Source organism: Nerophis ophidion, linkage group LG13 (genome assembly GCF_033978795.1).
Source record: "Nerophis ophidion isolate RoL-2023_Sa linkage group LG13, RoL_Noph_v1.0, whole genome shotgun sequence".
Taxonomy (NCBI): domain Eukaryota; kingdom Metazoa; phylum Chordata; class Actinopteri; order Syngnathiformes; family Syngnathidae; genus Nerophis; species Nerophis ophidion.
In genome coordinates this window covers 21,519,965-21,664,143 of record NC_084623.1, presented here as the reverse complement: position 1 = coordinate 21,664,143, position 144,179 = coordinate 21,519,965, and the positions used below count along the sequence as shown (strand labels likewise).

At 39.6% G+C, this 144,179-nt stretch overlaps 4 protein-coding genes across 12 annotated transcripts in view; 2 read left to right on the top strand and 2 right to left on the bottom strand.

The window, feature by feature from the left end:
- The window catches only part of ndufv3 (NADH:ubiquinone oxidoreductase subunit V3), an 18,900-nt gene extending 5,012 nt beyond the window's left edge, over positions 1-13,888 (top strand). The window contains exons 2-5 of the mRNA XM_061918594.1: positions 2,797-2,881; positions 5,757-5,861; positions 5,946-6,878; positions 13,593-13,888. Coding sequence (XP_061774578.1) covers positions 2,797-2,881; positions 5,757-5,861; positions 5,946-6,878; positions 13,593-13,762 — 1,293 coding nt within the window. The 3' untranslated portion in view covers positions 13,763-13,888. The remainder of the gene's footprint in view (positions 1-2,796; positions 2,882-5,756; positions 5,862-5,945; positions 6,879-13,592) is intronic.
- An 11,367-nt stretch (positions 13,889-25,255) lies between these two features.
- On the top strand, positions 25,256-65,168 carry pknox1.1 (pbx/knotted 1 homeobox 1.1). Of its 7 annotated transcripts, none has more exons than XM_061918591.1 (11): positions 25,256-25,414; positions 36,001-36,112; positions 40,420-40,547; positions 47,081-47,252; positions 55,126-55,326; positions 55,402-55,513; positions 55,665-55,762; positions 59,071-59,199; positions 59,273-59,349; positions 59,433-59,599; positions 63,627-65,168. In XM_061918591.1, the coding sequence occupies exons 2-11, from the start codon at positions 36,062-36,064 to the stop codon at positions 63,821-63,823; spliced, it is 1,332 nt and encodes a 443-aa protein (XP_061774575.1). In that variant the 5' UTR covers positions 25,256-25,414; positions 36,001-36,061; the 3' UTR covers positions 63,824-65,168. The 7 variants fall into 7 exon arrangements, with proteins under 7 accessions (XP_061774575.1, XP_061774573.1, XP_061774574.1 ...); XM_061918589.1 differs by having other exon boundaries at positions 55,402-55,546; XM_061918590.1 differs by having other exon boundaries at positions 40,417-40,547.
- A 3,173-nt stretch (positions 65,169-68,341) lies between these two features.
- Positions 68,342-121,270, bottom strand: tmprss3a (transmembrane serine protease 3a). 3 transcript variants are annotated; one of them, XM_061918585.1, is made up of 14 exons: positions 120,147-121,270; positions 119,686-119,853; positions 119,453-119,499; positions 115,996-116,230; positions 112,811-112,924; positions 101,513-101,629; positions 94,381-94,504; positions 86,108-86,239; positions 84,955-85,001; positions 80,672-80,840; positions 78,436-78,605; positions 74,891-74,986; positions 74,660-74,802; positions 68,342-70,757 (listed from the first exon to the last, which is right to left on the bottom strand). In XM_061918585.1, exons 4-14 carry the CDS (start codon positions 116,027-116,029, stop codon positions 70,593-70,595), a joined length of 1,311 nt encoding a protein of 436 aa, XP_061774569.1. In that variant the 5' UTR covers positions 116,030-116,230; positions 119,453-119,499; positions 119,686-119,853; positions 120,147-121,270; the 3' UTR covers positions 68,342-70,592. The 3 variants fall into 3 exon arrangements, with proteins under 3 accessions (XP_061774569.1, XP_061774567.1, XP_061774568.1); XM_061918583.1 differs by lacking the exons at positions 112,811-112,924; positions 115,996-116,230; positions 119,453-119,499; positions 119,686-119,853; positions 120,147-121,270 and adding an exon at positions 107,656-107,980; XM_061918584.1 differs by lacking the exons at positions 101,513-101,629; positions 112,811-112,924; positions 115,996-116,230; ... (1 more) ...; positions 119,686-119,853; positions 120,147-121,270 and adding an exon at positions 107,656-107,980.
- Positions 121,271-139,492: 18,222 nt separating this feature from the next.
- The window catches only part of LOC133564351 (transmembrane protease serine 3-like), a 45,275-nt gene continuing 40,588 nt past the window's right edge, over positions 139,493-144,179 (bottom strand). Inside the window, 1 exon segment of the mRNA XM_061918586.1 lies at positions 139,493-140,069. Coding sequence (XP_061774570.1) covers positions 139,905-140,069 — 165 coding nt within the window. The 3' untranslated portion in view covers positions 139,493-139,904.

The following is a 144,179-nucleotide window of genomic DNA, read 5'->3' as shown; positions in this document are numbered from 1 at the left end:
GTTAAAGTTACATTGATGATGCCGTGCACAACAACACAAGCAGATGAGATGTGTTGTGGGTGTGTGGATTGTGCTTGCAATCTTTTGCTTTGTAATTTAGCTGCTGTTTCAAGTGACCGCCTTGACATTGTTTAGTTCTGGATGTGTTTAAGGGGTAAAGGTGGAGACTTGTCCAGGGTGTACACCGCCTTCCGCCCGAATGCAGCTGAGATTGGCTTTACCACCTGCCGCGATCCCAAAAGGGTCATAAATTATTTTCCATACTTAAATAGGAGCGTTACCCAGACCACAAAACTTCTTGGCAGTAAACCTCCAAAAAATAGTGTGTGAATGTGAGTGTGAATGTTGTCTGTCTATCTGTGTTGGCCCTGCGATGAGATGGCGACTTGTCCAGGGTGTACCCCGCCTTCCGCCCGATTGTAGCTGAGATAGGTGCCAGCGCCCCCCGCGACCCCGAAAGGGAATAAGCGGTAGAAAATGGATGGATGGATAAATAGGAGCGTTACCCAGACCACAAAACTTCTTGGCAGTAAACCTCCAAAAAATAGTTTTTCTCAGGTTTACATTTTTACACTTTGCCCTATTTTGTTACACACAATTAAGTATTTCTTACATATTCCTTATTTTCGCACTTTATTTAATGAGGTCATTGTTCAGTGTTTATTGCGATTGTAGAATTTAGTTTCCATGTATTATTTTCCATGGTTGTGTTGACATTTTCTTTCTTTTCTGCCTTGAGAGCTAAAGAGATTACATTTGAAATAAAAATGTTTACATGTTTTGTATTTTCGATAGGTTCCAAAAAATCAATAATCGATATTGACAATATAAAAAACTTATATCATGATACTGTTTTCAGCCATATCTAGTAAAACGACACCTTGACACAAGTTACTGGACACGAATGGACAGCGCGGAAGAGAAAGACAAGGAACAATCAGTTGTCTTCCTGCTGCAGCCATAGTGTTCAAGAACACCACTAATTGGAAACTTGCGCTTCACGGTGGCAGAGGGGTTAGTGCGTCTGCCTCACAATACGAAGTTCCTGCAGTCCTGGGTTCAAATCCAGGCTCGGGATCTTTCTGTGTGGAGTTTGCATGTTCTCCCCGTGAATGCGTGGGTTCCCTCCGGGTACTCCGGCTTCCTCCCACTTCCAAAAACATGCACCTGGGGATAGGTTGATTGGCAACACTAAATTGGCCCTAGTGTGTGAATGTGAGTGTGAATGTTGTCTGTCTAACTGTGTTGGCCCTGCGATGAGGTGGCGACTTGTCCAGGGTGTACCCCGCCTTCCGCCCGATTGTAGCTGAGATAGGCGCCAGCACCCCCCGCGACCCCAAAAGGGAATAAGCGGTAGAAAATGGATGGATGGATGTAGGTGTGCCGGTATGAAGGAAATCTGTTGAAAACATGCAAAATGAAACCAGCAGTCGGAACAAATACAAAATAAAAGACCGGACAGGTCGAGGAAATACTAAACATGACATTTTGTCTATCTGTGTTGGCCCTGCGATGAGCTGGCGACTTGTCCAGGGTGTACCCTGCCTTCCGCCCGAATGCAGCTAAGATAGGCTCCAGCAACCCCCGCGACCCTGAAAAGGACAAGCGGTAGAAAATGGATGGATGGATGGACATTTTGTTATATATTGATATTGTGCTTTTTTTTGTTGTTAAACAATGCTAAATGACAATTAGATTACTACAAGGCATGGCTATTCAACTAAGTTGGCCTCAGGGCCAACTTTCCAGAACGCTAAGGAACAAGGAGCAGACTTCTCCCTCTCCAATTTCTATTTTGAGAACCAGCATTCTTTGCAGTGAACATTTGTTTTTGGTCTATTTCTGTTGTCAGAGTTACACATTTCCGAGAAAAATAGCCATTGTTTACCAAATACAAGTGTCGACTGCAGTGGACGCTGGCATATTGTAGGTTAAAATGTCAATGCAAGGATTTGTCAATGTGTTTACTCTGGTCCAAGTTTCTGTAATTAGCAGGAATGCTCTAGCGATTCTATAATATTGTATTAGACCAGGGGTAGGGAACCTTTTTGGCTGAGAGAGCCATGAAAGCCAAATATTTTAAAATGTATTTCCTTGACAGCCATACAATATTTTTTTAACACTGAATACAACTAAATGCATGCATTTTTAAGTAAGACCAACATTTTTTAGAGTATAATAAGTCTCTCATTCTTTTTAATAACATTGTTATTCTGAAGCCAACTGATAATAAATAAAATACATCTGACCATTAATGTGACTTCTTGAACTGGTGCGGTAGAAAAACGGACAAATGGATTAAAATGCATGAGAATGTTTTAGCGCTCCCCGCGACCCCAAAGAGAATAAGCTGTAGAAAATGAATGGATGGATGGATGTTTTGTATTTTGAACGTTATTTTTAACACTGTGATTACCAGCGGAGTTATTCATTATTTATCTCGTTAAGTAATTTCAGCTAAGATTTATCGGAGAGCCAGATGCAGTCATCAAAGAGCCACATGTGGCTCTAGAGCCATAGGTTCCCTACCCCTGTATTAGACTCTTCAAAATGTAAAAACTGATGTCAGTCCCTGGCCGGATTTGGCCCCCTCCCCCCACCCTCCAGCCACCAGCTGAATAGCCCTGTCTGTCATAAGATCATATTGTGTGTGATACCATTGATACCAACATGTTAGTTTGATCCGGATCCACGTGACCTTGATTTGTGCTTGTGTGTGGTTTCACATAAAAACATGTTTGTACGAAAATGTTCTAATTGTACCAATATTTGTCCTTTTTTGCATGGTCTTCCCAGTTGGAGAACTGGGGCATCTTGAAGAGCTGCACTGGTGCTTTTTGCACCACTCAGACCGGAGAGCCAATAAAGACTGCAAAAAAGAGTAAGGCCATTTGACGCAGAAAGTAAAATCTTCACAATATTTGAAATTTTTTTTTGCATTTTTTTCCTCACACTATATAGTTTTGATTTTATGGTATTTTTATTTATTTCATGATGCAGTAGTGCAGTGTTTCTCAAATGGGCGAACGCGTACCCGTGGGGGTACTTGAAGGTATGCCAAGGGGTACGTGAGATTTCTAAAAAATATTATAAAAATAGCAAGATTTCAAAAATCCTCTATAAATATATTTATTGAATAATAGTTCAACAAAATATGAATGTAAGTTCATAAACTGTGAAAAAAAATATACAACAATACAATATTCAGTGTTGACAGCTAGATTTTTTGTGGACATGTTCCATAAATATTGATGTTAAAGATTTCTTTTTTGTGAAGAAATGTTTAGAATTAAGTTCATGAATCCAGGCGGATGGCTATTACAATCCCCAAAGAGAGCACTTTAAGTGGATGATTACTTCTATGTGTAGAAATCTTTATTTATAATTGAATCACTTGTTTATTTTTCAACAAGTTTTTTAGTTATTTTTACATCTTTTTTTTCCCAAATAGTTCAAAAAGACCACTACAAATGAGCAATATTTTGCACTGTTATACAATTTAATAAATCAGAAACTGATGACACAGTGCTTTATTTAACTTCTTTAGCTCTTTTTTTCCAACCAAAAAGGCTTTGCTCTGATTAGGGGGTACTTGAATTAAAGAAATGTTCACAGGGGTTACATCACTGAAAAAAGGTTGAGAACCACTGCAGTAGTGCAGAGAGAGTATTGAAAGGTAATGTAGAATGCATAAAATTATTCAGTAAGTCACCCATCTAAAAGGTGGTTCATATGATCTTTAATCTTATTTTTTGAACTGCAGTCTGTGGCACCAGGGCTTTCCAAAAGCTTCTTCTGATTACCGCCATGTTTTTTTGGGAAAGTGTTGAATTTTGGTAAACATCCAGCTGACTCAAAAAAACATAATGCATGCCACGAGCAGAAAAGCAGCAGAGAATAGAATGATACTGAAGGTGTTTGGAGCAGGTTGTCAGAAGCCGGTATTTAAAAATTCAAAGTGTATTTTAAAGAATCCTTAAATAAATAAATAAAATGTTGTTATTCATTCATTTAAAATTACTTCAGATGAATATAAATGCTAATAAATGAGTCCAAATATCATTACTGTAGATAAAAAACAAATGTAAAAAGATAATGAAATAAATATAAAGTATTAGTCAGTAGATGTTTGTGTGAGTAGATGTTTGTGTAGCTTACAATTATATTTCACAATTTAATCATTACAAAAATTAACTATGTCTGGGAATACAATCAATGAATCAAAATTATTTGGACAATACTAAAGGGGATTATTTTTTTCAGATGATGAGAAAAAAGCTCTGGAATGTGGTACATCCTAGGGATGTTTCGTTCAGGTTTAATGCTGCCGATTGCAATACCGATCACACGTATTAACCGAAATTTTGAAATTTGTTTTTACATTGAGTGTTATTGACAGTGTAAAAATATTAACACATTTTTTTCCAAACTATTGACAAAACAAAGTCAATAATACACAACAGCGAAACCGAAGCACACACACTACCATCTACCTCTGTTTGGAATCCTTTGGCATTTGCCCTCAAAGGCCTCCTGTCCCCAGGGAATTATTCCCAGAGTTTGTAAACTATAACAAAAAAATATTTTGTAAAAATTAATACAAATATTAAGTAATCACTCTAATATCGATAATTGGTATCGACACTACCAATTATATGAATCAATCCGTCCTCCCCTTAATGTGTATGCGTAGTCGCTACTCAGCCACAGAGCACTGTCGTATTATCCTTGTTCTAGACTCTCGTTAATCTACTTTCTTGTTAATTGCTGCTTACTTTCTGCTGTTAAGCACTACCATCTTCAATTCTTAAAATTTACTAAGCACTTTTTTTTTTATTTCAAGCAAGCTTAGGGACTTTTTTGGTCTTTCTTTGTGTGTAACATGTTAAGCCTTATCCTTCAATGATGATAATACTTTCAAGAATTTAAATTTGTTTGCCATTGTGTATGCACATACACAGTGAGCTGCCAGCCACCTCTGTCAGCAAGGGTGCCAAAAATAAATACTTTATTAGCCAGAGGGGATCAGCTTTTATAATCGGCATTATTAAGCATTGGCCAATTGCATACTTTTTCATGAAATTGACCGTTTGATTAGGACATCACTAGTATATACCGTCACAGTTAATGCTCATTGTGTTTAAAGGGGAACTGCACTTTTTTGGCAATTTTGCCTATCGTTCACAATCATTGTGAGAGACATGATGATGGACGGATTTAAAAAAAAAAAAAATCTAAATATTAAACAAATGTGAATTAAAAATTCCACTAAGATTGCAGTTAATGGGAGCGCCATTATTCCGCCCATAAAATCAGATAAATAACCATTAAAAAAGGGCCAAAAATACTAAATTCACGTTTTGTGACTTGAATATTAACCAAGTATTAGTGATATTATAAACGCTAATGCAGACAAACTAGAGCGATGCCACGATCACTTCCGAGTGTGTCTATGTTAACATCATCGAGTGGTCTGCTGCTCCTTGCTTCCCTGCTCCCTGCAAGTTTATTGTAGATCATAAATCATTCCCCTCACCTGAATAATAGATGGCTGAGAATATAATCCGACCAGTTGGGACAGTTTTGACAGCCGTTTCAGACCTGGAACTTGCAAGGACAACACGAAAAGACACAATCTATTTATGTTAATGTATTTATACTACAGTAATATATTTCAAGTACAAATTTGAAAGTACATGTTTAATATTTGTTATTTGTAATGTGTATATTGTTGTAACATTTACCATTTTTCTCAGCACCACATGGTCCAGATGAGAGAGGAACCCTACTAGCATACAAGACAGAAGTTGCCTTCCCAGTTAGGGTCTCAAACCACGCAGTTGTTCCATCACAGCCTCTAGGTATATCAGCGTCAATTGTAGAGGGCACACTCCCTGTCATTGCACATTTTGAACCAGCTCTTAATAAGCAGGAAGTTTTTCCAGATTCTGTTCCTTCCTTGGGTGCAACAGTGGTTACAGTTCCACCATTGGTGGATAAAACAATCACTGCAGCTGCAACCCCAGATTACACAGCGACAACTAAGACACCCCCCTCTGAAGCTGGTGACCAACCAAATGCTAAAGATCCATCTTCATTGTCCAGTGAAGATTCTGACTCTGACTCTGACTCTGACTCTGACTCTGACTCTGACTCTGACTCTGACTCTGACTCTGACTCTGACTTTGACTATGACTCTGAGAGCATTCAAACTGGGACCTCTGTGAAAGAGGTGCCAGAATTCCTCGGAAATAAACAAGCAAAATTCCAACAATCCACATCAGAAGTGAAGCAAGGGGCTAAAGAAGCTAAGAAGGTGGTTTTTCCAAAGACCAGCAAAGTGCCATTGCCGGTAGATGCTTCTCATGTAGAAGCACCTACAAGTACCACACAGGCACTCCATGTTAGTCCTGTGGTAAAGCTAAAGCACACTGTCCCACATGATCAAGACTTGTCTGAAGATGTATCAGAGATTAATGATATCCAATTACAAAACGCTGGTGCATGTTCTCCTTTAGAACAAACTGAGGCTGTAGTATCTACAAGTGTCCCTGTTGATGCAAAAGAGAGTGAAATCAACGCAGTCACTGAGGTTGCATCTAAAGAAGAGGAACCAACTGATGCCCTTGCAGAACCCACAGAGCCTGTCTGTGTTGAAGCTTCTGCAAATACTGTAGTCCCGCTTGTTGGAAATGAAGGTGTCCTTAAAGGAACTGCTGAAGCCCCCAGTAGAACTGCTCCTTCATCAGTGAATCTAGAGTCCAGAGCAGCCACTGATGTTGCAGCCAAAGTCTCCTCTCCAATGCAGAGTACCAGTCAGCCATTGGATCCTGTGAGAGAAGAGCTACAGACAGACACCCCAGTTGATCTACCTGAGGGTACACACTACGACACCCAATCAATTGAATCTATACCCTTCATTCTTTGTGGGTCTTTCAACCATATTAATCTGTCCTTTTCTAATAACCAATTTGGTGTATTGTAAATGTGTTAAGCAAAAATCTCCTGGCTCCTGTAAAAAAAAAAAACGACATATGGATCCAGGACTACAGTGGGGCAAAAAAGTATTTAGTCAGCCACCGATTGTGCAAGTTCTCCCACTTAAAATGATGACAGAGGTCTGTAATTTTCATCATAGGTACACTTCTACTGTGAGAGACAGAATGTGAAAAAAAAATCCAGGAATTCACATTGTAGGAATTTTAAAGAATTGGGGCGGCATAGCTCGGTTGGTAGAGCGGCCGTGCCAGCAACTTGAGGGTTGCAGGTTCGATTCCCGCTTCCGCCATCCTAGTCACTGCCGTTGTGTCCTTGGGCAAGACACTTTACCCACCTGCTCCCAGTGCCACCCACACTGGTTTGAATGTAACTTAGATATTGGGTTTCACTATGTAAAGCGCTTTGAGTCACTAGAGAAAAAGCGCTATATAAATATAATTCACTTCACTTCACATTTGTAAATTATGGTAGAAAATAAGTATTTGGTCACTTCAAACAAGGAAGATCTCTTGCTCTCACAGACCTGTAACTTCTTCTTTAAGAAGCTCTTCTGTCCTCCACTCGTTACCTGTATTATTGGAACCTGTTTGAACTTGTTATCTGTATAAAAGACACCTGTCCACAGCCTCAAATAGTCAGACTCCAAACTCCACTATGGCCAAGACCAAAGAGCTGTCGAAGGACACCAGGAAAATAATTGTAGACCTGCACCAGACTGGGAAGAGTGAATCTACAATAGGCAAGCAGCTTGGTGTGAAAAAATCAACTGTGGGAGCAATTATCAGAAAATGGAAGACATACAAGACCACTGATAAACTCCCTCGATCTGGGGCTACACGCAAGATCTCATCCCGTGGGGTCAAAATGATCATGAGAATGGTAAGCAAAAATCCCAGAACCACACGGGGGGACCTGGTGAATGACCTGCAGAGAGCTGGGACCAAAGTAACAAAGGTTACCATCAGTAACACACTACGCTGACAGGGAATCAAATCCTGCAGTGCCAGACGTGCCCCCCTGCTTAAGCCAGTGCATGTCCAGGCCCGTCTGAAGTTTGCCAGAGGGCACATGGATGATACAGCAGAGGATTGGGAGAATGTCATGTGGTCAGATGAAACCAAAATTGAACTTTTGGTATAAACTCAACTCGTTGTGTTTGGAGGAAGAAGAATACTGAGTTGCATCCCAAGAACAGCATACCTACTGTGAAGCATGGGTGGAAACATCATGCTTTGGGGCTGTTTTTCTGCTAAGGAGACAGGACGACTTATCCGTGTTAAGGAAATAATGAATGGGGCCATGTATCGTGAGATTTTGAAACAAAACCTCCTTCCATCAGTGAGAGCTTTGAAGATGAAACGTGACTGGGTCTTCCAGCATGACAATGATCCCAAACACACCGCCCGGGCAACGAAGGAGTGGCTCCGTAAGAAGCATTTGAAAGTCCTGGAGTGGCCTTGCCATTCTCCAGACCTCAACCCCATAGAAAGTCTGTGGAAGGAGTTGAAAGTCCATGTTGCTCGGTGACAGCCCCAAAACATCACTGCTCTCAAGAAGATCTGCATAGAGCAGGGGTGGCAAACCCGCGGCTTCGGAGCTGCCGCGGCTCTTTGGTTACTCTGACGTGGCTCAGCTGCATAATCGCCGACCCCCCCGATTGTTTCGGGGGGTTTCCGGATTTTGGTGCCTCTCTCGGACATCACCCCGGGTTTCACTCTGATTACAATATAGAGGGCATGCCGTGATGGCTTTACCTTTAACGTCCTCTACAACATGTCATCGCCTGCCTTAACACCATGCTATCTGCGTGCAGGCCGGACGCATGCATCTTGCTTCTTCTATCGTCATACGTACGAGATTGCAAGGCATATAGTCTACAGCCATACAGGTTACACTGAAGGTTGTGATATAAACAACTTTAACACTCTTACTAATATGTGCCACACTGTGTATCCACACCAAACAAAAATGACAAACACATTTCGGGAGAACATCCTCACAGTAACACAACATAAACGCAACATAACAATTACCCAGAATCCCTTGCATCCATGACTCTTTCAGGGTATATTATACACCCCCGCACCCCCAACCCCGCCCACCTCAACCGACGCACAGTGGGGGGGTTGGTGCTAGCAGGATGTATAATATAGCCTGGAATAGTCATGGATGCAAGGGATTCTGGGTAATTATGTTGCGTTTATGTTGTGTTACTGTGAGGATGTTCTCCCGAAATGTGTTTGTCATTCTTGTTTGGTGTGGGTTCACAGTGTGGCGCATATTAGTAAGAGTGTTAAAGTTGTTTTTATCACAACATTCAGCATAACCTGTATGGCTGTTGACTACATGGCTTGCAGTCGTGTATCAACGGAAGCCACGTACAACATGTTACTGGGCTGGCAAGCTGTATGTACATGTTGTAGTAGGCGTCAAAGGCAATGGCTTCATAGCACAACCTTATTACTGTTAGTTGGGTGACCATCAGCAGATATTTGCGAGAATGTTTGCGGCTCCCATTATCTTCTTTATTTTGTGAAACGGGTCAAAATGGCTCTTTGAGTAGTAAAAGTTGCCGACCCCTGGCATAGAGGAATGGGCCCGTATACCAGCTACTGTGTGTGCAAACCTGGTAAAGACCTATAGTAATCGTTTGACCTCTGTTATTGCCAACAAAGGTTATATTACAAAGTTTTAAGTAGAATTTTTGTTATTGACCAAATACTTATTTCCCACCATAATTTACAAATAAATTATTTAAAATTCCTACAATGTGAATTCCTGGATTTTTTTTTCACATTCTGTCTCTCACAGTTGAAGTGAACCTATGATGAAAATTACAAACCTCTTTCATCATTTTAAGTGGGAGAACTTGCACAATCGGTGGCTGACTAAATACTTTTTTGCCCCACTGTAAGTCCCTGGACACAGGAGGACTTTGGGGGAAAACTCTAAATGATATGCCTTTATGCTTGCTTCTATACACCACCACAATGGATTACGTAATGTAGGAGTTAAGAGTAGTAATTTTGAGAGTACTTTCATTTTCCAGGGCTAAAACAAATATTGTCATAGAGGCATGATTCTCAATATAACCACAATTTTAAATGTTCGGATGAAAATCCTTTGCAGCCAGTATCCCAATTCACTCTGGCCTTGCGATTCAGGAGTCTTTTATTTGTGGGGCCGGCCAGTGTGAAATGAATTGGCGTGGAATGAGCCAGTCATATCAACTCCTGAATTTTCTGAAAAGTTCTGAGGTAGTATTAGAGATGTATCACAATGTCAATGGCAGTGTGAAATAAGCTCTGTTTACACTGGACACCAAATTTGATTTTTCTGCCCTCAGATCAGATAATTTTGTGCCAGTCTAAATGCCCCAAAGTGCTTCAAATGTGATATTTTAGCATCAGATTTGGGCCACATCTGGAGGTAGTTTTACTCAGTGGCCTAGTGGTTAGAGTGTCCCCCCTGAGATCGTTAGGTTGTGAGTTCAAACCTCGCCGAGTCATACCAAAGACTATAAAAATGGTACCCATTACCTCCCCGCTTGGCACTCAGCATCAAGGGTTGGAATTGGGGGTCACCAAAAATGACTCCCGGGCGCGGCGCCGCTGCTGCCCACTGCTCCTCTCACCTCCCAAGGGGTGAACAAGGAGATGGGACAAATTTCACCACACCTAGTGTGTTTGTGACAATCATTGGTAGTTTAATTTAACTTTAAATTTCAAATCTAAACGGCAATGTGACCCGTTTGCGACTTTCACGTCATGTTTGGTTGAGGTACATCCTTCGTGTGCTGTCACTTTGTTTTTTGCAATTCTCTTTTTCCTTCTCCTGCAGTTGTTTTCCATCATCTGCCTACTTCCTGTACACAACAACCACGGCACAAACCCACGCTGATCTGTGGCGTCCATGTATTTTTGTGTAGCAGCGACTTCTTTGTTCATTTAAGTAATTCGTCCAAATTCCTTTGTTCACTTTATCAAACTGCAAATGCAAGTAACGCTAAGGCCACATTGGGGCCTGTGCGTATTTTTACTGGAGTCTCATAAAATCACATTTTACTTGAAAAACTAAACATCCATCCATCCATTTTCTACCGCTTATTCCCTTTTGGGGTCGCGGGGGGTGCTGGCGCCTATCTCAGCTACAATCGGGCGGAAGGCGGGGTACACCCTGGACAAGTCGCCACCTCATCGCAGGGCCAACACAGATAGACAGACAACATTCACACTTAAATTCACACACTAGGGCCAATTTAGTGTTGCCAATCAACCTATCCCCAGGTGCATGTCTTTGGAAGTGGGAGGAAGCCGGAGTACCCGGAGGGAACCCACGCATTCACGGGGAGAACATGCAAACTCCACACAGAAAGATCCCGAGCCTGGATTTGAACCCAGGACTGCAGGACCTTCGTATTGTGAGGCAGACGCACTAACCCCTCTACCACCGTGTCGTCAACTCAAAAAAAAAATCACATTTTGAAAATAAATCAAATTTTGGTCCACTTTGTCCTGCAGTGTAAACTTAGTCATAGTCTTAATCTTCAGCAAACTGTTGGTTTTCTTGTCAGCCAGCTTCAGCTCTCTTGGTTCCAGGGCAATGCTACCCTCCCTGCTTCATTTTCTGCAGCAATACTTGCAGCACTGATGTCTGTCATTTTCTTTCGCTTACTTGGGTCCCGGTTGTGGGGCCAGCAGTTGCAGTAGGAAAGCCCAGACTTTAATCTCCGGCCAAGTTCTCCAGTTCCACTAAGAGACCTATGTGTTGGCCAGCTAGCTGCGAGACAAAATCCCTACAGTCGGTGCTTCTTGTTGGTTTGGCATGCCTACAATACCTTATTAGGGAGTTACCTTTGTGCAGACAGTAGTACTGTAGATGTTTTTAATCTTTAAATTCTGACAACTGAAAACACTGCAAAATTTAACAATTTAGTTTTAGCAGATGTGTTAACACTCCTTTCCACAGACAATATTTTGTTGTATTTTTCTCTACCATGGCCAGCTTTTTGGTTCTCGATATGAAGTGGACTGCATCTTTTGTAAGAAAACTTTAGAACATTGTGCATGAAGGCATTGGAATTCAGCAAAAAAATATGAAACATGGTTGTTGTGATTTTTGCCAATATTTCTTTCAAAACAAATAGTTTACAATAGAGGGGCATCTGATGTTTTTATGTTTTTCAATGTGAAAGAACAGTGAATTAATTCATTATACAGTAGTTCTGGGCCTCTGATTTTCATTCATGTGTTGGTACTTTTTTGTTAGTGTGGATGTGAAATGATCTTGAATTTTATTCATCGTGGTCTTAAAAAGTATTAGATGTGACTTGCTGAAACCTACTGAGAATTGTTGAAATAGGTCAGTTGGCTTTGCATGTTCCAATGACATGTACAACAGGTGTGCCGTGATGCCTTCACTTGAGTTAGCAGTTGAATACATTTCACTGGATATAGTAATTGTATTGGTGTACATACAACCTGTACACTGACTGCTCTACAGTTTTTTCAAATTTAATTTCTATAGTTCTGGCCCTTGAAAAGATGCAAGGGTGTACTCACTCTTGTGAAATACTGTCTCAGGTATACTTCAACGTTACGTATTTAAAGTGCCAGTTTCTCAGGAATCTCAATGTACAAGGGACTAACTGCCTGATATAATTAAATTCCGAATCTTTCACCTGGGGATAGTGTGTCATGCAATCACATCTTGAAGGTTTTATTTAATATCATTTGTGGTAGTGCGTAGAGGCAAAGTCATAAACTACTGGAGCTGTTCCAAATATTTTTGACTAAACCGTAATTCTTTGTCAACTTTAATTCATTTTGGTTATTCTCTTTACTTTTAACTTGACCTCATTCTGTCAGTGGTTATTATCCAATGTCAAAACAATGAACAATGCTTTTGAAAGTTTTCATCCATCAAAAGTCGTCTTCGCCAACGGAGGGACAATATTGATTTTTAATCAGTATGTCCACATGACAGTTGGGTTGAAGTTAAACGTCTGATCAATTCATGTGCCTTGTCGTCTTTGTACGAGCAGTCTTAGGTTTTCAGATGTTTTTCCTTACTCCTGCTTAAAAATGCTGATGTCCAAAGCCATTTTGTGCATGTTTTCTTCTCAGCTATGCAACGTTCAACTTCTTTTCAATGTTTTTTATTCTAAACTGTCATGTGTTTAACGGTTCTGACAAGCTGCATAATAGAGCTTATTGAAACAACTCACTCCTTTTCCCATGGCATTATTCTTTTATTATTCTTTCTTTAACTCTGTGTATTTCCTAATCAAAATGTCTCTTTTAAGTAAATAATTAATTAAAAACACATGTACTTAGTTTACCTTGTTTGCCAGACATGTTGAAATTTACTGCGTATAGTCTTTTACAGATGGGGATTCTGACAACATTCCAGTAGTTACCTTAAAACACCCCCACCCTCAAAGCATGGCTCTCGAAACTTTTCCCTCTATTCATCACCGCCTGCCATCACAGGAAATACCCTATCATAAAATACCAGCTCACAAATAATTTTTGTTTGTGACCGATAGAAAAAGTTCCAGTTCTTATTTATACATTCTTTGGTTCCCTCTGCAGAAGCTGCACCTGTGCCACCTGCTGAGCCCGAAGAGGCTTTTGACAACAGCACTTACAAGAATAACCAACACCACAACTACAATCCCTTCACCTTTGCAGACTTGGATGTCGAGATGGCCAAGTTTCGTCTCCCTCAACCGTCTTCCGGTAGAAAGTCACCCCAACATTAGAAAAGCTCAGATGGCTACAAACCCGTGAATAGATAAAGATCATTGTGTAAGCCTACTACCATATGACTCTTCTATCTGTTAAATATAATATCAACACATAAAAAATAAAATGCCATATGAAGTCTTGTCATGAATTTATATGTATTTTGGGGCTTGGAATTAGGTGTTTGATGCCATTTGGTGCAATGTACTGTAATCTCTGTTCCTTTTAGGTATGTTGTTTTTGACGAATAGCAGCTGAATCAAACATGATAGATTTCATGCATCATTCTATTTGGATACTCCAGACTCTTCCCACAGTCATTATTGTGTGGTTTGGTTTCATTAGGGCTATAAATTATTTTGTGAGTGGTAATGGTTAACTATGGAATGCACATGTCTGACTGTTCAATATCTAAGTATTTTCAACACAACTTGCTCTTCCCCAAACAAGGGAAATGACGGACAAAATTTCGTCTCTGTTGCAACCTACTCATCACATTTGCTCAGTGGCCGTTTACCTCTTAAGGACAATTGTGCAATTCTGAGTTTTTTGTTTTTTAGGTGTTTTCTTGGTGTCATGACAAAATGTGAAGAGCATTATAAAGAGGATGTTTAAATACACTTTTATTGAGTCAGGACATTTATTTGTCCATTCACAGATTACATCATACCTTCCCCAAAACTCTGATTTTGCCCTCCTGTTGCAGTATTCTAACTTTCACAGGGGAACACAATCCTCTGGTCCTGCAGAAGCGGTACAGCTCCTGGTTCGCTTTGGAAACATCGTTTACCACATTCTGTAGCCTGTAAAGTCAGTTTTCCAGACTAAAAGCATACCAGTAAAACAATGGGGTTGCACCACAGTAGGCAGTATATTCTTCCCATTGTTTCCCCTGTTTTCTGGAGACTTTCCCTTATATTTCAAATGTAAATTTGAACGTGTATGAAATGTATTTTGTTGGGAATTTTGCCAGTGGCTACTTGTTAGAAGAGCAAGTTGAAACATTCAACAGTAGGACATGTACAAACCCTGTTTCCATATGAGTTGGGAAATTGTGTTAGATGTAAATATAAACGGAATACAATAATTTGCAAATCTTTTTCAACCCATATTCAGTTGAATGCACTACAAAGACAAGATATTTGATGTTCAAACTCATAAACTTTATTTTTTTTGCAAATAATAATTAACTTAGAATTTCAAGGCTGCAACACGTTCCAAAGTAGTTGGGAAAGGCCGTGTTCACCACTGTGTTACATCACCTTTTCTTTTAACAACACTCAATAAACGTTTGGGAACTGAGGAAACTAATTGTTGAAGCTTTGAAAGTGGAATTGTTTCCCATTCTTGTTTTATGTAGAGCTTCAATCCTTCAACTGTCATATTTTACGCTTCATAATGTGCCACACATTTTTGATGGGAGACAGGTCCTGACTGCAGGCGGGCCAGAAAAGTACCCCCACTCTTTTTTTACAAAGCCACGCTGTTGTAACACGTGCTGAATGTGGCATGGCATTGTCTTGCTGAAATAAGCAGGGGCGTCATTTAAAAAGAAGGCGCTTAAATGGCAGCATAGGTTTTTTCCAAAACCTGTATGTAACTTTCAGCATTAATGGTGCCTTCACAGATATATAAGTTACCTATGCCTTGGGCACTAATGCACCCCCATACCATCACAGATGCTGGCTTTTGAGCTTTGCGGCGATAACAGTCTGGATGGTTTGCGTCCCCTTTGGTCCGGATGACACAATGTCGAATATTTCCAAAAACAATTTGAAATGTGGACTCGTCAGACCACAGAACACTTTTCCACTTTGCATCAGTCCATCTTAAAGGATCTCTGGCCCAGAGAAGCCGGCGGCGTTTCTGGGTGTTGTTGATAAATGGCTTTCGCTTTGCATAGTAGAGCTTTAACTTGCACTTACAGATGTAGCGACAAACTGTATTTAGTGACAGTGGGTGTACCCCGCCTTCCGCCCGATTGCAGCTGAGATAGGCGCCAGCGCCCCCCGCGACCCCAAAAGGGAATAAGCGGTAGAAAATGGATGGATGGATGGGTTTTCTGAAGGGTTCCTGAGCCCATGTGGTGATATCCTTTAGAGATGTCTGTTATTGATACAGTGCCGTCTGAAGGATCGAAGGTCAGCGTCATTCAATGTTGGTTTCCCGCCTAGCCGCTTACGTGGAAGGATTTCTCCAGATTCTCCTAACCTTTTTATGATATTATGGACCGTAGATGTTGAAATCCCTAAATGTCTTGCAATTGCACTTTGAGAAACGTTGTTCTTAAACTGTTTGACTATTTACTCACGCAGTTGTGGACAAAGGGGTGTACCTCGCCCCCATCCTTTCTTGTGAAGGACTGAGCATTTTTTGGGAAGCTGTTTTTAGACCCAATCATGGCACCCACCTGTTCCCAATTAGCCTGCACACATGTGGGATGTTCCAAATAAGTGTTTGATGAGCATTCCTCAACTTTATTAGTATTTATTGCCACCTTTCCCATCTTCTTAGTCACCTGTTGCTGGCATCAAATTCCCCCCAAAAAATGTTCATCAGTTTGAACATCAAATATGTTGTCTTTGTAGCATATTCAACTGAATATGGGTTGAAAATGATTTGCAAATCATTGTATTCCGTTTATATTTACATCTAACACAATTTCCCAACACCGTGTCACTCGGGAAGTCCTGTGGGGAGAGCTCAGAGAGTATGGGGTATCGGACTGTCTTATTGTGGCGGTCCGCTCCCTGTATGATCAGTGCCAGAGCTTGGTCCGCATTGCCGGCAGTAAGTTGAACACATTTCCAGTGAGGGTTGGACTCCGCCAAGGCTGTCCTTTGTCACCGATTCTGTTCATAACTTTTATGGACAGAATTTCTAGGCGCAGTCAAGGCGTTGAGGGGTTCCGGTTTGGTGACCGCAGGATTAGGTCTCTGCTTTTTGCAGATGATGTGGTCCTGATGGCTTCATCTGACCGGGATCTTCAGCTCTCGCTGGATCGGTTCGCAGCCGAGTGTGAAGCGACCGGAATGAGAATCAGCACCTCCAAGTCCGAGTCCATGGTTCTCGCCCGGAAAAGGGTGGAATGCCATCTCCGGGTTGGGGAGGAGACCCTGCCCCAAGTGGAGGAGTTCAAGTACCTAGGAGTCTTGTTCACGAGTGAGGGAAGAGTGGATCGTGAGATCGACAAGTGGATCGGTGCGGCGTCTTCAGTAATGCGGACGTTGTACCGATCCGTTGTGGTGAAGAAGGAGCTGAGCCAGAAGGCAAAGCTCTCAATTTACCGGTCGATCTACGTTCCCATCCTCACCTAAGGTCATGAGCTTTGAGTCATGACCGAAAGGATAAGATCCCGGGTACAAGCGGCCGAAATGAGTTTCCTCCGGCGTGTGGCGGGGCTCTCCCTTAGAGATAGGGGGAGAAGCTCTGCCATCCGGGAGGAACTCAAAGTAAAGCCGATGCTCCTTCACATCGAGAGGAGCCAGATGAGGTGGTTCGGGCATCTGGTCAGGATGCCACCCGAACGCCTCCCTAGGGAGGTGTTTAGGGCACGTCCAACCGGTAGGAGCCCACGGGGAAGACCCAGGACACGTTGAGAAGACTATGTCTCCCGGCTGGCCTGGGAACGCCTCGGGATCCCCCGGGAAGAGCTAGACGAAGTGGCTGGGGAGAGGGAAGTCTGGCTTTCCCTGCTTAGGCTGTTGCCCCCGCGACCCGACCTCGGATAAGCGGAAGAAGATGGATGGATGGATGGACAATTTCCCAACTCATAAGGAAAAGGGGTTTGTATTTTTAACATATAACATAGCAAATTTCCCTTGACTTGGTCACTGTCCCCGGTGGCACAAACTAGTTGTGCTCTGTTTGATCCCTGATGGGAGCTAAAGGGGTTGTTTACACTTTGCTCACAGTTGCACTTTTGAAACAGTGAAATATAACAACAACCCCACTGACTATCTTATGTTACCGATAGTGGTTTAACAAAACATATATTTTTCTAAATTTCGATATTTTTTTATTATATTTTATAGAACCAGACAAACTGTCTAGAAAAGGAAAAAGTACATACCGGCGGAGTCGTGTTTTGCGTTATTGCGGGAACAAAACAGCAAGCCCAAACAAGCAATCACCCGTTCAGAAACAAGCCAAAAAAAGATAACCAGCAACTCCCAAAATTTGCACACGGCTTTAGACAAAAAAATTGCTTGTAATACACGGACTTAAGCAACCCTGCTAGCAGCTTGAAACTCCAGTGGTAACTCACAGCCATTCGGATGGAAATAACTTTGGTCTTGTCTAGAGAGCGACCTGCCAGGGCTTTGAAGCTCAACTTGCCATTAATACTAATATACCATTTTCTTTGTTCATTTATGCTCTCTATTTGTTCCTGTGACTCAACATCAGCCGGAACCATGCTGCTCTCCCATTGCTATGGTATGGACAAAGGGTCACACAGGACACACATTAATCGCGCAATAAAAATACTGTTGTTAAAGTTGTGTTACGTTATCACGTTCACTTTGACAGTCCTACTAAACATACATAAGAAAGACATATCTAGGCATGTTCGTGAAGCAAAGCTTCTCAAATAGTGGGTGTGTCCCAGGGGGTCGAGAGGCAATAGCATATATTTTGACACAATTATAAATACTTAAATAAGCATTCACTTCAGTGGAGGGCGTTAAACAAAATTCTGTGCCCTAGTAAATTTAATTGTGAGCAAGTTCCAAACAGCCTGTTTAATGCAGTGTTTCTTAAATAGTGGGGCAGGCACCACTGGGAAGGTTTGGGTTTGAGAGCCAACAAGGTATATCTCTAGACATACGGATAAAAATAAACTTTCTCTAGAGTTGGGGGCATCTTTAGTGTCAGTAAATAACTATGTTCACACATACAGAATAAAAAAATAAACATTAACTTCCCTTAGGGGGTTTGTGACATAAAATAAAAAAGGTTGCAAACAGCCCCCATAGGGTAGAAAGGTTGGCTAATTTCCGGGTTTGGCCCCCAGTGTTCTATGTTTGCTATAGCAAGGTTCAAATGTCGATGATCTGCCAGTGTGTTTTCAGTGGTTAAAGTTTGTCTGTACTAAAGGAGCACTTAAGTGTTTTTAGGAATTTGTGAAAATCTTTGTCTCCCACGTTTTGAACTCAACTCGGGGACCAGCAGGGTCTCGTTACCGGGCCAGATTTGGCCCTTGGGCCACTAGTTGAAGAGCTCTGGTCTAAAGCATCTGTGAAGACATTGGCGGTGTGTGCACCCCATACTGTTCCTTAAGGCAGTGTTTTTCAACCTTTTCTGAGCTAAGGCTCATTTTTTTTCTTTGAAAAAATCCCAAGACACACCACTAGCAGAAAACATTAAAAAAAATTAACTCAACAGCTGATATTGACAGGAAAAAGTAGTTCTCACAATTGTTGGATATGAATTCAAACTATAATCAACTCTGCATCACGATAGCTCTTGTCTCAAAGTAGGTGTACGGTAACGACCTGTCACATCACGCTGTGACTTATTTAGATTTTTTTGGTGTTTTCCTGTGTGTAGTGTTTTAGTTCTTGTCTTGCGCTCCTATTTGGTGTTGATTGTCATCTTATGTACGGCTGTACTTTGTGGACGCCGTCTGCTCCACACACTGTAAGTCTTTGCTGTCGTCCAGCCTTCTGTTTTTGTTTACTTTGCAGCCAGTTCAGTTTTAGCTTCGCTTTGCATAGCCATCCTTAAGCTTCAATGCCTTTTGTAGCGGCACTCGCCTTTTGTTTATTTTTGGTTTAAGCGTTAGATACCTTTTTTACCTGCAAACCATTGTCGTCGTTCCCGACATCTACAAAGCAATTAGCTACCTGCTGCCACCAACTGATATGGAAGAGTATTGCATGGTTACTCTGCCGAGTTCTAGACAGGACAGACACTCAACAAGGGCACATTTGCCGGTTACAATTACTGGTTTGCAAAAAATATTTTTAACCCAATGAGGTGAAATTACAAACCCTGTTTCCATATGAGTTGGGAAATTGTGTTAGATGTAAATATAAATGGAATACAATGATTTGCAAATCCTTTTCAACCCATATTCAGTTGAATGCACTAGTTGATGTTCAAACTCATAAACTTAATTTTTTGTGCAAATAATATTTAACTTAAAATTTCATGGCTGCAACACGTGCCAAAGTAGTTGGGAAAGGGCATGTTCACCACTGTGTTACATCACCTTTTCTTTTAACAACACTCAATAAACGTTTGGGAACTGAGGGAACTATTTTTTGAAGCTTTGAAAGTGGAATTCTTTACCATTTTTGCTTGATGTACAGCTTAAGTTGTTCAACAGTCTGGGGTCTTGTTGTCGTATTTTACGCATCATAATGCGCCACACATTTTCGATGGGAGACATGTCTGGACTGCAGGCGGGCTAGGAAAGTACCTGCACTCTTTTACTACGAAGCTACGCTGTTGTAACACGTGGCTCGGCATTGTTTTGCTGAAATAAGCAGGAGCGGCCATGATAACGTTGCTTGGATGACAACATATTTTGCTCCAAAACCTGTATGTACCTTTCAGCATTAATGGTGCCTGCACAGATGTGTAAGTTACCCATGCCTTGGGCACTAATACACCCCATACCATCACAGATGCTGGCTTTTGAACTTTGCGCCTATAACAATCCGGATGGTTATTTTCCTCTTTGTTCCAGAGGACACCACGTCCACAGTTTCCAAATATAATTTGAAATGTGGACTTGTCAGACCACAGACCACTTTTCCACTTTGCATCAGTCCATCTTAGATGAGCTCGGGCCCAGCGAAGCCGGCGGCGTTCCTTTGTGTTGTTGATAAATGGCTTTCGCTTTGCATGGTAGAGTTTAACTTGCACTTACAGATGTAGCGACCAACTGTAGTTACTGACAGTGGTTTTCTGAAGTGTTCCTGAGGCCATGTGGTGATATCCTTTACACACTGATGTCTGTTTCTGATGCAGTACCGCCTGAGAGATCAAATGTCCGTAATATCATCGCATATGTGCAGTGATTTCTCCAGATTCTCTGAACTTTTTAATGATTTTACGGACCGTAGATGGTAAAATCCCTAAATTCCTTGCAATAGCTTGTTGAGAAATGTTGTCCGTTCGACAATTTGCTTACAAATTAGTGACCCTCGTTCCATCCTTGTTTGTGAATGACTTAGCATTTCATGGAAGCTGTTTTTATACCCAATCATGGCACCCACCTGTTCCGAAATTAGCCTGCACACCTGTGGGATGTTCCAAATAAGTGTTTGATGAGCATTCCTCAACTTTATCAGTATTTATTGCCAACTTTCCCAACTTCTTTGTCGCATGTTGCTAGCATCAAATTCTAAAGTTAATGATTATTTTCCCCCAAAAAATGTTTATCAGTTTGAACATCAAATATATTGTCTTCGTAGCATATTCAACTGAATATGGGTTGAAAATGATTTGCAAATCATTGTATTCCATTTATATTTACATCTAACACAATTTCCCAACTCATATGGAAACGGGGTTTGTACATACCGTATTTCCTTGAATTGCTACAGGGCATATAGTAAGCGTCTGCCTTGAATTACTGCCGGGTCAAACTCGCTTCCCAAAATAAGCGCATGCTTAGTATTACCGCCTGGTCAAACTCGTGACTTCACGAGTGACACTTCCCCTGTCATCATTTTCAAAATGGAGGAGGCTGATTGCAATACCGGTAATTTGAAATCGCATAAAGGGAAGAAGATTAAGAGCTATTCAGTAGGATTTAAGGTCCAAGCTTACATCACACTCAAATTTTTACTGCATACCTTTGGTAAGTGCCGAAGTGAGAAGAGGTTTTAAAATAATTAGCGCATGCTTATTTTTAATACATGCCTTTGGTAAGCGCAGGAGTGAGAAGAGGTTTTAAATTAATTAGCGCCCTGGCGGCATTTCAAGGAAAAACTGCAATCTTCCACGGCACACCAAACAATATCTCACGGTACACTCCTGTGCTGCGGCACGGTGGTTGAAAAACAGGCAGTGGTTGAGAACCACTTAAGGCAGTGGTTCTCAACCTTTTTTCAGTGATGTACCCCCTGTGAACATTTTTTTAATTCAAGTACCCCCTAATCAGAGCAAAGCATTTTTGGTTGGAAAAAAAAAAAGATAAAAAGAAGTAAAATACAGCACTATGTCATCAGTTTCTGATTTATGAAATTGTATAACAGTGCAAAATATTGCTCATTTGTAGTGGTCTTTCTTGAACTATTTGGGAAAAAAGATTTAAAAAATAACTAAAAACGTGTTGAAAAATAAACAAGTGATTCAATTATAAATTACTTCTACACATAGAAGTAATCATCAACTTAAAGTGCCCTCTTTGGGGATTGTAATAGAGATCCATCTGGATTCATGAACTTAATTCTAAAAATTTCTTCACAAAAAAAGAAATCTTTAACATCAATATTTATGGAACATGTCCACAAAAAATCTAGCTGTCAACACTGAATGTTGCATTTTTTTTCACAGTTTATGAACTTACATTCATATTTTGTTGAAGTATTATTCAATAAATATATTTATAAAGGATTTTGAATTGTTGCTGTTTTTAGAATATTTTTGATAAATCTCACGTACCCCTTGGCATACCTTCAAGTACCCCCAGGGGTACGCGTACCGCCATTTGAGAACCACTGCCTTAAAGGCCTACTGAAATGAGATTTTCTTATTTAAACGGGGATAGCAGGTCCATTCTATGTGTCATACTTGATCATTTTGCGATATTGCCCTATTTTTGCTGAAAGGATTTAGTAGAGAACATCCAAGATAAAGTTTGCAACTTTCGGTGCTAAGAGAAATGCCCTGCCTCTACCGGAAGTCGCAGACGATGACGTCACATGTTTGATGGCCCCTCACATATTCACATTGTTTTTATTGGGAGCCTCCAACAAAAAGTGCTATTCGGACCGAGAAAACGACAATTTCCCCATTAATTTGAGCGAGGATGAAAGATTTGTGTTTGAGGATATTGATAGCAACGGACTAGAAAAAAACAACAAAAAAACGCGATTGCAATTGGACGGATTCCGATGTTTTTAGAGACATTTACTAGGTTAATTCTGGGAAATCCCTTATCTTATTATTGTGTTGCTAGTGTTTTAGTGAGTTTAATAGTACCTGATAGTGGGAAGGGTGTCTCCACGGGTGTCTTGACGTGCAGTGTCTCAGGGGAGTCGATGGCAGCTATGGACGGCACAAGCTCAGCTTTTCTCCGGTAAGAAGCGACTTTTTAACCATAATTTTCTCACCGAAACCTGCTGGTTGACATGTGGTCGTGATCCATGTTCTCTTGACCGCGCTCTGATCCATAGTAAAGTTTCACCTCCAGGAATTTTAAAGGCCTACAGAAACCCACTACTACCCACCACGCAGTCTGATAGTTTATATATCAATGATGAAATATTAACATTGCAACACATGTCAATACGGCTTTTTTAGTTTACTAAATTACAATTTTAAATTTCCTGGGAGTTTCATCTTGAAAACGTTGTGTAATGATGACGTGTACGCGTGACGTCACGGGGTTTTGGGAAGTGTGAGCGCTACGCACACACACAGATAAAAGTCGTCTGCTTTAATGGCATAATTACACAGTATTTTGGACATCTGTGTTGCTGAATCTTTTGCAATTTGTTCAATTAATATAGGAGAAGTCACAGTAGAAAGATGGAGTTGGGAAGCTTTAGCCTTTAGCCACACAAACACACAGAGATTCCTTGTTTAAAATTCCTGGAGGTGAAACTTTCCTATGGATCAGAGCGCGGTCAAGAGAACATGGATCCCGACCACATGTCATCCAGAAGGTTTCAGTGAGAAAATTGTGGTTTAAAAGTCAGTTCTTACCGGATAAAAGCTGAGCTTTTGCCGTCCATAGCTGTCGTCGACTCCCCTGAGACACTGTGCGTCAAACTGCGTGTCAACACCCGGCCGTGGAGACACCCCTCCGACTATCAGGTAAAATTAAACTCACTAAAACACTAGCAACACAATAGAAAGATAAGGGATTTCCTAGAATTATCCTAGTAAATGTGTTTAAAAACATCGGAATACGTCCCAATGGTATCGCGTTTTTTGTTTTACTCGTTTTTTTTTTTTTTTCTATCAATATCCCTAAACACGAATCTGTCATCCTGGCTCGAATTAATTGGGAAATTGTCGTTTTCTCGTTCCGAATAACTGTTTTTGTTGGAAACTCCCATTAAAATCAATGTGAATACATGAGGAGCCATCAACATGTGACGTCATCGTCTGTGACTTCCGGTAAAGGCGAGGCTTTTTCAGGAAGTACCAAAAGTGGCGAACTTTATCGTGGATGTTCTCTACTAAATCCTTTCAGCAAAAATATGGCAATATCGCGAAATGATCAAGTATGACACATAGAATGGACCTGCTATTCTCGTTTGAATAAGAAAATCTCATTTCAGTAGGCCTTTAAACAAGGAATCACCGTGTGTTTGTGTGGCTAAAGGCTAAAGCTTCCCAACTCCATCTTTCTACTGTGACTTCTCCAATACTAATTGAACAAATTGCAAAAGATTCAGCAACATAGATGTCCAAAAAACTGTATATTTATGCCGTTAAAGCAGACGACATTTAGCTGTGTGTGTGCGCAGCGCTCATTCTTCCTAACAACTCGTGATGTCTTGCGTACACGTCATCATTACACGACGTTTCGAAGACGAAACTCCCAGGAAATTTAAAATTGTAATTTAGTAAACTAAAAAGGCCGTGTTGGCATGTGTTGCAATGTTAATATTTCATCATTGATATACAAACTATCAGACTGCGTGGTGGGTAGTAGTGGGTTTCAGTAGGCCTTTAAGGTCCAAGCTTACATCACACTCAACCTTTTACTGCATGCCTTTAGTAAGCGCAGGAGTGAGAAGAGGTTTTAAAATAATTAGCGCATGCTTACTTTTACTGCATGCCTTTGGTAAGCGCAGGAGTGAGAATAAGTTTTAACCTCTTGAGATTAGGGTATTAAGAGAAGAGGTATTAAGTCAATAGTGCATAAAAAGTTAAAAACTACTATTGGCTCTACGTCAAGTCATTCGCATAAAAAGACATACACTGATGTTTTACTTGTTGACAATATAGGACATTAGACTGGTCGATTTCCTTTTAAAACAAACATTTAAAATGAATACGGGACCACCGCCTGCCACTATTTTTAAAGTAGTGGGTTTCAGTAGGCCTTTAAGGGACTGGAAAACGTCCCTCATTTTCAAATGTTGACACTTATCACATTGCGATATGAAAATACTGTACCATACATCATAACCTTTTGTGTTATAACAATGCTGTTGTGTCCTAAACTGTCTGCATGCACTCTGTCGATGGCGCGACCAGTTAGCCTCATGTCTGCTTTAGTGTCGACGGAAATGAATAACAGGCTGAAAATGTAAAGGTAAGACAATATTTTGCCGTCATTTGATGATTTACCGTACGAAAAGGACCAGCGTGCAGCGTCGGGCAGTGTTGCGTGCGGCGCGACGTCATTGTCCGCCCACCTTATGAATATTAATGCACCAAACGTCCCTGCGTGCCCATACGCGATGACGCATCGCGACAACTGCGGGTCCCGATTGCTGCAGCCGCTTGTCAGTGTGACGAAGATTGGCACTCAGGTAAGCTGTCACTCAAAAGCCCTCTTTTTCCGTGCCTATCAATCAAACAATCCGAGCCGCACGTTAAAATGCCCAGCGGCGAGAAACGCGGACCTCGCCGGGGCAGCGAACGTTTGATAAGCGAAGCAAGCGGCATGAAGATATGTGGTGTGAAGAAGAGGGAGGGGGGGGGGAACATGTCGCCGTTAGGGGCTAGATGAGGCTTGTGGAAAAGCACAAGGCTAATGCTACAAACGAGGCCCGACAGCTGTGTTGCAAGCGTGGAGGGGAGGGAATAAGAGTGCAGCTGTCCTCTCATCAATGACTTGACTCAACGCCTTATATTAGCCCGACGATGCTACGCTATTATACGTGTACATATTACATCAGTAAAATTGATTATGGAGACTCTACGAAGCTATTTGATATCGGCCCATATCCGACTCCCATTATTGTCCCCCTTTTTTATTTAGGCTGTGATTCTTTACATGATAAACATGGCGGTTAGCCTCCGGGCTGCAGGCGAGCACACATCTAAATAACACTTAGCTCTCCTGCTAATGTTAGCTTTCGACTCGGCGGCTATTTTTTTTATTATAAGGAAATGTCGCCGAATGGGTGACATGTTCACGGGCAACATTTGTGAGGCTGTTTCACGGCTATTTGTGCGATTGTGGTGAGAAATGACAGAAAATACGCCTTTTACTGGGCAGGCGGCGTCGTTTGGAATCACCGCTTGCCGCCACAAAAGACGTCCGTCTAGCAGGAGCTCGTACACGGCTAAAGCTAACAGCCTAGTGCAGTGGTTCTCAACCTTTTTTTCAGTAAAGTACCCCCCTGGGAAAACATTTTTAATTCAAGTACCCCCTTATCAGAGCAAAAAATATTTGGTTGGGAAAAAAGAGACAAAGAAGTAAAATACAGCACTATGTCATCCGTTTCTGATTTATTAAATTGTATAACAGTGCAAAATATTTCTCATTTGTAGTGGTCTTTCTTAAACTAGTTGGAAAAAAATATATAAAAATAACAAAAAACTTGTTGAAAAATAAACAAGTGATTCAATTATAAGTAAAGATTTCTACACATTGAAGTAATCATCAACTTAAAGTGCCCTCTTTGGGGATTGTAATAGAGATCCACTGAAGTACCCCCTGTGAGCATTTTTTTAATACAGGTACCCCCTAATCAGAGCAAAACATTTTTGGTTGGGAAAAAAAAGACAAAGAAGTAAAATACAGCACTATGTCATCAGTTTCTGATTTATTAAATTGTATAACAGTGCAACATATTGCTCATTTGTAGTGGTCTTTCTTAAACTAGTTGGAAAAAAATATATAAAAATAACTAAAAACTTGTTGAAAAATAAACAATTGATTCAATTATAAATAAAGATTTCTACACATAGAAGTAATCATCCACTTAAAGTGCCCTCTTTGGGGATTGTAATAGAGATCCACCTGGAATCATGAAATAAATTCCAAACATTTCTTCAAAAAAAAAAGAAATCATTAACATTAGTATTTATGGAGCATGTCCACAAAAAATCTAGCTGTCAACACTGAATATTGCATTGTTGCATTTATTTTCACAGTTTATGAACTTACATTGATATTTGTTGAAGTATTATTCAATAAATACATTTATAAAGGATTTTTGAAATGCTATTTTTAGAATGTTTTTAAAAAATCTCACGTACCCCTTGGCATACCTTCAAGTACCCCCAGGGGTACACGTACCCCCATTTGAGAACCATTGCCCTAGTGCAGTGGTTCTCAACCTTTTTTCAGTGATGTACCCCCTTTGAACATTTTTTTAATTCAAGTACCCCCTAATCAGAGCAAAACATTTTTGGTTGGAAAAAGAGATACAGAACTAAAAAACAGCACTATGTCATTCGTTTCTGATTTATTAAATTGTATAACAGTGCAAAATGTTGCTCATTTGTTGTGGTCTTTCTTAAACAATTTGGAAAAAAAGATATGAAAATAACTAAAAACTTGTTGAAAAATAAACAAGTGATTCAATTCTGAATAAAGATTTCTACACATAGAAGTAATTATCAACTTAAAGTGCCCTCTTTGGGGATTGTAATAGAGAACCATCTGGATTCATGAACTAAATTCCAATCATTTCTTCACAAAAAAAGACATCTTTAACATCAATATTTATGGAACATGTCCACAAAAAATCTAGCTGTCAACACTGAATATTGCATTTTTGCCTTTCTTTTCACAGTTTATGAACTTACATTCATATTTTGTTGAAGTATTATTCATTAAATATATTTATAAAGGATTTTTGAATTGTTGTTATTTTTAGAATATTTAAAAAAAAATCTCACGTACCCCTTGGCATACCTCCAGTAGGGCTGGGCGATATAAGATATATATCGCGGGTTTGTCTCTGTGCGATATTGAAAATGACTATATCGTAATATTCGAGTAGACGTTCTCACGCAGCTGCGGGCATTACACTCTCCTCATTTTTTCCTGTGTCTCTTCACAGAAAAGCAGGCGCACATTCTTACATACGTCACTAACAGTCACGTCATACGTCACATACGTATACGCCCTCGCCCAGCGGATAGGTAGCAGCGTGGCTAACGTTAGCTGTGATGCTAGTGGGTTGTTGCGAGAGAAAGAAGCTGCGAATCTCGTAACAAATGAAGGAAAAATTAATTCCCAAGAAAAACAGCACGGGGCCCGTCGTCTGGCGATGGTTCGTCTTCAAGCGGGAGGATGTCGAATAGACAACTTTAATTTGTCATGTTTGGGGTACAAGCGTTGCTACCAAGAGTAGCATTACTGCTAATATGTAGCATCATTTGAAAAGTCACCTGCTATTAACTGTGATAAATACAGTTTTGGTAAATTGACTTAGTTGTGATTTTTTTCTCTGCATGAAAGGTTAAAAGTAGCATATATTAGTGCAGTATGAACAAGAATGTTTTAATGTAGTCACATAGAATCATCATACTGCTGTGATTATATGTATCCAGTGTTCATTCAAGGCTAAGGAAAAATGCCGAGAAATATATCGTATATCGCGATATGGCCTAAAAATATCGCGGTATTAAAAAAAGGCAATATGGCCCAGCCCTACCTTCAAGTACCCCCAGGGGTACGCATACCCCCATTTGAGAACCACTGCCCTAGTGGGTGTGTGGTGCAAGAAGTACCGGGGTAACGCTGTAGTAAGCACCTTGGTGCTGTAATGAACCATATCAATATATTACTATTTAGCTTTTATAAAACACGTAAGCAAATGTAGTTAAACCAAAAAACATTGTCGTATTTGTCACCTTTTGTATTGATTAGTAAGCAAATCAATTCATGGGCCATATTCCACCACGGTGCCATTTGCTTGTGTCTCTCACTAATTCGGGGTATTAAATTCATTTTGATTAGGCCCACATCGCTATTATGGCTGACCTAAGAGGAGAACATGTAAAAGTGAATATATGAATTAGGGATGCACGATTTTTATTTCCAAAATTGCGATTAATTTTGCGATTTCTATATTTTATACATAAGAATGCGTAAGACTGCAAAAGTGTGACAAGCGAAGGAAGACGTGTTACATTTAGCCCAGTGGTTCTTAACCTTGTTGGAGGTACCGAACCCCACCAGTTTTATATGTGCATTCACCGAACCCTCCTTTTTTTTCCAAATTCAAGACAAAGTTATATGTTTTTGGTAACACTTTAGTATGGGAAACATATTCTAAGCAACACAGACTTAATTTTGCGTTTTTTGGACACTAGGGGAAGATATTCTAAGTAACAAAGACTTAAATTAGAGTTATTTGGTTAGGGTTCGGGTTAGGGTTAGAGGGTTATAATAAGCCCATGCCGAATAAAGCATTAATAAGTACTTAATAATGACTAGTTAAGAGCCAATATGTTACTAATTTACATGTTAATAAGCAACTAATTGATGGTGAATATATTACCCATACTAAAGTGTTACCATGTTTTTTTTACTGGTGCACAAAATGAACCGTGCATGAACATCACCTTGTTCAAACAACAAAAACAACACAGTGCATAAACTCACAACAAATTACACACCTGCAAATCAGTCTGACTTCTGCTGTTGCCGTATCCGTAATACGCCGATAGGGAGAAGTTTTTATTTACACGATGAGTCGGGTGAGTTTTGACCTCCACCGAACCCGTAGGGTTCGATCGAACCCAGGTTAAGAACCACTGATTTAGATAGATAGATAGTACTTTATTGATTCCTTCAGGATAGTTCCTTTATTTAGCAATTAAAGCCCTCAAAGATCAATAATGCAGGACACCATTGATTTTAATTATTTAATAGTTTTGAGTAATCACAGTGAAAAGTTAAATAAAATCCTATTAAATATATTTGAGATCCGAAAGATTCCCCACTCAAAAAGTGATACATTTTTATAAGTTTTTTTTTTACGTTTAACACTTAAATTTCAAGATCAACTTCCTATATCTGTCGATTTAAAGTTTGAACTATTATTTTGTTTGTTTTATGCTCTTGTCAAAACTTTGATGTTTTTATATGGAGACCACACAACATATGCAATATTTTTTCCACATAAAACTTTTGTAAAGTGATAGTTTTTAAGTAATAATTCATTATAACATAGATTTTTTGTCCTTTTTTATTATTTTGAGCAATGGAAAAAAAAGAAATAAAGACAAAAGGAAAACAAAATTCTGCCTGCATGGCAGGTTTGTGTCAACATTGCCACTTTTTCCTCATTAGATTTCACCTCATTCCACTTTTTTTAAATGTTTTTTTAAATTTTTGCAATACTATCAATTTTGCAATTTTTGCAGAATGTGTGGCGGGCCGGTAAACGATTGGCTGCAGGCCTCACTTTGGACACCCCTGGTCTGCATCATGCTCTTAAACTGTATAAATAATCGATAAAAACTTTAAAATGTTTATAATGTAATGTAATCATTATATATAATAACATTAAAAGTAACCATTTAAAAGTATATAAACTTTTATTTGTCATTTTTAATCATTGCACTGTTTTGAAGGTATACAACGTTGTTATCCTAAATGAACAAACCATTAAAATGGACTAATTTCTGTAAGCAAAACATTTTAGTTAAGTAAATATTTAACATCTTAAAGTGCATTATTTTTTCAGTTGGGTTGGACGGTGTATTTTTGTTTATTGCCATCAGGGCATTCTCGCTCGTTCATCCATGTTAATGGGCTAATATTTCCCATTGATTGATTGAAACTTTTATTAGTAGATTGCACAGTTCAGTACATATTCCGTACAATTGACCACTAATGGTAACAGCCGAATAAGTTTTTCAACTCGTTTAAGTCGGGGTCCACGTTAATCAATTCATGGTAATCAATTCATCCGATTTGAAGCTGAACTATTCCCACAACAGGACATTTGGCTTTGCAATCATATTTTTTCCCTCATAGTTTCTGTTGCTATGTGGCAAGTAGGCATGTTGTCTGTACATGAATCCTCTTTGTGTAAAACTGGCGCCTCGCTTTCCACCCAGCGACGAAACAAAGATTCTCAATGACTCAAAAGAGGGTTCAATGCGTTCAGATAATTCTACTGTTAATTAAATTGCAATTCGATTTGCGAATTTATATTTATTACATAAGAATGCTTAAAACTGTGAAAGTGTGACAAGGGAATGAAGACGTGTTACATTTAGACTGTCAATTGACATTCTTGTTTTAAGGTCCTACACTTACGAACAATATTCAATAATTCAGTCAATAAAACAGACCAACTCAGAACTTTTGTCTACATCAGGCCTGGGCAATTATTTTGACTCGGGGGACAGCATTTCGAGAAAAAAATGTGTCTGGGGGCCGGTATATCTATTTTTAGGGACACTAATACAAAACTTCACAATAATGTCTGATTGAATGCTAAAAACTTTATGACAGACCGCCTTAAAAAACGTAATGGAATTTTACATTTTTATATGAACGATAAAACACTTAATATTGACAAAATATGAATGTCTCACCCCCTTTCGATCGACATATTTTACAATCAAGTGAAACGCAACAAAAATGCAATTAATAGTGAAATATGAACGTGAAGGGTACAAAATAAAACCACCTACAATATAATATATCTGACCATATCACTAAGCTTTAGAATATTGTTGTGAAAAGCTCCTTCCGCGTCTGTGGAAACGCTTCCCTCCCACACTGCTTGGTGCCTCATCTGAGCTGCTGTGACGTAGATTACCATAGTAACTAATTAGATGACCATAGTAACTAGTATTTCATGCAAAAGTGCAGATTCCAACCATTGAAATACTTTGTATAGTAGAAGACTTACGTTCATTAGAAAACATGACTGCACATCATAATGGCAGGTACACTTTCCATCTTAAAGATCTAAAAAAAATATTTGGGAATGTCCGGCGGGCCAGATTGAAAAGCTTGGCGGGCTGCATGTGGCCCCCAGGCCTTAATTTGCCCAGGTCAGGTTTACATCATGCTCTTAAACTGAAGAAATAATCGATATCATCTTTACAATGATTATGATGTAATGTAATCATTGTATATATATATATTAATATTAAAAGTAACCATTTCAAAGTATACAAACTTTTATGTCATTACTGTAGATTTTTTTTGAAATCATTGTACTGTTTTTGGAAGGTAAACAAAGTTGTTATTTTAAATAAAACATTAAAATTGACTTATTTCTGTAAGCAAAATATTTTTAGTTAAATATTTAACATCTTAAAGTGCATTCTTTTTTCAGTTGGGTTGGACAATGTCTTTTTGTTTATTGCCATCAGGGCATTTTCGCTCGTTCGCCTGTGTTGATGGGCTAATATTTCCCATCCGATTTGAATCTGACACTTGGCTTTATAATCATATTTTTTCACTCCTAATTTGTGTTACTTTGTGGCGAGTAGGCAGTCTATACGTGAATCCTCTTTGTGTAAAGCTGGCACTCCGCTCTCCACCCAGCGACGATTTGTCAATGACTCAAAAGAGGGCTCAATGCGTTCATTTAATTCTACTGTTAAATAAAACAAGCTCAGGTGCTGAGAGTGATGCAAAGAGTGGGATGTCTTTCTCTCTGTTTGAAGTGAGACGAACAAATGCAAAGCTGAACAATTTTGATTGGCAAACATATGTCTGTCACTCAAATGTCTGGTGGCGGCGGAGAAAAAACCCAAACCAAAACTTCAGCCTATTGCGCTTATGTAATCGCACTAATTAAAACCTTGATGCCTTGATGTCAATTAATTGTGCAGTCTTAATATGAGTAGAAATCTGTAATAGCTTTGTCGCAATCTGCAAAGGCAACTGTTATTATTCATTGTTTTTTGTACAGATTGATGGATAACTTGCTTTGAAATCAAAAGACAAGATGATAGTGTATATTTTTGATAAAGATAACAAAAATGTCTGGAATATCAGATAATATTAAAGTGTAGAACATTTCTTCCCCCCATTTCCAGCCTTTCGCAGGCCACATAAATGATGTAGCGGCGGGACCACACAAAATAACATTGAGGACTTCATTAGAAATATGTGGCGTGCCCCTTCAAAATTATGGGACAGGCCATGATTAAAATGTATGGCAAACCACATAAAATGATGTGGAAGGGCATATTATATAATGTGGCTGGCGAGATTTGGCCCCCGGGCCTTGATACCTTTGTTGTAAATAAACAAAATTTTTTTTTGGGCTAATCTCAGACAATTTAGTTTCAAATTTTGATAATGTTCCTAAGCCAAAGAAGACTAATTAAAAGTAACATAATTGAGGTTTTAGCATATTATTAGCAAATTTAGCAGTGAATTTGGTCTGTGATTAAGCTCATGACTGAAAATAACGGTCTAAAATCAATGTTCCACATTTAAGTGAATTGAAATCAAATTGAAATACACCACCATTTTAACATGTAGCATGGGTCTGCAACTAGCGATGGGCAATATGGCCTGAAATCTATACCGCGATTTGTATTGCAGCGTCTTGCAAGAAGAATATGTATTGCAATACTGTATATTTTTGACATAAAAAAATGATAGACTCATTTCAAAATGAATTACAAAGGCTCTTAATTTAGCTGCTTACATACACAGTAACAAATAACGTAATTTTCGTTTGTATTATTTTCTCAAAACTATTATTGTCATCCTAATTGTAAATGGACTGTTAAAGGCTGATTACTTTCTGTTGTAACACAGTTGCATCTACATTTCTGTTAAATGTATTTAGCGTGTATTCTTCTGTTTGGATGCTTACCACTAGTTTCGGGCGATCATGCAAATTTGGGTATTCATCCAACATCCAATTAATTACAGTGCCAGTACTGGTCATACAAATACTGATATTGATCTTTTTCCAGATCATTGAATCATTACATTTTTGATCATCATTTTAAGCAGACAAAAACACATGATTACACTGTAACAATATCAATAGCATTTTTAAAATACAGTCTGTCCTACTATTGGCTCTGATTGTAAATCATTTAGAGTTTTCCCCCAAAGTCCTCCTGTGTCCAGGGACTTACAGTGGGGCAAAAAAGTATTTAGTCAGCCACCAATTGTCCAAGTTCTCCCACTTAAAAAGATGACAGACGTCTGTAATTTTTATCATAGGTACACTTCAACTGTTAGAGACAGAATGTGGAAAAAAAGTCCAGGAATTCACATTGTAGGAATTTTAAAGAATTTATTTGTAAATTATGGTGGAAAATTAGTATTTGGTCAACCATTCAAAGCTCTCACTGATGGAAGGAGGTTTTGGCTCAAAATCTCACGATACTTGGCCCCATTCATTCTTTCCTTAACACGGATCAGTCGTCCTGTCCCCTTAGTAGAAAAATAGCCCCAAATCATGATGTTTCCACGCCCATGCTTCACAGTAGGTGTGGTGTTCTTGAGATGCAACTCAGTATTGTTCTTCCTCCAAACACGACAAGTTCATTTTATACTAAAAAGTTCTATTTTGGTTTCATCTGACCGCACGACATTCTCCCAATCCTCTGCTGTATCATCCATGTATCCATTTTGATATAAACTCAACTCGTCGTGTTTGGAGGAAGAAGAATACTGAGTTGCATCCCAAGAACACCATACCTACTGTGAAGCATGGGGGTGGAAACATCATGCTTTGGAGCTGTTTTTCTGCTAAGAGGACAGGGCGACTGATCCGGTTAGGGAAAGAATGAATGGGGCCATGTATCGTGAGATTTTGAGCCAAAACCTCCTTCCATCCAGCACTGTCGAGGGACATTAGCCGCGAGCGAGAACGCGACATTGCACTGAGAACGCGTTTTTTTTTTCCCTTGCAGCTGTCAAAATTGCAGAACACAGCTAGAACGTATCATCAAAATGCATTATCACGATATAATAATAAAGGTCTATTGTTGGCCCAATATATATCATTTATATTGTGTATATTGCGCAACCCTTGCTGCAATCAACAACCATTTTGATAGTCGAATAGTCACTGACCATCTTAACGATTAGGCGACCAAGAAGATTAAAACAGGGTACATACTGTATATTGAGTGAATCTTTTTTTTTCCCACAGAAAGTGAACAAAAATTAAATTACAAAATGTAACCCAAAGAAATATAAGTTTTAAAATGTAAAATATAAGCTGTAAATGTATTATCAGTAATAGATATGGAAAAGGGGTAAGATTTAATACGCTGTGCTTCTTCCTACCTTTTTTTTGGTGGACATGTTTAACCGTGAAATATAGCCATGTGATCTTACTTCTCGGGCTGGGCGATATGGCCTTGTATTAATCTATCTCAATATTTTGGGGCCGTGTCATGATACACAATATATTCCGCAATATTGTGCCTTAGCCTTGAATAAACACTTGATGCATATAATAACACTAGTTCGATGATTCTATATGTCTACATTAAAACATGATAGATAGATAGATAGATAGTACTTTGTTGATTCCTTCAGGAGAGTTCCTTCAGAAAAATTAAAAAAGTACAAGGTACTTGTTCATACTGCATTAATATATGCTCATTTTAAACTTTCATGCAGCGAGAGAAATCCCAACTAAGTCAAATTAGCAAAACTGTATTTATTAAACAGTGGCACAAACAAACATGTCATTTTCAAAATAGAAAGTTCAAGATTGTCAGAGACATTTAAAAAACAAGCTATTTGTGAACTTTTGTGCATAATCTCACTAAGATGACATATCAAAACAACACTAAAGTGAACTTTTTGCACAGAACGCCACTACAATAGTTAAAACAAATAAAGTGCACTTTTGTGCATGATGTCACACAAGATATTTAAAAAACTTTTCAAATAAAAATGAGCTGCAGAATAGGAAATCAAAAAGTGTATGTCCTTCGTTCTGTGGTAAGTTCCTGCGGACGTTATCTCCTTCTGTTGTTGATTTTTTTTTCATACAGTGTTGATCTAAAAATAGTTGCCTAGGCATTTTGTGGGTGTGGCACCGAACGGACATGTTGACATGCAGAGTTTCAAGCACTCTTCATTCTCTCGCGAGTGACTTTTCAAATGATGCACAGTTGACAAAGCATATTTCTTCCACATGATCATCATGGACGTATACTGTTAAAAACAACTTAAGTTGTGTGTTTTGTTTAGGTTGCCCACCTGTCGGCACAATCTATAATGCCTCAGTGTTTTCCGCATCTGCAGTAAGGTGATGGCAGCCCATTCGGTTTCCATTGACAAATACTCCAAGGCGGAGCAGCAGGTGGGTAAGAACATGAGAGTAAATGTGATGATTACGTGTAACTAGGTATGCAGTGTGTGACACTATAAACTTTAGATAAACTTATTGATTTTAAACAGAAAAATGTCTAAACGCTTTGATATGATACAACTAAAGACCTGTTTAGTTAACATTTGCTTTTTTTCTATAAATGGTCTACAAAATCAATTTTACATTTGAGGAATTTGGAGTGTACATTGATGTATTTGTATACAAAAAAATTGTCTGTACAGTACATAAACTGTGGGAAGAATAAGTATTAGATCCCCTGTTAATTTGCTGTATATTTATGTCTTTACAAGGCTTTGAAAAGTACAGAATTTTCATGGTAGGTTAATTAAAGCTGAAAGAAGCAGAATGTTAAAAAAAGAAAAAAGCATTAAATAAATTATAAATTATTTTTTATTAGATTGTGTGAGACGAATATTTAAATCCCATACTAACAATCGAGCATTTAGAGTAGAATAGAATATGCTTTTTATCGTTATTGCCCATTTAGAACAACAAAATTGCGGATTACTGATTGACCCTCATAGATGACGGTGTGGCTCTGTTGGTAGAGCGGCTGTGCCAGTAACCTGAGGGTTCCTAGTTAGATCCCCGGCTTCCGCCATCCTCGTCCTTGAGTAAGACACTTCACCCTTGCTTCTGATGGGTCTGGTTAGGGCCTTGTATGGCAGCTCCTGCCATCAGTATGTGAATGGGTGAATGTGGAAATAGGGTCAAAGCGCTTTGAGTGCCTTGAAAGTAGAGAAGCGCTATACATGTATAACCCATTTACTCATAAATATGGATGGGCACTGACTTTTGCAAAAAGGCACCAATGCCGACCTAAATTGAAGCCTTGAGTATTGGTCGGATACAATATCAGAAGGAATCCTTCATAGTTGTATTAATTTGTGATGTGTAATGTTAATACTGTGATGCCTTTTAACTTACGAGTATTTTGAGATAGGTGGTGTCCCTTAGCTTTTTGTTATGCTTTAAATTCGGAGTATAATTTAAGTTATGAGCCTCTGAGCCATTAGATGGCATCGCTAATGCCACAGTGAACTCCGTAAAATCCGCCCCAAAACATTCGATCCAACTTGCTAGCATTAGCTTATAGCTGGAGATCGAAATAACTTAGTTTTTCCCAACCATTTTAAACCAAACCTTTAGCAGCGATCCGGTTTCCAAAGCTTCCCCACTGACATCCTCCCCCTGCCGTGGCTTACTCCTCCACCTGTGGCCTGGCTTAATTGGTCTCCTGAAGCTGCTCTGTTTGTCTCGGGGGTCTCTTGCTATGCAGGGCTACAAACTGACGATGTTGTTGCTGCTCCTGCTGCCAACTAGTAACTCTAAAACAACATGGCCTGAAAGCGTAAACTCTTGTCTACCACAACATTGATTGCTGGAGATATCATAATTAGAAATATCCGCTTTTACAATGCCATAACTCGCTGCCATTTAAACCTTATTGACCAGCCTTCCTTCTTCGGTAACTTTGCACATTATATTGAACATGTCGGATCCAACAAGGATTTCGAAGTCCTCTTCAGTCTGCTGGAAGAAATAAATGCTTTACATAATTATTACTGTATTACAAAATACAAGTATTGTGTTCTACAATCTACCTACCTTAACTACTGTACTGTAGTTGTTTGTATTACCGTACTATTGTATTGTTTTTAAAACTAATTTTTTTCTTTTTAAAAGGCATGTTACATTTTAAAATTGTGCTCTTTTGGGAGGGCAAAGTCTGGAATAAATTGAATTCCATTTATTTTAATGGACAGGCTGATATAAAATACAAGTACTTTATGAGTAACAAGCTTGGTCGTGGAACACAATATGCTCGTAGGCTGAGGCACCACTGTAAAAAGTTTGACCAAGTGGAATTACTCAGAGAACATTGGTAGGTATGAAAAAGACTACCTCATTTATTGGTAACTGTGGAATGGACTTATGTTTTCTTTAAGTTGAAGTGGAGTGGTAATTGTTTTTGTGGCCAAAATAGTTGATTGGGTTAAAGTGGTCATATTGTTTTTTTTTCTACATTTAAAAAACTTACTTGTGTTCTACATAAGATGAAATAGTGGTTTTGCATATATTATGTTTTGACCCGACATTGGATAAGCGGAAGAAAATGGATGGATGGATGTTTTACAGACCATCTTCAGTCCGCTTTCTGTCTGTCTTTTCAGGATGCACCGTTTTGTGGGCGGTCTTATTCACGTGTCCCCGCTTTGACTGCGTCTTCTAACCGTCAACAATGTATTTTGTTTTTAGCGCTCACACAGAGTCTGATGCCCCTTTTTTAAACTTTATTGCCAACCTAAACATGCTTGCTGCAGTCCTCAGGTCCAACACTGCTCAGACATTTTGCTATCACGCTCCACACAAACACACTCTTACCCAATATCCACCATTCATGGTCACGGCGCGCGAGGTGCACTCACAAACTGATGAATTGTGAACATCATTACAAGCAACTATGTTCTGTGTCGAGCAGTGGTGTATTTGCATGAGACAGGACAGGGAGTGTGCACCTCTTCCTGATTCCTGGGATAATTTAACCAAAGCATGTTGCGTAATTGTTTTAATGTGCGTAAACATTGCATAACATGTTTTAGAGTTGCTCACTGACCTGATTTGCAGATGTCAATCATGACCTCCATGTCTGAGAGCGACTTTGGAGGTTCTACTCTTGTTTATATGAAAGCTAGTTTTGATTTATGATAGTGTAAAATTGTGTTGAAAGGCTGCAATAATTAATTCAATAGATTGAAACTGATGAGCAACTAGGGATGATGTTCAAAACCGGTTTTCCCGATTGTTCGATAAGAAAAGAACCGATTCCATGGATTTGAATCCCTTTTTGAGAACCGGTTCATGTTATCAAAGACACTATACCGTACTTTCGTGACCACAGGGCGCACCGTATTAAAAGGCCCATGTCAGTTACGGGTGCCATTTCTGTATTTAACGCATAAATAAGGCGCAGTGTATTTTTGGGCGCAGGCATGGTTAAACATACGCTAGCTTAAAACATACGATAGCATGCATGGACGCTGTTTTAAAAAGGCTGCAGGAGCAAAGCTGAATTCGGTTGTACTTTATTGAAGTATTTATCAATGTACTCACATTATTTTTTGATCAATCTTCATCCACATATTAATCAAAGTCCTCATCTTCAGTGTCCGAAATGAACAGCTGGGCAAGTTCTCCATCAAACACGCCGGATTTCTCCTCCTCATTTTCAAAGTCAGTCTCGTTGTCCATTAGCATAGCAAGCTAGCACTACAGTAAAAGCCGACTTCTCTTGCCCCGTTGTGCGTATCGATTTGCTACTGTGCTGGTCCCCTTCTTCTCCACAGCGTGCTTCTCTGGGATGTTGAAAGTGAGCGGCACCTCATCCATGTTGATGTTTGTCGGCAATTTTTTTTATTTACAACGCACGTAGCAGCGCTATATGCTCACTGGTCCTCTTTCACCTGAAACCTTCACTCTATAACGTCCGAATGCTGTCTTCAGTCACGTCCGCTTTTCCTCCATATAAACAGCGTACATAACATCTATGGCTTTTGGAACTCCGTGCACACACAATAACCTTTCTGGATTCAATAAGTGATCCGATAAGGAATCGGTTCGATAAGAGGATTCGATAATGGGCTCGAACTTGATGATTTCTTAACAAACATCATCCCTATGAGTAACATTAACTCAGGAGCACATTTATAAAACACTTGAACCTACAAGACAAAAAATAAATAAAACCATTCGTGCTAAAGTGAGGAAGTCGGCATTAATGGCTGCAATGAGCACGTTTTGTAGTGCAGATTTTCGAAGCAGGGTTTAAAGCACGGTTCTGCATGATACTAAAAAAGCATGTTCCCCAGTGTCACACGTGCTTCCCCTGGCATCAACCTCCACCCCTCTATTTGAGAAAAACTGAATACCGTCATGTCAACTGGTGTATTTTCCACAATGACTGTATGTACTGCCTACTTCAAATGTGTATGTGTACACATGTATGTTATACACTAACTTAGTTTGTGAAAATTACAGTCTATTTAAACATTTATGAAGAAGTAGTAGCCAGTTTGTGTCATCTTGAAATTCCATCTTGAAGCAAGCCTCTGTTTGTTGGTGGCGTTGCCCTCTGGCTTCCCTTGGTCCTTCACATGATGTGTTAATGATGAGCCAACTCCGCCTTTATTTTCTCATCTTCTGTCAGTGTTTGCCACTTTTATTACTTTATTTTTGCCTTGCTTTGAATTTCTTGTTTCATTTTTATTTTTCAGCAGATGCAAAGTGTAGCAAAGTTAGAGAGTGATTCAGAGGAGAAGTTTGAGGGGATGTTAGCGGAGGCACCCAGCCCGCCTCTCACAGAGCCACAGACGCCCATGGATGTGGACAAAGACTCCATATACCGGTAAAACGAACTTTGTGTGTTCCTATTAGTAGTTTTGTTACTTAATGACCATGTAAAAATGTGTTGCCTTAAGCTTGTCAAACAAGAAGCTCTCTACAGTATAAGATTACCCATTTCTGTAAATGACCCATAACTCTAAGTTTAGGTTGTTAATGAAGTTCCATGTGACTTGTATTTATGATGTTGTACACTGGCATTCAAAAGGATTCTTGTCCACATGCTTTCAAGCTGGACTTTTTATGTGTCTGTGTCTGCTCATTGGAAACAGCACAGAGAGAGAAAACATAAAGGCACACTGATAAAAACAATGGATCACTTAAACATAACTTCTGTCAAAAAATGAATAATTTTACAATAATATAAAATGTCCAATACTTAACTGTTTTTTAGAGCTGCGGTTCTCAACTGGTTTGGAACCCACCATCACCCCTTAATGGCAAGCGGTTATAACAGAAAATTGTCAACTATCTCATATTTAATGAAAATACAGTGCAATTGGAATGTTATGTGTCGCAAAATACATTTCAGGAGCTCTGTGTTTTTAATCACCAACTCAAAGTCACTTTTAACAAATAAGTGTCTATAAATGTTTTTTTTTTTCTCACTCTGTTTGGTCTCCACCAGTGTTAATTTTGTTGACTAATGATTTTTGTCGTCTTTTCCGCTGACAAAAATAACATTATAATCAAAACAAATTAACATTGACTAAGAACATAGCAAAATTCCATTCATCCATTTTCTAGAGCTGCATTCGGGTGGAAGGCGGTGTATACCATGGACAAGTCGCTACCTCATTGCAGTGCCAACACAGATAGATAGAAACCATTCACACTGACATTCACACACTAGGGCCAATTTAGTGTTGCTAATCAACCTATTCCCAGGGGAATGTCTTTGGAGGTGGGAGGAAGCCGGAGTGCCCGGAGGGAACCCACGCAGTCACGGGGAAAACATGCGAACTCCAAAGATTCCGAGCTCAGGATCGAACCCAGGACGTTCGTATTGTGAGGCACATGCGCTAACTCCTGTGTCACCGTGCTGACAAATTCGGAATATATCCAATCACAGCTCTTTAACAGTGCACGTTATGAAAGAAGGCCCGGGAATTAGTTATGAACGATAGCCAATCAGCTGCTTTTCCTTGTAAACATCTCACCACTAAAACAAAAATGTATGGATTTTACATGTTACACATTGTAATGTGTACATGTGGGAGAAAGTGAAGAGGATATGTTTCACTTTTAAAATAGGGTAGTCGTCGATTGGGACATCTACACACCTCTAAGTTAAAGCTAATTCTTCTCCCGTATTAGTTCTTTACAAAATAGGATCATCATTTTCTCTACTTCAAAAAATAATTTATTTATTGGTAAATCTAAAAGAATAGCAACTTTTAATGTGATTGTGCACGACTTCAGCCGTCACCCTGTGGGTTGCATGGACCATTCAGGAAGGAAATCGTGTTGAGCAGGTTTGACTCCTTTATTTTTTCAAATGCGGATGTGTTTGCGTCGATCGGGTCTGTTTTCAGCTCCTCCTCCTCCGCTGCTCGTCTCGGTCGGCTTTTCAGCTGCCGTCTGGGGCTCATTCTCTCTTCGGTCTCGTTCGGTTGGTTCCGCTGTGCTGCGGACACTCCACCTCTTCCTCCTGATCTCTCCTCCTTCTCTCCTTTTATACACTGAGAGGAGATAGGCAGATTATGAGCCGGTGTGTTTATCACGCACCTGATTTAGATTGCTGCAGCGTAGCTCCAGGCACGCCTCTCCGTTCCGCTGCATTCTTCGCCTCCTGGCCGCCATCTTGAGCCAGGCCAAAGCGTGTCCTGACCCGCCGTCGGCTCCGCCTCTACACAGTGATCCAACTTGCTTTCGTCACACACGCCGCAAAAGGACTCAAGGAAATGGGTGCAGTGTTTCCAATTTTTTTGAGGCAGACATTCATCAAAAAATGAAAGTCTCCAGGCCCCCAAAACCCTGAGGGAAAAGCTGTAGACATTTGTCCACCACCACATGCAGTATGTGTATCTGCTGCTGCCAGTTCTGCCGCGCTCATAAACAAACAAATTATGATGAAAGCATACATCATAACTCTGTTTTAAAACCCCCATACATACATTAAAGTTAAAGTACCAATGATTGTCACACACACCTAGGTGTGGTGAAATGTGTCCTCTGCATTTGACCCATCCCCTTGATCACCCCCTTACTTGCTTTGCCAGAGACATAGTATGAAAAGATAGAAAAGTGCGTGAAAGATATTTATTGGCATTGAACTGCAAAGGATAATTATTCCTGACCACAATATCATGCTACAAGTGTATTAAACAAATACTTTGCAGGTATTCTAAATAAAGGTGCTTTCTAATGAAATTTAAAGAGGCCTTATCTTTAATACTTTGTATTTTAGTCGACTAAATTTACTGTAATGTTTGCTGAACAAAATGTGTAATTTTGTTGACTAAAATTAAATCAATTTAAATGATTATAATTTGACTAAAACTAAAATACATTTCCGTCAAATGACTTAACTAAAACTACATTAAAAACTGCTGTCGAAATTAACACTGGTCTCTACTTGGCTAGCCCAGCAGAAAAACAACACTCACTAAAGACACCAGTTGGGTTCCAGTTCACAGTCTTTAGTTTAAAGAGCTATAAAAACAGAACATCCAAAAATAAAGCACATAAATTACAGTGATACCTCGGTACAGGTTATCTTGCCATTTTTGCTACTTGTTATGTTAAGCTTGCAAACCAAAATTTAGGTCATGAGCATCCCCACTGCCAGTTGGTGTAGCGAATGTAACAGTGAATTTGCTCCACTGTACAGGCAAAAGAGAAACGGTGTCTCAATTCTTCCTTATGACTTGCATGTATGGAGGGATTTGACAATAAAGAACCTCTGAAGTCTTCAAAGTCTTAGGAGATTGACATAATTATAGAACATAATATTTTATTTGCCCAACCATTGGAGCGAAGAAATTTAGTGTGAAGGAGTGCCGTGAAGTGGATGATTTTTAGTTATTCATTGAATAGAATAAATGAATCATCCAAAAATATGACTGAGTGTGTTGTCAACTTTGGGAAGCAGTTGGAGCGTAGCACTGTTTGTATTCACGTAGCACTACCTTTTCACACTGTCATTATAGTGTATTGTCTGTAGAATTTTGAGGATACATTGAATGTATTCCATTTTGAAATAAGGCTGTAACATAACAAAATGTGGAAAACTTGAAGCACTGTGCATACTGTCCTGATGAACTGTATTTGATCTAAAAATGTGTTTTTATTTTTAAAATGTGTGTTTCATGTTAAATTTGTGGTATTTTAGGGGTTATCTGGGACATTCATTAGACAAATTGCATTTAAACATATGCGATAGTTTGATGCTAATTCACATTTTAAATCCCATCGATATGCAATAGATTATCATTAGCGATTTAACATGGCATTTTTTAACGCATCCAAATATGACAATTAAAAAGACAACTAGGATGTACATTCCGCTTTAACAGTTGGTATATGGTAAGAATAAGACACACACACAATACACTACACTTTCAATGGATCAACAAGAGACACAACTGACATGTTAATGGCGGCTGAATGATTACTAACAAACTTGGTTAGTCTTCTATGACAGCGGGTTTCAAATAGCAATACGGAGCTTTGCCACCACTTGAAGATGACAATACCCATCATTAAAACCAATTCCCCTTCAAAATAAAATCAGAAAAAAAAGTTTTTTTGATTCGACAAAGAGTTTCGACCAACTTAAGATATGTCCGGTACCCACCAGTTGAAAATCAGTGCAGTTTGAAGTGTATATAATGCATGTATGCATTATACTATGGAGCATGAGAGAGAGACCTGATGAAATTAGCACATACAGTGTATAAAGAAAGTAACCTAATTTCAAAATTGAATGAATTTATTTTTGTCCTCAAAATTCTACAGGCAGTACCCTATTACGACAATGAGAAAAGGTTTTTATTAAAATGTTTTTTCAAATTTATTACAAAATAAAAATCAAAATCACATAACACAAGTATTTACTGTGCAACTTGAGCAGCAATTACAGCCTCAAGTATCTTTGAACAAGATGCCACAAGCTTGACACATCTATCTTTCGGCAGTTTTGCCCATTCCTCTTTGCAGCACCTCTCAAGCGCTTATCAGGTTGGATAAGAAGCGTTTTTTTTCCGTCCAGAATGTCTCTGTACATTGCTGCATTCATCTTTCCCTCTATCCTTAATAGTCTCCCAGTTCAATCAATCATTGTTTATTTATAAAGCCCTAAATCCTGCCGCTGACAAACATCCCCACACAATTATAGTTCCACCACCATGCTTCACTGTAGGGATGGTATTGGCCTGTTTTGGAGCGGTGTTCAGTTTATTCATTTATATAGCACTTTCAAAAACAACCCCCAACCCCAGTTAGCCAAAGTGCTGTACAGACAAACAATTTGAAGATGCCAGGTTGCCTCCAAATATGGCGCCAAAGAGTTCAATCTTTGTCCCATCAAACCAGATATTTTTTGTTTCTCAGGCTCTGAGTCTTACATGTGCATTTTGGCAAACTTTTACCAAGAAATTGCTTCGGTCTGGCCACTATACCATACAGGCCTAATTCCTGGATTGCTTCAGAGATGGTTCTCCTCTCTCTAGAGCAGGGGTCACCAACCTTTTTGAAACCAGGAGCTACTTCTTGGGTACTGATTAATGCGAAGGGCTACCACTTTGATACACATTTAAATAAATTGCCAGAAATAGCCAATTTGCTCAATTGACCTTTAATAAATATATATATATGTAGGTGTGGGAAAAATCACAAGACTACTTTATCTCTACAGAACTGTTTCATGAGGGGTTCCCTCAATCATCAGGAGATTTTCCTGAAAAATCTTTTTCCTGAAAATCTCCTGATGATTGAGGGAACCCCTCATGAAACAGTTCTGTAGAGATGTAGTCTTGTGATTTTTCCCACACCTACATATTGCGCTCTACCACAGTATCGGGCACATATATATATATATATATATATATATATAAAAATGGGTATTTCTGTCATTCCGTCATACATTTTTTTCCCCTTTTACGGAAGGTTTTTCTGTAGAGAATAAATGATGAAAAAGACAATTAATTGAACGGTTTAAAAGAGGAGAAAACACGAAAAAAGTGAAAATAAAATTTTGAAACATAGTTTATCTTCAATTTCGACTCTTTAAAATTCCGAATTCAACCGAAAAAAATTAAAAGAAAAACTAGCTAATACAAATCTTTTTGAAAAAATAAAAAAAAAGAATTCATGGAACATTATTAGTATAATTTTTCCTGATTAAGATTAATTTTAGAATTTTGATGACATGTTTTAAATAGATTAAAATCCACTTTGAAATAATTTTTAAATTTGATTCTACAGATTTTGTAGATTTGCCGGAATAATTTTTTTGAATTTTAATCATAAGTTTAAAGAAATATTTCACAAATATTCTTCGTCGAAAAAACAGAAGCTAAAATGAAAAATTAAGTCAAAATGTATTTATTATTCTTGAAAATAAAATAAAAAAAATATATATATGTGTATGTATGTATATATATATATATATATATATATATATATATATAATATATATATATATATATATTATATATATATATATATATATATATAGTTGAACATTGATTTAAATTGTCAGGAAAGAAGGGGAAGTATTGAGTTGTATTTTTTTTCTTTAAATTGTCTTTCTGAAAGTTATTAGAAGCAAAGTAAAAAAAAATAATGAATTTATTCAAACAAGTGAAGACCAAGTCTTTAAAATATTTTTTTGGATTTTTAAATTCTATTTCAGTTTTGTCTCTCAGAATTAAAAATGTTGAGCAAAGCGAGACTAGCTTGCTAGTAAATAAATAAAATAAAAAAAAATAGAGGCAGCTCCTGGTAAGTGCTGCTATTTGAGCTATTTTTAGAACAAGCCAGCGGGCTACTCATCTGGTCCTTACGGGCTACCTGGTGCCCGCGGGCACCGCGTTGGTGACCCCTGCTCCAGAGGAATGCTGTAGCTCTGACAGAGAGACAATCTGGTTCTTGGTCACCTCCCTGACTGGACTAAGATGAATGCTGCAATCTACATAGACATCCTAGATGAAAGCCAACGTTTCCGATCCAACCTGATGGACATTGAAAGGTGTTGCAAAGAGGAATGAGCGAAATTGCCCACAGATAGGTGTGCCAAGCTTGTAGCATCGTATTCAAAAACACTTAAGGCTGTAATTGCTGCCAAAGGTGCATCAACAAAGTATTGAGCAATGGCAGTGAATACTTTTTTTATTTTTAATTAATTTACAAAAATTAAATTGTACATTGTCATCTGTAGAATTTTAAGGTCAAAAATGGATTCATTCCATTTTGGAATAAGGCTGTAACATAATTTAATGTGGAAAAGTGAAGCGCTGCAAATACTTACTGGATGAACTGTGGTAGCGCTACGACTAAGAAAGTGTGTATTGTGTGTCTGTGTTGCATTCATAGACATCCCCTCTTCCCGCTGTTGGCGCTGCTGTTTGAGAAGTGTGAGCTGTCCACACTTAGTTCTGACTGCATCACCTCGGCGAGCTTCGATGTGGACATTGAGAACTTTGTCCGCTGTCAGGAGAAGGAAGGGAAGCCCTTTTTCAGTGAAGACCCAGAACTTGACAACTTGGTAAGATACAGCTCTTTATCACAATGAGTTTTCAGTTTTTTTGTTGATCTTAATAACAGTGTGGACGGAATAATGGAATTGGCCTGTTAAACCTTGAATACTATAATGTGGCACAAATATGAATGAAATGCTGTCATCGTGAGGTGAATGAACGTTTATCTTTGGAATTCATGTGTCCAGGACCTCATCCAATGTGTTCCCAAAACACTGAGTCGACGCCTCCCAAACTAAACAGTTGAAATGGCCACTAATTTCGCCACTCCTAGTGTGTATGTGTGACAATCATTGGTACTTTAACTTGACACCGGCTGAGTCTGCCAGCAAACTAGAAGCTAACTTTAGCCAGGACAACCCATATACCCATGAAACCACTCGTTTGCTTTTGTTTGTGTGAATGAAATACAAGATGAAAGTACAGACAAGACAGTAACTTGAGAGGTACTTTTTTTTAAATTTTAAAACAGGCTTGAGTCAACGGCTCTGAAAAACTTGAAAAGACGTCAAGCACTCCTAAGAACAGCAGCACTCTTCCAACATGACATGATATAACATAACAGTGCTGTGCGCAAAATCCGGTCTGACTGCGCTAATAAAATAAAGGTTTAAAAAAAGTGTTTTTGTTCCTAAAGCACTCATTCCTACTTTTATGTTACAAGATTGTTATGCTTTAATTTAAGATACTGGTCTAAATTGCCCAACAATTTATTTCACTGTTAAGTGTAAAGGATTTCTGCATATAATTAACAAATATTTTGCTTTTAATTTTAAACAAACAAAGCTATAATGCTGATAAAGCTAACTTTATGTTTATAGCAAATAATGTGGTTACAGAGATTGTATGGATTTGTTTCTTTTGAGATAGTAACAGTCAGCGATTTAGGAGCCATTTTTAAGTTCTATTTTATAAGATATTTTTATTTATATCTCTTTATATGTGTTCTTATGTTTTTATGTGTTGTTATCAATTTGCACTAAATTAGTTTTTGCTTACAATTTCGTTGTACAATGACAATAAAGATTTATTCAATTCTATTGTTTTTATAGGAACAACAGCAGATAAATGGTTATGGTGAATTATGGGAGTATTCTGGAGTGTTAAAAGGAATAGCAATGTACACCGAACAAAAAACCGTGTCACAAAACCTGGACAAGATCCGAATCGGGGATTTTTGCTAACCCTTCCACCCTAAGTCAGAATTAAACATACAGGCTGAAGGTTCCTCTTTCTTGACAAGGCCAAGCTCTAATAATGTCTTGTCAGTGGTTTATTAACTACACGTTAGTAACTAATGATTGAATGACTGCATAGAGCAGTGTTGCTTTGGCAGCATAAAATACTTGGTGGACAACACTCTGTGGATTGATTTATAATTCGAAACAATAGAAAAGTCCAAAGGACTCGTGTAGATCTGAAAACTGAAATTGTTTATTTACCCATGTTGGGAACGTCTTTTAAAGTTAAAGTTAAAGTACCAATGATTGTCACTCACACAGTAGGTGGGGAGAAATGTGTCCTCTGCATTTAACCCATCCCCTTGTTCACCCCCTGGAAGGTGAGGGGAGCAGTGGGCAGCAGCGGTGGCTGCACCCGGGAATCATTTTTGGTGATTTAACCCCCAATTCTAGGGGTGTAACGGTACACAAAAATATTTGTTCGGTATGTACCTCGGTTTAGAGGTCACGGTTCGGTTCATTTTCGGTACAGTAAGAAAACATCCATCCATCCATTTCCTACCGCTTATTCCCTTTTGGGGTCGCGGGGGGCGCCGGCGCCAATCTCAGCTACAATCGGGCGGAAGGCGGGATACACCCCGGACAAGTCGCCACCTCATTACAGGGCCAATACAGATAGACAGACAACATTCACACTCACATTCACACATTAGGGCCAATTTAGTGTTGCCAATCAACCTATCCCCAGGTGCATGTCTTTGGAAGTGGGAGGAAGCCGGAGTACCCGGAGGGAACCCACGCATTCACGGGGAGAACATGCAAACTCCACACAGAAAGATCCCGAGCCTGGGATTGAACCCAGGACTGCAGGAACTTCGTATTGTGAGGCAGACGCACTAACCCCTCTGCCACCGTGAAGCCCAGTAAGAAAACAACAAAATATAAATGTTTTGGTTATTTATTTACCAAATTTGTAAACAATGGCTTTATCCTTTTAACACTGGGAACACTATAATAATTCTGCCCACTTTAATCCACATTAAACTGCCTCAAGTTGTTGCTTTGATTAAATAAAATGACAAAACCTTTCTTCTACATATAAAAAGTGCAACATTAAACAGTTTCCATTGAAACTGTTTAATGTCAACTCATCATGCTTAATTACAGCATTAGGGAAGCCTGTAGTTGACTTTTATTATGTAAATGTTGTATTTTTATCAACATGTGATAGCAGGGACCCTGCTATGCAAAACTAGGCTGCTACATTACTAATGATTCATGTAAAAATAGCTGAAAAATAGTACAATTGCAATAGGAGAGACTATTCATCCCTAAACACAATAGAATTCAATGAAATTACAGACAGACAAGGCTTTGCTGCCCCTAACACACACACACACACACACACGCACTCACACACGCAGCAAAATGAGCTAAAGTTACGCTAAAAGCTAATTAGCCTTCATCTCAAGCCTATACTGTGAGCGAGCTGAGCTGCAGTTTAAGTTTCTTGAAGGTCAACGGGCTCCTAGTGATGTTTGTAATAGTTGTGACTGGGAAGTGTTTAGTATAATTTGCGTAGAGTCCGCTCCTCCCCTGCTAAACGAATATCTCTGCTCGATGCTGAAGGATTGACTACATCGCTCTGAAGTCTGAATACGCACTGCTGATTGGCTGTTACATCGCTGTGAATACACACTGCTGATTGGCTTTGTATGTAACCAATCAGATGGTTGTGTGGGCGGGACAATGAGGCAGAGACAGAGGCAGAAAGCAGAGCAGCTTGTGAAGACTTCTGCTTCCGAACTCGTTCGGTACGCCCGCGTGCCGAACCGAAATCCCCGTACCAAAACGGTTCGATACAAATACACGTACCGTTACACCCCTACCCAATTCCAATCCTTGATGCTGAGTGCCAAACAGGGAGGTAATAGGTCCCATTTTTATAGTCTTTGGTATGACTCGGCCAGGGTTTGAACTCACAACCTACTGATCTCAGGGCGGACACTCTACTACTTGGCCACTTAGTAGGTTTTGGAGCCATTTATAAATAACTGCAGATTCTAAGGTCATCAGTTCAAACAAGTTATTTGGATGTGTCAACACTTTGCCAAGGAATAGAAAAAGACACATACGACACCCTCGGATGAAAGGAAATTGCTTAAAATGTTCAAGAACCACAAAGGCCCAAGCTTACCATGAACATGTAACTGCTGGAACACAAATGTGACTTTTCACAGTGAAGCCACTTGTACATCGCCGTTAACTGTGATGGTTCCCACCAAGGAGTTGCCGGAAAACATGACTGAAACTTGACTGAAACTCAACATTTAATGTATTAACTCAAAACATCTGCAAAGGTTTCGTATTACATGGTCTCTGTCTGGGTCTGTTGGCTTCACAATCATGGGGGTAACCGCTGACTTGACTGATGTCCATTAGACAGTCATTGACAGCCTTTACAAGGAGTGTAAGCCACTAAAAGCATACTTGCCAACCTTGAGACCTCCGATTTCGGGAGGTGAGGGGGCGTGGTCGGGTATGGCGGGGTGTGGTTGGGGGCGGGGCATGGTTGGGGGCGTGGTTAAGAGTCAAATATTTTATATATATATATATATATATAAATAAATATTAAATATATATATAAGAAATACTTGACTTTCAGTGAATTCTAGCTATATATATATATATTTATTTTATTATATATATATATATAAATAAAAGAAATACTTGAATTTCAGTGTTCATTTATGTACACATTTACACACACATAACACTCATCTACCCATTGTTGAGTTAAGGGTTGAAATGTCCATCTTTGTTTTATTCTCATGTCTACTCTACATTATATTCTATTCTATGTATAGTAGATGGCAGTACTGTCCTGTTTAAGAGTGTCACAAGCTCACAACATTGCTGCTTAGGCAGACGAACTGCTTTACGGTAGACGAAAAAATGTGACTGCTGTTGTTGTGTGTTATTGCCAGGCTGGGACGACTTTAATCAAACTGACTAACTATAAACCCACATAAGAAGCCAAGAACTCGCCCCTGATCATTCTACAGTTATAACGCCATCGGGCAGACTCGCTCTTTATATTGTGGGAAAGACTGTCGACACGCCACTCAGGTCGCGTGGAGCGGCCTCCAGCTCCGCCTGAATTTCGGGAGAAAATTTGTCCCGGGAGGTTTTCGGAAGAGGCGCTTAATTTCGTGAGTCTCCCGGAAAATCCGGGAGGGTTGGCAAGTATGACTAAAAGTGATTGCTAAAAATGCTGCTTGTTAGGCTGCTGTATCCAACTTATCCATAGAAAGTTGATTGGAATTAAATAGGAGGTGAAGGAAAAAGTTCACCCGCAAATAGAAAAAAACACAGCTTTGAGAGGATTGTCAACAAAATCCAGTCAGAAATTTGGAGGACATTTATAGAGTAGACTGAGACAATAGTCAGCACACGCAGACCAATCCTAGACATGGTCCACAAATGTCGTATTCCTTGTGTCAAGCCACTCCTGAAGTAGAGACAACACTATCAAAAATGTCTTACTTGGAATGTGGGGGAAAATAATTCCACTGTTATACTAAATGGTAAATTAATTATATAGATTGGATGGTATAGCACTTTTCTACCTTCAAGGTACTCAAAGCACTTTGACACTATTACCACATTCACCTACAGCATCAGGATCAACTGGAGGTTCAGTATCTTGGTTAAGGATACTTTGAGATAGTCACAGGGGGACAGAGGATCGATCCTGCAAACATCGGTTCGCGATCCAACCACTCTACCACTTGGAGAATGCTGCCTGTGTTGTTCTGTTGTCCAAAATACATTTTGCATGTCATTTGGAAATCAAGGTCCCAGAGTGTGGAGGAAGAGTAGATATTCACATGTCTGGTGTAAAATTTCCACAGTCTGTAAGGATTTGGGCTGCTATGTCATCTGCTGGTGTTGATCTACTATGTTTTCTGAGGTTCACAGTCAACACAGCATTTCATGTTTTTCTGCTGACAAACTTTATGGAGATGCTTTTTTCAGTTCAATGACCTTGGTCTTACTGTACTTGATTGGCGAGCAAACCTGGCATGAGCTCCATACATAATCTATGTAGTATGGTCGAGAGGAGAAGGAGAGCCACCAGAACCAACAGTACAGATGATCTGAAGACTATTATCAAACCAACTTGGGCATCCTTTCCACTTAAGTATTACCACAGGCTGTAATTTATGCTAAATGGTTTTTAACCAAATAGCTGACAGTTTAGTTAAAAAAACAAACATTAATTAATATTATTCATAATTTTCAGTATCTGTAAGCCATAATCAATCTGTGGCTTGAAATATTTCATAGAATGTACTATGAATCTATATATAATTTATGGATTTCATTTTCTGATATGATTTAACTTGTTCAGTATTCTATTATTTAGATGTACCTGAATGTGAATCTTTGAACATGTTGGGTTTATTAGTCAACCTTCCAAATATATAATTGAAGATGAACATCATGTGATGATTCTATCAACCAATTACAGGTCCAAAATTGATACAACATTCATTACATTAATGAGCGTATGTGAACTTCTCAACAGAAATTTATATTATGAGTTTTCTTTTCTTGTGGTGCTGAATATAAGTCGTTTTAGATATTTGTGCAATATCCGCACAATAACGGAGGATCAGAGTTTATTCGCTCGCATCTAAAGTGTTACAAGCAGTCCCAAAGCGTGTGAATTTGTGCACCAGCTAAATGTCCTCCAATAAACACACAAGGTTAGTATTTCTTATGTTTTTAGTCACGTCATTGATTAAAAAGGTAAACATGGTACAGTAGGTTACAGACTACTAGGAGCTAGCATCGACACAACAGCTAAGCACACAATAGCACATAAGCTCGACACGTGTGTCTGTCAAGTGTCATTAATTTAACAATATTGCAGTCTAAAACAGCACATTTGTCATGATAAACAAGAATTAAACAATTGTAGTTGCATATTACTTTCACATATTCTACAAAGGCTCCAAGGCAGAAGCATATTTTAAAGTATCCAAAAAAAAACCTGTCCGCACCATTCAAATTCCTGCGATATGTGCTTAACAACATTCATTTTGAAAGACACGATGACGGATGGATTTTTTTTAATGCATTCTAACTATTAAGAAAACCTAAATAAAAGTGTGCTTATAGCGGAGCCAATGCGAGCTGCACTATTTTGTCCATAAAATCTGATAACCATTCAAAAAGCGCCAACAACACTCAATTTACATTTTGTGACTTGAATATTAACCAAGCATTAGTGATATTTTTTATTATAAGCGCTAACACAGATGAACTACATATAACGGCGACGTTGTCAGTTCCGTGTGTCCCTATGTTTACATCATCGAGTGGTCTGCTGTTTCCTCGCTTCCCTGCTATAAGTTTATTCTTTATCATAAATCATGCCTCTCATTTGAAAAGTAGATGGCTGAGGATATAATACGACAAATTGGGACAATTTGACAGCCATTTAGGACCTAGCACTATCGAGAATGACACGAACACTGCTTGTTTCCCCCTGCCCCGTTTCTTTGCGAGGATTATGAAACATTTTTCATCTAAATGGGAAAATCCGAACATCCCAGCAGTCAACATTCTACTGACAGCAGACCTTGTACAGTAAGTGATGTTTTATTATGTTTGTTGGCTGTCATAAAGTCTGCAGTGAGTAGTAATCAGTGATGAAGGGAAAAGCAAGTAAACTATGTGTTTAAGAAATGAATGCGCCACGTATGCTTAAATGCTCAAAATATATAAATAGTAAGTGTTGTTATAAATGTACCCGTTACTACATTACATATATACGTACATATATATAAAACCCTAATGGAGGTATTTGTAATTTTTTTAGGGGCTCTATAGGCAGAATGGACTCATAGGCTCCATTGTAAGCGGACATTTGATCAAATGTATTTAATATTTAGAATGCTTTAAAAAAAAAAATCATCCATCCATCATCATGTCTTACATAATGATTGTGAACGATAGGCAACATTTCTCCCAAAAAGTGCAGTTCACTTTAATGAATTGTAATCAGGTATCATCAAAAAACAATTACCACTGTTTTTACTACCCTTCTACTTCAAAACACAATTAGTCCATTCCAGACGGTTAATTAATAGGTCAGTGTTTTTCATACCTACTATTGTCTAAATAATTTCCCTTGATCAAGCCTTTTATAACATTACACACTACAAAATAAAAATATGTAGGATTTATGCTGATATCTGAACAATATCAGTATCGAAAGTGGAAAAAGTTGTATCAGGATACTTCTAGTTGCTGCTCGTATGTTCAAAAACACTATCAGTAATGTTAAAAGGACATTTGTCACTGATTGTCTAATGGTTGCCTCGCCTGACTTCAGTTTCAGGCAGCGAGACTTGTCTGTCTGTGATTGACTCACAAATAGTCAGCCTTTTGCCCAAAGCTGGAAAAGGCTCACACTCCCTGTGACATTTAAATAGGATGATCTAATCCCTATTTGTTTCCAATTTAGGCCCTTGCCATTTTATTGCCATTTTATCGTAATTTTGCCTGCGTTACTTTCACTAGAAAGTTCCAAAGCCTTATTGTTTGCTAATGTGCTCGCCTTCTCTATCGCTGTGTATGAGGTTTTTGTTGTGAAACTTGTGGTGAAGCATTGTTTTGTGCACTGCAGATGGTAAAAGCCATCCAGGTACTGCGAATCCACCTGCTGGAGCTAGAAAAAGTGAGTGACCTGTGCAAGGACTTCTGCAGCCGCTACATTGCCTGCCTCAAAACTAAGATGAATAGTGAGACCCTGCTGAGTGGAGATCCTGGTAGCCCATACTCGCCTATCCAAGGCCAGGCCCCAAGTTTTTCACCAACTAAATCCCAGGTAGGTGACAAACAAGTTTTTACTAAAAGGTTATGCCGATGTGTTAAAATTGTTTTAATGCCTTTTGCTAAATAGCTTCCCAGCTCCATCTCAGGGAGTCCTCATAGTCAAATTGTGGTGCCAGCTTCAGCCCTGCAGCAAGGAAATGTCACGGTCACAGCAGTCAATCCCACCCAGGTGGTCGCAGGTATGTCTTCATGGCATACTACCCCACCTACAGGTACTGTTACGACCGCAGCTGCAATATAGGCATGTAGAGGACCCTTAATTGAATCTTGCTTTGCTCCCGCTTATACACAATAATTTGTTTATGACATGAGTTTCTGCATTCATCACAGGTAGCACGGTGTATCAGCCTGTTACAGTCGTCACTCCTCAGGGCCAGGTCGTAACGCAAGCCATTTCTCCAGGGTCATTACGAGTCCAAAACAATCAGGTACTTATATGTCCTTCCCATATTTGACTGTCTTGATGTTTTCAGTCCTAGCGAAAAAACAAAACAAAAATAGACCTCACAGTGGCCACGGACAGGGTCGAGGGTTCAGATCTACATTAGAACAACTCCTGCATGCGTGGGTTTTCTTTTTCCTCTCAAATTCTGAAACCATTAATGGCTTTGTAAACAAACACATTAAAGTAATCCCCTTCAGTACCAAGATCGTCCATGTAGATGTAACATATTTTGTCATTTTATGCCCAGTGTTTACGGGTCATATTAGGATTATTTTTCTACATTTAAACCATTCTTTGTGGCCTACATAACATGTAATGGTGGTCAAAATGTTGCATAGATTATGTTTGACAGACCAGACTGTCTTCGAGGACGCTTTCTGACTGTCTCTTTAGGATGCCCAGTTTTGTTGGCATTCTAATTTTTAGCACAGGTTGGTAGAGTGGCCGTGCCAGCAACTTAAGGGTTCCAGGTTCGATCCCCGCTTCCGCCATCTTAGTCACTGCCGTTGTGTCCTTGGGCTGGGCAAGACTCTTGACCCTCCTGCTCCCAGTGTCCCCCACACTGGTTTAAATGTAACTTAGATATAGGGTTTCACTATGTAAAAGTGCTTTGAGTCACTAGAGAAAAGCGCTATATAAATATAATTCACTTAATTTACGTGCCTCCACTTCGACTTCTTCTTCTACTCGTCAGCCATGTTTTAGTGCTTCCATTTGGAGTGTACTGACAAATATTAATTAGAAATATACGTTACTTTGTATTTGATATGGCAATGTCGTAGGACAGGTGCACGTACGAGCCAGTCTGCCCCACAAGAGAATAGAGGGGAAAAAAGAACTTATTGACTACAATGGCAAACTTGACCAGACAAGGAGATATCTGCTGACGTGGCCAACTAGAAAAATGTCACAAATCGGGCAAAACGGCTTGTTAGGAGGGAGCATGAATGAAGGAAAGATATCACCTCCATGGTTGGAGGTGCCTCCAAGACATATGTAGATCCCATATACACAAAATAGGTACTTATAGGTAAGAAAAGTTTGGTTTTGCATAATAGGTCTCGCTTAATGACAGTTTAGTAATAATTTATTTTATTGAGCAAAACTGTTTATTTTACACTGTAACCACATCTAAAAACTTAAGGGGAAAAACTACTGTCTAGCAAAACTGGTCATTGAAGGGACGGCGTGGCGCAGTGTTAGAGTGGCCGTGCGCAACCCGAGGGTCCCTGGTTCAATCCCCACCCAGTACCAACCTCGCCACGTCCGTTGTGTCCTTAGCAAGACACTTCACCCTTGCTCCTGATGGGTGCTGGTTAGCGCCTTGCATGGCAGCTCCCTCCATCAGTGTGTGAATGGGTAAATGTGGAAGTAGTGTCAAAGCGCTTTGAGTACCTTGAAGTAGGGCTGGTTTGTCTCCGTGCGATATAGAAAATGACTATATCGTAATATTCGAGTATACGTTCTCACGCAGGACTTTTAGCTTGCGGGCGTACACTTCAGGCTCTCCTCGCTCTTTCCTGTGTCTCCTCGCAGACAAGCAGGCGCACATTCTTCACAAACTGTCACGTCACATACACGCCCTCGCAGAGCAGAGAGCTAGCGGCGTGGCTAAGGTTAGCTGCTAACGTAGCCGTACGAGAGAAAGATGCTGCGGATCTGGTAACAAATGAAGGAAGACTTAATTCCCAAGAAAAACAGTAGGGTTTCCATCATATGGCGGTGATTCGGCTTCAAGTGGGAATATGTCGAATAGACAACTGTAATTTGTCAAGTGTGGGAGGAAAAAGCGTTTCTATGAAAAGTAGCATTACTGCTAATATGTAGCATCGTTTGTAAAGTCACTCGCTAGAGAATGAAGAGAATGTCATAACCTTAGTAACATACCACATAGTGAAGGACGAATACTATTTGATTTCCTATTATGCAGCTCATTTTTATTTGACACTTAAAATGTCTCTGACAATGTTGCAATTTATGTTTTGGAAATGACTTGAATGTTTGTGCCATTGCTTAATAACTTTAATAAATATACTTTTAGTCAATTGACTTAGTTGTGATTTCCCTCCCTGCATGAAAGTTTAAAAGTAGCATATATTGATGCAGTATGAAGAAGAATGTTTTAATGTATACACAAAATCATCATACTGCTGTGATTATATGTATCAAGTGTTCATTCAAGGCCAAGGCAAAATATTGTAATATATATCATATATCGCGATATGGCCTAAAAATATTGCAATATTTAAAAAAGGCAATATCGCCCAGCCCTACCTTGAAGGTACAAAAGCGCTATACAAGTACAACCCATTTATCATTACATTTTTTGCCATACAAACCAAGCTGAAACCAACTTTTTCATCAATCGTGTTAACAGCAGCCACTCTCTCTGTCTATTGTGCTGACAGACGCACTCATTAGACAACCAGACACAAACTGTAAATGCCAGGTCGTTCTACTGTCATTTATTTAGAATATTAAGTTATGGATAATAATGATGAAATTACGTTACCAGATTACAGATATGTTAATGAAAATTGTCATGCAATGTTTTACTGACAAAATGTATAAATGAAAATAATCCAATCAAAATAAATGTCATTTGATTATGTGAAGAGATTTTAACTTGTGATGATGTCATGTTTGGGACAGGTGTGCTGCTAGGTGGCCACAGTGTGCACGTCTGATGTTGCTCACATCTGGTGCACTGAATGCTGAGGGAATTAGTGCATTTGCTCAGACGCGTACAAAATTAGGGGGAACATTGATTGAGACATTCGTTACGCCAACTAGGAATAGGCTTGTTGCAAAAAAATTTGCTCGCAGCCCAAATCATAACATTGGGGAGGCGTGGCTCGGTTGTTAGAGCAGCTGAGCCAGCAACGTGAGGGTTCCAGGTTCATTTCCAGCTTGCGCCATCCTAGTCACTGTCGCTGTGTCCTTGGGCAAGACTTTTTGACCTGCTCCCAGTGCCCCCCACGCTGGCTTAAATGTAGCTTGAAGATGTAGATAATGGGTTTCACTGCGTTTACCGCTTCGAGAAAAAAAGCACTATATAAATATGACTAACCTCTCTTCAATTGACATAAACATTCCCAAAGAAAGTTTGTTTTTTAAAAAAAAACTCAGAGGTACCACTACATCTCTTAAATTTCAGTGAAGAACAGAATCATATGAAAAGTGGTACATCTCAAACAATGTATCACTGTATTGGATGCAAAAGCCAAATACGAATGTCACACAGGGGAATTGCAATTTTGCTTTTAGCTAACCTGACATCTGTCTGCCCAGCTGCAGCTGCGGTTTCACCAGGACTTGAATCTCTTCAATCACGAGGACAGCTCGACAAAAAACAAACGTGGCGTTTTACCCAAGCAGGCTACGAATGTCATGCGCTCGTGGCTTTTTCAGCACATTGGGGTGAGTCTTTGATCTTGTCAATCTTGAACTGCAAAACCCAGATCCAACAAAGTTTCGTCCTTTCCCTCCGTAGCATCCGTATCCAACAGAGGATGAAAAGAAGCAGATAGCAAGTCAGACCAACCTGACACTTCTACAGGTCAATAATTGGTGAGTCAAGTTGACTTGTTGGTCCAAACAGTTCTCTTTGCTATACTGTTTTGCAATAAGTCCACGTTTCTTTGTTTCCGCAGGTTTATAAACGCTCGAAGGCGAATTCTACAGCCCATGTTAGATGCTAGTTCCTCTGAAACGCCTAAAACTAAAAAGAAAACACCTCAAAACCGGCCACTGCAACGCTTCTGGCCTGACTCAATTGCCTCAGGGGGAGGCACTCCGCAGCAACTTACAATGCCAGATGGTACGTGGCACACTTCAAGCACGGTAATGTGCTGATGTCAAATGGCTGAAAAGAAACCCACCCAGTCACTTCCTGTTTTTTGACTGGTTGTACACGTTTCTTTTCTTAGTGGCTGTGCATAATTTTTGGGTATTGGTTGAATTTGGTGCGACATCAACATACAGAAATCCCAGGGGGAGGCTTATTCAGTTTGTAACTGTGTTCCTCATCTTTACTGGAAAATGGCGGCACACGGCATTCATCTTTTATACTGTGTCCGTTTATGCATTTCATAAGGCAATATGAACACAATCATGGGGGACTGTATCAGACAACTTTATGAGTTTGTGGTCACAGCAGCCAGCCAGAGGTGACAAGGTATTTGGTTACAGACAGCACAACAATGCACCTTTGGCAGCAATTACAGGCTAAAGTCTTTTTGAATACCATGCCACAAGCTTGGCACATCTATCCATCCATCCATTTTCTACCGCTTGTCCTTTTTGGGGTCGCGGAGGGGTGCAGCAGCCTATCTCAGCTGCATTCAGGCGGAAGGCGGTGTACACTCGGGACAAGTCGCCATCTCATCGCAGGGCCAACACAGATAGACAACATTCACACACTAAGGCCATTTTAGTGTTGCCAATCAATCTATCCCCAGGTGCATGTTTTTGGAGGTGGGAGGAAGCCGGAGTACCCATACGGAACTCACGCAGTCACAGGGAGAACATGCAAACTCCACACTGAAAGATCCCGAGCCCGGGATTGAACTCGGGAGTACTCAGGACCTTCGTATTGTGAGGCACATGCACTAAACCCTGCACCACTGTGCTGTCTTGGCACACCTATCTTTAGGCAATTTTGCCCATTCCTCTTTGAAGTACCTCTCGAGTAGCATCAGGTTGGATGAGAAACATTGGTTTTCATCTAGAACAGGGGTCTCAAACACGCGGCCCGCGAGACGTTATTTTGCGGCCCGCACCTTAATGTGAAAATGTAATGTTGGTGCAGCCCGCGAGTTTGATATGAGTGCCGCTTTACAGCGTCATACTTGTATACCCTCGATTTTTACGGGAGACTCCCGATTTTCAGTGCCCCTCCAGGGGTATTCAGTCTCCCGAATTTCACCCTAACAACAATATTAAGGGGACACCGTGGAGGCACTGCCTTTATTGTCCTTAACAACCTGTACAAACAGTGCACAGCCCATTAACATGTTGTATTTGACTTCTGTAGATGTAGTAAGCGACTGCAAGACATAATTGATCAACAGCCACACAGGTCGCACTGAGGCTGGCCGTATAAACAACTTTAACACTGTTACAAATATGCGCCACACTGTGAACCCACACCAAACAAGAATGACAAACAGATTTTGGGAGAACATCCGCAACGCAACGTAACACAACAGAACAAATACCCAGAATCCCATGCAGCCCTAACTCTTCCAGGCTACAATAGGGGGCGGGGTTGGGGGGCGCGGGGCCGTATATTGTATGGCTGTTGATCAAGTATGTCTTGTAGTCACTTCCGTGAGTTTGAGAAGCCTCATACAATATGTGACTGTTTGTATGGTAGAAAAGCGGGCAAGACAGCAGGTAGTAGAGGACGTTAAAGGCAGTGATATCATGGCACGCCCTTAATATTGTTGTCCAGGTGTAAACAGGGAGAATGATTGCCGGGATATTGTCGGGAGGAGCACTGCTATTCGGGTGTTTGCCGGAAAGATCGCGGGAGTTGGCAAGTATGTTGCTAGGGCGGGAAAGCCATTCAAAGAAGGTGAATTCATTCAAAAGTGCATGTTAAAATGTTTTAAGAAATCTTTTCTTGCGGCCCAGCCTCACCCATTTTCTATATCCATTGGCCCCCAGGTAAATTGAGTTTAAGACCCCTGATTTAGAATGTCTCTGTACATTCATCTTGGTCTAGTTAGGGAGGTGACCAAGAACCCGATGGTCACTCTGTCAGAGCTATAGCATTCCTCTGTGGAGAGAGGAGAACCTTCCAGAAGGACAACCATCTCTGCAGCAGTCCACCCATCAGGCCCGTACGGTACAGTGGCCAGACAGAAGCCATTTCTTAGTTAAAAATTTGCCAAAATGCCCTTGAAGGACTCTCAGACCATGAGAAATTAAATGTTCTGCTCTGATGAGACAACACTTGAAGTCTTGTGTCATTAGTTAGGTACAATAAGCATTAACATACATAGTATTAAACATAAGTTTAATGTAAAATTGCACATTTAATTATTTCACAATTTAATTTAATATTTAATCAGCGTGAAGGCCAGACATCGTGTTTAGAGGAAACCAGGCACGCTCAGCACCAGGCCAAAACCATCCCTACTGTGAAGCATGTTGTTGGCAACATCATGCTGCGGGGATGGTTTTCAGCGGAAGGATTTGATTGATTGATACTTTTATTAGTAGATTGCACAGTTCAGTACATCCATCCATCCATTTTCTACCGCTTATTCCCTTTCGGGGTCGCGGGGGGCGCTGGCGCCTATCTCAGCTACAATCGGGCGGAAGGCAGGGTACACCCTGGACAAGTCGCCACCTCATCGCAGGGCCAACACAGATAGACAGACAACATTCACACTCACATTCACACACTAGGGCCAATTTAGTGTTGCCAATTAACCTATCCCCAGGTGCATGTCTTTGGAAGTGGGAGGAAGCCGGAGTACCCGGAGGGAACCCACGCATTCACGGGGAGAACATGCAAACTCCACACAGAAAGATCCCGAGCCTGGATTTGAACCCAGGACTGCAGGAACTTCGTATTGTGAGGCAGACGCACTAACCCCCTCTGCCACCGTGAAGCCAGTTCAGTACATATTCCGTACAATTGACCACTAAATGGTAGCACCCGAATGGTACAAATATATTCTATCAGCATAATACAGTCATCACACAGATTAATCATCATAGTATATACATTGAATTATTTACATTATATACAATCCGGGGGGTGGGATGAGGAGCTTTGGTTGATATCAGTACTTCAGTCATCAACAATTGTATCAACAGAGAAATGGACATTGAAACAGTGATGGTCTTACTTAGTAGGATATGTACAGCCAGCAGAGAATATAGTGAGTTCAGATAGCATAAGAACAAGTAAATACATAAGAAGTACATTTGATTATTTACATTAGGGTGTTTATAATCCGGGGAGATGGGATGTGAATGGAGGAGGGTATTAGTGAAGTGTTGAAGTTGCCTGTAGGTGTTGTTTTAGAGCGGTTTTGAAGGAATATAGAGATGCACTTACTTTTACACCTGTTGGGATTGCATTCCACATTGATGTAGCATAGAAAGAGAATGAGTTAAGACCTTTGTTAGGTCGGAATCTGGTTTTAACGTGCTTTGTGGAGCTCCCCCTGGTGTTGTGGTTATGGCGGTCATTTACGTTAAGGAAGTAGTTTGACATGTACTTCGGTATCAGGGAGGTGTAGCGGATTTTATAGACTAGGCTCAATGCAAGTTGTTTTACTCTGGGAACTGGGGGACTAGTCAAGATTCAAAGAAAGATGAATGCAGCAATGTACAGAGACATCCTGGCTGAAAATGGACTATTCCATCCAATCTGATAGAGCTTGAGAGGCGCTGCAAAGAGGAATAAAGCCAAACTTCCCAAAGATAGATGTGCCGAGCTTGTGGCATCGTATTCAAAAATACTTGAGGTTGTAATTGCTGCCAAAGGTGCATCAGCAAAGTATTGAGCAAAGGCTGTGAATACTTATGTACATTTTTAATACATTTGCTAAATAAATATAAAAAATTCAAATTGTCATTATGAGGTATTGTGTGTAGAATTTTGGGGATAAAAAGGGATTTATTCCATTTTCAAAAATGTCTTAACATAACAAAATGTGGAAGAAGTGAAGCACTCTGCATACTGTCCTGATGAACTGTACCTTATTTAGAATTGTAAATAATCTGTTTTGCATGTTTATTTTTTTCTTTAAATGGATAAAGTGTTGTCAGCTTGTTGCTTTTTCAGGGCGGACACAAGACGTTAACGTTCCCTCTGTGGTTCTCAGGTACGTTGGTGACGATGAACGTCGAGGGTCTACAGAGTCTGACGTCAGACGGCGCCACTCTAGCAGTGCAGCAAGTGATGCTTGGAGGACATAGTGAAGACGAGTCCGGGGATAGCGGAGACGAAGACGACGATGACGACGACGAAGATGCAGACATGGCCGGGCTGGGCCTCGACAACAGCGACTCGTTGCAGTAGAGGACTCCCCCTCACAGTTCCATCCACAGTACGTGTCCAGTAAGTCACGTGGGTCTCCCGTCACGTCCAGACAGAGCACAACACGGGATTTAAGAGAATTGCCCCTTCCGAAAATCCAACTTCGCTGAATGCCAATTAATGCTGCGCGTGTGTGAACATCAGGAATTTCATTTCAGAAATGTTTTTTTTTAATTTAGTTGATGTAGGAGAGTGCACTTTTTTTGTATATTTAAGCTATAAGAAGAAAAGTGTTAAACACCACAAGCAAGTTGAATAAATCTTGACCGGATTAATATTGGTTTTCCCGACCCCTGTTGCCAATCCTTAGCTGATTGTAAGTTTGGATGGCAACATTTTGAGGTTGCGTCTGTAAGGGTTTGTCTTTTTGCATGCTTGTATTTGAGTAGATGTGTGCACTCGAACCCCTCACGTGGACCTCTGCCAGCTGAACGGAGCTCTTGAGGAGATTTCAAATGGAAAAAAAAAGAGATGCTTATTTTTATATTCATACATATGAAAATAGTGTTTTGTTTCATGAGTTTGTTCTGTTTTGTAAGGGATATTTATGTACATATTCATAAAGCTAATAACCCTGTTTTCCAGGGTTCTTGGAAGTTTTCTAAAAAAGGAATAGAATGAAAATTATTTAAATTGGTTTTAAAGGTAGAATACTAACAAGGCCTTACCCATATGTGGTTTTTCTTTCAAGACTTATTGCCAAGAAGCACAAAACAAAGTGGTTAAAATATGCTAAATTGCAGAATAATTTGACCTGTATTCTTTCAGTAAATACAGTATCTGTGTTACTGTTTTTAAAAGCAGCACATTGTGTATATCATACATTGTCATTTTAACATTTTACAGTGCTATCGATGTTTTCAAAGATGAAATGCACAATCCAGAACACTACGCCGATCATGCAATCACAAAGTCCTTCTTCCGTTAGAAGGACACACAGACACTGAATTATTACATGAAGCACGCATTGTTTTATTTATGTACATGTGACCGCGGTGAACGGCGTCCCTCGTCATTGGCATGCACTACGACTCAAGTTGGAACTTGTTAGTCCCCCTGCCACTACTCATCAGCCAAACATTTCTGATATTTGATCGCTCAAGAATTACTGCACAAACTGTGGCACCTTTTCTTAGGAACGGTGGTACTGTTCGACAGTCGCAGTAATTTGGTCCGTGTACCTTTGACAACAGAGTTTTTGTAAATGTGTCGCAAAAACCTGAGATGTCCTTTCTCATATCTGTCTTGCTTTTTATGAAGCATTACGTTTCTCTTTGTATGGTTTGCCTTAGAGCTTTCTATTTTGGAATAAACAATCTCTTAACTCCTTGGTGCATGGTGTCTTTCTACGTTAGAGGCAAGGGTGACTTTTACTCTCAGAAAAAATTATTGTCTTGTCCCACTCCTGGTTAAATGACTCCCATTAAGAATGAAAGGTCAAATGGGAAAAAATGTAAAACTACTTAAATGTGTCATTAGTTAAGTACCATTTGCATTAAAACACATACATGTTATTAAATGTTTCAATTTAATATAAAATTTAAGATTTAATAATTTTTCAATTTAAGTATTCAATTATTTAAGGATATGTTTTATTTAATTAATGTATATTTCATGACTGAGTAAATTAAAATATATGAACTTGACGATGGGAGGGTCAAATGGAAAATATAATTATACAATTAAATATGTTAAGTACAATTGGCATTAAAATACATAACCATGTTATTAAATGTAACAATTTAATATACAATTGCACACATTAAATTATTTTACAATTAACAATTTAAAGATTTGTTTAAATTTTTTTTCTAATTGTATTAATTCATTACTTAATTACATTATAGATTAATGAACCTGGTGATGGAGGGTCAACTGTAATAAAAATAAGTATTTTTGTATTTACCTAAATGTGTTATTAGTTAAGTACAATTGGCCTTAAAACACATAAATGTGTTATTAAATGTAACAATTTATTGAAATATTGCACCTTTATTATTTCAACAATTTAATTAATAATTTAGAGGGTTGTTTTAACATTTATTTTCCATCCATCAATTTCCTACTGCTTGTCCCTTTCGGGGACGCGGGGGTGCTGGAGCCTATCTCAGCTGTACATGGGTGGAAGGCGGGGCAACACCCTGGACAAGTCACCACCTCATCACAGGGCCAACACAGATAGACAGACAACATTCACACTCACATTCACACACTAGGGGCAATTTAGGCATGGTTAAGAGGGGGAGTGTATATTTACAGCTACAATTCACCAAGTCAAATATTTCATATATATATATATATATTCCCAGGCGTGGCACCGCTGCTGCCCACTGTTCCCGTCACCTCCCAGGGGGTGATCAAGGGTGATGGGTCAAATGCAGAGAATAATTTTGCCACACCAAGAGTGTGTGTGACAATCATTGGTACTTTAACTTTAATTTTGATATATATATATATATATATATATAAGAAATACTTGATTTTCAGTGTTCATTTATTTACACATATACACACACATAACACTCATCTACTCATTGATGAGTTAAGGGTTGAATTGTCCATCCTTGTTCTATTCTCTGTCACTATTTTTCTAACCATATGCATGTACAGTAGATGGCAGTATTGTCTTGTTTAAGAGTGTCACAACATTGCTGTTTATGGCAGACAAACTGCTTTACGGTAGACGAAAACGTGACTGCTGTTGTTGTGTGTTGTTGCTGCGCTGGGAGGTAGTTAATGAAACTGCCTAACAATAAACCCTCATAAGAAACCAAGAACTCGACCCCGATCATTCTACAGTTATAATGTCATTGGGCAGACACGCTGTTTATATTGTGGGAAAGCTGACGTGAAACAGGCTGTCCTCACTCAGGAGGGGGTGTGGCCTCCAGCGCCGCCTGAATTTCGGGAGATTTTCGGGAGAAAATTTGTCCCTGGAAGTTTTCGGGAGAGGCGCTGAATTTCGTGAGTCTCCCGGAAAATCTGAGAGAGTTGGCAAGTATGCTCAAATGTGTCATTAGTTAGGTACAATTGGCAATAAAATACATAAATGTGGTATTAAATGTAAAAGTTTAAAGTAAAATTGCACATTTAATTTCACAATGTATTTCAATATTTAATCAATAATTTTGTGATTTGTTTTTTTTATTTCATTTAGTATTTTTTAATTAATGTATTATTTCATGATTTAATTAGTTCAGAGGTACGACATTAACCTGGAAAAGGAGGGTCAAATAAGAAAACAACCCAAATCAATCTTTATATAATTACTTAAATGTGTCAGTAGTTTAGTACAGTTGGCATTAAAACACATTAAGTGTGCTATTAAATGTAACACTGTTGTAAAATTGCACATATATTTATTTCACAATTTAATCAATGATTTAAAGATTTAATTTATTATTTATTTATTGTATTATTTCATGATATACATAATTTAAATAATGCATCTACCTGGTGATGATGGGTCGAATAATTAATTCATTTAATACATTTGAATATTTCATGGATCTGGTGACGAAGGGGTCAAATTGGTCAAAAATAAATAAGTCTTCAAATAATCAGGCAAATGTGTCATTAGTTAGGTACAATAGGTATTGATAAGACTATTAAAGGGCCCCCTAACCCATCCTAAACCCAATGTTGCTGCCACGCACACGCACACACACACGCACACGCACATGCCCACTCACACTTGGTATGTTTACATGCACTTCAAAACGAATCAGTGCATGGATTTGGTTAAAACTGGCTTTTTAAACACATCTATAAACTAATTAGTTGGTTTTTTTTACTTTTTAAAGGTGGATTAACATATCTAGAGCGTAGCTGGATGAATGCCCTTAAATAAATTGGTATTGGAAAAAAAAAGCGTATGAGCTATGTGATGCTGCAACTTTTTGTATTGATTCGATGTTAAGTAACTAATCAGCCAGCATTGTCGATACTCACACCAATATTTTTTTCTATAATTTTTTAGAGATGTATAAAACACTTTTGAAAGTATCTTAAATTGTTTTCTATCAGAATAAAACCCAAAACAAAGAATATATATTTTTATCAACACCTTTGTTAACATTTGAATGATATAAGAGAAAATAACCAAAATAAAACAACTATTCCCTTTTTATTGCAAACAATTATTTGAGCAAAATAAAGAAATAGTGCAAAATTAGTAAACAAAAACTACTAGTGGATCTCATTTAAAGTGGCCTTATTATGCAACGCCAACATTCCTTGCCTTATTTTGTGTATTTGGGATCCACCTAAGTCCCGCAAAGGTTAATTCAAACCATGTGGATATTTATAAAATCTTTTTGCCTTCTTCCAAATTTGCACTGAACGAGCCATTTCTAACAAAAAGTAGCGTTCATTCTTTCCTTAACACGGATCAATCGTCCTGTCCCCTTAGCGGAAAAACAGCCCATAAGCATGATGTTTCTACCCCCATGCTTCACAGTAGGTGTGGTGTTCTTGGGATGCAACTCAGTATTCTTCTTCTTCCAAACACGACGAGTTGAGTTTATACCAAAAAGTTCTATTTTGGTTTCATCTGATCACATGACATTCTCCCAATCCTCTGCTGTATCATCCATGTATCCATTTTGGTATAAACTCAACTTGTCGTGTTTGGAGGAAGAAGAATACTGAGTTGCATCCCAAGAACACCATAACTACTGTGAAGCATGGGGTGGAAACATCATGCTTTGGGGCTGTTTTTCTGCTAAGGGGACATGACGATTGATCCGTGTTAAGGAAAGAATGAATCGTATCGTGAGATTTTGAGACAAAACCTCCTTCCATCAGTGAGAGCTTTGAATGGTTGACCAAATACTTATTTTCCACCATAATTTACAAATAAATTCTTTAAAATTCCTACAATGTGAATTCCTTGATTTTTTTTCCTCATTCTGTCTCTCACAGTTGAAGTGTACCTATGATAAAAATTACAGACCTCTGTCATCATTTTAAGTGGGAGAACTTGCAGAATCGGTGGCTGACTAAATACTTTTTTGCCCCACTGTAGTTCAAACTATATCTGTCAGTAGACTCCAAATGGAAGCGCCAAAAACTACAACATGGATGATGGCTTGGCCTGAAAGAGGACTTGGGCGTGAACATAAGGCCTCCCGCAAAACTGCGCATCCTGAACAGACGGTCCGAAAAACTTGAAGATAGTCTGTAAAACAATCTATGCAAAATCTTAAACCAAAGCAAAACTATTAAATGTTATGTAGACCAGTGTTTTTCAACATTGAGGCAAGGCACATTTTTTTCATTGAAAGAATCCAGAGGCACACCACCAGCAGATATTAAATAATGAAACTCAGTAAACAATACAAAGTTGTTGTTGCAATTGTTAGATATTAATTGAAACCATGACCAAGCATGCATCACTATAGCTCTTGTCTCAAAGTAGGTGTACTGTCACCACCCTGTCACATCATGCCCTGGCTTATTTGGAGTTTTTTGCTGTTTTCTTGTCTTGCGCTCCTATTTTGGTAGCTTTTCTTGTTTTGATGGTATTTTCCTGTTGCAGTTTAATTTCTTCCTTTGGGCGTTATTCCACGCACCTGCTTTGTTTTAGCAATCAAGAATATTTAAGTTGTCATGTCATGTACAGATGTACTTTGTGGACTCCGTTTCTGCGCCATACGCTGCAAGTTTTTGCTGTCGTCCAGCATTCGGTTTTTGTTTACTTTGTCGCCAGTTCAGTTTTATTTTCGTTCTGCATAGCCATCCCTAAGCTTCAATGCCTTTTCTTAGGAACATTCACTTTTTTTTAATTTTTGGTTTAAGCATTAGATACCTTTTTACCTGCACACTGCCTCCCGCTGTCGTCTGCATATTGTGATCACGACAAACCATGTTCCCGACATCTACAAAGCAATTAGCTAACTGGCGGCCACCTATTAATATGGTATGGTATTACACGGTTACTCTGCCGAGCTCTATACAGCACCGACATTCAACAACAACACATCATTTGCAGACTGTAATTACTGGTTTGCATAATTTCCCACATCACACCAGACTGTATCTCACGGCACACTAGTGGCTGAAAAAAACTGATGTATACCACAAGGAAGTGTTTTAAATGCAGTTGTCGCAACTTCCTTCCTGGCTTTGTAAAAAATATAAAAATATATGACTGTAATGTAATCAATGTAACAATATGGACACAAAAACACAATATGTGAAAATGAATGTAAACGAAAACCTGATTGATTTGATATGCATACTATTCTTGGTATCAATACTATCGATGTTTGGATCTATTTGCCCACCTTAAATATACATTCATGTTTAATATGTGCAACACAAGTGAGTACACTTCTTGTCCAAAAGGTGTGAATATATTTGTTACCTCGCACTGCCTTCATCCTCTTGGACATGGAATAGAGCAGCGCTGCATCATTTGTCATTGGCAACCTCTTTCACAATGACACAGTTGGGTGTCTTCCACTCTCTGCTTGAGGATGCACAAGTGGTCTCAGGTCTGGAAGAGACATGGTTGTACTGTATTCCATCATGTATTGTATCTCCATTATGTCGGAAACCAGTCAAGCGTTCCAAGGGAGGTTATCAGAATGTACATGTTGGAGTTCATGTTTCCCCTCAATGAACCGCAGCTCCCCAGTTTCTGGCAGGACTCGTGCTCATAAGACACCCTTATCTTGGTACCCCGCTTGTGTTGCCAGACATGTAGACCTTATTGGCAGTGTGTTGCATACAACCAATAAGGGGCTGGTTATGGACTGACTTCCATGTGCTGCCTGATCCAGCTGAGTGAGCGTGTGATCCTGGTGTAAACACCGGGCTTGTTCCTCACAGCGCAGCCGATGCCCCAACTCGTTGCCCCAACCAGCTTCCACAGAGATGAGTCTTCACAAGCCAGAGGACCCCCGCTGTCCCCCTGAGGAAATACTTCCAGGTAACACATTTAATGTACAGAGAGAAGCAACTGCAAGCACTAAAATCTAGGGGTGTCCCTGTCTGATACTATCCCTACTGATACTGGATATTGAGGCCGATATCAGCAAAAAACAAGTAACGGCTTGCATTCCACAAAATCTCCGATACAAGCAGTCCTGCAGTGAACTTGCGCAAACCCAGCCAGTTAACACCAAACTGTCCTCCGATAAACACACACGTTTGGTCTTTCCTTGTATTTTAGTCAAGTCATTTACAAAACCCCAAACCAGTGAAGTTGGCACGTTGTGTAATTCGTAAATAAAATTTGCAAATCCTTTTCAACCTTTCAGCATTAATGGTGCCTTCACAGATGTGTAAGTTACCCATGCCTCGGGCACTAATACACCTCCATACCATCACAGATGCTGGCTTTTGAACTTTGTGCCTATAACAATCTGGATGGTTCTTTTCCTCTTTGGTCCAGAGGACATGACGTACACAGTTTCCCCAAAAAAATTGAAATGTGGACTTGTCAGATCACAGAAGTCTTTTCCAATTTGCATCAGTCCATCTTAGATGAGCTCGGGCCCAGCGAAGCCTGCAACGTTTTTGGGTGTTGTTGATAAATGGCTTTCGTGTTGCAAAGTAGAGTTTTAACTTGTACTTACAGATGTAGCGACCAACTGTAATTACTGACAGTGATTTTCTGAAGTGTTCCTGAGCCTATGTGGTGATATCCTTTACACACTTATTTCGCTTTTTGATGCAGTACACTTGAGGGATCGACGGTCACGGGCATTCAATGTTGGTTTTCAGCCTTGCTGCTTACGTGCGGTGATTTCTCCAAATTCTCTGAACCTTTTGATGATATTACAGACCGTAGATGGTGAAATCCCTATATTCCTTGCAATAGCTGTTTGAGAAATGTTGTTCTTAAACAATTTTGCTCAGGCATTTGTTCACAAAGTGGTGACCATCGCCCCATCCTTGTTTGTGAATGACTGATCATTTCATGGAAGCTGCTTTTATACCCAATCATGGCAACCACCTGTTCCCAATTAGACTGTTCACCTGTGGGATGTTCCAAATAAATGTGTGATTAGCATTCCTTAACTTTCTCAATCTTTTTTGCCAGTTGTGCCAGCATTTTTGAAACATGTTGCAGGCATTAAATTCCAAATGAGCTAATATTTGCAAAAAATAAAAACGTTTTGAACACTAAATATCTTGTCTTTGCAGTCTATTCAATTGAATATAGGATGAAAAGGATTTGCAAATCATTGTATTCTGTTTTTTTTTACGATTTACACAACGTGCCAACTTCACTGGTTTTAGGTTTTGTACAAAAGATACACATGGTAGGCTACTGTGAGGAAGCAGTTACACAACAGCTCAGCACACATTTGCACAAAAGCTAGACATTTAATATGTACCCCTAATTCAACAATATTTTAGTCTAACACGCAATATTTGTCAATAAAACAATCTTATCAAATAATCAGTGATGAAACAACTTGGACAACCTCCAATAAGCTACATTGAAAATGTGAGCTTTGGAGACCTGCGGTCAGTTTGGAATATGGATAGAGGAAAAAAAAAATCAATTTTTTTAAATGCTGCTAGAATCAAAGAACGACAAACTGAATCCAAACGACAAACCTGATGTCCATTTGTTCATTCATTCATTCATTTTCTACCGCTTGTCCCTTTTGGAGTCGCGGGGGGCGCTGGAGCCTATCTCAGCTGCATCCGGAAGGCGGCGTACACCCTGGACAAGTCCCTACCTCATTTAATAAACATTAAATTACCACCTTGTATTGGTGACATCATCAGAACTTTTGCAGCACAATGCTAATCACATCCACCTCCGACTCTTGGCAATGTCAGTTGTCAAATGTCAATGTCTAAAACATTCTTTTTTTTTTACTTCCATGGAAGGGGTGTAACAGAAAATATTTTAGAAGAACTGGCTTAAACTAATGAATTATTGTAACTACTATATGTCGAAAAAAATCAATTACCACTCTACTTTAAATTTTATAGACAGCATAAGTCCATTCCAGTTAATAATAAATATGAACGTGTTTTTCACGCCTGCACTTGTTTTCTGTTTGAGTCTTTTGACTTGATCAAACACTACAAAAGAAAAAAAGTGTGTACTATAATTCATGCTGTTATCGTATTGGATAATATCGGTATGGGCCATTACTCAAGGCTCCAATATTATGTTGTATCGACAAGGAAAAAGTTGTGTTGGGACACCCCTTCTACACACCCCGTTTCCAAATGAGTTGGGAAATTGTGTTAGATGTAAATATAAACGGAATACAATGATTTGCAAATCATTTTCAACCCATATTCAATGAATATGCTACAAAGACAACATATTTGATGTGCAAACTGATAAATGTTTTTTTTTGCAAATAATCATTAACTTTAGAATTTGATGCCAGCAACACTTGACAAATAGAAAAGGTGGCAATAAATACTGAGAAAGTTAAGGAATGCTCATCAAACACTTATTTGGAACATCCCACAGGTGTGCAGGCTAAATGGGAACAGGTGGGTGCCATGATTGGGTATAAAAACAGCTGCTTCCCAAAATATGCTCAGTCTTTCACAAGAAAGGATGGGGCAAGGTACACCCCTTTGTCCACAACTGCGTGAGCAAATAGTCAAACAGTTTAAGAACAACGTTCCTCAAATTGCAATTGTAAGAAATTTAGGGATTTCAACATCTAAGCTCCATAATATCATCAAAAGGTTCAGAGAATCTGGAGAAATCACTCCACGTAAGCGGCATAGCCGGAAACCAACATTGAATGACCGTGACCTTCGATCCCTCAGACGGCACTGTATTAAAAACTGACATCAATCTCTAAAGGATATCACCACATGGGCTCAGGGACACTTCAGAAAACCAATGTCACTAAATACATTTCGTCGCCACATCTGTAATTGCAAGTTAAAGCTCTACTATGCAAAGTGAAAGCCATTTATCAACAACATCCAGAAACGCTGCCGGCTTCTGTGGGCCCGAGATCATCTAAGATGGACTGATGCAAAGTGGAAAAGTGTTCTGTGGTCTGACGAGTCCACATTTCCAATTGTTTTTGGAAAGATTCGACACCATCCAGACTGTTATCGACGCAAACTTCAAAAGCCAGCATCTGTGATGGTATGGGGGTGCATTAGTGCCCAAGGCATGGGTAACTTATACATCTGTGAAGGCACCATTAATGCTGAAAGGTACATACAGGTTTTGGAACAATATATGCTGCCATCCAAGCGCCGTATATTTCATGGACGCTCCTGCTTATTTCAGCAAAACAATGCAAAGCCACATTCAGCACGTGTTACAACAGCGTGGCTTCGTAAAAAAAGAGTGCGGGTACTTTCCTGGCCCGCCTGAAGTCCAGACCTGTCCTCCATCAAAAATGTGTGGCGCATTATGAAGCGTAAAATATGACAGCGGAGACCCTGGACTGTTGAACGTCTGATGCTCTACATAAAACAAGAATGGGAAAGATTTCCACTTCCAAAGCTTCAACAATTAGTTTCCTCAGTTCCCAAACGTTTATTAAGTGTTGTTAAAAGAAAAGGTGATGTAACACAGTGGTGAACATGCCCTTTCCCAACTACTTTGGCACGTGTTGCAGCCATGAAATTCTAGTTTAATTATTATTTGCAAAAAAAAAAAGTTTATGAGTTTGAAAAATCAAATATCTTGTCTTTGTAGTGCATTCAATTGAATATGGGTTGAAAAGGATTTGCAAATCATTGTATTCCGTTTATATTTACATCTAACACAATTTCCCAACTCATATGGAAACAGGGTTTGTACAAGCAAGAGAATATCAATGCATCAGTATATTATTACAGTTTATAGCCATTCAATATCACCTGACAGGAGTCAGTTCCTCCTTCCAGGTATCCTGCACAGACCATCCATGGTGAGATGAGGCCCTGGTAAACCTCTGGCTGATTGCAGGTCTTTGTGGAGAGGATGGGCACCATGGCCGAACGTAAAAACACACTTGTCTCTCCTGTAAAAGCCCAGGAACATTTCAAAAGAAGTTCATAACTATCATAACAAATATGGTTTACTAAAATTGAATGGGATCTTGTCCTCACCTTCGTCCTCGGTTGCCCCCCATCCAGAGATCCAGCACTCGGTCCCCTGCTCAAACTCCTCCCCATAGTTAGGCAGGCAGATGGGCTCCACAAATCCTAAAGTAGGGAGATTTCTTTAGTTGTGGTGTTCCACAAGGGTCAATGCTTGGACCACTGCTGTTTGACTCCCATAGAGAATTTGACACTCTTGTTACTTTTCAATGTTATGCAACTTTACTTATTAATGACACCAACCAAAATGATGATTATAATTCTCATTCAGGTAATTGTATTCTCAGTGGGGGTGTGACGATATACTCATCTCACCAGGCAAGATAATGGACAATATAAGGTTTACTAGCTTATAATGAAGAGAATTTAACCTTAATTTAAACTTTTTTTTTAATTTTCTGAGTCACAAAATAATGCATGCATGACTTACTCATGTACAAAAATTCTAAAAGTCAAAATGAAGTAAATATAATTGAATGTGTTTTGAGGTGTTCACGAGGTCTTTTGCATCTGATATAGTAGCCCTCAGGTGATTCAGCTGTGTTGTTTTCTCTCTAGCCTGCTGCAGATCCAGCGTGTTCCGAGAGTTCTCTTGTTGCGTCCTGCCATCTATGATTGACAGTTTGGCCTGCTTTATTCTCAGAGCTAAATCAATAGTGAATGGACTGTTCAGTTTCTCCTAGTGGATGTTTTCCCTCTCACCCGAGCAGGCTTTATTGGTTTATGAACTGAGGAAAAAAATAACCAAACCCTAGCAATTAACAACTGGGTGGCAATTTTTTTACGACTGAATTCATTCGATAAAACGAAAATTGTTGTCTCGAAAACAAGGATGGGATTGGGAAGGGATGGGAATCGAAAACCTTGTTCAGAATGCCTATAAAGCCCATAAAAAAACATCCAAACACCTCCAATTGGATTTTATATACATGATTTAAGTATATATTTAATATAGTAACTAGCAAATTTATAATAACATTTCATATTTACATATTTTGATCATTTTAATCGTACGCAAGATAGTATTTTCAACGGTTTGCTTTTTTCCCCCATTACATCACTGATTACTGCTCACTGCAGACTTAATGAGGGCCAACAAACATTACAAAACATCACTTACTGTACAAGAACTGCTGTCATTAGGATGCCTACTACTAGGATGTGCATATATTCCCATTTAGATGAAAAATTAGTCATAATCCTCGCAAAGAGAAGGGGGTTGGTACAGAGCGTCTTTTCGTGTTGTTCTCGCCATTCCCGGGTCTAAATTGGCTGTCAAAGTGTACCAACTTGTAAGAATATGTCCTCATCCTTCCACTATCTAGGTGAGAGGCATGATTTGTGATTTAGAATTAAGTTTGACAAGCAAGCAAACGAGGAAGTAGCTGATCAGTCGATCCTGTCAACATTGGCACGCAAGCTCGTGATCACGGTGCTGTTATAAATAGATCGTCTGCGGTCGCGCTTATAATAACAATATCACTAATTCTTGGTTAATATTCAAGTCACGAAATGTAAATGGAGTATTGTTGGATGTTTTTTACTGTATTTTTTGGGCAGAATAGAGGAGCTTCCATTGGCTCTGCATTTATTTACATTTATTTAGAGTTAGAATGCATTAAAAAAAATCCATCCTTCGTCATGTCTTTTATAATGATTGTGAAAGAAAATTCCCAAAAAAGTGCAGTTTCCATTTAAAGTGTTCTAATTAAAGCTTTGAAGCATCTTTAGTGTTGCTTGAAAATTGAAAAGAAAATCATTAATATTTTTTTTTCAGTTTAGACCAATTTACTCAAATATATTCCGCTTTATGTCATTGTAAAGCACACTCAGCTGAAACTGTGTGAGAAGTTTATTTGTCTTACTTTTTAACTTTGGGGCTCAGTAAGAACATGGTGCAGATTTTTTTCTTTTTTTTGTTTTTTCTTCGTTGTCATGAAAAAGGGACATTTTTGTCATGAAAAAGGGAGTTTTTTGTGGTTGGTGCACTATTTGTAAGTGTATATTGTGTTTTTTATGTTGATTTAATAAAAAGAATAATTGTATTTTTTTTTTTTTTATAAAAAAAATCTTCTGCGGCCCGGTGGTTGGGGACCACTGCTGTAGAACACTAGTTGCTCAAATGTAAAGGGTATTTATAAGACACCCAGGGTGTCCAAAGTGTGGCACGGGAGCCTTTTAGGCCTAACACCTGTTTTTAACGGCCTGCAGTTTGTTTTAAAGGGCCCTAAGCCAAGAAGTACAACAAATAAAAAAAAACAACAACAAAAATTGACAAATGACCAAAAAAGCTTCACAGTTGAAATGTTGAAACTACTAATAAGTGATAATAAAATTCCATCAAATCGGTAACATTTGCGTCCCCAGGAAATTCTATTTTGAAATGTACGATAAAATTAACTGTTAAATTTTTTTTTTATTAAGCAAAATGCCCTGCACGTTGATCTGATTCCATATGCTTTGATTACAAATTAAAACAGTTATTTTACCTTGAACACTGGAAAATTTGCATTGTTGCAATGTGATTTCTAAAATGACATTTAACTATGAAAGAAAAAAATTATTAAAAAGTAAAAAAAAAACAGCAACATTGAAATCGTTCAATAATTTTACATTTCTACTTATTTGTGTTACTCCATCTTCTTTAAATAAAAAAAATAAAAATACAATTCATACTTCAGTGACATCCCTGGGTTTTCACTCGGTCATGTTAGCCTATAACACATTACTTGCTCTGTTCACTCATTCATTTTCTGTATATTTCATCGTATTTCATTTATGCCCAGGGAGGGAGGGAGGGACGACGGGGGTGAAAATCTTAACACAGTCTTGTTAGGCAAATTATTTTTTGATGTTTATTTTTAAAACACATTGTTTTTGTTGAATCACTGTAATGTGCTCAGTGTCAACCTGCTATTAGTATAAATGTTATGCGGCCTTATTTCAAAGGTGGTGGGGCTCAGATGGTAGAGCCTTGAAGGTTCCTAGTACGAATCCAGCTTCTGCCAACCGAGTCACTGCCGTTGGGCAAGACCCTCACCCATCTTGTTCCCAGTGTCACCTACAGTACACTGGTGTATCAATGTTTGGGGCAGGAGTCCCTTGCAAAATACTGTATATTCTTAAACTTAATGGGACTTTCCTGGGTAAATAAAGATTTAAATTTTTTTTTTTTTTTGGGGGATAATTTTATACCTAATGCTCACTCCTGTTTCTTTCAGTCCCGGTACTCAAAGTACTTTAGTTCTGCATAGCAACCTGGTACAAAATTTAACTCTGTGATGGATAAATACATATTTGAGTAATTTGATATGTGTTTTATTAGATTTGCAAGTAAGTACCAAACAAATGGCACCAAGTTGGTGGTATTACCCTTTTAGTCTGTGGACAAAATGAAAAATAATAAAATGGCCTACACTCTCTTTTGTATTTTTAGTATGTTTTTTTGTGCTTGATATAAGGCCCCATAGAACAAGTTCAGACAAACAACCATGCACACTCACATTCACTCTTAATATTATTAACCTAAAAGAGCCATTATAAAAACACCTTACCATCAAAATCAAGAGGCTTGCTCAGTTTCATGAGTGCGATATCGTAATCCAGGCCTTTGGGGCGATAACGGGCATGGAAGATCATCTTCTCCACTGCAAGAGATTGGGCACCGTGGACTGGCTGCTCAGTCTGTCCCACATGGACCCTCCACATGGACTGGTTTGTAAACCTAATAACAAAAAGGATATCTCAAAAATAAGAATCAAATAATCAGATGTTTCTTTTGAGTTTATTACAGTACTGCTTTTTGCTGAAGTTTAGCTGCTGTTTCATTGCCGTATGTTTTGTGCCTTTGTCTTTCTGAAAGACTCAACCATGACCTAGTAAGTCCTCGTGTTGGGGACCGGAAGATCTCCTCCAAGACCCTACTGTACATGGCTCTGTTCAGGCGAACAGTAAGCCGTGCAAGAGCACCAAAACACCAACAGCCAAACACGCGCACCTTAAATAGCTTACAGTTGTAGATGGCGTACAGAAATATTTAAAATAAATAAAATAGAGATTCACGATAAATATCAAACAGATAATTGTTAAGCCTGTATAGGAAATGATAACGTCATATCACCAAACTTGGTAAAATCAACACAATAACCCAATTAATTAATACAGAAGCAGAAAGATCTATACCCAGGAGTAAAGGTGGAGAATTATAACCAGAATAATAATCATAATAATTTTTGATTGATATTGAAATCCTATTAAAAACATGTGTATTCCATCATTTGAAAATGTGTGTATTAAATGTACCACCAAAACTCAACTTTAAATATAATTTAAAAGAAAAAACGGTTCAATATTAGTAACAAAAACAAGTAAAATAATAATAAAAATAATATTAACTAATTAAATACTCACTAAAGAAATACATATACATAAAAATAGCAATATCAGAATCAGAGTCAGAAATACATTGATAATCCCGAGGGGAAATTAAGATTTTCAAGACAATCCCATTCAATATCAGACAAACATTACAGGGAGACAGAACAGGATCGCTGACGGGTCTGCCAACTTCCGGCGCTCCTTACAAAAAAGGTCATAAACAGGTAGACACTGAGGAGGCGGGTGGAGGGAGAAAAAAAAATTCAGTCTAAGCCCGGGCCCCTGGAGAGGGGGTCCAGAATGAAGTCAAGGAGAAAAAAACTTCATAGCCATAACACACATAAACATGTGTAAGATGGAAACATCAAAGAACACAAAGAATATTAAATACATTAAAAGAACAGAGCTGATGCAACCATCCACTTCAACACACAACCAAAAAAGTAAAACAACAACAACAACAAAAACAAACATATACACAGTGGTGGCGTCTGCGGTGTTCCACGCCATCGTCTGCTGGAGTGGTGGGGAGGTGGGGAGCATGGCCAGAGACAGGAGCAGACCCAACAAAGCAACCAAGAGAGCCGACTCCACCCTCGGCTGCCCACCAACTCATGGCCAGTGTCCAGTCCGCATGGATGAGCGAGGACGCGTCTAAGGAGACCGAGGCGTCCGATACCTGCTCATTCAGCCAAGACACTGTGAACCCCATCCGTCCCAGCTTTGCAGCCCTGTCTCTTCATGGGCATGTCCTCCAGCCTCTCCAAGCGGACTCTGGTGTGGCAGAGACCCAGTAGTTGGTCTCCATGGCCTACAGGCTCCAGACCCAGAAGTTCACAAAAAAGTGCCCCAGAAGTCACAAAAATGCCACCCCTTGTCACACAGTCCCAAAGGCACAAACCAAAAGGCAAAAAAAAAACCCACATGAAAACAAGAGGGAAACATCTGGAACAACGCCAACACTGTCATAAACCCGTGACATATAATGAAACCACAATAAACAACAATGACAGACACATTTCAACAGAATATTTGCACCGCAACACAACATAAACCCAGCGGAACAAATTCCCAGAATTCCCTGCAGCACCAACTCTTCCGGGACACATCAATTAATATTTTTTTCACCCACTTTTTGTCTCTCCCACAGCTCCCATAAAAATTCCATGCACACTTGTCACAAAGTTGTTGCGTTCCTCGCTTTGTGCTGTTGAAATCTTGTGCACAACCAAAAGTTGTACAAAAGTACACATTAACAAAGGCAGGGATTCATTCCAACGTCAGAGACAAGATTAAGTTTTTCACATTTGTCTGGACAAAGGTATGTTATATTATTGCTTCAAGAGCTTATTTTCACTTTTGGTGTGTGGTGAATTAAAAATAGTGGTTGAGAAAGCTGCATGTACGACTCACCCAAATAAACAGTGTGCTGCTGTGACAATCCAGAATGAAGTTACGATGGAGCCACCACAGAGGTGTTCACTGTTGAAATGGAGGCTAACCTGCCAAGGGAACTGACCAGGCCTGGATATGTTCCCTCCAACAATACGAGTCATGGTGTACTTTGGTCTGAAGCCACATTCTGAGGACAGAATTGCAGAGTCAAACATGCTTAATGACACAAATATTGCTTAATGTGAAAACAAAGTTGTTACAGTCAAAATCTGATTAATAAAACACTATGACTGTACAAAACTTCAACAGAAAACCCTTTGTCACTTGGTTTCCGGCCTGCACGGACAGAACTTGTGTCATTGCTGAGTTCAGTTTCGCAGTAAACCAGGCTGACGATCTGACATAGAACACACACTCCTTCATAAAAACTGATACTGGCACAGTGTCACAGTTAGCTGTTGGGTATCAGCAGTGGTGGGTAGAGTAGCCAGAAATTGTACTCAAGTAAGAGTACTGTTACTTTAGAGATTTATTACTCAAGTAAAAGTAAGGAGTAGTGACCCAAATATTTACTTGAGTAAAAGTAAAAAGTATGTTGTGAAAAAACTACTCAAGTACTGAGTAACTGATGAGTAACCTGTTTTTTTTAATGATTACGGCAACAAATAATGCACAAAAACATAAAAATAGCAACGAGCAAATTCAGAGCCAGGATTATCTCTTAAGCAACTAAAATAATAATATATATTAAATAGTACATTAAAATAAAAAACATTAAGGCACATTGAGCCACAATAACTTAACAGCACCATAGGCTCAGTAGGCATTGATTGATTGATTGATTGAAACTTGTATTAGTAGATTGCACAGTACAGTACATATTCCGTACAATTGACCACTAAATGGTAACACCCCAATAAGTTTTTCAACGTTAATCAATTACTTAATAAATAACCAAGTCGAGGTGATCTACCTCTTATATACATATACATACACACACATCTTATATATATATATGTATATATATATATATATATATATATATATATATATATATATATATGTATATATATCTATATATGTATATATATATATATATATATATATATATATATACACACACATCATATATATATATATATATATATATATATATATACAGTACATACATACATTTATATATAATTTATATTTATTTATTTTGCCGTTTTTGTTGACATGTTAAAGGTGTTTTAATGAATATACATGCATGTTATCATATAGATTCCTATCTTTCATGAAGATAAGAATATAAGTTGGTGTATTACCTGATTCTGATGACTTGCATTGATTGGAATCAGACAGTAGTGCTTATAATGTCCACATTTTAAAATGGAGGAGAAAAAAAGTCCTCCTTTTTGTCGTAGTTTGCTAGCTTGTATGCTCTGGCTTTCGGAGACTCTTATTCTGTTAGCGCAGGCGCGATGGAGCGGCACTTTTATTGTGAAGACAGGAACTGTGCGATGAGTCTTTAGGCTTTTAACGGGAAGTATGGTTGAAATAAAAAATGTATTTTTTCCTTTTCACTTTTGATTGATTGATTGAAACTTTTATTAGTAGATTGCACAATACAGTACATATTCCGTACAATTGACCACTTATTGGTAACACCCCAATAAGTTTGTCAACATGTTTAAGTCGGGTTTTACGTATCAAGGTCATGTGACCGCCTGGCTCTGTTTGATTGGTCCAACGTCACCAGTGACTGCATGTGATTGGTGAAACGCAGGCATGCGTATACCCTATTTTGAAAAACCAAAACAAACATTAATAGATCAATAAAAAAGTAGCGAGTAGCGACCTGAATGTAGATAAATGGAGCGGAGTAAAAGTAGCGTTTCTTCTATATAAATATACTCAAGTAAAAGTAAAAGTATGTTGCATAAAAACTACTCTTAGAAGTACAATTTATCCCAAAAGTTACTCAAGTAGATGTAACGGAGTAAATGTAGGGCACCTCTGGGTATCAGCTAGCTTCTAGTGGTTTATAGCCTACCATGTTCACCTTTAGTAAATGACTTGACTAAAATACAAGAAAAGACCAACCTTGTGTACTTATTATAGGACATTTAGATGTTAACAGGCTGTCCAGCTTTCCACAAGTATCGGATAATTTAGATGGAAACCGATATAAACTGATACTTGGATTTTTTTGCCGATCGTGGACCAAAAGCCGATATCAAGATCGCATAGGAACACCCCTACTCTTTCAGGCATGTGATCAGAACGTAATGAAAAAGACTGAAAATAAGCCGGGGGTCAGGCATCATTGTAAACCAACCAACCAATCGTGGATATTCTTATACGTAAACCATCCAATCATCATTGATGTTTCCCAAATATTGTGTGCCCTGCCCGTGGAGTTGCTTCGCTATGTAGCTTTGATTTTTAAGTTAATCGTGTTAATGGAAAACCGTAGTTTTTACCACTGGATTATCAAAAACTGTACTTATTACGAGAAAACCGTAGTTGTTGGCAGGCATGGCGAAGAGATGGATCAAGATTTTAACACACATTGTCGGTCGGAAAACTACGAAAAATGGAAAAACATTTTTTTATATTTTTACAGAGATAAAAAAAACGGATTTCCGACTACAGACGGAAAAATCACATGCCTGCTCTTCATACTCTCTAAAGCAGTTGACACCCCACACTACGGCGATCAAGTTCATGTAATTCCTACCAAGGTTTTCCTTACAGGTTTTGCTGAACTATAGTGAACTATGGGTAATTACACAGACCCAAAGTGGCACGGTTAACAAAGAGATACAGTATGGGTCTTTTAGGACAATAAAGACATTCAGAAGTATTCTCAAATGGTTCAATATCTGACGATTGGACTGCGGGCTTGATAGTCAAATCAAACCATTCTAAGAATCACCTAACTCACTTTTGTTGCAAATCTTTATCTGAAATCCAAGGAGAATGTCAGGGTCAAGCCACTGTAGCATTGGAAAGTATGGAGGGGGAAGAGCGAACATTGTGTCAAAATTAGACATTTTTAAGGGCGTATCGATTACTCATGGATTTACACTATTCGCTGATAGACTCCTAGCAGAAGTACTTTATAGTAAAACAGTTTCATGTAGAATTTAACACCTTAAAAGAAAGGGTGGCCAAACTACCAGCGTCTTTAAAATGGCTTGCTTACTGAGCTTTTTAATTAATCTTAGTACTAGATAGTCACTAAATACTACAGATCTGATGCCATCTTGTGGGCAATGTGAATAAATCAGGTTGTTGACCTTATAATGTACATAGGAAGAGATGGCACAGCAATTTCTTATATGACACAATCCAAACAACCCTCCCTAGTCACGGTGCAAAAAACCCCCAAAACATAAAAGTCAACACAAATGGTCACACGTAACACAACCTACTCACTGAACTTTGTCGATATTATTTAAAAATTCCAAACATCATTAAAATTTTCGAAATTACACCCTTTTTGTCACGCTGTAGTCACATGAAGATGCGTGGATCGTTCTCCCAAGATGCAGACGGAACTCTGGATGCAGTGTGCAGGTAAAAAAATTATTAAATGTCCATAAATCATTCATAGATACAAAAGTACAGCGTGCCGATAGCACAGGGTGCTAATTGAATAGCAAACGAGAAAACAAATGGCAAAGTTTAGCTCAGGAATCTAAAGGTCCATCCATTTTCTACTGCTTATTCCCTACGGGGTCGCGGGGGGCGCTGGAGCCTATCTCAGCTACATTCGGGCGGAAGGCGGTGTAAAACCTGGACAAGTCGCCTCCTCATCATCCAAAGGTAAATCAAGGTAACTTGTTGCATGGAAGAAAATAAGAAAGCCAGACTGAGTGTGGCGAAAAACGGGAATAAATAGCTCTCTGATTAGTGCCCGGGACCAGGTGAGCATCCAGAACACCAGTCAGAGGCAGGTGAAACTAATTTCCCCCCATGGCACCCAAAACACAAACCCAGGGGTGCACAAAACAGGAACTGAGGGAGTCAAAAAAACTAAACAAACATGACCCGGGCAACGGATCAGGACACATTTAAATATAATAGAGTGCATGATGGTAAAAATTTAAAACACTCTCTCCACACCTATCCATGTTTGGCGTATTTTGGCGCGTTAAATGACATTTTTGTTAATTCGTTAACTTTGATAGCGCTAATTTTAACACTTTTAAAGTGTTGTTGACACCCCTGGTAGCTTGGCTTCTTTTGGCCAAAAATGAGTCAGTGGTCTTTCTGACTAAGATTCTCATGAACAGAGTCAGCAGTTTACTCACCCAGACACTTCAGCGTTGTCACTCTTCCTGAGGTGCATTGAGTTTTACTGCGTGGACACAAGACAACAGTCGAGCTCAGTGATGAATTATAAAACAGTTAGCAGGACGTGACAAGAGCTGCAACAAACGATTAATCTATCGACTATTTTTAGATCATTCAAGCAATCTGTAGGTTACATTTCTTTTTTAACTTTGTTATAACAAATATTCGGGGATTCCTCGCATCAACAAATTGCATTTGTTGATGCATCAACAAATTGCATTTGTTGATGCCAACTTTTTAAATGGTTGTGCATTAAAGTGTGCTGCTATGGTTTGTTTTCTACAGAGGTAGGCAAGTCGGGGTGTTTTGATGAGGGTTTTATGCTGTGAATTCCAATACCAATCATCCTTGTGATACAATCACAAGTATTAACTGTACAATATTTAAATATATTAATGATGAGTACTATTGACTATGTATATGATCTAAAAAGGGACAATAAAACCACCTTACTTTTTGGGAAGCAAAGTATGAAATTGGGTGTTGGTCCAACATTATGTAGTTACAGATTCAGTATTGGCCATATTAATACTGATACCAATACTTTCAAGGTAAAAAATATTTAAAATCAGTAAAATTATTTGGCTTTTAATTTTTTTTTTATCACAATCATAATCATTAGAAAACACAGGAAGGCAGAGTAACAATATCAACAACATTTTTAAAACAATATCAACTGTATTTTATTAAGCACTATTTTATTAGGGACAATAAATTCAATAGTACACAATAATTAACACAATCAAAAACTGATTTATTACTCTTTTAAATCATTTGATTTTTGCCCTTGAAATCCTCCTTTGTGCAGGGACATATACCCTGAATTTGTAAAATAAACTGATTTTGTGAAAATAAAATATCGATCTAATCACTAGTATCACTCATATATTGATATTACCCTTGTTATCGACACTACAGATGTATGTATCTATACACCCACTCCTTACGTGATGGGTGTCAAAATTGTTTTTTATTGAGGGCCACATCGGATTTATGGCTGCCTTAAAACATTTTCAGTTCTTTAATATTTTGTTAAAGTATTGGGTCTGAATTGGAGGCCAAAAATGTTGATCGTGAAATCTCTAATTCAAATTTCAGTTTAATTTGTACCTGAAAGTTGTAGCGTTTTGCAGCTGTATAGTCTGCGATTGGCTAAGGTTATGGCTGAGGCTGATGGACACCAGATTGTACTGAAGGTTCTGCTCGATGGAAGTCAGCGGGATGAAGAATGACTCAACATAACTGTAAACACACAAAAATTACAAACATTACAACCAGAATACTGAATTGAATTAAAATCTAAACATTACTTTTTTAATAAGGGGATTGCTATGTTATAGGGACAGAAATGTACACCAAGTAAGGTCAGATAAAATAAATGATACATGTAGTTTCATACATATTGATGCGATTGTCAGGGTTGAGCTTGTCGTGACCCCAAGATGCAGAGACAGATGACGATATGTAGGTAAAAGAACGTAACAGCAGAAACAAAGCGCTAGTGCGGGGGTCTGCAACCTGAGGCTCATTGGCGCCGCCCTAGTGGCTCCATGGAGCTTTTTCAAAAATGTATGAAAATAGAAAAAGAAGGGGGGGGAAAATACATTTTTGTTTTAATAGGGTTTCTGTAGGAGGACAACATGAAACAAACTTCCCAAATTGTTAGAAATCCCACTGTTAATATCAAACATCATTCTCTGATGAGCGTATTTGGTGACCGCCGTTTTGTCCTACTAATCTTGGCGGTCCTTGAACTCACCCCAGTTTGTTTACATGTATAACTTTCTTCAACGATGTCAGAGAAATACATATTTTATGCCACTCATTCTTTGTTTCATTTGTGTGAATGCGCAAAGGTGAACTTGTTGATGTTACTGACTTGTGTGGAGTGCTTTTCAAGCATATTTGGTCAGTGCATGACAGCAAGCTAATTGATGCTGACATGCTATTTAGGCTAGCTTTATGTACGTATCGCATCATTATACCTCACTTGTAGGTATATTTGAGCTCATTTATTATCCTATGCCCTCTGTGTATTTAGTATAGATCTGCATTTCTCATGACACATTATCTGTATGTAATATGGCCTGCATTTCTGATAGTGGTTTGTGTGCCATGTTGTTCCAGACCACGGCAAACCTAACCCAATTTGCATAGATTGTTATATATCCATTCGAAGAAGACAGCCTGACATTTCTTTTAAATTTGACACACACATCTATACCATAGGCCATTCTAAGCCAGTAATTTACAAGAGTTATCTCACCCCCTGAAAAGCTTGCCATTTACTAATGATTTAGAGCGTTGTGAAAATAGGTAGAATAAATATTCAATTTCAACATTTGGGTCAACGAAGATTTGTCAGCATGCGACACATAGTCATTTTGATAGAAGGCTAATATGGCTAATATAGACGCTTATATCATGTGTTGACGTCATTATATCACTTATAAAAGGCCTTTAATTTTGTGCGGCACCAGACAGATTTTTTATTTGTTTTGGGTCCAATATGGCTCTTTCAACATTTTGGGTTGCCGACCCCTGGGCGAGTGCAAGGCACGTAGCGGCAGCAGATAACACCGACAAAAGACAAAATCCAGCAATAGCGGGGAGCAATTATGAATTATTGTGATCACCAGGTGTCACCAAAAACAAAGTACCACTCCACTTCAAAAACACACATATATAATAAGGTATATGTTTTTCAGACCTACCTGTGTTCTCTGGGTAATATTACTTGACCAAGCCTTTTTTCAACATTCCACTCTACATAGTAATGAAAGTCCTATCTTTGTGCTGATATCATGTCGGAGTATTATCGGTATCGGCCAACACTCAACGCTGCATTATCAGTATCATATCGGAAGTTAAAAAGTTGTATCGGGGCACCTAATTCAAAGTGCCTTGAACACTGGAAAAACAAAACATTTGTTGCCCACTAACGAAAATGTGTTTATTTGTGGGGATCCCTATAAGCTGCGCTTCTGCTCACAGTAGAAGCATTTAAGTCTCATCTTAACACTCATTTGTATACGCTAGCCTTCAAATAGACTCCACTTTTAGACCTGCTCTGTCCCTTCTCCTGTGTGGAGAGGTTGTTAGAGTTGTTAGAGTTGTCGGGATTCTTTTTTTTTTTTTTGTCATGAAAAAGTTTGGTTTTTTGGTTTGGTGCACTAATTGTAAGTGTATCTTGAGTTTTTTATGTTGATTTCATACAAAAAAATCAATAAATAAAAAATAAAAAAAATTAAAAAAAAATTATTCGGCCGCGGCCCGGTGGTTGGGGACCACTGTTGTACGGTACATGTAAAATACAGTAAATGAGTCCGGTCTCATCACATTATTGGCTTTTGCGGCTCGTTTTATCATGTCTGTAGATGTCCTCCTCTTGTAATCTTGTCTCTAGTCCACTACAGAAAACAGAAAATAAGGGGAGACTGCATTTTGAGGATGGCGTGGGGTAGTGGGTAGAGCGGCCTTGCCAGAAATTTGAGGGTTCCAGGTTCACTCCCTGCCTTTTGCCATCCACATCACTGCCATTGTGTCTTTGGGCAAGACACTTCACCCTTTCCCCCAGTGTCACACACATTGGTGAGTGAATGATAGGTAGTGCAGATTGGCAGCCACGCTTCCGTCAGTCTACCCCAGGGCAGCTGTGCCTACAAATTTAGCTTACCACCACCAAGTGTGAATTTGGAGTGAACAAATGATGGGTTCACACTTCTCTGTGAGCACTTTGAGTATCTAGTAGGGGTGTAATGGTACGTGTATATTTGTATTGAACCGTTTCGGTACGGGGGTTTCGGTTTGGTTCCGAGGTGTACCGAACGAGTTCCCACACGGACATATTATCTTTTACGGGGCGCCTTATGGCGACCCATCAGCGTTCTTGTTCTGTAACCCTGTACACTGTTTGTCTAATCTTGAACAGGTTTGTGCTGAAAACAAAGTTTTGTTGTACTTGTTGCAATGACAATAAAGACCTACCTACCATATTAAGTAGCGTGCCGCACGTTGTGTAAACAATGCACAACACACGGCATGCTAGAAGCGACCGGGCTACGATAGACTGACCATACCTCCTCTTTTCACCGGATATGTCCTCTTTTGCGGGGCTATCCGGTAGGAGTTTCTTAAATGCCTCAAATATCCGGCATTTTTAGTTACGGTTGCGTGTATTTTCAATGTACATTCAGGGTTAAGAAGGGGTTGAAAACAAAACAAATTGTGCACGCAGCAGCATTTGTGAGGGAGGGGCAGAGACAGAGAGAGCGAGAGAGTTATGATAAACGCGCATGCATCGCCAGGCTCTGCTTTTTACCCATAGATTTATCAGATTTTATTTTTTACTATCTATAGCAGGGGTGTCAGAAGTGTGCCCCGGAAGCCATTTGCGGCCCACAGCTAATGTTTTAAGGCCCACGGCACATTCTAAAAATACTATTAAAATAAATTAAAAACATAAACAAAACTGAAATAAAAAAGCTTAAAGGCTTAATGTCATTTAGAAAAAGTTGCAACGTTGACTAATAAAACAAAGCTGCTTTTTTTTCTTTCTAACTGTCTTGCTCAAAACATATTGAATCAAAATCAATGTTATTATGAATTATTGACCTATCCAAGGTTCCGATTACTTCACATCAAATATTCCACTAAGAAAAATATTTTTGGTGGAAGATTTTGCAAATTTGGTAAATAAATAACCAAAAAAATGTATATTTTGTTGTTTTCTTACTGTACTGAAAATGAACCAAACCGTGACCTCTGAACCGAAGTACGTACCGAATCGAAATTTTTGTGTACCGTTACACCCCTAGTATCTAGTTGATAGAAAAGCGCTCTATATATCTAATCCATTATTATTATTATTAATTCCTTCACGCTAGTTTCCATGTCAATACGCCCACTCCTTGACTACCAAACCGGTGAAAGGATATGGTTACGTTACATAAGCGTTTCAAAAACCTAGGATTTTACTCATTAGTTTAAAAACAACCAAAGCAACCATTTTGAAAATATATAATATAATATATAGTTTCCTTAGGATGGTCGCGTGTGACGGGTGATGAACACCTTGAATTTGAGTGGCCCCTTAACTTGGTGTGGTAAGTCCATGGAGTAAGGCGGCCATGTATGTGGGTATTGTAGTGCATGCCTTCTCCACCCTCGCCTGTTACTTTTTCTCGTTTCATGCCCTACCACTTGCTTTGATGTCTATAAAAACAAATATTTGACAGTTTTTTGTCGACAACATTTTAAACGAGACTGCATGGATGGTTAGCCGCTAAACTCCTATGACTTGGTTTGAGGAGACAAACGAACAAATGAAGGATTAAGTATTATTTGCATTTAATTGTGGGATATGCACCATTTCACCGACACGCAACATGTAGTGAAATAAATCCTGGATTTTTTTCTGTATCGATCAGAGGGTGGGCAGGCGTGCATATTTATATCCATATACTGTTGTGGACTTTATATTATTCTATGTAGTTTTAATGAAGTTTGTTTTTGAACGTGTCTGAAAAAATGAAGAATTGAGGGTATGTTCGTCTTCAAGATACATGTGTACATTTTCAAAAGATAAATTTGGATACTCTTGTGGAGGGTGTATCCATGGTCAAATGTGAGAGAATGGAATAAACAAATAAATATTTCATTAATTATTTAAATGTGTCATTAACTAATCAAAATGGTACTTAAATGTGTTATTAAATGTGTAATGAAGAAATTGAATGAAAAATTAAATTGATTTACCTATTTATTTAATTCACAGTAATCAATTATCTTAATTAATTATTTCACAACTGATGTATTTCATGTTGTAATGAATTATTACACAATTTAATTATTTCAAAGTTTAATTAATTACTTACTTAATTATGTGTTTAATTTCAGCATGCTGTAGAGTGGTATTATGGGATTTTATGTGTTTTTTACCTGTCTGATAGAACCCAATGTGTCCAGTTTGCTGGGTCCTCCTTGTCTTTCCTCCATGTGTTAAAGGGTGTTTCAGGGTTTCATATTAGATCCATTGTTCTTTTTCATCAGTGTAAATCATCTCTGTGATAATGTGTCTGATGCTGTGTTCCTTTTTTAATGCAGATGACGCGTTTATATATTGTTCATCCCATGCTGTAGCTCAAACCTTTGAGCTCCTGCAGTCTGCTTTTCATGTTTGTCCAGTCTCAGCTGACTCAGCTGAAACTAGTGGTAAATACAGAGAAATGTAACAGCTGCCATTGAACATTCCAAAGGTATGAACTGATCATAAGGACATGCTCTACTTGGGGATTGTTATTGATGAGAACTTGTCTTTTAAATCACACATAGAAAAACTTGTGGCTAAACTTAAAATCAAATTGTCTTTTTTCTTTAGAAACAAGTCCTGTTTTCCCTACAAGTTCAAAAACGCTTAATTCTGACCATTTTCATGCTTTTATTTTGATAGATTATGGAGACACTTATTTGAAAAAACCTGGATATTGTATATTACAGAACCTTACGTTTTACTACTGGATGGGGCAACTTTGTCCAGTCCGCAGATTTTGTCAATGGATGGTTTTTATACATACAGTATATCCCTTCTTGGTCTGGATTCCCCTTATTATGTTCTTTTATGTGTAGAGACACCCCGCCTTCCGCCCGATTGTAGCTGAGATAGGCGCCAGCGCCCCCCGCGACCCCAAAAGGGAATAAGCGGTAGAAAATGGATGGATGGACACCAGTCGCTACAGTTTAAGGTCACAGACACCAGTCTTGGTAAAATTTAAAAAAGCCTTCAGATTTGCTGCCCATGGTCACTCAATGACCATGTGCATCAGGATCAAAGGATCAAAGGATCTTAGGTTACCTGAACTCATCACTTTGGGGGAATTTCAAGACGGTTTAAAGGATTGAGCAACTATCTCTATTAGGCATTGTACTTGTTTTAACATTTTTGTGGAAACACATTTTTTTTACCCATTGCGTTTTTTTATGTTTATCCTTCCATCCATCCATCATCTTCCGCTTATCCGAGGTCGGGTCGCGGGGGCAGCAGCCTAAGCGGGGAAGCCCAGACTTCCCTCTCCCCAGCCACTTCGTCTAGCTCTTCCCGGGGGATCCCGAGGCGTTCCCAGGCCAGCCGGGAGACATAGTCTTCCCAACGTGTCCTGGGTCTTCCCCGTGGCCTCCTACCGGTTGGACGTGCCCTAAACACTTCCCTAGGGAGGCGTTTCCACGCCAGCCGGGAGACATAGTCTTCCCAACGTGAATTTTATGTTTATGTTACAAGTAATTTGTACTTTTAACTAAAGTGTGTGACTGCTCCTGTTTTTTGTTGTTATTCTATGTATTTATGAAACCTGTTTTAGCTGCCCTCTTGACCATGTCTTGAACATTTTAATTTCAATGAGTTTTTACCTGGTTAAAGGAAAAATAATTAAATTAATTACCGGTAATCATTTATTCATTTCATGAACATTTGTGACAGCTTCATGATTTTTTGTATTTGTCAAACTCAGTCATCAAAGTCAGTGGGCAGGACGAAGAGGAATCTAGTCCAGTGATTGTTTTGGTCTGAAGCAGGGGTCCCCAAACTTTTTTACCCAGGGGCCGCATTGGGTTAAAACATTTGGCCGGGGGCCGGGCTATATATATACAATTACCATATATATGGTAATTGTAATCGTAGTTGCGGACAGACTCACCACATTCAGAGCACGTTGAGGTCACATTACCGATGGGAAAATGCATTTTAAGACAACATTATTTGCCTGAGAGGCTAGGAGACACCGAGAGTAACAAGTAGTAGAACATGGATTGATGGATGGGCTAGAAAAGACAGATATAAAAAAATTATAATTAAAGTTTGGACTTCTCGCAGGCCAGACTTTGGACGCTGGTGGGCCATATCTGACCCACGGGCCATAGTTTGGGGACCCCTGGAACCTTGAAAATCTTTCAAAACATGGCAGCTAAGAAGGATATACTCGTACATTTGGGAGTTGGTGGTAGATGTTTTAGACCTTGCCGAGTATGTGGAAGAAAGACCTGCTGACCACAAGCATGTAGCAGTTGAACTCAAGGAATTTATTGAAGTTGTCGGAGCTATTTCCGCACCAAGATATAGACCAGTACGCCTCAGCTTTTCTGGTTGAAGTTCCACAAACAAAGTGGCGGGTAACCAATCAGGTGTTTTGACAGATAAAAAACATTTATGAAGCTGCCACATATTCATGAAATAAATATTTAATTTATTAATTAAATAGAATAAAAAATTAAATTGTGAATTGTTAAATCACATGATCATTCACAATATTAAACAAATGTAATTAATCAATGACACATGTATTGGTTGATTTAAGTATTTCCACTTTTAAATAATTAATGCCACAGTTAAGTAATAATGATGTAAATATTTATTAAATTATTTTTATAATTCTGTCTTATTTGACCCTCCATAGGGTGAGTCATGGAGCGTTTAATTTACAATATAAAGTGAGTGCCTCCACACACAAAATGTTTGCAGAAATATGCAGAAAGTGAAATGTAAAAGTGACGTACGCCAAAGCATATCCAATACATATTATCTAGACCAGTGGTTCTCAACCTTTTTTCAGTGATGTACCCCCTGTGAAAACATTTTTAATTCAAGTACCCCCTAATCAGAGCAAAGCATTTTTGGTTGAAAAAAAGAGATTAAGAAGTAAAATACAGCACTATTTCATCCTTTTCTGATTTATTAAATTGTATAACAGTGCAAAATATTGCTCATTTGTAGTGGTCTTTCTTGAACTATTTGGAAAAAATATATATAAAAATAACTAAAAACTTGTTGAAAAATAAACAAGTGATTCAATTATAAATAAAGATTTCTACACATAGAAGTAATCATCAACGTAAAGTGCACTCTTTGGGGATTGTAATAGAGATCCATCTGGATTCATGAACTTAATTCTCAACATTCCTTCACAAAAAAAGAAATCTTTAACATCAATATTTATGGAACATGTCCACAAAAAATCTAGCTGTTAACACTGAATATTGCATTATTGCATTTGTTTTCATAGTTTATGAACTTACATTGATATTTTGTTGAAGTATTATTTAATAAATATATTTACGGTATAAAGGATTTTTGAATTGTTGCTATTTTCAGAATATAAAAAAAAAAAATCTCACGTACCCCTTAGCATACCTTCAAGTACCTCCAGGGGTATGCGTACCCCCATTTGAGAACCACTGATCTCGACTACAAGGAAGTGTGTTAAATGGAGATTATAATCATCATAGGTCTTTTTAATACACGTGTTAAACTATATTCCAAATATTACAATGGTGTAATGAAATGATTTTAAAAGAACAAGCTAAGCAAAAGGGCCATGCAGCACAAACATCACCTGTTATATCCCAGCTGTTTGCAGGCAGACACTCCGAGCAAATTATTCCAGTCCTCAGAGCAGACTGTCTTCCACACACCTTCTCTCTGGACTTGCAGGACTGAACTCCGCCCACTGACACGCACTGGTACAAAAAAAAGACAATTATTAAATACATATATCTTTCTGGAAAATAACATGTACACTCAATTCCGGTGCAGAAGCATCACATGCTCAATGTGGGGATAGTCTGGATTTTTTTTTTATCAGGACAGACCACAGACAATCACTTGGAAAGAGTCGTTATCTATTTGATATTTTTTTAGACTTAGGTATGTGTTGTTATCTCTCATAAGGATTGTAAACGATAAGCAAAAAAAAAAGTGGAGTTCCACTTTAACGAAGTGATCACTGCAAACTTGTGCATTCTTCGACTTTGCTCCTTTGGACTAAACTGTGTGCCACTTTTCTCGTTGTCTTTTGCAAAATGTTGCACTCTTCCTCCCTTTTTGGTTACCATCACTTCGAGCTTGACATATTTATTGAGCTGGATGTGATGTCAGGTAAAAAAAACTATTCATATATCTATGTGTGTTTGTTTTATGGTTGTAAATTTTCGAACGTAAACCCTTGCTTATGCACTTAGAACATTGCACTTAGGTTACACCTTTCTTCCTTAACATAAGCAGGAAACACAAGGTGGAACTAATCTTCCCGGCAATCTGAGCACGTCAAATACATCTAAAGTAGCGTACCGCAAGCAGTGATTGTACAACCCCTTGAAAATGATGGAATCACTAGTCTTGGAGGATGTTCATTTATCCATCCATCCATCAATCCATCCATTTTCTACCGCTTGTCCCTTTTGGGTCCAATGGGCTCACCACCCATAGCAGGGGCCATAGAGGTTGGGTGCAATGTGAGCTGGGCGGCAGCTGAAGGCAAGGCACTTGGCGGTCCGATCCTCGGCTACAGAAGCTAGCTCTTGGGACGTGGAACATCACCTCACTGGGGGGGTAAAGAGCCTGAGCTAGTGCGCGAAGTGGAGAAGTTCCAGATGGATATAGTCGGACTCACTTCGACGCACAGCAAGGGCTCTGAAACCACTTCTCTCGAGAGGGACTGGACCCTCTTCCACTCTGGCGTTGCCGGCAGTGAGAGGCAACGGGCTGGGGTGGCAATTCTGGATGCCCCCCAGCTTAAAGCCTGCACGTTGGAGTTCAACCCGGTGGACGAAAGGGTAGGCTCCCTCCGCCTTCGGGTGGGGGGACGGGTCCTGACTGTTGTTTGTGCTTACGCACCAAACGGCAGTTCAGTTCCCACCCTTTTTGGGTACACTCGAGGGAGTACTGAAAAGTGCTCCCCCGGGTGATTCCCTTGTCCTAGTGGGGGACTTCAACGCTCATGTTGGCAACGACAGTGAAACCTGGAGAGGCGTGATTGGGAAGAATGGCCGCCCAGATCTGAACCCGAGTGGTGTTTTGTTATTGGACTTTTGTGCTCGTCACAGTTTGTCCATTACAAACACCATGTTTAAACATAAGGGTGTCCATATGTGCACTTGGTACCAGGGCACCCTAGGCCGCAGTTCCATGATCGACTTTGTAGTTGTGTCATCGGATTTGCGGCCTTATGTTTTGGACACTCGGGTGAAGAGAGGGGCGGAGCTTTCTACCGATCACCACCTGGTGGTGAGTGGGCTGCGATGGTGGGGGAGGATGCCGGACAGACCTGGCAGGCCCAAACGCATTGTGAGGGTCTGCTGGGAACGTCTGGCAGAGTCTCCTGTCAGAGAAAGTTTCAATTCCCACCTCCGGAAGAACTTCGAACATGTCACGAGGGAGGTGCTGGACATTTAGTCCGAGTGGACAATGTTCCGCACCTCTATTGTCGAGGCGGCTGATCGGAGCTGTGGCCGCAAAGTAGTTGGTGCCTGTCGGGGCGGCAATCCTAAAACCCCTTGGTGGACACCAGCGGTGAGGGATGCCGTCAAGCTGAAGAAGGAGTCCTATCGGGTCCTTTTGGTTCATAGGACTCCGGAGGCAGTGGACAGGTACTTACAGGCCAAGCGTTGTGCGGCTTCAGCGGTCGCGGAGGCAAAAACTCGGACATGGGAGGAGTTCGGGGAAGCCATGGAAAACGACTTCCGGACGGCTTCAAAGCGATTCTGGAACACCGTCCGCCGCCTCAGGAAGGAGAAGCAGTGCACTATCAACACCGTGTATGGTGCGGATGGTGTTCTGCTGACCTCAACTGTGGATGTTGTGGATAGGAGGAAGGAATACTTCGAAGACCTCCTCAATCCCACCAACACGTCTTCCTATGATGAAGCAGTGCCTGTGGAATCTGTGGTGGACTCTCCTATTTCTGGGGCTGAGGTCACTGAGGTAGTTAAAAAGCTCCTCCGTGGCAAGGCCCCGGGGGTGGACGAGATCCCCCCGGAGTTCCTTAAGGCTCTGGATGCTGTGGGGCTGTCTTGGTTGACAAGACTCTGCAGCATCGCGTGGACATCGGGGGCGGGAGCTCTGGATTGGCAAACCGGGGTGGTGGTTCCTCTCTTTAAGAAGGGGGACCGGAGGGTGTGTTCCAACTATCGTGGGATCACACTCCTCAGCCTTCCCGGTAAGGTTTATTCAGGTGTACTGGAGAGGAGGCTACGTCGGATAGTCGAACCTCGGATTCAGGAGGAACAGTGTGGTTTTCGTCCTGGTCGTGGAACTGTGGACCAGCTCTATACTCTCGGCAGGGTTCTTGAGGGTTCAGGGGAGTTTGCCCAACCAGTCTACATGTGCTTTGTGGACTTGGAGAAGGCATTCGACCGTGTCCCTCGGGAAGTCCTGTGGGGAGTGCTCAGAGAGTATGGGGTATCGAACTGTCTTATTGTGGCGGTCCGCTCCTTGTACAATCAGTGCCAGAGCTTGGTCCGCATTGCCGGCAGTAAGTCGAACACATTTCCAGTGAGGGTTGGACTCCGCCAAGGCTGTCCTTTGTCACCGATTCTGTTCATAACTTTTATGGACAGAATTTCTAGGCGCAGCCAAGGCGTTGAGGGGTTCCGGTTTGGTGACCGCGGGATTAGGTCTCTGCTTTTTGCAGATGATGTGGTCCTAATGGCTTCATCTGACCGGGATCTACAGCTCTCACTGGATCGGTTTGCAGCCGAGTGTGAAGCGACCGGAATGAGAATCAGCACCTCCAAGTCCGAGTCCATGGTTCTCGCCCGGAAAAGGGTGGAATGCCATCTCCGGGTTGGGGAGGAGACCCTGCCCCAAGTGGAGGAGTTCAAGTACCTAGGAGTCTTGTTCACGAGTGAGGGAAGAGTGGATCGTGAGATCGACAGGCGGATCGGTGCGGCGTCTTCAGTAATGCGGACGTTGTACCGATCCGTTGTGGTGAAGAAGGAGCTGAGCCGGAAGGCAAAGCTCTCAATTTACCGGTCGATCTACGTTCCCATCCTCATCTATGGTCATGAGCTTTGGGTCATGACCGAAAGGATAAGATCACGGGCACAAGCGGCCGAAATGAGTTTCCTCCGACGTGTGGCGGGGCTCTCCCTTAGAGATAGGGTGAGAAACTCTGCCATTCGGGAGGAACTCAAAGTAAAGCCGCTGCTCCTTCACATCGAGAGGAGCCAGATGAGGTGGTTCGGGCATCTGGTCAGGATGCCACCCGAACGCCTCCCTAGGGAGGTGTTTAGGGCACGTCCAACCGGTAGGAGGCCACGGGGAAGACCCAGGACACGTTGGGAAGACTATGTCTCCCGGCTGGCCTGGGAACGCTTCGGGATCCCCCGGGAAGAGCTAGACGAAGCGGCTGGGGAGAGGGAAGTCTGGGTTTCCCTGCTTAGGCTGTTGCCCCCGCGACCCGACCTCAGATAAGCGGAACAAGATGGACGGATGGATGGATGTCCCTTTTGGGGTCGCGGTGGGTCGCTGGAGCCTATCTCAGCTGCATTCGGATGGAAGGCGGGGTGCACCCTGGACAAGTCGCCACCTTATCGCAGGGATGTTCATTCAGTTGTTTAAATTTTGTGGAAAACAGGGTGATGACAGACATGACACAAAACTATAGTCATTTCAAATGACAATTTTCTGGCTTTAAAATACACTAAAAGGAATCAAGAAAATTAATTGTGGTTGTCAGTATGTTTCATTTTTAGATCAAGCAAAGTCAAAGACATATGGAATCACTTAATTCTGAGCAAAAAAAAAAAGGACTCATGAAACACAAAACACTACAGCACACCACTAGTACTTTGTTGCACCACCTCTGGCTTTTATAACAGCCTGCAGTCTCTGAGGCATGGACTTAACGAGTGACAAACTGTACTCTTCATCAATCTTGCTCCAACTTTCTCTGATTGCTGCTGTCAGATCCAGTTTGTCATGGACGCTTAAACATAACGCAAACTTGTGCATTTATTGAAGGTTTAATGACAGATATCTCCCCAGTACCATTACCTGACATGCACCCCCCTCATCATCGATGACTGTGAAAATATGCATGATTTCTTCAGGCTGTCATCTTCATAAATTTCATTGAAAGGGCACCAAACAAAAGTTCCAGCATCATCACCTTGCCCAATGCAGATATACGATTAAACACTGAATATTACTTTCAACCAGTCATCCATAGTCCACCAATTAGACAAGGCGACTCGGTAAAGAACTTGGGTATTGTCTTCGACCCAACTCTCTCGTTTGAGTCACACATCAAGAGTGTTACTAAAACGGCCTTCTTTCATATCCGTAATATCGCTAAAATGTGTTCCATTTTGTCCACTAGCAAGGCTGAGATCATTCTTCATGCGTTCCTTACGTCTCGTCACGATTACTGTAACGTATTAAAAGACTACAATTGGTACAAAATGCAGCTGCTAGACTTTTGACAAGAACAAGAAAAGTTTGATCATATTCCGCCTATACTGGCTCACCTGCACTGGCTTACTGTGCACTTAAGATGTAACTTTAAGGTTTTACTACTTACATATAAAATACTACACGGTTTAGGTCCATCCTATGGCTGTCCAAAGTCAAGTCCCGGGGTGGACCGCTCGTATGTGCATCGGTTGGGGACGTCTCTGCGCTGCTGACCTGTCTCCGCTCGGGATGGTCTCCTGCTGGCCCCGCTATGGACTGGACTCCCACAATATTATGCTAGATCCACTCGACGTCCATAGCACCGGTCGCACAGGGGTGTGGGGTGTGGTGGGGGGGCAGGGGACCATTTCAGTACCCACATCTGCAGTCCCCTCCAAGGTTTCTCATTGTCCCATTGGGTTGAGTTTTTAAACTTTAAAGTACCAATGATTGTCACACACACACTAGATGTGGCGAAATTATTCTCTGCAAAGTGGCCTAGTGGTTAGAGTGTCTGCCCTGAGATCGGTAGGTCTTGAGTTTAAATCCCGGCCGAGTCATACCAAAGACTATAAAAATGGGATCCATTACCCTTGATCACCCCCTGGGAGGTGAGGGGAGCAGTGGGCAGCAGCGGTGCCGCACCCGGCAATCATTTATGGTGATTTAACCCCCAATTCCAACCCTTAATGCAGAGTGCCAAGCAGGGAGGTAATGGGTCCCATTTTTATAGTCTTTGGTATGACTCGGCCAGGATTTGAACTCACGACCGACCGATCTCAGGGTGGACACTCTAACCCCTAGGCCACTTTCCTTGCCCTGATGTGGGATCTGAGCCGAGGATGTTGTTGTGGCTTGTGCAGCCCTTTGAGACACTTGTGATTTAGGGCTATATAAATAAACAATGATTGATTGATTGATTGCTTTTCCTTAGCCCATTGTAACATTGTTTTTCTTCTGTTCAGGTGTTAATTACACATTTCGTTTAGCTTTTCTGTACTTAATTCCCATTTCCTCTCGGTGGTTTCTTGTTTTCCTTGGTCTCCAAGTATGCTTGCTTTTTGCAATCTTCCCAAGTGGTTTGTACACAATTGACTTTGAACAATCAACATCTTTTGAAGAAGTTTGATAATCCTCCACTTTGTTTTAATTGACATTTCTCCTGTTGGAGCCACGATTCATGTCAATCCACATTGTGCAACAGTTCTCCAAAGTGTGTACACCCTGTTTTAGCTGCAGACTAAAAAAACAATTGCATGTGATACAGGTGTTAGCTTTGGAAATTAAAATATACAGGGTGACGCCATCATTTCCATCAAAATAGAGTGATTTTATTATTATTTCACTCAGCTTGATCTAAAAATGAATCTGTTACTATAATTATTTATATTCTTGGTTTTGTTTAGTGTTTCTTAAAACCAGAAAATGGCCATTTTGTGTCATATCTGTTATCTGCATTTTATCTACAAAACAACTGAAATAAAATCCTCCAAGCCTGGTGATTCCATAATTTTTTTGCAGGAGATGTAGCTCTCCTGAATTTCATTTTGGTCTTCAAGGTGTCAGTGCAAGACATGGCCCTCTACAAAACTACTAAGAACAGCCATTAAGTGCTACATAACCCATGATTGTTTGGCTAGTCTTGTCGAGTCTAGTAGCTAGCAGTATTGCTAGAGGTCGACATAACTTAATTTTTTCAAGTGAGTGTGAAGGACAATGCTGAGAAGACGAAGTAAATGATATTTATTTATATTTATTAATTTATCAAAAATAAATAAATCATCACAAACATGACAGAGCATGTCGCTAGCAGTTAAAGCAGTGAAACTATTGGACTGTAGCACAGCTAGTCTGCGCCATACTGAAGCAGAACAAGTCGATAATGCCAGCCAAGGACATTAAAATATCTAATTTATCCATAAAAAACTGACAAAACTGCTGATGGTGTGTTTGACAGAGAAGCAACTGGAAGGAGACACCATAGAAGTATTTCAATACGAGTACTTTGTGTTACCGCTGTATGTATGTATCATCACAGCTTATCCTAATTTTAGGTTTTATTGGGATTCTAGGTCAATTTTGCTGGTGCAGAAGAAAAAAAATACAGTCACACATGTGAGTTTGTACTGGGAAAATGGAATCAAGCAAAGCAATGAAACATTTTTCGGTTGAAGTGTAAAAGTCAACACAAAAGCAAAAGCTGTTGGAGCAGACAGAAGCCATCAGTGTTAGTAGTGTATATGTCTCATAGGAGTAGAAAGTATATAAAGACAACATGTAGTTTTGTGTCTCACCACAGCCGAGCTCGTCCTCGCCATTGTCACAGTCCAGCTTTCCATCACACTGGGCTGAACTTCTTATGCACTGAGATGAAAAGCCGCACTGAAACTTCCCCATGCAGCTCAGACCCACTAAACACACACGCACAAGGCACAGGCACACGCACACAGAGAAATGTAGAAATAATTAGCCTGACAATTGTTATGGAAATCTTAACATTAAGTATAATAAATGTCACTGTTTCAATCAATTTCAATGAATAAATATACTTTGCTTGTATTCACAGTCAATTTTTCATACCAAGCACAAAAAAGTCTCAAGTTATTTTCAAATAATAAATGGATTTACCACACCGATGTGGAGGGTTAAATAGGACTGAATGAAATATATAAATACATCATTAAATTGTGAAGTGAATTACATTTATATAGTGCTTTTTTTAGAGACTCAAAGCGCTTTACATAATAATACCCATAATCTACATCTTTAAACTACATTTACACCTGTGTGGGTGGCACTGGTAGAGGCTGGGTGAAGTGTCTTTCCCAAGGACACAACGGCAGTGACTTGGATGGTGGACGCTAGAATCGAACCTGGAACCCTCAAGTTTGTCACGCTCATGGGACCAGGTTTTGTTTTTGTCATGTTTGGTTTTATTTTTTGGACACTCGGTTCCTGTTCCTGCACTTCCTTGGTTTCTTTGTTACCATGCCAACTCATTGATTTTCACCTTGCCCTCATGTCACGCCCCTGTCCTCAGTTCTCACACCTGCTTGTAATTATCACTGGTATTATTTAAACCTGTAGTTGCCAAGTGTTCAGCCGGGCAACTTTACATATCCCTCAACCCGATTCATGCCAAGTCATGCTGATTTCTCATTCCCTTGTCTCAGTCACAGTAAGTTTTTGTTATTTATGTCACAGTTGTTTAGTTTTGTTTTTGTCCATAGTCATGCCATTGTGAGAGTTTTGTTTTCAGTAGGCAAGTGTTTGTACCTCCTCGTGAGCGCCCTTTGTTTGCCTTTTTTTTTTTATGTCAGGACTCGGACTATGGGATAGTTTGTTTTACCAACGCAAAGGGAAATTGGCACGAGCGAGACGTGAATGTGAGTACATTTTTACTTTTTACACTAATAAACTACAAAAAAAAAGGCAAACAAAGGGAGCTCAGAATTTATTATTTGATTATTTAGTGGTTAGCATGCAGGCCACACAGTCAGGAGATTGGGGTTAAATTTTCCGTTACATAGGTGGGTTTTTCCTCCAGCTTCCTCCCACATTTAAAAAATATGCATGTTAGGTTAATTGAAGACTCTAAATCAGGGATTTTCATACTGAAAAATTAAGAGTGGGGGCCATTTTAATATTATTTTATTTAGTTAAAATAGATACTATATATATTCAAAGACAAAACTTTGTGTCAGCTCTGTGTTACAGGTGGTTAAGTCCTTTTTTATTAGTTATTTGAAACTATACAAACAATCCTCCTATAGTACATGGCTGAATGTACCTTTACAATAAATACATTGACACATTTATTAACATTTGTATGTTTAATTACAATTATAATTAATTATTGACACATTTAAGTAACTATTTGAAGATGTATTTATTCAACTTTGTCCCATTTGACCTTCCATACAGCATTGGCAGATATACCATAATCATCTAATTTGTGTGATAATATCACTTTTTGTACAATGCAGATTTAAAAAAATATCACAATGTATGATATTTGTTTTTTTGTTTGTCCTGTCCGGCCCCTCAGGTAGATCATATTTTTGATGTAGATGCCGATATCTGCCGTACAGATGTACTTTACAAAAGAGAAGTGTGGGATACTTATCTTGTTGCCTTATTTGTATTTAACTTTATTAAATGAAATTATATTATTTGGTGCAGCCGGACCGGAGCAAGAGGGGATGGAAAGAGAAAAAAAGGAAGGGAGAGGGGTAAACTGCGGGGCATACATTTATGATAATTTGGCCCATTTAATACATGATATTAGCAAACACAAACCAGATACATGCCGCAGTTGTGTATTGTCCTACGTGACTCTTTACAGCCAGGTGGGGTCGCTGTTCTCACAACAGTACCTTTAGTTTATTTAAAACTGCAATTTGAAACTGTACTACAGTATACACCAGTCCTGGGCAATTATTTTGACTCGGGAGGCCAAATTAGAGAAAAAAATGTGTCTGGGGGCAGGTATATCTATCTATATACACACAAATCTGCTGTACAGTATGTGTGCTTGGGTCCTATTTTTAGGAACACTAATACAAAACCTCAAAATAATGTCTGAATGCTAAAAATCGTTACGACAGACCGCCTTAAAAAACGGAATGGAATTTTATATTGTTTTACTGAATGAGACACCTAGAATGTACATGAAAATACTGAATATTGACCATTTATGAACGTCACACACCCTCTCGAACGACATATTTTACAATCAAGCGAAACGCAACAAAAATGCTTAGTGCTATATTCAATATATCACTAAGCTTTAGAACTTTGTTGTAAAAATCTCCTTCCCCATCTGTGCCTGACACACGTATTTCAGTCTGACCGCTCTGGAAACACTCTGTGGAAACGCTCCCCACCCACACTGCTTGGTGCCTCACCTGAGCTGCTGTGACTCACATTACCATAGCAACTAGTATATCATGCAAAAGCACAGATTCCAACCGTTGAAATACTTTGTATAGTTCAAGACTTACGGTAAAATTGAAAACATCACTGCACATCATAATGGCAGCGATAGTTTCCATCTTAAATATTTCAGCAATGTCAAATCTGGTATGTTGAGCTAAAAAGTTTTCAGCAGATATATTTGTCAATCAAGGATGACCCTGTCTGACTGTGTGGTCAGTGACATCGGAGCCCTGCAAGGTACACTGTTGTCCTCCATTCCTCTTCAAGAGCTCACATTTCCCACACAAGATGGATCATGTCAACTCATCAGATCTTCAGCCCAAACAAACTCATGACCACAATTGAATGTCATTATAGTTTAAAACATTGAAAATATACAGTATTAATTGCAGTGGGGTCCAAAATGCAGCAGCCTGAGGGACATTTTCAGCCCACGACTGTTTTTTTTTCTGTTGGATTTCAGCATATTCTCAAAATAAAGTAAGTTAATTATTAATAAGATTTATTCGTACACTTCATTATGAGACTTCAATTTTTTTTGCTGTCATATACTGTATATAACAAGACAAATTCCAGCAGGCACAAGACATTGATACAACGTTGAGTATGCATATATGCCCTTTAAAACTGACTTTGAAACAACGTTGCAAAATAGTTGTATTTGTAAATTGAGACAACGTTAGTATCTAACGTTGGATCCACGTTATTGGTTGGGAATTGACCAAGTTTCAATGGTCAAATCAGCGTCACAACCTGACATTGAAAAAAATCGTGTCAAAAAGCATGTTGTTTTAACGTTGAATTTGTCCAAAAGTCAATGGTCAAATTTGGTGGTCAGAATGTACAGTAACGTTTTTTAAAGTCATTGATTTGCTCAAAACTTAGTGAGAGTAAGTATAGTAAGAATTAAGGCACATTTTGAAAGTATTTGCAATAATATGAAAAACAAGGTGTATTAATAAATAATGTAAAAAAACACTCATAAACAAATTTACACAGTGCACCATTTACATCTGCATTTATTCCGCAGTTTAACCAGTTGTTTAAAAAAACAAGCGTATTTACCTTTTCAGATGACAGCGCTGATCGCTTTTTTATACAAACTACTTAAAGGAGGACTGCACTTTTTTTTGGAATATTGCCTATCATTATGAAAAACAAAAACACGCATTTGTTTTTTTTAATTTTTATTTAAAGATGATAAAAAAAACGCTTAGAAGATTTGGCTAATGGGAGTCACTGTTGTGTCCTTCAAACCCGCCAAAACAACTTAAAAACCCTCCATTAACGTTTTGTATACACACTCTATGTATAATGTAGTAACAGACACGTTCATAACAATATGTTATATGTATAATATTTACCGTATTTTAGTAATTAACATTTTTAGTAAAATCAACTAATCGGGACTGTATTCTTTCGCGCATTGATTTCCGTTTCCATTGTAGCGCACTTCGGACTTCTGGCAATAAATGTGTGTTCCTACTTCTGGAAACAAACGCCAGTGTGTTCTAATCATGGCAGACTTGGTAACAATCAATCAATCAATGTTTTTTATATAGCCCTAAATCCCAAGTGTCTCAAAGGGCTGCACAAACCACAACAACATCCTCTGTAGAGCCCACAATGATGACTATGAGAAACCTTGGAGAGGACCGCATATGTGGGATGTCCAGCGGGTCTAACATGATATTGTGAAAGTCCAATCCATAGTGGATCTAACATAATGGTGAGAGTCCAGTCCAAAGTGGATCCAATATAGTAGCGAGAGTCCCGTCCATAGTGGAGCCAGCAGGAAGCCATCCCAACAAACAACGAAGACGACTATTTTTTGACAAATTTAGATTCACAACCTTATCTTTTGAAGCTGAATGAACGGAGGGTGAATTGTTGTTTCTAGAAGCAAGCACGAAAACAAAAGATGAAACGTTGGAGCCGACCGAAGCCGAAAGAGCGAGGTCGGCGTGACACAAAGCTGCAAAAGTGAAATTTGGAGACAAGCCATTTCTACATTAATGGTGTGCTTACCCCAAATAAACCTGAAACAACGTCCCGGCCAGCTGGACCAAACACATAACTGTCCATTGAGTGAGTCACATTTTATTATCGATCATGATATACGCAGCATGCCATGCGTATTATTACAACTACAGTGCGGCCAGCTGTGTACAAACAAAACATGAAATGTGAGCTAATATTTTACAGATAATGTAATCTTATTATTCATGTTTTTTTGACAGCACAGATTGGTATTATATCCCAGTGTTGTGCATCACAAACTCAAACGTGTTTCGTACTGAAGCAGAATTTAATAGAATAAAACTTTATTGTCATTGCACAAGTACAACAAGATAGATTTTTTGGTACAAGTCCCACTAAGAGCAGACATACGTTACAGGGGAGGACAAGACGAGACTATCAACGGATCAGCCACTTACGGCGCTCCTTAAAAAGGTGAGAAAAGGGTGACATTGGGATAGATGGGGGGAGTAAAAAAAATATCAGTCTAAGCCTAGACCCTCAGAAGGGTTCCAGACTGAGTCCAAGGAAAAAACCTCACATAGCATGGCAAACATTTAGACATGGTACGTATATCACACCACCAGAGGTGGGTAGAGTAGCCAGAAATTGTACTCAAGTAAGAGTACTGTTACTTTAGAGATTTATTACTCAAGTAAAAGTAAGGAGTAGTCATCCAAATATTTACTTGAGTAAAAGTAAAAAGTATGTTGTGAAAAAACTACTCAAGTACTGAGTAACTGATGAGTAACCTGTTTTTTTTAATGATTACGGCAACAAATAATGCACAAAAACATTAAAATAGAAATGAGCAAATTCAGAGCCAGGAATATCTCTTAAGCAAATAAAACAATAATATATATTAAATAATAGTACATTAAAATAAAATTAAAAAATGGCACATTGAGCCACATTAACTTAACAGCACCATAGCCTCAGTAGACATTCATTGATTTGATTGATTGATTAAAACTTATATTAGTAGATAGTACAGTACATATTCCGTACAATTGACTACTAAATGGTGACACCCCAATAAGTTTTTCAACGTTTATCAATTACCATGAATTGATTAACGTGGACCCCGACTTAAACAAGTTGAAAAACTTATTCGGGTGTTACCATTTAGTGGTCAATTGTACGGAATATGTACTGTACTGTGCAATCTACTAATAAAAGTATCAATCAATCAATACTTAGTAAATGACCAAGTCGAGGTGATCTACCTCATATATACATATACATACACACACACATATCATTTATACACACACATATCATATATATGTATATATATATATATATATATATATACACAGTATATATATATACATACATTTATATATACAGTATATAATTTATATTTATTTATTTTGCCGTTTTTGTTGACATGTTAAAGGTGTTTTAATGAATATACATGCATGTTTAACACATAGATTCCTATCTTTCATGAAGACGAGAATATAAGTTGGTGTATTACCTGATCCTGATGACTTGCATTGATTGGAATCAGACGTCCACGTTTTCAAATGGAGGAGAAAAAAAGTTCCTCTTTTCTGTCTAATACCACATGAAAGTCGTTGGTTTTGGCATCTTATCTGTCCAGCTTCCATATTTGTTTTCATACACTTTACAAGAAATACATTGGCGGCCCTGCGATGAGGTGGCGACTTGTCCAGGGTGTACCCCGCCTTCCGCCCGATTGTAGCTGAGATAGGCGCCAGCGCCCCCCGCGACCCCGAAAGGGAATAAGCGGTAGAAAATGGATGGATGGACATTGGCGGCGAACACCGTAGCTTGCTAGCTTGTTTGCGCTGGCTTTCGGAGACTCTTATTTTGTTAACGTAGGCGCGATGGAGCGGCGCTTTCATTGTGAAGACAGGAACTGTGCGATCAGTCTTTAGGCTTTTGACGGGAAGTACGGTTAAAATAAAAAGTGTCTTTTTTCCTTTACACTTTTGATTGATTGATTGAAACTTTTATTATTAGATTGCACAGTACAGTACATATGCCGTACAATTGACCACTAAATGGTAACACCCGAATAAGTTTGTCAACATGTTTAAGTCGGGTTTTACGTATCACGGTCATGTGACCGCCTGGCTCTGTTTGATTGGTCCAAAGTCATCAGTGACTGCATGTGATTGGTGAAGCGCAGGCATGCGTAGATTCTACTTTGAAGCTCTGTCATAACCAAAACAAACATTAATAGATCGATAAAAAAAAAAGTAGCGAGTAGGGTGCTTAATGTAGATAAATGGAACGGAGTAAAAGTAGTGTTTATTCTCTATAAATATACTCAAGTAAAAGTAAAAGTATGTCGCATGAAAACTACTCATAGAAGTACAATTTATCCCAAAAGTTAAAGTAAATGTAATGGAGTAAATGTAGCGCATTACTACCCACCTCTGCACACCACCTGGCAACAGAGGGAGGGGGTGGGTTTGAGGAGACTCACTGCCGCTGTATAGCGCTGCTCAGCCATCCACATCCCCACAGGAATTAAGCAGTGGTGAAGGCATTGATTTCAAGGGTGGGGGTCATGTGTGAGAGATGATGAATGTTTTCGTATGACTGAGGCCGATAAAAGTTCGACTGCAGGTGTTGTGGACAAAAAGGAAGGTTAAAAGCGTCCATCTTTGAGGAGTCCTCGGGAGATTTTCTTCAGAACAGCCTGTTCCTGTGTCAAGGCCATTCGAGGGAGTCCAAATCGTAGATTAAGAAGTTGTTTTTCTTCGAGAAGACAAAGATAGTGACTTATCTCCTCTTTTTGTCCATGCTGGATTTCTTCAATTCCAATTAATTATTCCTTCTCTGCAAACTTTTCCAAGATGAGATCCATTTTGCGATTCAATTCAGAAATCGCTCCAGTCTGTGTTCCCACAGCCCGACCCACTCCTTCCATTGCGTTGAACAGCTGTTGGGCCCCTCGAGTGGCTGCCATCGTCTTCCGGATTTGTCGATACACCAGAGCAATGCCCAGCCCAATCATTAAGTGCCCCGCGATCACAGCTCCAAATAGGTAGATGTCTTCGACGTCCTCGATGGAAAGGGCTGAGAGGCACATCATCCTCCATGTATTCCAGGAGTTCCTCACGTACCCCGCAGCGATGGTTACATCAAGTCAGACAGGCTCCCCCGAACCTCTTTTTCTTGTCGAAAAGACTGTGTCAATTGCGTCAAGAGTCCAGCTGATCATATTAATATTAATATTTGGATTGGAGAACAGCGCAAAGAAAGAGGCTTTAAAAAAGTTCAGACAAAGACAGGACGCAGAGAGCAAGCAGGGAAGGAGGGAACAGAGAGAATTGCGACCACCCTCACCAGAGGCAAGACGGAAAGAACCGAGCTTATCGCTTGCGTTAGTTAGCTTTTACGGCTAATACCGTAGCACAATTACAGACAGAAACCAGCATTACAATAAAAACATGCTTACTTGCTTTAAATAGATAATAATCCCTTATTTAAAGACTTTGTAAACACATTATTTCAAAATGGTAGAATTAAAGTACTTTCAATCAATCAATCATAGTTTATTTATATAGCCCTAAATCACAAGTGTCTCAAAGAGCTGCACAAACCACAACGACATCCTCGGTTCAGATCCCACAACAGGGCAACTTTCCATTTCATTTCATCATTACCAAAATGATCATGTCGCCACCGAAAAATTACCATATGTTTCAGGTAGGCTAGCTTATTTTGACCATAGCTAAATAATGCTAGCAAGCATATGACTAGCAAACACATTTTTGAAGAGGTGTACACTCATAAAAATATGTTAAATAAAAAATGAAAAAGTTGACAAAATTGAAGAGAATATGTGTTTGGTAGTGACAGTTTTTAAAGATACACATTGAAGTGACTTACCTCATTCAGCCATGAGTAGCAAAAATGCAATGTCACTTCCTGGTCAAAAATGTAGGGGTGTGGCCTAAATTTAGAATCAGCCACGCCTCTAAAACTCTTGTGTTTCATAGTGACAAGATTTTTTGAGCAGTTATTAAATCTATGTCTTTCAAACTCAGTGTAAACTTACTCATAAATATGTTCTAAATTAGGCCATTTAAACAAATTGTAAAAATGTTTTAAGTGTTATTTTCATAAATTTTAATTTAGGGGTCACGATTGGGGGCAGCACGGTGAAACAGGGGTTAGTGCGTCTGCCTCACAATACGAAGGTCCTGAGCAGTCCTGGGTTCAATCCCAGGCTTGCGATCTTTCAGTGTGGTGTTTGCATGTTCTCCCCGTGACTGCGTGGGTTCCCTTCGGGTACTCCGGCTTCCTCCCACCTCCAAATACATGCACCTGGGGATAGTTTGATTGGCAACACTAAATTGGCCCTAGTGTGTGAATTTTGTCTGTCTATTTGTGTTGGCCCTGCGATGAGGTGGCGACTTTGACCAGGGTGTCCAGGCTGTACACCGAATGCAGCTGCTTGTCCCTTATTGCAACCACAAAAAGGGACAAGCAGTAGAAAATGAATGGATGAATGGGTCACGATTGAGGACTAAAAAAAAATACCACATAAAAGATAATTTGGTAATTATCTTATCACTATCTCAATTAAGGCTCTGGGTTTGGACAAATCATAATATAAAGTACACTGTAAGTAAAAATGCATGTTTGAATACTTAAGTGTTTTGTTAAACCCTTTTTTTTGGTTAAGGGACAGTACTTTGCTTTAATTCGGTAGAATGCCCCATGTGTATATAATTATTTAACTAATTAACATTTATTACCACATGAACAGATACAAAAGTACTGAAATTGTCACTGTTATCGATTCCTTAAGTAACAGGAATTGGTACTGTATTGTTTAAAATGTGAAAGCTACCCGACCCTACATATAAAACAAAGCAAACTCATTTTAGATCAGGGGCCACAAGGAGAAAAATATACTCCCAAGTGGGCCGGACTGGTAAAATCACGCAGCGATAACTTAAAAATAAGACAACTTCAGATTGTTTTCTTTGTTTAAAAATAGAACAAGCTCAATCTGAAAATGTACAAATCATAATTTTGTTGTTTTTTGCTTTTTTAACTTACATGTTGCGTTTAGTCGTATTCTGGTTGTTGTACTTTCTGAATATATTATGTGATAATGTTCATCAGTCATCTCATTGGTGTTAATCTTCAATTCATCAAGATAAAAAAATTATATCAAAATCAAATAATGGCTTACAACAACAGTGTCCAAAGTGCGGCCCGGGGGCCATTTGCGGCCACACATTCTGCAAAAATTGCAAAATTGATAGTATTGCAAAAATTAAAAACAACATTTAAAAAAAGTGGAATGAGGTGAAATCTAATGAGAAAAAGTGGCAACATTAACACAAAGCTGCCATGCAGGCAGTTTTTTTGTTCCTTTTGTCTTAATTTTTTTTTTCCATTGCTCAAAAAAAACAAAAAAGACAAAAAAATCTATGTTATGATGAATTATTACTTTAAAATTATCACTTTAAAATGTTTTATGTGGAAAAAAATATTGCCATGTGTGGTTGCCATATAAAAATATAAAAGTTTTGACAAAAGAGCATAAAACAAACAAAATAATAGTTCAAACTTAAAATCGACAGATGTATCGGAAGTTGATCTTGAAATTTAAGTGTTAAAAGTAAAAAAATAAAAAATAAATAAAAATGTATCACTTAATGAGTGGGGAATCTTTCAGATCTCCCAAAAATTTAGTAGGATTTTATTTAACTTTTCACTGTGATTACTCAAAAATATTAAATAATTTAAATCAATGGTGTCCTGCATTATTGATCTTTGAGGGCTTTAATTGCTAAATAAAGGAACTCTCCTGAAGGAATCAATAAAGTACTATCTATCTATCTATCTAAATACTGCATATTTCAGTTTTACAAAACAAAGTTGTCTTTGACAGAAAAGGCAAAAAACCTTATTTGTTTTACTTTATATCAATCTCAAGTTGATATAGAGATTTACTGTAAGCATTAAATTAAAAAAAATAATAATAATAATTTGACTTATTTTCAACATTTTAGTGACTGAGACCCTCTATGCTCCGCAGGAGCCCTAAGGATTAAAAATAAAAAATCCATATATTTTGTTATGGTTTGAAAATGAAAAATATCAAAATGGCCCCCGCATGCTTAAATTTTTCCGTGTGCGGCCCTCTGTGGAAAAAGTTTGGACCTACATTGGATTGCTTTTAGCATTTTTAATAATAACACCAATAATGGATGACAATTATATGGTGGTTTTTTTTCTAGACACTCTAAGCACTTCACAATGAAAACTGAGAACCCATCATTTATTCACTCCACATTCACACCTTATTGGTGGTAAGCTTTATTTTTAGCCACAGCTGTTCTGTAGACTGACTGCCAATTTGCGCATACGATCCCTCCGACCACCACCAAACCTTCATTCACATTCATACACCAATGTGAGCGGCACTGGGAGCAAGGTGGGGGACACAATGGCAGTGACTAGGATGACAAAATGCAAACAAAATGTATGCATAGATTTATGTTTGTGGCTCTTGCTTCATAAAGTTTGTACACTCCTGGTTTATGGTAAAAAACAAAACAAAACAAAAACAGACAATCCATTATACATTTAGTGAAAATGTAACTTTATGGTCATAATGAGAAGTAAGCACTCACCTCCAAGGCCGATCCCGAGAGCAAGACAGACCACCAGGATGATACACGCAGCTATGATCAATTCCATGCGACGAGCCAGCAGTTTTTGCTTCCAACTTTTGTCCATATCGTCTTCTGTCAACAAAACAGCAACACTTTTACATTTCCTATAATAACTTTCTATAGTAGTCCATCCATCCATCCATTTTCTACCGCTTATTCCCTTTCGGGGTGGCGGGGGGCGCTGGCGCCTATCTCAGCTACAATCGGGCGGAAGGCAGGGTACACCCTGGACAAGTCGCCACCTCATCGCAGGGCCAACACAGATAGACAGACAACATTCACACTCACATTCACACACTAGGGCCAATTTAGTGTTGCCAATCAACTTATCCCCAGGTGCATGTCTTTTGGAAGTGGGAGGAAGCCGGAGTACCCGGAGGGAACCCACGCATTCACAGGGAGAACATGCAAACTCCACACAGAAAGATCCCGAGCCTGGATTTGAACCCAGGACTGCAGGAACTTCGTATTGTGAGGCAGACGCACTAACCCTTCTGCCACCGTGAAGCCTTCTATAGTAGTCATGATATTATTAATTATGTTAAAAAGAAGCGCGTGTTCACATTTTAACCTACAATTCAACTGTTAATATTTTACTTCCACTGGAGAAAATACATTGCAGCACTGTAGGTTGTATATGGAGATTCATTTGTGTTTTTATTATGAACGTTTTTTTTAATTTTTACACAGAATTTGGTATTGAATTTTTTGGGTTTGAATTTTATGAACTGATTTTTTTCCCACATCAAATTATGCTGACAGTGTTTCAAAATTCACTTTGTTTAAATAGTGTTTTAAAATGTATTGTGTTAAAATTCGATGCAGAATTATTTGTTGCTTCAAAACTCAAGACTCATTTCCGATAAATTAAGACTAAGGCAATGGATCCTGTTTCAAAACTTGCCAATGAAGTGAGAAAACGGTCCTTTTGAGTTTTGAAGCAACAGATATTTTTCAAACTGATTTTGTTTTACACTGAATTTTTTTGCCCTGAATATTATTTACCATATTTCCCGGACCATAGGGCGCACTGCCGATGACTAGTCTACTCAGGTCATTTTTCATACAATAGGGGCGCATTAAAGGGTTCATATTATTATTATTATGTATATATATATATTTTAAACACTTCTTTGTTGTCTACATAAAATGTGTAGGTGGTGCTTTGGTCAAAATGTTGCATAGATTATGTTTTACAGACCATCTACAAGCCGCTTTCTGACAGTCCCCGTTTTGTGGGCGGTCTTATTTACGTGGCTCACTTTCGGCAGCGTCTTCTCCCCGTCATCTTTGTTGTAGCGGTGTAGCATGCGAGGATGGGAGAGGGAGAAGTGTCAAAAGTCGCAGCTGACTGTTTTAATGACATTCAGACTTTACTTAAATCAACAACGGAGCAGCATCTTCTCATCTGTGGCTCACTAGTGCAATAACAACGCCGGAAATGTGTCCTGTAAAAAAACGTCTGACCAGAACTCTCTAATAACTTAAGTTCCTTGGGTGAATGATGTAAACTCACTTCACCAGTATGTTTTAGCGCTTTCATGGCTTGTTTACTGACAGAGATAAGTAGGAACTTTACACTACTTTGTATTAGAAATGCCAACAGCAGAGAATGAAGGTCCCATGACAAGAAGATAGAGAAAAAAAAAGCTTATCGACTAAGGGGTCCACACTGACTACAAAGGAGGACGCACGCAAATTTTCAGGACTTATGCAGATCCCAAATACAGATCAGCAAATACCAAAAGGTACGAAAACTTGCTTTTGCATAATATTGCAAAACAAAACGCCAGATAATAGGTCTTACTTTATACACACACCATAATAATACTGGTATGCTGAAGCACATCAAGCGGTGCGGCTTCATAGCTTACCAAAGTCTGGTAAAACTATTAAAACATTCTGAACGATTTTTGAGCGCCGTGTGTAATGTTCTATATTTTCAATGGAACATATAAAATGTTGGTGTTGTTTACTCGAGTCATATTGCAGTCTACACTTACCTCTTATGTGTGACTGCCATCTACTGGTCAGATTTATCATTTCACTATGTACCAAATAAAATAGCTTTGAGGTCGGTATTCATAACCAAAATTATTCCGTACATTAGGAGCACCGGTTTATAAGGCGCAATGTCAATATTTGAGAAAATGAAAGGATCTTAAGTAAATGGTAAATGGGTTATACTTGTATAGCGATTTTCTACCTTTTCAAGGAACTCAAAGTGCTTTGACACTATTTCCACATTGACACACACATTCACACACTGATGGTGGGAGCTACCATGCAAGGCGCAAACCAGGACCCATCAGGAGCAAGGGTGAAGTGTCTTGCTCAAGGACACAATGGATGTGACTAGAATGGTAGAACGTGGGGATTGAACCAGGAAACCCTCAGGTTGCTGGCACAGCCACTCTCCCAACTGCACCACGCCGTCCCAAGTGTGCCTTATATGGTACACTGTTATTTTGTAACACTGAATTTTTTTTACACTGAATTTTTATACAATGTTTTTTTTTTTTTTTTACACTGAATTAGTACTCAAATGAATTGTCAACATATTTGTTGTAAAAAAAATTCAGCTCACCGAAATTGAGCGACACAAATTCAGTGTCTAAAAAAAGCTTTCGTAATAAAGACACTAATCAAGTTGTTTAGTTGTAGATGTTTTGGCTGCGCACATGCAAGCATTAAGAGACAACTATTGGTGCAATAATTGATAAATGTTGGAAATACAAGGTAACAGTCAGTCATCATCACCTGCTAGAGTTTTTTTTCTGGAAATGCACATTCAGTCTCTCTCCAATAAGCCCTACGATAAACGTATTAGACTGTCCTTGTCTTTATGAAAATGTTATCAACAAAATCAGCAGCAGATCAAATATGTAATCTTCCAAGTGAAATGCCTGGAGGCGGACGGGCTAACCAAGCAAGCTGCCTCTTCCAGCCAAAAAAAAACACATAAGCAGCCTAACATTAACAAACCAGAGTCTTTGTTACAGTCATAGTCACAAAATGTATGAATGTAGTCACTAAAGTGACAATCAAGCATTTCTAAGACCATCACCTATCGCCTCATCACGTCCATGCAAACCACTTTCTATTGTTTTTACAGTATAATTACTGTACTGGCTACGACTTACCAGAAATAAATGGCTGCACTTTGGTGACCGGCATGGTTGGACTACATGCAGTTGAAGTTTGGCACTCTGCAGGTTTGCTCAAGTTGTTCTCAGAATACGAGTCAGCATTTAGACTCCCCAGGGGGCTGACGTTTATTGTGTTTGGGGTCTCTATTGTGGGGAGGTCTTCCTCCGTCACAGAGATCAATTCCACCTTGGAAGAGTTCGGTTGCTCAGACGCTTCTGTCCTAAATTCCTAAAAATAAACAAGAGAAAATAAATCTTAAGAGAAGCATGAGTATTTGCAATTTTGTGTACAAAGGGGCAACATCCTGAATATTTAAAATGAAAAAGAAAGTGTGAGCAGACAAGTAAGTAGACCAAAACGTGGCAAATTTCTCTTCATATGTAGTAAGTGTGCCTTGAGGGTTGTACACATTGCACTCATGCAGGGGTGTCCAAACCATTTGATTTGGGGGCCGCATCGGGCTAAAAAAAATTTGGTCGATGGCTGAAAGCCGAATTAATGTAAATTTAAAAATAAAATATCGCCTTCTCTTTTTAATGTGTTTTCTTTATTTTCATGACTATTTACACTGCAGATTGTCACTGAAGGCCTCAAAACTATGACACATAATTTGTGTCATAGTTGACACAAATGGGGGCTTTATTCTGTTTGCATCACAAACAAAATGAAGAAAAGGCATTGAATGAAAAGGTGTGTCCAAACTTTTGATTTCTAATGTACATACATACATACATATATACAAATCCCAAAACCAGTGAAGTTTGCACATCGTGTAAATCATAAATAAAAACAGTGGTTTGCAAATCCTTTTCAACCTATATTCAATTGAATAGACTGCAAAGATAAGATACTTAATGTTCGAACTGGAAAACGTTGTTATTTTTTGCAAATATTAGTTCATTTCGAATTTGATGCCTGCATCATGTTTTTAAAAAAAGTTGGCACCAGTGGCAAAAAAGACTGAGAAAGTTGAGGAATGGTCATCAAACACTTTTTTGGAGTATCCCACAGGTGAACAGGTTGGTATAATAGCAGCTTCCGTGAAATTAGGGAGGGTCACCACTTTGTGAACAAATGCGTGAGAACAACATTTCTCAATGAGCTATCGCAAGGAATTTAGGGATTTCACCACCTACGGTCCGTAATATCATCAAAAGGTTCAAAGAATCTGGAGAAATCACTGCACGTAAGCGATGATATTACGGACCTTCGATCCCTCAGGCGGTACTGGACCAAAAAGCGACATCAGTGTGTAAAGGATATCACCACATGGGCTCAGAAACACTTCAGAAAACCATTGTCAGTAAATACAGTTTGTTGTTACATCTGTATGTGCAAGTTAAAACTCTACTATGCAAAGCAAAAGCCATTTATCAACAACACCCAGAAACGCCGCCGGCCTCGCTGGGTCCGAACTCATCGAAGATGGACTGATGCCAAGTGGAAAAGTGTTCTGTGGTCTGACGAGTCCACATTTAAATTGTTTTTGGAAACTGTGGACTTTGTGTGCTCCGGACCAAAGAGGAATAGAACCATCTGGACTGTTGTAGGCGCAAAGTTCAAAAGTCAGCATTTGCCCAAGGCATGGATAACTTACACATCTGTGAAGGCACCATTAATGCTAAAAGGTACACACAGGTTTTGGAACAACATATGTTGCCATCCAAGCAATGTTATCATGGATGTCCCTGCTTTTTTCAGCAAGACAATGCCAAGCCACGTGTTACAACAGCGTGGCTTCGAAGTAAAAGAGTGCAGGCACTAGACTGGCCTGCTCGCAGTCCAGACCTGTCCCCCATTGATAATGTGTGGTGCATTATGAAGCCAAAAATACCACAATGGAGACCCCTGACTGTTGAACAACATAAGCAGTACATCAAGCAAGAATGGGAAAAATTTCCCCTGAAAAGCTTCAAAAATTTGTCTCCTCAGTTCCCAAACATTTACTGAGTGTTATTAAAAGGAAAGACCATGTAACACAGTGGTAAATATGCCCCTTTGCCAACTTTTTTGCAATGTGTTGCTGCAATTAACTTCGAAGTTAATGATTATTTGCAAAAAAAAAAATAAAAAATTCTCAGTTTGAACATTATATATATATATATATATATATATATATATATATATATATATATATATATATATATATATATATATATATATATATATATATATATATATATATATATATATATATATATACATATATATATATATATATACACATATATATACATATATATATATATATATATATATATACACATATATATACATATATATATATATATATATATATATATATATATATATATACACATATATATATATATATATATATATATATATATACACATATATATAGTCGCCACCTCATCGCAGGGCCAACACAGATAGACAGATAACATTCACACTCATATTCACACACTAGGGCCAATTTAGTGTTTCCAATCAAACTACAGTATCCCCAGGTGCATGTCTTTAGAGGTGGGAGGAAGCCTTGGTGGCTTACCAAAGTTGTACTTAAATATTTTGAAAGACTTTTGAGCTCTGTATGTAATGTTGTATACTCTCAATTAAACATCAACGTGTTGTTCTTGCTTGCTAGAGTCACTTATTTATTTTACTTTCAACGCTTATCTGACGCCAATCAACCTAAAGATCTATCCATCGATTTATAAATTTTTATCATCTTTCTTAATTTTTCTTTTTTATTGACAAAGAAAAACTTTTTCTTTAAAATGAGAAACACGCAACAAATGCAGTAATTTCGCCAAAAATATTTCTAAGTGGAATTTTTGATCTGAAGTAATTGCAGCCTTAAATAAGTCAATAATTGCTAACATTAATTTTGATGCATTATTATTTTTGGAGCGATTACAGCATTAAAGAAAAAAACAAAGCACCTGCATGCAGCATTGTTTTATTGGAGTCAAACATTGCAAATGCTTTCTTCTTAAATTTCACCTGTTTTTAAATAGTATTTTTTAGAACTATCTTAGTGCCACACTTTGGACGCCTTAAATTTGTTCTATTGTATTGTTTTTATACAATAATTCTTATCTCAGTTTGTTTTTCTTTTTAAATAGCATGTTATGTTTAAAAATGGTGTTGGTTGGGGGGGGAACAATTTCAACTGAACAAATACATTTCAAATCATTTTAACGAGCGGCACTGTTTAACAATAGGTTACAAGGATTTTATAGGCTGTGTCACAGAACCAATTAAATTGTATCCTGATGAACAATGTAATTTTGTAATTTTCCATAGAACATTACAGGATTTTTTGGGGGGTAGTAAATTAATTTACCCAAAAATAAAGTAGTAAGGGCTTTGAAAAAACTCTTATTCATCCTCTACAATGTATTTAATTTTGTGTTCCACCACAAATCTACGGTACAAATACGTCACAACAATAATTTCCATTATAGCATAATTATGTAGTCTTACTGTTGAGGACGTCTGGGTTTCATTCACAGCGGTGTTGGTTACAAGATCTGTAAAAAAGAGAAATCAGATACGAAGGACATAGTAGGTAAAAAAAAACAAAATCATGACCAAACAAAAAACACCGATTCATTTTCAAATCCAAACTTACTGATGTCAGCAAAACCCTTGGTCATGATGACGTAATCCGTGACACGTACATTCCCTAAAAGTGTATTTCAAGAAGACTTTGTTACCTCCTCCTTCTTCCACGTGTTCTGTCTGCGTACACGAGTGTTGTGCCGGTAGTTCTGTGCAAAGGACACCTGAGCAGGTGAGTGCTCCCGCTTGGAGCGAGGATCAAGTGACCCTGCATCTCCGCACTACGTAGGTAGAATTACATACTCGCGTGTCCCCCAAGTGTCCTGGGAATTAAAAGCACAGATACACATTATTACACTGACCAGATGCTTCCAACCAGCTGGTACAAAAAGTCACAAAGGATGTTATTTACCAGTGACTGAAAATCCGCAAATGCATTAATAAGGCTAAAGGAATGACTAAATATCCAAAATGTGCAATAGGTTTGTTAAACGTCATCTTCCACTCGTCCCCTTCCTGTATACAAACCTTGTGAAAAACACTTCACGGGTCTAGTTTAGTGAAAACCAGCCATCCAAAACCCCATACACAAATACACACACTCAAACACATTTACCCATGCATCTGGGTGCCCTGCTTGGTGGGGACCTTCAGGGTCTACTCCCTGCGCATCCCCCGTCATGTCTGTCAGGGGGCCCCTCTGTGGCATGTGGCGGTGCTGGTTGTCTCCTGCTTCTCCCGTGCCTTGTCCTAGGCCAGACGTGTATGTGTACCGCTGGCCTGCCTGGCAGCACAGTGTTGGAGGTTCTTTCGCTGGCCGGCCTGCGTGGGGCCGGTGGTCCCTTGTTCCTCAGGCCTGCAGTTTTGGGTGGGGCTTTCCTGCATTGACTGGGTGACAAATATACTGTACAAAAAAACATACATACGTACGCTCATTCATACAAACATACACACATGCATACATACTGTACATACATAAGCACATACATACATAACGAACATAAAAACCTGCATACGTACATACCCACATACATACATTTATATTCATATCAATCAATCAATCAATGTTTAATTATATAGCCCCAAATCACAAATGTCTCAAAGGACTGCACAAATCATTACGACTACAACATCCTCGGAAGAACCCACAAAAGGGCAAGGAAAACTCACACCCAGTGGGCAGGGAGAATTCACATCCAGTGGGACGCCAGTGACAATGCTGACTATGAGAAACCTTGGAGAGGACCCCCGCCCCCTCCTCTAGGGGACCGAAAGCAATGGATGTCGAGCGGGTTTAACATGATACTGTGAAAGTTCAATCCATAGTGGCTCCAACACAGCCGCGAGAGTTCAGTTCAAGCGGATCCAAGACAGCAGCGAGAGTCCCGTCCACAGGAAACCATCTCAAGCGGAGGCGGATCAGCAGCGTAGAGATGTCCCCAACCGATACAGGCGAGCAGTCCATCCTGGGTCCCGACGAGCGGTCCATCCTGGGTCTCGACTCTGGACAGCCAGTACTTCATCCATGGTCATCGGACCGGACCCCCTCCACAAGGGAGGGGGGGACATAGGAGAAAGAAAAGAAGCGGCAGATCAACTGGTCTAAAAAGGAGGTCTATTTAAAGGCTAAAGTATACAGAGGAGTTTTGAAGTGAGACTTAAATGATTCTACTGAGGTAGCATCTCGAACTGTTACCGGGAGGGCGTTGCAGAGTACTGGAGCCCAAACGGAAAACGCTCTATAGCCCGCAGACTTTTTTTGGGCTCTAGGAATCACTAATAAGCCGGAGTCTTGTGAACGCAGATTTCTTGCCGGGACATATGGTACAATACAATCGGCAAGATAGGATGGAGCTAAACCGTGTAGTATTTTATACGTAAGTAGTAAAACCTTAAAGTCACATCTTAAGTGCACAGGAAGCCAGTGCAGGTGAGCCAGTACAGGCGTAATATGATCAAACTTTCTTGTTCTTGTCAAAAGTCTGTATGTACTGTACATACATCCACACACACATTCACTGCACTAACATACATACATACTATGGATATACAAGCACATATGCATACATACACTCATGCATACAATCACGCTTCATCAAACATATTCACAGATCAGTGGCCTAGTGGTTAGAGCAGGGGTGTCAAACTCAAATACAGTGTGGGCCAAAATCTAAAACTGAACAAAACCGCGGGCCAAGGTTGAACAAATTAACCTTTTAGGTGGTAGCGTGTATTGTAGTGTCCCGGAAGAGTTAGTGCTGCAAGGGGACCTGGGTATTTGTTCTGTTGTGTTACGGTACGGATGTTCTCCCGAAATGTGTTTGTCATTCTTGTTTGGTGTGGGTTCACAGTGTGGCACATATTTGTAACAATGTTAAAGTTTTTTATACGGCCACCCTCAAGTGTCACCTGTATGGCTGTTGACCAAGTATGGATTGCATTCACTTATGAGTGTGTATAAGCCGCTTACATTATGAAGCTGTTTGTATGGAGGATAAGCGGACGTGACAACAGGTTTTAGAGAACGTTAATATTGTTGTCCGGGTGGAAATCGGGGGATATTCGGGAGAATGGTTGCCCAGGGAGATTTTCGGGAGGGGCACTGAACTTCGGAAGTCTCCCAGGAAAATCAGGAGGGTTGGCAAGTATGAATATTAGCGGTGAATGCGGTGTTACAGCGGCACAGCCACTGTATAATACCGGCGGGCCAGCTCTAATGTTAATTTGATAGAGCCTCAAGGGCCAAATGAAATTACATGGCGGGCCAAATTTGGCCTGCGGGCCAGAGTTTGACACCCATGGGTTAGAGTGTCCGCCCTGAGATCGGTAGGTTGTGAGTTCAAACACCGGCAGAGTCACACCAAAGACTATAAAAATGGGACCCATTACCTCCCTGCTTGGCACTCAGCATCAAGGGTTGGAATTGGGGGTTAAATCACCCCAAAATTATTCCCGGGCGCGGCACAGCTGCTGCACACTGCTCCCCTCACCTCCCAGGGAGTGAACAAGGGGATGGGTCAAATGCAGAGGATGAATTCCACCACACCTAGTGTGTGTGTGACAATCATTGGTTAAAAAAAAAAAGATACAAGTGTATACACTCATATAGCCGCATCATAAATACACAGCACGCTGCTGAACTTTAACCTCTTTTTACTATAACAATGTAAAAAGTAAATATAGCCTGTTCTTATTTCTTCCCTTTGCCCTCTTTATTCCCTTTTTTTATGTAATTCAAGTCTTCATTACATGTATGTGAAGTGTTGTTGCATTTGAAGCGATTGTAATTTTAATCCATCCATCCATCCATTTTCTGCCGCTTATTCCCTTTGGGGTTGCGGGGGGCGCTGGTGCCTTTCTCAGCTACAATCGGGCGGAAGGGGGGGTACACCCTGGACAAGTCGCCACCTCATAACAGGGCAAACACTGATAGACAGACAACATTCACACTCACATTCACACACTAGGGCCAATTTAGTGTTGCCAATCAACCTATCCCCAGGTGCATGTCTTTGGAAGTGGGAGGAAGCCGGAGTACCCGGAGGGAACCAACGCATTCACGGGGAGGACATGAAAACTCCACACAGAAAGATCCCGAGCCCGGGATTGAACCCAGGACTACTCAGGACCTTTGTATTGTGAGGCAGACGCACTAACCCCTCTGCCACCGTGAAGCCCCTGTAATTTTAATAATAGAGGTAAATATTATTATTCATTATCAATAGTTTTACTTCTGTTGGTATTTTTATTGTTCCATTAATGTTCATCGTCAATACTGTTTTTACTATGTACTTCACTAACTTGTTCATATTTATCATTTTTTATATCATATTTGTATTGTATTTGCCGATGTTGTCTCTGTTTTATTCCCGTTTGGTCCCTGCAATTTCCCTCACTGTCTTTTTTGTTTCTTCTACTTTCTATCCCGTCCTGGCTGCTCCGAACACTAAAAATATCAAAACATTTAATAAAGTCAAGTAAAAATGAGGCAACAAGAAAAGCATCCCAAACTTCTCTTTTGTAAAGTTTGAGTTTTAGTTTGAGTTTATTTCGAACATGCAAGCATACAACATGATACATCACAATTTCCAGTTTCTCTTTTCAACATGTTTGAAAAGGAGAAGGAAGAAGCAGAGCTTATTTAATCCTCCCCCTTTTCTTTTACATAACAGTTGCTGAAACTTTTGTTCACTTCCTGTTTTCAATTCATTCACAATATACTCCATAAGTAATCACAATAAAAATAAATACATAATAATTGGTGAAGTAAGTTTTATTCCATATGATGACATAAGTAAGATTATTTTGAGAATGAAAGAATGAATAGGTGAATAAATTCAGAATGTTTATCATGGTTCTTCTTCTTTGTACTTTATAAACACTTGAAGTTTGAAGAGTTTCTTGAAGTGGATCATATTAGTACATTGTTTGATTGCTTTGCTTAATCCATTCCATAATTTAATTCCACATACAGATATATTGAAGGTCTTAAATATTGTACTTTCGTACAAATGTTTTAAATTACATTTTTCTCCAAGATTATATTTCTCCTCTTTTGTTGAGAATAATTGTTAAATCTGTACAGCAAATATGGGAATCTATACCAACTATATGATTTGCCTCAGTGGCTGGACAGAACAGATTAAAAATATATACTTTTGCCGCTTATTGGTAACCCCAGGACTTTTATTTTGTCACAATGTGTTGTTTGGGTTAGCACAACGCTACACTGACTGCCATAGGCGCCGATCTACATTTCTGCCAGTGGTTGCTCGGATGGGCGGTAAATCTGACGATCAATCCCACGTGGGTACTCGGCATTGTCCGTGGGTGTCCACCACCGACGCTGAGATCATTATTCGTGCGTTTGTTACAGCTCGTCTTGATTACTGTAACGTATTATTTTCGAGTCTCCCTATGTCTAGCATTAAAAGATTACAGTTTTACAAAATGCGGCTGCTAGACTTTTGACAAAAACAAGAACGTTTGATCATATTACGCCTGAACTGGCTCACCTGCACTGGCTTCCTGTGCACTTAAGATGCGACTTTAAGGTTTTACTACTTAAGTATAAAATACTACATGGTCTAGCTCCATCCTATCTTGCTGATTGTATTGTACCAAATGTCCCGGCCAGAAATCTGCGTTCCAAGAACTCCGGCTCGTTAGTGATTCCCAGAGCCCAAAAATTGTCTGCAGGCTTCAGAGCGTTTTCCGTTCGGGCTCGAGTATTATGAAATGCCCTCCCGGTAACAGTCAGTGATGCTACCTCAGTAGAGAAACTTAAAGGCCTACTGAAATGAGATTTTCTTATTTAAACAGGGATAGCAGGTCCATTCTAAGTGTCATAGTTGATTATTTTGCGATATTGCCATATTTTTGCTGAAAGGATTTAGTAGAGAACATCAACGATAAAGTTCGCAACTTTTGGTCGCTAATAAAAAAGCCTTGCCTTTACCGGAAGTAGCAGACAAAGTGCGCGTGACGTCACGGGTTGTGGAGCTCCTCACATCTGAACATTGTTTACAATCATGGCCACCAGCAGCGAGAGCAATTCGGACCGAGAAAGCGAAGATTTCCCCATCAATTTGAGCGAAGATGAAAGATTCGTGGATGAGGAAAGTGAGAGTGAAGGACTCGAAAAAGAGGGCAGTGGGAGCGATTCAGATGTTACTAGACACATTTACTAGGATAATTCTGGAAAATCCTTTATCTGCTTATTGTGTTACTAGTGTTTTAGTGAGATTATATGGTACCTGAAAGTCGGAGGGGTGTGGCCTCGGGTGTGATGACCGCCAGTGTCTCTGAGGGAAGCCACGGAGGAGGCAAGAGTTGCAGCCGCCTCTTTGACAGCTGCAGGAGGAACGACACAAGCTCCGCTCATGTCTACGGTGAGAGCCTACTTATTACCACAATTTTCTCACCGAAACCTGCCGGTTGACATGTGGTAGAGAAACATGTTCGCTTGACCGCTCTGTTCCATATTAAAGCTTCGCCGTCATCTTTAAGGGAATGTAAACAAAGAAACACCGGCTGTGTTTGTGTTGCTACAGCCAGCCGCAATACACCGCTTTCCACCAACATCTTTCATCTTTGTAGTCTCCATTATTAATTGAACAAATTGCAAAAGATTCAGCAACACAGATGTTCAGAATACTGTGTAATTCCAGACGACTTTTAGCCGTGATCGGTGCTGGAAGAACATGTCCGCTACAACCGGTGACGTCACGCGCATGCGTCATCATACGCGTCATCATTCCGCGACGTTTTCAACAGGATACTTCGCAGGAAATTTAAAATGACAATTTAGTAAACTAAACCGGCCGTATTGGCATGTGTTGCAATGTTAATATTTCATCATTGATATATAAACTATCAGACTGCGTGGTGGGTAGTAGTGGGTTTCAGTAGGCCTTTAAGTTCCATCTTAAAACTCATTTGTATATTCTAGCCTTTAATTAGACCCCTTTTTCGACCAGTTGATCTGCTGTCTGTCTTTACTGCTCTGCCCCCTCTCATGCGTGGAGAGGATATCAGGTGACCGCGGATCAGCCTCTACAGATGACGCGCTAGCTGTTCAAAGTCGATCCTTTTTGCATCAGTTGGTGACGTCTCCGTGCTGCTGACTTGTCTCCATTCAAGATGAACCCCTCCTGGTCCCCTAATGTACTGGACTTTCACATGAAGTCGGCACCCGGGTTGACCCCTTCTTATGCATCAGTCGGTGAGGTCTCTGCGCCCCAATGTGTCTACATGCAAGAGGATCCCCCGATGGACCCACTATGGACTGGACTCTCACATTATTAACTGTATCCACTTGGCATCCATCTGCGGTCCCTTTCAGGGTCTTTCAGGGTTGAGATTTTTCTTGCCCTGATGTGAGATCTGAGCCGAGGATGTCGTTGTGGCTTGAGCAGCCCTTTGAGACATTTATGATTAAAGGCCTACTGATACCCACTATTACCCACCACGCAGTCTGATAGTTTATATATCAATGATGAAATCTTAACATTGCAACACATGTCAATACGGCCTTTTTAGTTTACTAAATTGCAATTTTAAATTTTCCGCGAAGTATCCTGTTGAAAACGCTGCGGTATTATGACGCGTATGATGACGCGTCTCGGATTGTAGTGGACATTTTTTTCCAGCCCGATCCAAGCTATAAGTAGTCTGCTTTGATCGCATAATTACACAGTATTCTGGACATCTTTGTTGCTGAATCTTTTGCAATTTGTTCAATTAATAATGGAGGAGTCAAAGAAGAAAGTTGTAAGTGGGAAAGCGGTGTATTGCAGCTGCCTTTAGCAACACAAACACAGCCGGTGTTTCCTTGTTTACATTCCCGAAGGTGAAGCTTTACTAAAGAACAGAGCGGTCAAGCGAACATGGTTCCTGACCACATGTCAACCGGCAGGTTATTGGTGAGAAAATTGTGGTAATAAGTCACTTCTGTAGCTGCGGACTCTCTTACCTCCTCCCACCGGAGACACTGGCGGTCACCACACCCGTGGCCACACCCCTCCGACTTTCAGGTACCATATAATCTCACTAAAACACTAGTAAAACAATAAGCAGATATGGGATTTTCCAGAATTATCCTAGTAAATGTGTCTAATAACATCTGAATCGCTCCCACTGCCCTCGCCTTTTTTTTTCCCCCTAGGCCTTCACTCTCACTATCCTCATCCATGAATCTTTTATCCTCGCTCAAATTAATGGCGAAATCGTAGCTTTCTTCGTCCGAATCGCTCTCGCTGTTGGTGGCTATGATTGTAAACAATGTGAGGAGTTTCACAACCCGTGACGTCACGCACACATCTTCTGCTACTTCCGGTACAGGCAAGGCTTTTGTATTAGCGACCAAAAGTTGCGAACTTTATCGTGGATGTTCTCTACTAAATCGTTTCAGCAAAAATATGGCAATAGAATGGACCCGCTATCCCCGTTTAAATAAGAAAATCTCATTTTAGTAGGCCTTTAAGGGCTGTATAAGTAAACTTTGATTGATTGATTGATACATTGCAGAGGTGGTCCTAGATAGATTTACGCTCTCGGTAAACCATCCCTTGGTGATTCCCAGTGCAATGCCATGTTTTGTTACCGTCTATAGTAATGTGTATGTGTGTGGTTTCTTTTTTGTTGTTGTCATAAAGCATTTTTTGTTGCCACTTGCCTGTTTATGAAAACTAGAATTTGATTGATTGCTGACGACAGACCACGCTAGTGAACATATGCTCCAGTCCACATCCAAGTTCCTTGAACATGGTGATAAAGCCAGCAACTACGCCAGATATCATTATACCCCGCGGATTCAAACTAATTCCGGTATAACCACTATACCTATTCTCCCTTCTATTATTTACACGGGTCATACCGGTTACATTTGAAATAAGCATTACTTTTATAATCTTCAACATATTTTCAATGTGCCTGCTTCCAACAAACAAGAAGCATCACTGGATGCTGAAAAGATATTTGAACAAGTTTGAGTGGAATTTTTTTGTTCTGTCTTGGATGGATTTGGCTTTGGTAACAGTTTTATTTCCTTGATTAAAAGCCTACTGAAATGAGATTTTCTTATTCAAACGGTGTTAGTAGGTCCATTCTATGTGTCATACTTGATTATTTCGCGATATTGCCATATTTTTGCTGAAAGTATTTAGTAGAGAACATCGACCATAAAGTTCGCAACTTTTGGTCGCAAGTAAAAAAGCCTTGCCTGTACCGGAAGATGTGCGCGTGACGTCACTGGTTGTACGGCTCTTCACATCATTTACAATGTGAGCCTACAGCAGCAAGAGCTATTCGGACCGAGAAAGCGACAATTTCCCCATTAATTTCAGCGAGGATGAAAGATTCGTGGATGAGGAAATTTAAAAGTGACGGACTAGAAAAAAAAAAAGTAACAAAAAAAAGGCGATTGCATTGGGAGCGATTCAGATGTTTTTAGACACATTTACTAGGATGATTCTAGGAAATCCCTTATCTTTCTATTGTGTTGCTAGTGTTTTAGTGAGTTAAATAGTACCTGATAGTCAGAGGGGTGTGTTGACGCCAGTCTCTGAGGGAATTAGTCACGCCAGCTGCAGCAGGACAGAAGCTCCGCTGATCTTCGGTAAGAGGCGACTTATTTCCACAATTTTCTCACCGAAAACTGCCGGTCGACATGCAGTGATCCATGTTCGCTTGACCGCTCTGATCCATAGTAAAGCTTCACCTTCGGGAATTTTAAACAAGGAAACACCGTGTGTTTGTGTGGCTAAAGGCTAAAGCTTCCCACCTCCATCTTTCTACTTTGACTTCTCCATTATTAATTGAACAAATTGCAAAAGATTCAGCAACACAGATGTCCAGAATACTGTGTAATTCAAAAGAGACGTCTTTTAGCCGAAAGTGGTGCTGCGCTGATATGTCCCCTCCAACCCGAGACGTCAGCAGCGACGTTTTCAACAAGAAACTCTGCGGTAAATTTAAAATTGTAATTTAGTAAACTAAACCATCCGTATTGGCATGTGTTGCAATGTTAATATTTCATCATTGTCATATAAACTATCAGACTGCGTGGTCGGTAGTAGTGGGTTTCAGCTTTTATTTATTTCCTGAGGCCTAAGTCAGGCCCAATAATTTTTCACTCTATTGTTCTACATGGCAGTGTTGTCCTTTGAGCCCATTGCTATTTATGCTTGCTATTAAGCCTCTGTTAATAGTACTTTGTACCAGTCCTCTATTACGGGCATATGTAGACACAATGTGTAGGTGAAAGTTTCTCTTTATGCAGATGAATGCTCTGTCTCAGTCTCAGCTACCTTACATACTCTTCAAGCTTTTGGATAAGTGTCTGGTTAGGTTACAAACTAAACTTGGGTAAGAGTGAAATATTTCCTATAAATTCTGTGGCAAAGAATTATTCTGAGCACAATTTCCTCTTTAGCTTCAGACACCTGGGTGTACAGGACACGCATACGTTTATAGAGCTTGAGAAAGCCAATTTTACTCCACTTTTGACCGGAATGCAGGGAGACTTTGATCGCTGGTACTTATCTACAGTGGCCCATGTCAACTCTAGTATATACTTCTATTAAAATAAATACACTTCTGTGATTTTCCTATCTGTTCCAGTGCACACCACTTTTTCTTCCTCACTCCTTTTGTAAATTTGTCTTAAATTTTAGACTACATTTGGAACAAAAATACTTAATTAATATTTGCAAAAACCCAAATTGCTGGAGGACTGGCATTACTAAATTTTAAGTTTAATTATCAGGCTACCAATATTACAACTTGTCAGTATTGGCCCCAATATGATGTCCTTGATCCTCCTCCAACATGGCTGGTTATGGAGGAAAATTCCTCTAAACTAGTATATCTTACGACTCTGATTCACAAGTATCTTGTACTTTACAAAAAAATCCTTTGTGAAAACCATTTAGGATTTGGGTTCTAAAGATCTTTTAACGGATTGAAATTGTTTAACAGGCGATTAAGACGCATACATCCTGACTCCTTTGTGACCCTCGGTCAATACCGTAATGTTGGAAAATTTAATGGCGTTCAGTAACTGTTGAGCCACAAACTCGAAATTAGCGAGCAGAAATGAACAAAGTGGAGGGCACATTATGGAAATCTCATGTTCAAAGCCATGGCAAGTTGTTCTCCCGACAAGAAAATACTATTTAATGTTTGATCACTTAAGACGACATCATTAGAGCGAAAGCATGCTGGCATGCTTCGACGCTTGCAGGGAGGTGGAGCTTTACTTCTGTGTATGGATTATGGTTGAGTGCATTGTTAACGTAAAATGTAGATTGTTACACAAATTGCCTTAGTAGGATGGGATAAAAAGTCAGCAGAAAAAAAGACGGTAAGCAGGAAGTCTAGAGTAATGTTATATCGGAGACTTTTACGTCGCCAAGACACCTCTTTTTTATACAAATCACTGTCATGATCCGCTGCTCGGATCATGTCATATTCTGGTTTTGGTTCCGTTTTGTATTACATCTTGTTAGTGTTTGTCTTAGTTCCTGGTGGCACTTCCTGTTTGTTCCGTTTCTATAGCTACACATTAGTGTTACCTGGTGTTGTTTTTGACGCGCACCTGCCTCGTAATTATTCTCCTTATTTAAGCCTGCTTTTTCTGTTGATTCGACCTAGCACTTGTTGTATTGTAAGGTAGCATGAAGGAGAGAGCCGGACAACGACGTGCAGTGTTTACTTCCTTTACTCAGAACTCTTCTTCGTTGGTACATACAACAGGTAGTCTGTATTTTCTACACGCTACTGCCACCTATCGGAATGATATGTAACTACACTTAGTATGACTATACCACATATCCCGCTTTTTAAGAACAGCATTCCTGCAATAAACCATATTTTGAATGAGCAATTCAAGTAAACAGTACTGACTTGTAAACCATTAGACTACTAACTAAAATGGTCTTTCAAAGCATATGAAATAATGTTAGGGATATTGCATATACATAATTAACCAAAAGTGCATTTACAACTGTGTACTTTAAATAGCTTTTCAGAATGTCAGTGCAATTTCCACAAATTGTTTTGTAACAAATTAACAATACATTAACCAACAGTCAAACAAGACTTTTCTCAAATCTCAACTCTTTCTTTTTCTCACCTTATACAAAATATATTTATAGGTTTCTTCAATACTTTCAATACCTATTTCAATACCAATTTGTTTTCTTCTTTTGTTGCTAATACAACCAAACCTGTGAAAGTGCAACAGTAAAATTTTAAGGTGAAAATGTGAAATGTAACAATCATTAACAAACTATTACACACCCAACTTGCCCCTCTAAAAAAACTCAGGGAACATAGTCCTCATGCCAAGCAGGAGGGTGAATCCGTCTGCGACCCCGCTGGGGAATGGGAGACGCTCGAGCAGGCGGGGTAGCAGGAGGAGGCAGGGCAGCAGGAGAAGGCGTGTAAACATCCTCTGGCTGGACCACAGGCTGTGTGTGTGTAGCAGGGGGCTGGGACAGACGCAGGTGACAGGTGCATGGCATTCCATACTCTACCGTCAGACAGTTCATAGGTCGCAGGGCCTCTCTGAGCCACGACCTGGAAGGTCTGTGTGAATTTGAAGTGTCCCTTCTTTGTGATCCCTGGCTACCTAACACGAACATAGGATCCACGCCGGAATATAGGAGACTGTGCACCTCGACGCTCATCAGTATATCTTTTCACTTTGGCTTACTTCAGCGCCACGGTGTGTTTCAAGGTGTCACGCCGAGCAGAGGCAGGAGGCGGCGGGAGACCTTTAATGTTCAGGTTTGTGCGGAAAGGACGGCCATGCAGAAGCTCAGCAGGAGATATTTGAGACATTGCATGGGGAGTGGCACGGTATGTTAGAAGGAAATCAGTGACAAAGGGCTTCCAGGGTTTACCCTCAATGTCAGCTGTTTGGAGACAGTCTTTAAACACCCTGTTCCACCTCTCGACCTCTCCATTGCTCTGAGGATAGTAGACAGAACTGCGGCGGTGTGTAATGCCTTGGGCCGCTAAGTAAGCCTCAAACTCAGCAGATACAAAGGAGGAGCCGTTGTCAGTGACTAGCTCGAGGGGGTTATCCTCACGGCTGAAGACGGTGGACAGGAAGGTTATGACGGTACTGGATGTTACATCTGATGTGAAGGCCACTTCTGGCCATTTGCTATAATAGTCCACTAAAGTGATAGCAAAGCGGCAGTCAGGAGAAGCAGAGTGAAATGGACCCACTATGTCCATAGCGAGTTTTTCCCAGGCAGCATTGGGAAAGGCAACAGGTTGCAAAGGAGCAGCACGTGTCTTTGCTGTTTTGTCATGTTGGGAGCAGGTGGCACACGACTTGATGGCAGTCTCAACATCAGAGTCCATTCCAGGCCACCAGTAGAGTTCTCTCAGTCTCTGTTTGGTTCTGACTATACCTTGGTGAGCATTGTGAGCCAGGTGTATAAGTTGTGACTGAAGAGCTGAGGGAATCACCACACGGTGAGTGCCACATACCAGGTAGCCATCCAGCTCAGCCAACTCAGTACGTACACGGTAATAAGGTAACAGGGCTGAGTCCAGGCCCTTAGGAGTGTGTGGCCACCGTTCGCGAATGTGCTTGGTGACCTGCTGTAAAACAGGACAGTCTGTGTAGGCAGTGCGTAACTGGTCAGCTGTAAGAGAGGTAAGGTCAACAGTCACTAGCGCTATAGTGTCTTCCTCCAACTCCAGTTGGACAAGGACAGGCAGGGGTAGGCATGACAGACAGTCCGCTACAACATTGTCACGGCCAGGTTTGTATTCCACGCTGTAGTTAAACCACATGAGGCGGGCAGACCACCTCGCTATCCTCATGCCTGCTCTTCCGAAGCCTTTTGTGGATAGGAGAGTTGTCAGAGGGCTGTGATCCGTGCGCAGGGTAAAGTGTCTCCCCCACAGGTATGTACGCCATCGCTCAGCTGCCCACACACAGGCCAGAGCCTCTTTTTCAATGATGGAGTAGTTTCGTTCACTGGGAGTAAGGGCTCTGGATGCAAAAGCAACAGTCAATTCGGCGTCCCCGTGCATTTGTGTAAGCACGGCGCCTATGCCGTAGTCACAGGCATCTGTAGTGACTAGTGTTGGGAGAGTGGGGTCGAACAGCGCAAGTGCCGGGCTTGTAGCAATCAGTTCTTTGAGTCGGGTAAAAGCCTGTTGTGCAGTATCAGACCATTGGAACAGTGCGTCCCCTCTCAGGAGAGCACGGAGAGGCTCCACCACAGAAGCATAGCCGGGGATGAACTTGGAATACCACCCAGTGAGGCCCAGGAAGGATTGGAGGGCGGTAGCATCCTCAGGAGCAGGAGCTTTCACAATAGCAGCAACTTGGTCTGGGTTAGGGCGGATACCAGAAGCAGAAACAACATGCCCTAAATAGAACAGTTCGGTTAATCTGAAAAGACACTTATCCATATTCAGCTTCAGGCCACTGCTGTGTAGGCGGTGCAGCACAGCCTTTAGCCTTCTGTCATGCAGCTCTGGGGTGTTGGCATACACTACAATGTCATCTAAGTAACACTGTACACCATCCAGGCCAGACAGGATCTGCGACATCATTCGCTGGAATGCACTAGGAGCCGAGGCAAGACCGAATGGAACCTTTGTAAAGCGAAAAAGTCCATCATGTGTGATAAAGCTGGTAAGGTCTCTGCTCTCAGGGTGGAGTGGTACCTGACGATATGCGTTTTCGAGGTCAATGGATGAGAACATGCGAGCTCCTCGCAGCTCATGGAACACCTCCTCGATGTGTGGCAAGGGGTGGCTATCAATGACCACTGCCTTGTTAGGCTCACGGAGATCAGCACATATTTTGAGCCGGCCGGACTTCCGTTTCACTACCACAATGGGTGAAACCCACGGTGAGGAGTCGATGCGTTCAATCACTCCATCTTTCTCCAACCTCTGCAGCTCCTCTGAAACTTGCTCACGTACAGCGAAGGGTAGACGGCGTAGCTTCATCTGCACAGGCTGCACATCAGGTCTCACCTTGACTTTATGGACGAAGCCTTTAACTGTACCTGTACTCTCTGTATTGACAGCTGGCTCCATGTTAACAGCAGTGTAGTGCACTGGAACAGTAGCATTTGTAGTATGTGGTATTTTACTGGTAGTCACTTTACCATCTGATATACGTAAACGCAGTGTATTGAAAAGGTCCATGCCCAATATGGGTGTACCCGCTGGCACTACATGAATGCGTGTAGATGCACTATTCGCTTCGTAGGTCACCTTTAGTTCCAAACAACCAAGTACTTGTATTGGTTTCTGTGTGTAAGTGGTAAGTCTCTTTTCGGGCTTTGAAAGAGTCACATGACTGAAGTACTTTCTGTACACGTGCTCAGGGAGGATGGAAACGCCGGATCCAGTATCTACTATTAAATTAGCAGTGATTGTGGGACCGCTGCACGCCTCCAGGGAGACGGAGCACATCAGCTTATTACACTGGGTCACATCAGTCTTATTAATTGTAGCACTGTAACAGTATCAACATTCTCTGTGGATGTAGTGGACACTTCCCCCACGTTATGGGATGCAGACTTGCCTTTACAGACTTTAGCATAATGTCCTTTTTTATTACATTGTCTGCATGTAACTGATCTTGCTGGGCACTTGGGGTCGTTAGCTAGGTGGTTTATTGTACCACACCGGTAGCAACTCTTACCAGCAGCAACCAAGTTGGAAGGAGGGGGGAAGCGGAGAATGAAGGTCTCTGTGGACGTCTGTGTCGCCCACCGCGTGACGTAGACCCCCACGCACCATGCCGACTTCTGCTGGTACCTCGTGGTGTGTAGTTAGCATCGCTTTAGCTCCAGCTACAGCATGTTCGATTTGACATGAAATTGTAATGGCTTTCTCCAAAGTCAGATTGTCCTCAAGCAATAAACGTTCTCTTATCCTAGCATTGTTCGTTTTTTCAACAATCTGGTCCCTCATCATGTCTTCAGCAAGGGCGCCGAACTCGCACGTAGCAACAAGCTCACGCAGGGAAGCTGCAAACTCAGTAGTAGACTCACCGGTCCTCTGAGATCTCTGTCGGAACTTGTTTCTCTCCGCCACGACGTTTAACTTCGGTACAAAGTACTTTTTTAATGCTTTTAGAGCATCTTCATAAGAGTCACTATCAACTGGCAGCGTGTAAAAAATACGTTGCGCCTCCGTACCGACCGTGTGTATTAGCAAGGCGCGCTTCCTTTTATCTTCCATCTTGTCGGCGTGAGCTAAGACGTAGTTGTCAAACATCCGTATCCACGTATCAAAGTGGACGGTAGGCACACCCGGGCTGTGTAAGAATGCCGGAGGTGGCGAAATACCGAGCAAGGCCATTATTTACTTTATCCTCGTCGCCAATATGTTGTATTGTAAGGTAGCATGAAGGAGAGAGCCGGACAACGACGTGCAGTGTTTACTTCCTTTACTCAGAACTCTTCTTCGTTGGTACATACAACAGGTAGTATGTATTTTCTACACGCTACTGCCACCTATCGGAATGATATGTAACTACACTTAGTATGACTATACCACAGCAGTCTAATTTGCTATTTGATGCGACAGGTGACGCCGCTATCCCCGCTTGTGATAAAGACTTTGTGTACTTTAGCTTCCACGCTATTCTGTTGCTTGTCCCTAGCTCACATGCTAGCGCTTTCTGTTCGTTTTGTCTTTAGTGCCTTTGTGCAAGTGTTTTCTGTTCCGAATCCGTTTTTGTAGTGATAATAAATCCTCAGTTCTTAACTTCACGCTGTGTCCATTCCGACTGCCTCTATTGAGAGAACAAAACCACACCACGATGCCAGCCAGGCGTCTTAATCACTAGACTATACACAATACTTCCGGCTTCACAATAGCGTACACGGCAAATTCGGTCTTACTAACGTGACAAAATGAAAAATTGTCTTACATTACAATCATGCTTTGTCAAATGTTTTGTAATATAATCTGTGATATTTCTACCTAAATAAATGTCTTCTGGCAGATAAAGTGTGTATTCTTGTCTAACATGTTTTGATTGATAGTGTCACGGCCCGAGCACACACCAGTGCGCATTCATGTGTGTGCTGCGCTGGGCGCATCTTTGGGAGCGCGCCAGGCGCCTGTCAGTCCGGCTGCAGCACACAGCTACAATCACTGGCCAGCAATCAGCGCACCTGTCACTGAACAGAGGTCATAAGCCTGCACAACCTGCTATCCCGCGCCACAACATAGCTCCCTGTTCAGTACAGTAAGCCTAATCGTCAAGTTCTATCTGCACTCTTTGCTCTTTCCCCCTCATTGTGTTCATTGTCTCGTGTCCTCCTCGTCGCCTCTCTGCAGCCTGCCTTCGATACCACGTAACGAGCTGTGTGTCTCGTCCTCCCGTATTCCCTCTGGTTCTCTGGCTGCTTCTTGGCTCTCGATCTCCCGCCTGAACACAGACTCTGATGCCTCGCTATCGCCCCTGACTACCTGCTTGTCTCACGGATCTTCGAGCCTGCTTTTTCCCTCCAGGACTTCTGCCTCCTGCTCAACACTCCGGTAACACACAACAGTTAACTCACACACATAGTCGCACACATACACACCCTTTTGGCTTAGTCACACTCCATACCCTTGTTTATTATAAATTTATAAATAAATAAAATATATATATGTATTCATATATTTATAAATATATATATATACTTTATATATAAAATATATATATATATATATATATATATATATATATATATATATATATATATATTAAAAAATATATATATATATATATATATATATATATATATATAAACAAATATACACATATATAAATAGAGCTTAAACAACTTAAACCCCTGTACACACATAACAGATAGCCCAAAATTCAAGAATGTTTAGCAGGCGGGATATTAAATTTTATTATTAAAGAGAGAAGGTTAAATCATTGTTAGAGTTAAAGTACTAATGATTGTCACACACACACTAGGTGTGGCAAAATTATTCTCTGCATTTGACTCAACATCCTTGATCACCTCCTTGGAGTTGAGGGGAGTAGTAAATGCATTTATATTAATTGAATACTATTAACTTTTACAATCCAATCCAATCTACTTTATTTATACAGCACATTTAAACAAAAATAATGTTTCCAAAGTTCTGCACAGCCATATTAAAAACAATATTAAAAACAATATTATACTCCACCAATGACTGAATAAAAACAAAAAATAAATAAATATAAAACTAAGTGTGTGAATGTGTGTGTGGGGGGGGGGGTGCTGGAGCCTATTTCAGCTGCATTCGGGCGGAAGGCGGCATACGCCCTGGACAAGCCCTTATCTCATCGCAGGGCCACTTGCACCCATTCCCACTAATCATGTTTTCCCTCCTTCTCTTGTTTGTGCTTTTTTAAGGTCGTCAAGTCTGGGGATCAACAACATAGTGATTTATACATTGACTGGATGGGATCATCTTGATCTTTTTATCACCAAATAACACAAATGCTTTTCTTTTCTTGTTTATTATTTGGCTCATTGACCAGAGTTGAATGTTTTATTTTCCTTTAAGCATTTTCATTTAAAAAATATATATTTGTTAACTATAACTATTCTTTTTTTCATGTCAAATGTAATAACTGTTTTACTCCAGCAAATGGCACCATTATAAGGCACCAACACTGTATCGGTGCAGTATCAATACAGCCAGTGAGTGTGCCACACGCTCACACGGAGTCATTATACATCACTAGTCAATACACAGTAGGGGCATAGTATGTGATTCTGCAATTATTTACAAACCTCGTTTCCATATGAGTTGGGAAATTGTGTTAGATGTAAATATAAACGGAATACAATGATTTGCAAATCATTTTCAACCCATATTCAGTTGAATATGCTACAAAGACAACATATTTGATTTTCAAACTGATAAACATTTTTTTTTGTTGCAAATAATCATTAACTTTAGAACTTGATGCCAGCAACACGTGACAAAGGAGTTGGGAAAGGTAGCAATAAATACTGATAAAGTTGAGAAATTCTCATCAAACACTTATTTGGAACATCCCACAGGTGTGAAAGCTAATTGGGGACAGGTGGGTGCCATGATTGGGTATAAAAGCAGCTTCCATGAAAAGCTAAGTAATTCACAAACAAGGATGGGGCGAGGGTCACCAATTTGTAAGCAAATTGTCAAACAATTTTCTCAACAAGCTATTGCAAGGAATTTAGGGATTTTACCATCTACTGTCCGTAAAATCATCAAAAGGTTCAGAGAATCTGGAGAAATCACTGCACGTAAGCGATGATATTACGGACCGTTGATCCGACGGGCGGTACTGCATCAAAAACAGACATCGGTGTGTAAAGGATATCACCACATGGGCTCAGGAACGCTTCATAAGACCACTGTCAGTAACTACAGTTGGTTGCTACATCTGTAAATGCAAGTTAAAACTCTACTATGCAAAGCAAAACCCATTTATCAACAACACCAAGGAACGCCGCTGGCTTCGCTGGGCCCGAGATCATCTAAGATGGACTGATGCAAAGTAAAAAGGTGTTCTGTGGTCTGACGAGTCCACATTTCAAATTATATTTGGAAACTGTGGACGTGGTGCCCTCCGGAGCATAGAGGAAAATAACCATCCGTGATGGTATGGGGGTGTATTAGTGCCCAAGGCATGGGTAACTTACACCTCTGTGAAGGCACCATTAATGCTGAAAGGTCCATACAGGTTTTGGAGCAACATATGTTGTCATCCAAGCAACGTTATCATGGACGCCCCTGCTTATTTCAGCAAGACAATGCCAAGCCACGTGTTACAACAGGGTGGTTTCGTAGTAAAAGAGTGTGGGTACTTTCCTGGCCCGCGTGGAGTCCAAACCTGTCTCCCATCGAAAATGTGTGGCGCATTATGAAGCGTAAAGTACGACAGCGGAGACCCCGGACTGTTGAACGACTGAAGCTCTACATAAAACAAGGATGGGAAAGAATTCCGCTTTCAAAGCTTCAACAATTAGTTTCCTCAGTTCCCAAAAGTTTATTGAGTGTTGTTAAAAGAAAAGGTGATGTAACACAGTGGGGAACACGCCCTTTCCCAACTACTTTGGCGTGAGTTGCAGCCATGAAATTCTAAGTTAATTATTATTTGCAAAAAAATAAAGTTTATGAGTTTGAACATAAAATATCTTGTCTTTATAGTGCATTCAACTGAATATGGGTTGAAAAGGATTTGCAAATCATTGTATTCCGTTTATATTTACATTTAACACAATTTCCCAACTCATATGGAAACGGGGTTTGTAATATAGATTAATTTCCAACACTTAAACATATCTTTTTTCTTGAAATTGTTGAAGATAAATTAAAAACATTTGTTTTTACTACACTTTTATCTTTTTTATCAGAATAAAATACAAAGACAAAGATTGTAGATGAACAAAAACATATTTTTATCAATATCATTATGAACTGCTTACTAATGTGTGAAGTCAGAATACACCTCAAATAATACAATTATTCCATGTTATTGCATACAATTGTTTTAGCAAAATAAAGTCAATAGGGCAGAATAAGTAAACAAAAACTACGAGTGGATCTCATTTAAATACAGTAATGTTGCAACTTATTCCCTGACATTGTAAATAATATAAACATACAATACATCACACAACAGCACAATGAAAAACACAAATATTTGTGGGAAAAACAATGTAAACAAAAACCTGATCCTGACCTCTGATCCATCCATCAAATGTAAATGTTGGAGTTCATGTTTCCCTCAATGAACCGCAGCCCCCTAGTATCGGCAGCATTATGCTCATAAGACACAATTATCTTGGTACAGACATTTAGACTAAAATGTCTTTGTGTTGCACACAACATCGATCTATGGACTGACCTCCATATGTATTCTGATCCAATTGAGAAAGGATGTGATCCTGGTGTAAACACCGGGCTTGTTCCTTTGAGCGCAGCCGATGCCCCAACTCGTTGCCCCAACCAGTTTCCACAGAGGTGAGTCTTCACAAGCCAGAGGACCCCCGCTATCCCCCTGAGGAAATAGTTCAAGGTAAGACATTTACTCTACAAACAGAAAAAACTACAAGCACTAGAATCAAACTAACAATAAATCCGTATATCAGGCATGGGTGATCTGGACTAAAATATACACTATATTGCTAAAAGTATTTGGCCACTCATCCAAATGATCACAATCAGGTGTCTTAATCACTTGGCCTGGCCACAGGTGTATAAAATCAAGCACTTAGGCATGGAGACTTTTTTTCTCAACAGGATACTTCGCCCAAAATTTAAAATTGCAATTTAGTAAATTAACCCGGCCGTATTGATATGTGTTGCAATGTTAAGATTTCATCATTGATATATAAACTATCAGACTGCGTGGTCGGTAGTAGTGGGTTTCGGTAGGCCTTTAAATCACGCCCAAACCTCTGAGCTTCGACACACACCCGGCAAACACAAAGACACAAATGACACAAATCTAAGATGGAACCTGCACTTTAAAGTATGTTCTGTTTTAAACTAATCTCATCTTGTGTCACTTTTTAGTATAGGATGTTGTGGTTAGTAAGACCAGAGGTCAAGGCGCATTTGACACCGGCCAAAGTATTTGTAATTTTAATTGTAGTATTCACTAGGTATTAGTTGATACCTTCCTAATGTATGTTAGATTTTTTAGATTTTAACGTGTCACAGTTTTTTATCCTACTATTTTAACGGTTGTATTTATTAAACATTAAACGTTTCAGTAACCCTTTTTAATCTTAGTCACTTGTTACTTTATTTCAATTACTGGGTTTGTGCAATAGTTTAAAATGATTAACACTTATCACAATTGCATAAAACCGCACGCACAAGATCACTTTACTTACCACTGTAATTACCGGACTACAATACTCTTCATTCAATGACTGTATATAATGTAAAAATAATGTAAATACACTTTACTTACCACTGTAATTACCGGACTACAATACTTTTCATTCAATGATTGTATATAATGTAAAAATAATGTAAAAACAAGAGTATAAATAAGTCATACTGTTCCATTATCTTTGTTCATACTACTGTCACTACTCAACTCCCAAAGAACTGTCGAGACCTTCATATTTGTTGCTTCCTATACTGTATATACTGTTACACTATTTGATATTGCACTGGTACTGTATTTGACTACTGTACTTCTACTTGTACTGATACTTCTACCATAACTTCTGTGACTTATTGTGCAACTTAATTGTCTTTTAATTAATGTACATCAGCTATTCAATTTTTTGTATTTTTTTGTATTTAGTGTATTAGATTCTGCAACTAGTGTTTGGATCCCACTGTACGCAATATCTGAAGAGCAGGGAAAAAAGCATTTCACTGTGGTGTAGTCTGCATGTGAAAAATAAATTTGAACCTTGAACCTTGTCCGGTGCTGTTATTTTAAGGTTTGGTTTCATTTTGCACTGTATTCCCCTATATTTGCCCAATGTGTGTTTTTTAGTGTGTGGAGAAATTTGTGTTTGTATTCTATTTGCGTCTTTTATAATAGTCCATCCTTTCATCTTCTACCGTTTGTCCTTTTTTGGGGTCGCGGGGGGTCGCTAGAGCCTATCTCAGCTGCATTCGGGCGGTAGGCGGGGTACACCCTGGACAAGTCGCCATAGTGCTGGTTTTAATTCAGAGGTACTGTTAAATTACTACTTTTAACTACTAAGTGTCTTGATCTTTCTATGTGAAATAAATGTACCAAACTAAAGTTCAGCCTCATCCAGTTTATTCTGATTGCCTCAACGGAGCATTAGCCTTTGTTAGAATAATTATGAATATATTATCACACTAACTTTAGAATGCTTAAAGTCTGTTGCTTTAGTTTTTAGCTATTGTGCTCAATAGCTAATAACTAACTATGCAAGGACAAAACTTCTTGTCTGAGCGGTGGCCTCAGCCACATGATGTTATCATAGTTTTGGCTCACTGGCAGCCAAGGACTTCAGAGACCTCAGCATGGATGGGATGACTGCACGCAGACGAGACAGAGACTTCAAGGATCTCAACGAAGATAAGATGACAACACGCGGATGAACTCGGCGACAAGGCAAAATCACATTCCGTCACGTACTATGCGTCCTGGACCTGCTTTGCATAATATATGTGACCACTCCTTTTAGAGGCAGCTTCAGTGATGTTGACTATGGAACTCTGAATAAAAAGGAGAACGCGGAAACTGGAACTTAGAGCGTAGGGCAAGGCTGTGACTAAGTGTGCAGTGCCCGCGTTCTCCTCATGAGCCCTATTTAACTCTGTTTCTGCTTGGTTCCTTGCTTCTTGTCTGATTAATAGATGTCATCAGTGTTTCAACCTGACATCTTTCACCCCTTGGCCATCATACTAGGTTGGTGGGTTTGCCTGCACTGTTCACATTGCTCTTGGTCAAATGTGCACAGAAGGGTTTATGGTATACTGTATGCATATTTAAAGTGTATTATAATGTTAATGTATATCGTGTATGGTTTATTGTACTAGTCATTTATTCACATATCAACCTACTAAAGACACACGCACCACAAACATGTTTATTTTTTGTTCACTAGTCACATTGGTGTAATACAAACAAATGTAGATAAACCATATTCAGGAGATATTCCTGAATACTTCTTACATGCCTGGATATGTGAGAAGTACATGGTTGTATGCAGGGCCTCATGAGGCTCTTTTCATGCAGTTAGCTGCTGATGTATGCGGTAACATATTGCATTATTTCCAGTTGTGTTATTTTTTTATTTAGCTAGTCCTTGTCCCCAAGTGATAATGGAACTTACAAGAAACAGTTTATTAGCCACTATGGAGGCAAGTATTAGTGACTTTGAAAAGGCTTCACATTGTGGAAGGACGTTAGCCGCTAGCGAGGACGTTGCATTGCGCCAAGTTTGCTTGTCGCCTTCAAATTTGCAGGAAACAGCTAGAACGTGTCATTTTTATGAATTATTGCGATATGACGATAGTAATAAAATCTCTATTGTCGGCCAATTTTTTATTATTTATTTTGTCTAATGTCTATATCAGTGTTTTTCAACTAGTGTGCCGTAAGATATTGTCTGGTGTGCCGCGGGAAATTATTCCACTTCTCCTAATTGGTCCAAAAATATTTTTTGCAAATCAATAATTATAATCTGCAAATAATGTGCCATTGTCAAGTGTCCGTGCTGTGAAGAGCTTGGCAGGGTAACAATGTAAACTTATCAGTAGGTGGTAGCTTTGTAGAAGTCGGAACGCGTCGGGTGAGACGAGGAGGGTTTGTTGAGATCCCAATATGCAAAGCACAGCGGGAGACAGCATGCAGGCAGAAAGGCATGTAATGCTTAAACCAAAAATGAAGAAAATGCAAGTCCCGCTACGGAAGGGCACTGAAGCATAGGGCTGTGCAAAACAATTAAAACTGAACTGGCTACAAAGTAAACAAAAACAGAATGCTGGACGACAGCAAAGACTTACAGCATGTGGAGCAGAGATGGCGTCCACAAAGTACATCCGTACATGACATGACAATCAACAATGTCCCCACAAAGGATAGCGTCCGCACAACTTAAAGGCCTACTGAAATGAGATTTTCTTATTTAAACGGGGATAGCAGGTCCATTCTATGTGTCATACATGATCATTTCGCGATATTGCCATAATTTTGCTGAAAGGATTTAGTAGAGAACATCCACGATAAAGTTCGCAACTTTTGGTCGCTAACAGAAAAGCCCTGCCTTTACAGAAGTCGCGGACGATGACGTCACCCTTTGATGGCTCCTCACATCCTCACATTGTTTTTAATGGGAGCCTCCAACAAAATGAGCTATTCTGACCGAGAAAACGACAATTCCCTTATTAATTTGAGCAAGGATGAAAGATTCGTGTTTGAGGATATTAATAGCGACGGACGAGAAAAGAAAAAAAAGAAAAATAAAATCAAGTTAAAAAAACAAAACTTGATTGCATTGGGACGGATTCAGATGTTTTTAGACGCATTTACTAGGATAATTCTGGGAAATCCCTTATCTTTATAGGATAATTCTGGGAAATCCCTTATCTTTCTATTGTGTTGCTAGTGTTTTAGTGAGTTAGTCGGAGGGGTTTGTCCACGGGTGTCTTGAGGCCAGTGTCT

Excerpts from the sequence above, each read along its gene's own strand:
- pknox1.1 (XM_061918587.1), top strand. The coding sequence starts at position 36,062 with ATGGCAGCCCATTCGGTTTCCATTGACAAATACTCCAAGGCGGAGCAG. Across the intron at positions 40,548-47,080 it reads GACAAAGACTCCATATACCG|ACATCCCCTCTTCCCGCTGT; the intron begins GTAAAACGAACT and ends TTGCATTCATAG. Across the intron at positions 55,763-59,070 it reads TACGAGTCCAAAACAATCAG|CTGCAGCTGCGGTTTCACCA; the intron begins GTACTTATATGT and ends CTGTCTGCCCAG.
- tmprss3a (XM_061918583.1), bottom strand. The coding sequence starts at position 107,953 with ATGTCCATCCATCCATTTTCTACCGCTTATTCCCTTTCGGGGTCGCGG. Across the intron at positions 80,841-84,954 it reads GACAACGCTGAAGTGTCTGG|AATGTGGCTTCAGACCAAAG; the intron begins GTGAGTAAACTG and ends TTCTGTCCTCAG. Across the intron at positions 70,758-74,659 it reads GAGGAACTGACTCCTGTCAG|GGGGACAGCGGGGGTCCTCT; the intron begins GTGATATTGAAT and ends GTATTTCCTCAG.